The sequence below is a fragment of the Neolamprologus multifasciatus genome, chromosome 15 (assembly GCF_963576455.1).
Source record: "Neolamprologus multifasciatus chromosome 15, fNeoMul1.2, whole genome shotgun sequence".
NCBI classification, from domain to species: domain Eukaryota; kingdom Metazoa; phylum Chordata; class Actinopteri; order Cichliformes; family Cichlidae; genus Neolamprologus; species Neolamprologus multifasciatus.
In genome coordinates, this window is record NC_140453.1 from 8,490,712 (window position 1) to 8,607,483 (window position 116,772).

The following is a 116,772-nucleotide window of genomic DNA, read 5'->3' on the forward strand; positions in this document are numbered from 1 at the left end:
TAGACAATACTTCTGCGACTACCCAGAGGATTAACTCAAGGATTTAGATTTAATAGCACTATTTAGAAGCCATATGTCTGCTGGCCTGTTTGTGCATGAACTACTTGTTTTTTTAGGCTTGTTTTCTTTGTTGCGATTGGCCCTTTCATTCAGAGGGCTGGGATTGGTCAGCTGTAAAAGTTCTCATAAACATATGAGAACGCAACCCCCCCACCCTCCACCCACCCCGTGAACGTGTGCGCGCACACTCAGGCAGGCCAAGTCTATTTAGACAACATAGGGGGGATCCTGGTGGGTGATCTGTCTATCCACAGGAGGGAGGACAGATCATTCTTCATGATGCCATCTGTTTCTAGTGAATTATGTAGAGATAGAGACACATAAAGAGGTTATTTTCATTAAGCAAACCAGGTAGAATACGTGCTTAGTGCATCATTACAAGTGCACAAATAACAGCAATAGCATTCAATCTGAAAGAGCAATATTAGGAAAAACAATCAAAGAAAAATATTTAATCAAAAGGAAAAAAAATAAGATTGACCCACATTTCCTCATAATTCAGACAGTGGCCAACAAATAACAGTATAGTTGTCCCATGGCAAGTTAAAGCAGCAGAGCTATTTAAACCTGCTTAAACTTGTTTTGCAAGTGTCATAAATAGTTTATTACTATATAGAGATGGTCCTGTCTCTCTGCCCACTTCTACAAAAGTAATGAGAATAAAGTGACCAGTGTTGGGACTAACGCGTTATTAAGTAACGCGTTACAGTAACTACGTTATTATTGTGGTAACGAGCACGGTAACTAGTTATTATGCCAAAATCAGGAACGCGTTAGTCGTTACTGGGATTTAGATAGGGTCGTTACTCGTTACTTCGTGTGGTGGCTATCGCGGAGCTTCCACAGATTCAATAACATTAGCAAGTGGTGGAGGCCAGCAGGTGGAAGAGAAGGAAAAGAGACCCAAGGCGGCCGCCGGTCCAAGTGTGAACTGAACTTCAGGTAAGAAGTTATGACCTGCAGTCTATCTGGGTCAGATATAAACCAAGTTTAGGTGGAGTTTATTTTCGTTATTCTGACTTTTTCCGTACTGCGTACTAGCTAGCATGACGGAGTTTCTATACAGCTGGGTGGGTGCTATGAAGTTAATGATGTTGAACTTTATTTTGTTCATAAGTTATTAGAGTTGCCAACCGTCCCGTCTGGTATTCAGAGAAAATATTACGCATTTCTTATTGAGGTGAAAAGGAACAGTTTGTCCCGTAATTCAGCTACATTGAAAAAGGCACAAAGCTGGAGTTATTCTGTGTCTTTGCTGCACAGCTGTCTCTTCTTCTCTCTTTCTCCCCCCTCCCTCTCCCGTTTCTACTTCAATCATGAAAACTGATCAATGATCAGCTGATCGGCTCTCTTGTTTGTTTATCGCCCACTTTGCGCCAGAAAGAGGAAACCAGCCGATGTCGCGTTAAACAACAACAGCACGTTTAAGCTTGATCAGCTGTTGTTAGAATTTATTTAATATTAATTCCTAGTATCAGCTGATGTTTGCTGGAGCCACAGCTGCAAAAAAGCTGCTGGTCATGATGTCGGTTTGTTTATCTGGTGAGAGGGAAACATGAAACCAGGAGATGTCCTTACTGAATCATCAGAGCTGAACAGGTGATAGAGAAACAGGTTTACCTTTTAGGTGACATAAATGAGTTGAAGGGAAGTTATGAACTGTTTCTGAGAGACAGATAACCCCAGGATCCTTTTTAGGTAGCTGACAGCTGGTAACTGTGCAGGAGCAGAGCTAGCAAAGTTTTGCCAGGGGCGCCAGGTGGGGCATTAACAGGGAGAGGGGGGCACAAAGAAATACTTTTCTTTCTTATTCTCATTTAAAATGTCTAGCTTTTAAAAATAATTATCTGAATCTTACAACAAACGATTGATGCATATATACCATCAAAACAGTGAACATTACTGTCACAACAGCGTTTGTTTTCATTCAAAGGCTTTATGATTTTTCCTATAATGGCCGGTCTCTAGTCAAAATGCCCGGGCCGATTTTTTGTCCCCGTCCAGCCCTGTATGCAGCTCATCTGCAGTTTGGTGTTACCTACATCTTCCTATTCAGAAGGCAGAATTTCCGAGTTCTGAGTACAATCAAAGCACCACGACTGCAGTTTTTTGTGTTGGATGTAAAAGGCGCACATGATGCTGTGACGTAGGCTAGAATCATGGCAGCAGTCAATGACGGTCCAGGCGTGGGATTTCTCTCGTGGAAATATGTATTATCTTTTCCTTTCTATTGGTAGGTGGCACAGTGCACTTGTGGCAAGCAAGCAAGCTAGAAGACTGGCAAAGTTATGGAAGCAACACATTAACAAGAGAATTCTGAGTAAAACCAAAGTTACTTTCCCTAGTAACTAGTTACTTTGAAAGTAACGAGTAACTTGAAGTAACTGAGTTACTTTTGATAGAAGTAACTAGTAATGTAACTAAGTTACTATTTTAAAGTAACTTACCCAACACTGTTTATAACTGACATGAAAGCACATGATTAACCATTAATTACTTCTACTCAGATATCAGTGTTACCTTTGACTTGGTTTTTTGTTTTTGTTTTTTTCACTTTTGGCTCTTGTGACTTATAAGTCACCATCTGCCTCTTTGTGTCTGGTGCTGCTTTTTCTTCAGTCACTTTCAGTGTTGGGTAAGTTACTTTAAAATAGTAACTTAGTTACATTACTAGTTACTTCTATCAAAAGTAACTCAGTTACTTCAAGTTACTCGTTACTTTCAAAGTAACTAGTTACTAGGGAAAGTAACTTTGGTTTTACTCAGAATTCTCTTGTTAATGTGTTGCTTCCATAACTTTGCCAGTCTTTTAGCTTGCTTACTTGCCACAAGTGCACTGTGCCACCTACCAATAGAAAGGAAAAGATAATACATATTTCCACGAGAGAAATCCCACGCCTGGACCGTCATTGACTGCTGCCATGATTCTAGCCTACGTCACAGCATCATGTGCGCCTTTTACATCCAACACAAAAAACTGCAGTCGTGGTGCTTTGATTGTACTCAGAACTCGGAAATTCTGCCTTCTGAATAGGAAGATGTAGGTAACACCAAACTGCAGATGAGCTGCATACAGGGCTGGACGGGGACAAAAAATCGGCCCGGGCATTTTGACTAGAGACCGGCCATTATAGGAAAAATCATAAAGCCTTTGAATGAAAACAAACGCTGTTGTGACAGTAATGTTCACTGTTTTGATGGTATATATGCATCAATCGTTTGTTGTAAGATTCAGATAATTATTTTTAAAAGCTAGACATTTTAAATGAGAATAAGAAAGAAAAGTATTTCTTTGTGCCCCCCTCTCCCTGTTAATGCCCCACCTGGCGCCCCTGGCAAAACTTTGCTAGCTCTGCTCCTGCACAGTTACCAGCTGTCAGCTACCTAAAAAGGATCCTGGGGTTATCTGTCTCTCAGAAACAGTTCATAACTTCCCTTCAACTCATTTATGTCACCTAAAAGGTAAACCTGTTTCTCCATCACCTGTTCAGCTCTGATGATTCAGTAAGGACATCTCCTGGTTTCATGTTTCCCTCTCACCAGATAAACAAACCGACATCATGACCAGCAGCTTTTTTGCAGCTGTGGCTCCAGCAAACATCAGCTGATACTAGGAATTAATATTAAATAAATTCTAACAACAGCTGATCAAGCTTAAACGTGCTGCTGTTGTTTAACGCGACATCGGCTGGTTTCCTCTTTCTGGCGCAAAGTGGGCGATAAACAAACAAGAGAGCCGATCAGCTGATCATTGATCAGTTTTCATGATTGAAGTAGAAACGGGAGAGGGAGGGGGGAGAAAGAGAGAAGAAGAGACAGCTGTGCAGCAAAGACACAGAATAACTCCAGCTTTGTGCCTTTTTCAATGTAGCTGAATTACGGGACAAACTGTTCCTTTTCACCTCAATAAGAAATGCGTAATATTTTCTCTGAATACCAGACAGGACGGTTGGCAACTCTAATAACTTATGAACAAAATAAAGTTCAACATCATTAACTTCATAGCACCCACCCAGCTGTATAGAAACTCCGTCATGCTAGCTAGTACGCAGTACGGAAAAAGTCAGAATAACGAAAATAAACTCCACCTAAACTTGGTTTATATCTGACCCAGATAGACTGCAGGTCATAACTTCTTACCTGAAGTTCAGTTCACACTTGGACCGGCGGCCGCCTTGGGTCTCTTTTCCTTCTCTTCCACCTGCTGGCCTCCACCACTTGCTAATGTTATTGAATCTGTGGAAGCTCCGCGATAGCCACCACACGAAGTAACGAGTAACGACCCTATCTAAATCCCAGTAACGACTAACGCGTTCCTGATTTTGGCATAATAACTAGTTACCGTGCTCGTTACCACAATAATAACGTAGTTACTGTAACGCGTTACTTAATAACGCGTTAGTCCCAACACTGGTTATAAAACTCCAGCAATGTCAAAGTATATTCCAAGAAAACATCAATTACACTGCTACAGTAATGTGCTTTGTTGCAAAGGTGTGCGTGACTTCACTATCCTCTACAAAGATCTGCAAAAGGCATGAGTTAAAAATCTAGGAGTGCAAGGAGTGCACACACACACACACACACACACACACACACACACACACTAATTTGTGCACCCATAAAGGCTTCCCATGGCATACATGCCATGGTTCTGTTGTAAATATCTTACATTGTTACCTTCTGGGTAACACATTTTGAAAATATTATAGTAGAAACCAATAAAACATTATTAAATATTAAATTAAATTTGCTAAGGTTTGAGAAGTTTATACATTTAAAGATGCAAAACCTGTATGCATGTCGTGGTCCTTGTAATATCGGTTGGCTTTGTTGATCCCGTTTGTGTTTTGAGTGTAACAGCCCTCTCCCTTGAGCAGGTAGGATCCTCTATCAGACAAGAATGGGACCTTATTCCTCTCTCAAAGGTCTAACAGCTGCTCTCCTTGGATCCTAGATGATTTTTGACTGTTGTTTAAGGACGACGTGATGCTACACAGAAGAAAACATGATTTTTGATATGTGTTCCTGCGATCAAATTCAAAATGAGCCAATTCTTCTCTTAAAATAGTGCATTTTCTCAGTTTAAATATTTAATATGTTGTCTATGTTCTGTTGCAAATAAAATATGGATTTGTGAGATATTCAGTTTACTGCATTCTGTTTTTATTTACATTTTTAAAAAGTTCGTTAAGGTTTGTAAGAGCCTTTCCTGGGACAAAGACTGCTTTCTATAAATATCGCATAAGTCGATTCTCACTTAAGTAAAGAAATGTTTATACATTATGTATTATCTGTGTTAAACAGGTAAATACATGCTACATAAAGTAGTTATTTCAAGCACAACCAAGGAGCTATATGACATCATAGCCCCTCTCTGTGATAATGGATTTCCTGTCTGACACTTTACAACCAACAAGTTTCAAACAATAACCTTTGAAAAAAAAAATCATAGTGGTGCTACAAACAAGAAAATAATTATGGGAGCTGTGTGAAAATTCACAGCTAAGCTATGAGTGTCCATTGCTAATCTGTTAAGTGTTTTGTAGGTTGTGATGTGTTACTATCCTCAACACAGGAGCATTTCTCTGCCAACTGGTTTGAAATAAACTTATGAAGCTTTTGCATTGTTTACCTCATAACATCCCAGATTCTCAGCACTTCGTAGAAGTGCAACACTGACTTCACCTGTACTCAGAACTGCAGTTACCGGTACCTCATTATTTAGTGACTCATTCGGTTGTAAATACAAATGGAAAAGTAGCACAGTGTTGTGGCATGATGACTAATTCAAAGGAGCTTGGGTTAAGTGAAGTTGTCCTTGTCAAAGGACCATTAAAAACATATATAGTCACTATTAGTCAAACCGTTCTGTCAAATGTTGAACATTCAAGGTCCGTGTAAGGACTTGTGCGTGCTAGTTTCACAGGGTTACACAGTTTTAATTAGGCAAAGTCAATTTTGAAACTTGAACAAAAGCAGTAGATGATGTGTTTTTCAGATTTTATGTTGACTGTCGCTTATGTGGCAGAAAATAAAGAAATATCAAAAACCATGGGTCTTTATGGGTCTTCTGTTTGTTCTGGATTGTTGATTCTTCCGCTTAAATCAAACTTATTAATCAAGAAAGTGATCTGATGTTACCCTGATGTTACTGGCTCTATATCCACACACAAACACATAGGACCACAAATGAAGCAAAATGACAGGCAAAAGCTTGTCCTCTGCATTAATCGGTTCCTCGATCTACTTATTTCCCAGCACCCACCCTTAGCTGATTACAGCCGTGGATGAAGAGCCATGAGAATTAATCAACAGAGGATCAGAATCTCTAAGTGTGAACGTCTATAATGAACCAGTCGCTTCAAATCTTGTCCACATTTAGGTCACGCAGACATACATACCCAATCCTTTATGTCCCCCGCTCTTTAGGGAAGCGGCATGCATGTGAATGAGCAATCAGAGTCATTTTTCTATGTAGTGAGAATCTGAAGGTTAAACAATTTCAGGTGCTTTTGTCATACACATGTGAACACAGTCAAACACACATGACCCTGAACACCACCCATCCCATACTGGCTTTTCAGGGCTCTGAGAAAAGCAGGACACAAGCTAAATAAATCAGACATCATGACTTAAACAGTAATTTAAGAGATGCATGTGGTGCCTTTGTGTGGTAGACTGAAAACAAAAACAGGCTGTTGAGCGTCTTGGGTCAAACCTCTTGGATAAATATAGCTACCAGATAGCTGAAAAGAATGATGCTGCAGCTCTCACCCTCACAAACACCACAGAAGCGGCCAGAAGTGTGTGTTTATATGTCTGTCTGTCAGTATGTGATTATACCTATAGGCTAATGTGCCCCCCCAGCCGCGCCCCCTCCACATCTCCTCCAACAGAGAAACTGCCAAACAGCTGGTTGCCATGGTTGCTGTTTTCTGCGCACCAATCAGCAGGCACTTTACTGAGGGTCCAGAGAGGGGGCTAAGCCGGCACAGTCTGTTAAATAGCAGCGATATGAGCAGAGACTGGCATGGATTCAGCCAGGAACAGAAAAGCCATCCTCAAATAGAGCGGGGCTGGTTAGAAGTGTTTTATTCATGTTGTGATTATGAAATGAGTCTGCCTTTGCATTTTTTTTGTTTCATTTTTTTAATGACTCAAAAATATCTACTAATGTTCAGGTATAATTATCCAGACATAAAATTGCAGTTAGTTTGACCATGTGATTTATAGTAATTATTTATTGATATATCAGTAAAACCTAACGAGAGAGCTCTAAACGCATACAAAAGCACAGAATTTTAATGAATCAAACATTTGTAATGTAAGACGAGGCCTCCCTCTGCTGGCAGTGCCGTATATTTGTTGTGCGCTCAAGAAGAAAACACTGGATTTGTGTTTTGCCAGTTTAAAAGGCATAGCTGTTTCCAGATGTGTGATACATATATAAAACTCTTTGTAATGAAAATAATGCGACTTTTATTTATTTTATTAACCCCAAAGACTAAATTAGGCTGTAACAAAAATAAGGTAAATAAACCCACATTCAAAATGCAGGAAGCCAGAATCTTCAGCTATTAAAGTCATTTTTGTCATATCTTTCATTTCTTTATGTTCTACAACGTACAAAAGCGACCAAAAAGCCTCAGATTTCATTATTTTTTCTCCATACCAACTCTCAATATGGTGTCTTCTGATTAGTCAGATGACTGATTAGACATGTGAAAAGTATTATGGTGTAAGTTTGACTGAAAACATAAATCCTACGTTGACCAGCTATGACAGGCCTGGAATAACAGCGTGTGCTTTATCTTCAACATTTATCGAGCAACACTTTGCCCTACCGCCACCAGATGTCAGTATAGCACTTCATCTTAAGCACCCTGTTTCGCTTGCGCCTCTTTCTGCCTTCTAAACCTCTCCTTTAAACTCAGGGTAAGTTCAGGTGGATTTACTACAAAAAAAAACCGTTTTTCAATTAAAAGTTTATTTATATGTTGCTCAGGATATTTGTGAGGTTTATGCAGTCCGAATTAAATTAAATCGCGTAGTTTAAAGTTTACTCATTACACATTCATGTAACTTTTACTAGTTTCTAGTTTGTTTTGCTGATCTGATACTGGTCTTCGTTGTCCCCTCCACCTGTCCGTGGGAGGGGCCCCGGTCCCGGTGTGTCTCAGGATCATTCCCTCGGGTTCCTGCCGCTGATCCCTCTCAGCTGACGTCAGGAGAAATGGCGGACCAGGATGGCAGCGACACATCTCCTCCGGAGTCCCAAGGTGAGTTGTCACCAACAGGAAACTTTACTTTGACAAAACTTTTTTTCTTCTTCTTCTTAAGGGGGAATAACAGTTGTGTGAAGTACTGAAGGGTGCTTGAGTGGGTCTGCTTTTGAACACCGACTCTGAGCTAAAGAGAGACTCGGAGCCGGTCGGTCACGGGAGTGGGATTAACTATCAACCAACTCACCCAACCGGTTACTTTACGTTTACCAAACACGACTTGTTACGAAAGCTGCTGTAATATTTATTTATTTATTTTGTTTTACCCCTTTTTTGTGTGTCTGTGTTGTAGCTGGTAGACATTTTGAGTTTCGGCAGACACCTGTTGCTTACAATTTGCCACTTCGTCGAAATCCACCTTCAGCTGACGTGACAGGTGAATTAATGAAAATGAGCCGCAGGTTGTTTTCGGGATGGCATAGATAGAATATGTCTTTAGGCTACAGCTTTGTTCTCTGGCTCTCACAGGTGGATTTATATATTCTTTTGAACTTTGAGTTGGCTTATTAATACCCCAAACATGATCATTTATACTCTCGTTATTCATTTTTACAACTTAAAATGGCCACGTCGCCTTGTAAGTGCATTTTTAGCTTGTAGGTCTATGTGTGTATAATGTCTTTGGAGAAATAAAAGTTACACACAGACAAACTGCACGCCTGTCAGTTCAGGTGTTGTGCCAAAAGGTGATTGCCTGCCAAAAACTGATTTCCAATGTCTCCGTGTATTTTTTATGTGTAATATCTTTATGTATGTTGGTAAATAGACTTCGGTGAACAGCGTTTACAAAGGGGTTATATATAGAATTAAAAAATGATCTGTCTTTTCAAGTATCTTTAGAGCTCTGTGTTATTGTACTTACATTATAACCAATCCGGTCCTTTATCCTCGTTTAAACTATTTTTACAAAACTATTGTCATATTTGCTGCCATTTCTGCTGTCCTCTTGGCCAGCTTACTCTGACAAAATACATTTTTAATGTTAATGAGATTTTTTTAACTGCATAAATAAAGGTTAATAAAAGTCACTGCCAAAAACTGATTGCGGCTTCTACCTTGTTACACGAATGTTGTTTGTGGCTCAATATGACTTTATGTCATCCATGAGGGATGCGTTTAACATATGTTTCACATATTATAGCCCAACAAGTTACTTATAGCAGTTTAAATACGACCAATCAGTTTTTGGCAAATACCGGAAATCACTTTTTGGCAGACAATCACTTTTTGGCACAACACCGGAAATGTCACCTATCAGTGATCTTGTAAAAGTATGTAAAGTGTGTTGGGGTTTTTGGCTGCCAAAGGGCAGAGATCTCCCGTATCTTACACCCCTTTGCTTCACTTTTAGCCACTTCTCAAATAGTAACGATATAGCAGGTGATTCCCATCCACTCCTAATGGCAGAGCTGTAATAACTAGAGGTGGGCGGATCGACCCAAATATCGATAGCATCTGGACCAACCCTAAGTGTTGGTATCAGACAGATACTAGCGTGAAAAGATCGATACTTTTTTCTGTCCAGTGAATTAAGGATTTTTTGGAAATGAAAAAAAAATTAATTATGCACTATGAAAAATGTTTTAACTTTATTCTGTTGACTATTGCATCTATTTTATTTAAAGGCAATAGTGCACTGAAAAAACAAATGCTGACCAAAGTGCTTTAGTGATGGGTACATTTACTTTCCAGGTCTCAAAAAAAGAAAATTTAGAAATACATGAAAAGCTTAAAGATGTGTGGTGTATTATTAATTAATTATTGTGGCAAGCAAAAATCCCAGTGATTTAGTGTTCATCTAAACGTGTGTCCCTTATATAAAGCTGCCTTCAGAAGTTAAAAGTATCCGTTCATGTTAATCCACAGTGCATCCAGGCAAAGGTCGGCACCTTCACTCAGTTTTCCTTGAAAATGTATAAAAAGCAGATTCGTTTAGATGAAGGTGTGAAGGTGTTTGGATAGGTGTGAGAGTCCTAGCACACAGAAAGTTACATAAATAGTATTCCAGTGCTTTTATAAAGACCTGGAACCCAGTTAAGTATGCAAAGAATTATTGCTGCATGAATTACAGTAAGAGTGATTATGTTCACGTACTGCGATACAAGCAGCCCTGACAACTATAACGTAGGCAGAATGGGTGCACAGTGGGCATGACCTTTTATTGATTTGAATGAGTTGAGATTACTTACTTTAGGATTACATAGCATTAAGCTCAGCTGTTCCACAAATGTCCCCTGCTTTGACCTAGCTTGACCTGCAGTTAGACAGCAACTAAAGCCACCAAGAGTCAGTGACATACAGAGGATGAGACACTAAAAGAAAGAATTCATATTTTAAATTTATTTTGCAGCTCACAAAAAAAATTACTGCCAATTACCTCTAATCCATGCATTGTAACACTGCACAGATTAATTAATACATGTTGTTAACTGTGTATTTATAAAGAGGTACTGCAGCTTTGATTCAATCAGAAAGTAAGTTCCTAAGATGTGGTTTATCTCCTGTCATTACTACCTGCTTCCCAAATCATCATTTTTGCTGCTTTGTTCATGAGTTGCCCTGCATTCGGCCTGCACAAAAAGTTACTTCTGTGGGTGATTGCGGCGTTTTCCCAGATTCGCTGTCAGTTTGGCCATCCATCTCACATTATGGGATTTTCTAGAAATTAAACTCAATATTTCTGGGCTAAATTTGCATACAACTAGGCTGTTATACTTTAATTGTACACTATGTCAAACATTATGTCATTCAGGACCCCCAACATGTCAGACCCAGGGTTAGCAATTAAACTTAACAATAAACTAAATCTTTTTTTTTCACTTGCTTGCTTTCATTTTACTGTATTCAAATGTCCATTCTCTTCAAATGTCTGTGTCTAACACACACATTCAGTAGGTGTGAGAAGGGTGTGTTACCCATCCTATCAGGTTAAAGTCTGCGTGTAGAATTACAGCATTGCTCTCTCCTGCAGGGACAAAGATCAGATTGCTCTTTCATGAATGTGTGCGTTTGTGAAGTGTGAGCTCTCTGAGGAGATGAGACAGCAGGACTTGTCCTGAATTCCTTTATATAGTAAAGGAATAGTGGAAAAGGTAGTGGTTTGGAATTATATTAGGAAATACTTGATGCTTTTGCTTATGTACATATAAAATAAAAGAAACAGTGGAGTTGTAACTTTAGTGGCTACGTTGCTTTTCACAGCATGCAAGCTATCGCACTTGTTTCTCTAATCTCCATATTAGTTTAGCTCAAGGATGCATTAACAGTAATACATGTTGAGCCTGGTGTTTGTATTGTTACTATCCAGGCCTTCAAAGACTGAAATACTCCCCCTTTTATTTCACCCTCCCTTTCATTGCATCTGCCATATTGTGTCACCTTTTAAAGGTTTGAATGAAGCCAAGTTCTTTGAGTTCTGAATTTGGCTACAGAGCCAAGCAACAATAAAGTTGCACTGCAACATTATTGTAGATGCAGTGCAACTACAATAATGCTCCTTGGTTAAATATTGATGTGCTGCGTGTTGTTCCTTCTGCATTCTTGTGAAGCTGCAGCAACATAATGTTCTCACTCATCGTACATCACCGTGGCATCCTAAATGGCTGATGGCTCTTTAAGTGGATGGTGGGGTGGGGCTATATACCATGTGCTCTCTGTACACACCCCTTCCACAGAAGCAGCTCCTGTACTGCAATATTTGATTTGGTGTGTGCATCCCTAGTTGTGTGTGGGACTGTGTACAGCACATTAAAGCGTGTCCGTCCTCTGCTGTCTCACTTCCCATGCATCACTGGTCCATGTGCTGCTGTTGTCAGGGAAACCCTTTGCCAGCACCGGCTCAACTTCCACCACTGGATTCGCACTGAATATTTTAACAAACCCCGCTCTCCTCAGTTACTCTGTGTTTGTGTGTGTGTGTGTGCTCTGTGCAGTCACTGCCTGGGTGATATGATTCTTCTGACAAGTTTGCATTCACACAATAGACCTAGCAAGGGAGAGCTGAAGCAGGAGAAAAAGGAATGCAGTAAAAGTAGTGACAGCAGAGGCGGCATCTCGGGAGTCAAAAGAAGCACAATCCTTACAGCTCTCGACCAAGCCAGTCTTGTGGATTAAGTCTTCTTTTCTAAGCCAGACTGCAAGAGCTCATCCTACAAGAGACTCTCTCACTCTGTTTTACTCTCTCTATGCCATTGCAGGGAGTATGGACTTGGCTCAGTGAGGTGCTCTGTTTGTCTCTTCCACGCTCTCCTTCATCCACCACATTTACTTTCCTCCATCTCCACCGCCTTTTTTCCCCCTATCTCCTTACTCATGTTTCTTCTTCTCTCTGTCGCTTCTTCCTGCTGTCTTAAAGTCAGAGCAGCAACCTGAAGAAAATTGCTGTTAGCACTAGCTATTAGCTACCTACGTCTTAGAGAAGGTGGCTTTTAGGGGTGACCTCGTCCATCATCATCCTCTGGCATTCAGGACAGACCTCTTCCCCCACCTCCCATCCTCACCCAGCATCACAGGGTGGGATGGGACGGGGTTGGGTGAGTTAGGCTGGGGCTCAAGGGTTAGCAACAGGGTAGGCAATGCCAGATAGTAAAGGACGTGGGGAAAGAGGAGGTGGGTGTTTGCAAGGGAAGTGGAGGCTGAGGAAGCAAGGTAACCGTTCAGCTATCCCAGCACTTTTCACCATCACTGAGGAGGAGGAGGTACAGAGACGAAGAGATGCTTGCAAGAGAAAGAAAAAAGGTATGGATGAAAATGAGAGCAGTGTAAACTACATTTTCTCCCTTAAATACTGTGATGTTTGAGCTGATTTAAAATGTTAAAGTGTGTGTGTGTGTGTGTGTGTGTGTGTGTGTGTGTGTGTGTGTGTGTGTGTGTGTGTGTGTGTGAGAGAGAGAGAGCATTATCTGGGGCAGAGAAGCTCTTGGGGCACAGAGATGTTTAACCAGACTCCAGAGAGTCACAGCAGCAGTTTAAAGAAAGATCTGAAAATGTGGTCTATTAAAGACAAATGTGTCTACATGCAAGGCTAATGATGTTGAATAAAGAGGTAGTTGATACCCCTAGCAACATGTAGTAATTGTTTGATTTGTGCACAGTTTGCTTTTACAAACTCCTCTAAAACTGTGAAGCGCAGCCATCCAGAGACAGGCGCCTGACAGGTGTGATGAGGAAGCACAGTTTTACTGTTTGTGTGAGTGAAAATCAGCTGACAGGGCAAGATTGACTCAAGGACTGCAGATGAGAATGGAGGTGCGGCTCACTGTACACGTGATCTAAATGCATTAGTAAGCAGAGCAGTCGGGATGCTGTTACAGTTAGAGCAGGCATAAATGTGCTGCACGTTAGCTTTCCCCTTTCACACAATTCAGAAAGATATAGTGTTAGATTTAATTTCATGCCTTATCTAATGTTGAGATGATGCTGTGACCAGTTTTTTTTAGTAGAAAGAACAAAGGTAGATGGTTTTCTTCAAGTAGTGTAGTATTACAGACTGACTCTACAAATCATGCATATGCTACATTATATATAAGGAACAAGACAAAGTGGCTAGTTTCATTTCTAGATAATTGCATTTCCTGTTTGAATCCAACCATCTCATGCTGAGGGATGTGTAGTTGCATCATGGAGCAAACATACATGTAAGATATGACTGAAACAGGTGGAAGGAGAGCAAACTGCTGGGTTTACTGTGAAGTTTGAAATTGAAGTAGCTGCTTTTTTTCACAGTTATCTTTATTATGAAGTCATGGTGGGTGCTGTTGATTGGACTGATTCAACACACGACTGTTAGACTAAACTGATTTGTTTTGTCTCAAATAGTTCTTTCTACTTTGACCTTAGCCTGTAATTTCTCAGTAATGGTACGGGATTCATTACTCATGTACAAGTCAAATGGTTGATGGAGCTATAAGAAGTGTGTGGATTTTCATTTGCCATTGATTGTTAATAGTAAACAAGATGACTTTATTTGAGAGCATTGGTTTGTATGCATATTCTAGTGTCAGTGAAAATTTGTCAAGCAAAAATTTGTACTAACAAAATTTTTTAGAAAACTTTTGAAGATGGGAACATTCAAAATTTTCCAGTACTGGATGACAGAGTTTTCCTCTCATGATCTGATTTGCAGCTTGGCCCTGCAGCGTGCAGTGAGTGCAGCTTTTTGTACTAAAAAGCAGAAGCCAGCGTTCTTGCACCTGTTACCCGGGCCTGTGTGCCTCTCCTAGAGCTATAAAGGAACACTCCCATCCCTGCCCCCCCTTTTTTTTTTCCTCTGGTGGTTGGGGCTTACAGTTTAGCTTAGCATTAGCAGCAGCTAATCCTCTCAGGCTGAAGGGAAGGAAAGGAGCCGTACAGCGTGCTATCCGCTGGCCTGGACAGCGGAGCATTAATCGCTAACTCTGACCATTTAATCTGACTGGCAATGAATGCAGATAGATTGGGGGTGGGGAGCGTGCATGCACATACACACATACATGCAAGCAACAGAACGGAGGGAGGGGCGGGCAGATTAAACGGTGACACTCTCACGTCTCACTCTCTGTTACACACATACTCTTGTTACACAAATATACATGCATACACATGGACAAAAGGATGGGGTTTGGAGAGCTGCCACAACCTGTCTCACACACTGGCTCTCAGCAGCAGTGACACCAACCACAGCTGACCTCTCACTCTTTCTCTCACCCTCTCGTTTTCACTTCCCATTTTTTTCTTACTCTGGAAACAGTTGAGTTTTGGATGGATTTCTTTTGACTGCCCTCTTTGCCCCCCTTCCACCTCACTGCAACATGGATTTCATTGGGTCACTCTTTTCAGTGAAAGATGCTTTCACGAAGTAGGAATGTGGTTTCTGGTCCTCCGATTCGACTAGTCAGAGTGGGATGCTTGCCAAGAGCTCAGCAGGTGCAATCTTGGAATTATGAACCACAATCCAGGTAAAGCCTTAAACCCAGAATTTTGTTTTGCCTTTATTTAAACTATTGAAACAGCGCACAAAAGAAAGGAAGTGACAAGACTGACTTGCAGCAATGGTCCTTTTTGCTAGGAGTTGAAATATGGGACTTAGCTGCAAGTTTGTTTGTTTTTTAGCCCTTTTGGTTAGCACCATAACCTCTGGGCTATTGGATCACCTGTGTCCTAAACTTTTGCTGCCAAATCCACACTCATATAGTACAAGGTACTTAATTGGGAATGAACAGGACTACAAAAGCACCAGCATCAGTATGCTTTGGATTTGGCTTTGTCCTCGAATATTTTATTTGAGATCAAACCATTGCCGTGCTGTCAGTTTTAATACGAGGTGTTTGCTGTCAGTTCAGATGATCCATGTTCTTTTTTTTCTAAATGGACTTCAAATGGACTGGGGTCCTTAGGGACTAAGTAAACCGCTATACAAATACAGGTCATTTACCAAAGATTCAAAAGGATATGTGTTAGCCGAATATGAATTTAAACACTAAGAACTCATACTCATAAAGACATTGCTTAAAATCACGTCAGCTGGAGTGAAACCAAAATATTTTGTACGTCTGTCCTAATCTTTTGACTCTAGACTTTTGTAGGACTTCAGGTTTAGTATGTGTAGATTCTTATGTTCCTGGTAGACAGTTGGTTGAAAATATGAAAGAATCTTATATAAAAGTGTAGCAAAAGGTGGTGGACATGAGTGTAGCCAGCCATTTATTACTAGGAAGTGGAATTATGTCACACATGAAACTGACTTTGGTGTGTTTGCGAAGGCTGTTAAGCTGCTGTCTATTGCTCACAAGCAAATATGCTCGCTGTTATTTGAGGTTTGTCGGTTTATGACCTCTACAACAGATGGGTGAGTCTGTGAGACGCAGTAAGAGGATATAAGCTGCACAAGTCCAACATATTAGCATTTTTTTCTGTAATATTTTCAGCTGAAAAAACACAGACAGTGCAGATTTACGATGTTATGGTGAGACTGCGTTATCTGGAAAAATGTTTTGAACAAAGGAAACAATGAGAAGACGTATGAACCAGAGATGTGGAGATAAATTTTGGCTCAAATTCCACTGATTGTTATAAGTAAAAGGCTTTAACTGCTTTCGTAACTATATTGTACAACATGCATGCACCTTTTTCAAAGTATAGGAATTGAAGGAATGCATTCGTTCTCCGTTTACTTTTATCTGCAAATGCTTTGAAGGACATCTAGCTAGGAGTTACAGTAAATATTTATGAGGTAAATCAAGTTGTGTAAATATGGGCCACATTGTTAATGTCAAAATTTCAGTTCCTTTATTCCAGTAATTTTTTAATACTTTAAGAGGCAATCCTCTTTTCTCTTCTTCTTTGTATTCTGAATATTTCTGTGAGCGTGTGGTTCATTGATTAAACCGGCCAAATATTAATCTTTTCATACTTAGATTCCTACAGATGACTCTTCTAATTACAGTTTGGGTGCGAGAGGCGCGGTACACCCTGGACGAGTTGCTAATGTTATTTAATTTCACATGGGATGAAAGTGTCTCTCTCTTGTCTTGACTTTTTTAGGAAGTGTTATTTCTTATTATGTAGTTTTAAGTATTCCCAGCTGATTAAAGTGAAGTGCGTCAATTTAAGCTATTAAATTAAAGAAATTGGTTGTGGTCTTTGACAGTCACCTACTGGCTCATTGTGCGGTCCACTCGGGTCATTAAAACGCCCACTCCATCACAACATGAAACTTGAAGTCAACTTGTATAAATGAAAAGGCTCATTACTTTGTCTTTTAATGCATTTGCAGGGGCTCCTGGCCTTTCATTCAGACTTGACTTCATCTCATTTAAGCCATCTTTTTTGTTTACCCAAAAGCCCATTCACGTATGTCTCGTTAAGTATCTGACTTCAGTGTATTATCCTCATCATTCAATAAACTGAATCTTTTGTTTGAGGAAAAGGATTTCAGGGGAAGAGAATAAACAGACCAGACTTGTTTTTACGTGGCCCAGTCCAGCCTTTCCTCTCATAACAATAGCCTATATTAAACCACTTCCAATGCCAGTCTACCCGAGGCAGGGCAGACCTATGAATGCTTGTGTACACACCTCTGTAGATGTTCCATAGACTGTGACATACAATCCGTCTGCAGCTATGCCCTCACATCCTTGGTCTTTGTGATTCACCCTAAAAACCTCTCGAGGTGTTTGGATGGAGACGTTGGTGACAGTTTAGATTCATAAGACTTTCTGCAAAACAAAATATCATAAATTACCAAGTACAGTGAGAATAAAATGAAAGGAGGAAGCTGTTTCTAATATACTAAAACTGATCAGCTTGCAAATGAAAAAAGGCATTTGAAAGTAGTAGTTAGTGGAACTTGTATTCAGACTGATGTTCCCTTTTACCTTTTAGGAGGAAGAAGGTTCAAATTTTTACTCAGTCCTTGATCTTTATCAACTCTTAAGCCACACCTCATGCCCTTACATTTTGCTAGGAAAATGGGGAATTGTTGCAGTGAGTCAATAGAAAGCATGCAACATAAATGGAAATACAGTATTAGGTTTGTGCAAGCTTTCTTGTAATTTTCAGCTGTTGTTAATCTAGTGTAGGTTTTTTTGTTGTTGTTCATTAGGCCTGCCACTTCTTTTGTCCTCACTGCACAAAAAGCTGGGATATGCGAAGCTTTTTGGCTAATAGCAGTTTTTGAATCACCTTATTAGTGCAAAAATATTCATTTATGCCTGTCAGACTCTTATGAGCTTTTATTTTTTTTATAGATTCAAATAAAGAGGAACAGACTGTGTTTTTGTTACCAGCTGGTTGTAACAAAGTCCCCAAAGATACAACTTTAAATTGATTTTAAAACTGAACAATTCATAGGTCAGTGTAAATTGCCTTAACAAGCAAACAAACAAACCTCTAAAATGACCAGGTAATAGAAATGGAGTGAACATGAGTGGAAAATCCCAAAACAAGAAAGCAAAAAAAAACTTTAAAAGACCTTCAGAAAGTCTGGAGAAGACCACTTCAAGACCACTTTAAAATTGACAAGTTTGGCTGCTTGGAAATTAAATATAAAGAAATTAGACATTTTCACAGTACTGTAAACAAGCCTGGAAATAGTAGCATGTTGAGAAATGATTCAATGTTTACTCTTAATGTCATGTAACTATAAAATTCATTGAGACACAGATTTCCATCTGTAACTCTAGATATGAAACTTGTACTCCATCATGTCCTCTTTCTGTAAAGAAAAGAAATAGGTGATAGAGAGAATTGTGTAGAATAGGGCATGATGGCTGTGATATTTAAAGTGGAGTCCATCTTTTTCAGTTTATCAGATTAGTCGGGGGGGATGATTTATTTTGGTCTTTGGGTTTGTGGGACAGGTTGGTCTCTGTGGAGACTGAGTCTCCTCTCTCTTATCACCACACACAGGAAAGGACTGTGTTGAATGCTTGCTTAGTACACCTACAGTATTTATTAATAGTATACAATTTTTCTAATCCTACCCGTGTAAATTTATGCGTCTGGTTCATCTGCATCAGAGTCAGTATAACGTTCTGTGTCCAGGAAGCTAACCTGAAAGCGCTGAGTCACCCTATGGTGCAATTAATCAATAGCCTAGCTGTGAGCTTGGTGGAAACACTGCACCTTCATGGCCACATCTATGAATAGCAGGAAGACAGTGAAGTGCATATTGTTTTATTGCATTTAGTTTTTCTGTTGAGCAACTCAGCAAAGCCTGAAACTGCTGCGGAGACCACCTGCAGACATTTTTTTTCTTGTGCTTGTGTCCCCCTCATACCTCCTATAAAACATGCCTTTCTTTTACGTAACATGTTGAACTTCACTTTTCAATTCATACAATCTGTCTTGATTGATGTGTTCTGTGCCATTGGCTTACTGTAGGCATGTTCTGCTGTGCTAAATGTTGTCTGGATGTAAGTACAGGTACTGAGGTGAGATGTAAACTTTAACCGTAGCTCTGGTAGTGTTTTTCTGGAGATGGATTTTTGATGCATTTGAAATTTTTTAATGATAAACTGCTATTTCTTAAGCATTTGGTTGAATATGTTCATTTTTATGTTAAGCAGCAGTTTGTTCTACACACACTGAACACATGTTCAGCTGAAGTAATAATAATAATAATAATGGATTGCATTTATATAGTGCTTTTCGAGACCCTCAAAGCGCTTTACAATACCACTATTCATTCACTCTCATATTCATACACTGGTGAAGGCAAGCTACAATTCAGCCACAGTTGCCCTGGGGCAGACTGACAGAGGCGAGGCTGCCATATCGCGCCATCGGCCCCTCTGGCCATCACTAGTAGGCTGTAGGTGAAGTGTCTTGCACAACGACCGAGATTGTCCGAGCTGGGGCTCGAACCGGCAGCCTTCCGATTACAAGATGAACACCCAACTCTTGAGCCACGATCGCCCTAGTTTTATTTAGTGGGAAAACATTTATTACAGCTCTGGGTGAGGAGCTGTGGAAAGTCTTTCTGATGGTGCTTCCTAATGTGCAATTATTATCTTGTATTTTTCTGTATCTCTTTTCTCTCACTTTGTTGCTTCTTTTCTTGTTTTATTATGTGACACTTGTTTGTCCTTCTTTGCAGCATCGTACTCTCACTTTAAGTCAGAGGATGGCACCGTGTCTTCAACCACCCGTCCCAGCTCTGCGGGCTCTGGGCAGACCTACACTCCCACCCTGACCCCTACACCTAATCGCACCACCAACAGCAACAGCCCCAGTAACAATGCTGGCACCAAAACAGGTGAGTCCCACATACATTAACATATATTTCAATGAGATTAGTTTGTACCGTGTCTCAGCATTGACTGTTTTGTCTGTCAGGCCTTTAACATTCTTCACTGTTGTTTGTGCTGCAGACTCGCTGCTCTTCAACAAGATTGACGAGAGACTTAGGTTGGCCCGTGAGCGCCGGGAGGAGCGTGAAAAACAGAATGGTGAGCGTTCTTGTGCGTTTGACAGAGAAAAGAATAAAAGTTATCTTTTTTGGGGTGTTTTTTTTTGTCTTTCCCACAACATATTGTGACTGAACTTGGTTGGTAGCTGTGGTGAAGTGCCAGTTTCTCTGGCTGTTACATAAAGGCTAGGTTCAAGCCAGGCGGCCTGTTGCCATGGATTCCGTGTTACATAATGGGACAGTCCATGGGACAGCTTTCAGAAAGGCTGGTGTTTTTGATGTTAGAGTGTGTGTGTGTGTGTGTGTGTGTGTCAGTATAATCAAAATAATACAGCAGATGGTTTTTAGGAAGTCATTGCCGATTTGTTCATGTTTTAAGTGTGGGTTTTTTTCACGCTGTTGTACACTGGTCACACCTCTGGTCCCAAGTAAGGGGCTGAGGCGTTTGCGTTGTGTTGAGAGCTAAAGCTTTCTCATATGATCCGTAGCTGACACATCACATTACTGCTATAAGCCTTTTCGTGTTGTGTGCAAGTTGCCTGTTTTTGTTTTCTTTTTTCAAACAAATTGTTTATTATGTTTACATGCGCCAGCTGCCAAGGAGGCCCAGTGGCAGGCCCGTGAGGAACGAGCCAGGCAGCACTATGAGAAACAAGTTGAGGAGAGAAAGAAAAAGCTGGAGGAGCAGCGGGTAAAGGAGGAAAAGAGACGGGCTGCCGTGGAGGAGAAACGTCGGCAAAAAATAGAGGAAGACAGGGTACTGACGCTCCCCTCGTTCACAACTGTGCATCCTGAGTGTTTTACTCGTGAACACACAAAGGCTAACCTCTTACCTGCCCCCTGCTTCCAAGTTTTTTTGAAACACCCATCCAGGGAGGATGGGGGGGACATGGATACTTTATTTGTGTGTTTAACCACTCCTTTTCTCATATAAAAAAAAAATGTAAAGAAAAATTGCACATCTGTCAAGTAGTCATAGATTTCCTGTCCAGCAGTAATTAACTTTACAGCGAGTTGACGTTCTAATTAAGTTGTTGATTTAGTGAACTAGAACATTGATGTGTCAAAGATCTGTAACATGACACTGTAGCAGCACATGCTGATGACTTTGCATAAATAGTAATAATAAATCTGGATAGTTTTTTTTCTATTGATACAGTAGGTTTTTAACTTTTTACTCCATAAAGATGATATTTGACAACCTCACCTGTATGAGGTTTGACATCTCAGTATATAGCAATAAAATGTGTTTGGTTTTTTCCAACGGTAGCTAACTTTTGATGCACTCATTCATTTTATTTTATAAGCAGGCCTGAAATATGACAGAAAGCACTCAGTTCAAACCACTTCAATGGTTACTCTCAGTAGGCTTTCAACGAGTAAAGAGTTACATTTTAGTAGGAAATTAGGTTTGGATCTAAGTCTTCATTTTATAGGAACGATATAAATTTAGAAACAAGGACTGTAGGAGAACAGGAAAACTACTGCTACTGGGCCACCAGATGCCCACCGTACCTCAACTTTCAGTGGACTCCAATTTCTACAGCCTAGAAAGTGTCTGTGGTTCCTCAGCATTAGCTTTAGCACCAGCATATAGAATGAAAGAAATGCCAACCTATCTGCCATGTATTGCTACTTTGGGTGCAGTCAAAGCACTCCATTCATTCAGAAGAAATGAAGAGAGAGAATTTGCTTAACACTTGGTATGTCGGATGGCTGTTTGTTTTTTCGGCATTGATGTTCTCGTTGTTTTGACTGTAGGCTCGCCATGAGGCAGTGATTCGCAGGACTATGGAGAAGAGCCAGAAAACCAGACCGAAGGCCAACCGTTGGTCTTGGGGAGGAACTCTGCAGACAAACACAACCTGCACAACAGCTGGTACTCTTACATATATCACATATATAACACAATACCTGTTAACACACAGCACAACACACCATAGCCATAGTCAGTTGTACAGTCATTTTTCCCCCTCTGCATTGGTGCTCATACACCTGATTTGTGTCTCTGCCGGTGCCTCTCTTGTATAAATATGTCTGCCTGCCTCTGCGTGTCAGTATTGTTCTACCATGTTTATATTTGAACTTTTCAGATCCGCTGCCCTCTGTTGTTACTGCATATTCACACCCTTCTCTGTCTCTCTCTCTCTTTCTCTCTCTCCCCCCCCCCCCCCCCCCTTTGCTCTCAAATTCAAACTCTCTCTCTCTCCCTGACTTACTCTCTCTCTCTCTCCCTCCCACTCTCGGCTCGCTCTCTACCTGCTCTGCACTCTTTGTTTTCTCTGCCATTGTCCTTTCCCCTCCTGGCCCAGGTTTTGTCGAGTCAGCTTTCCTCTATCCACTCGACCTTGCTGGACTGGAGCACATGCAGAGTGCTTTCAGTCTCTACTACAGATACGGAATGACATCCCAATGTGAATATAAAAGCACTGTGTGGGTTAGCTGGCTGGCGTTAGAACGCTGGCTTTAGCACTGTAACTGTTCAGCACTGTGTTAGCTCATTCTCTTTAGTTTTCACGTAGGCCAGTGTGAATGGCACGACATGTAGTTTTGCTATTTCACTCGCATGTAGCCGTTCACGTGTGGCGTAAAGTTATATCCCCAGGCACAGGATCATTTACTCAAGCCATTTTAGTTTTATTTTAGAGGACATAAGACCCATTTAGCACTAATCTGTTTTTAAATATCTTTCCTGTCTTAGCAACAAGTTGGTAGTTTTTCATACCTAACCTGAATTAACCAAAATAGAGAAACCCAGAGAGATGACTGACTTCAGCTCTCTTTCTTCCCCTTTTTCTCTCCTTAAATTTCACCAATTCAATATAAAACTGATATGCATCTGTCATGTTTTGTTTTTTTGTATTCTAGATGCTGATAGGCGCTCAGTGTCCACAATGAATTTATCCAAGCACACAGACCCTGTCATTACCAAGCGCCTCTCTTGCTCCTCTGCCACACTCCTGCACTCACCAGATCGAGGTAATAAATATACACACACAAATACAGTTCATTACATCCACTGGCAATGGTCTGCCTTTGACTCCATCTTGTATAATTTGCCATTGTTATGAAGTAGCCTCTTGTGACAGGCTGTAAAGCACTCATTGTTTTATTGTGATTAGTTAATTAGATTTGGGATGTTTATGTGACTGAAACACACTTTTTATGTTAAAACTATGTATTATGTAGCGTGTCATTTCCATTTAGTTAATATGACGCTAAACCCAGCAGAGAGTTAACATAGCTTAGTTAAAGAATGGAAGAGAAACACCAGAATCCAAACTTAAATCAGTTAACACTCTTAACAGGAGAAGATGAAATATTATTAAAATGCAGAAAAGGTTTCACTGCTAGATGTCAGAAGAATTCTGTTTTCATATTCCTCCAATGTCCTTCCATGGCATGAATGTCTGCAACTTCTCTTCTGCCTTTGCCATGCTACATATGTGGTTGGTCTCCAGCCAGATAGGTAAAGCGTGATTAGTCAGAAGGGAGGTGTCCTTCTCGGTCACTGTATTCAAATATGGTGGGGAAACATGAAGGGTTCCACAAACCAGCGGCCGGCCCAGTATATTTTAAATGGATTAATTCTATGTTTATGAGAATGCATCAATTTCTTGGAAGATAATGAATAATAATGAATGTATATTTGTATATTTATTATATAATGTATATTTATGAGTACTTTATAATTTCTTTCTTATGAAATAACCTAAAAACATCAATAACTGTACCTTTAATTGGACACACATACTTTTTAGGTGAAGAAAATATATCAAATTTTTCCCAAATTTACAATAAAGCTACACTTCAAAACAGAAACCATTAAACAGGCCCAAGACAGTGTGAAATATGAACAAAGTAAAATAGGAAGTTATTTGATTAAAATGAAGACAAAAAGAACAATAAAACTGAAAAACACTAAGCTTTTTTTAAAAAAAAAAAAATTAGCCTTATGCTAAGCTAAGCTAACAAACTGCTGTTTGTTAGCTTAGCTTAGCATAGCTTAGTCTGTTTTTCAGATGTTATCAGACTTAAATGAATCCTTGCATGAAGTAATCAGCAAGAAACAAATAAGCAAATTTCCGAGTTTGAGCTTTTACTTAAGTCATTGTTGAAGTCTAACCATTGGGTCATGCATCATTTGATGTTTGTATGCTGCTGACAGGCTTACAGATGAGAACAGTCTCCTCCCCTGTCATAAACAAAGCTCAGTCCAAACCCCACCTACATCAGGGAAAGACCAGCCAACAGAAAAACACAGGTTTCTTGTGGGAATTTTTTTGGTCTCTTATACTGTTCCGACTATGTTGCAAGCAACAAAAAAGATCTTGGGCTGGAAACTGTAAAATAATCTGTTACTTTTGTAGAAATTTGTCAGTGTAAAATTTTAAATGTAATATTCTGACAAGAGAAACTTTGATTTGGAGAGCCTACCATGACATGACAAGCTGATCTAATATCTTTTTATGTATAAATGTACATTATGATTATTGAAACAAATGCCCACAGTCCAGCACGTACGTGTTGGCATTTGTGCATTTCATCTGAGGGATCAAGATTTTTTCTCCCCCCCCCCTCTAACGTGACCCCTTTCTCTAATCCTCAGTAGGATAATCTTTTTGTTTTTGTGGGAACACTGTATGCTGTTTTTATCCTGGCTGAAAAATTGTCACCCACATTAGTCAGAAAATTATAATTATGCTCTTGTTCCCATTATTATATTAGACACCGCACACCGAGGCACTGTGAAGCATCACTCAGTGAATTCCAAAAAACTCTCAAACATGAATGTTTTTATATATGAAGTAATAGAAATGTAAAAACCCATTTATTACTACAGTTTTCAGCCCAGATGTATCTTTGACCTGCATGCTGACACCTCAAAGCACTGCACGTTTTGTCTCATACTGTGCCGGATCTCCTTTAATTGGCTTACTTATCAGGTTGTCGTGGAGATTAATTAATTAAAATAGCCTTTTTCTCCGAACTACCTGAGGTAAACTGAAAGCTTTCTGCTTGAATGAATTCCCAGATAAATTGAAATTTCTTGAAGATCATTTTCTTAAAAATGCAATGTGTCCTCTTATCTTGCACGGTTTGTCTTTGCCCTTTTGTTTGCTCTTCATACCACGGTGTTTGCTTCCTTTCATAATTAAACAGGTGCATGAAGGTGTAGGTGTGGCACGGCAGTCTGTGCATGCTTACAAATTCACTTTATTTCTAACCTGCAATGCTTGACAGTGTTGGGAAAAGGGGAAAATGCAGTAAATATGTATAATTTATAATCTGCTTTGATTGGTTGCTTAGGCAAATAAGTGGGTAGTCTGTAGTTGTAGCTCTTATCAAAGCTCACATGTCACATGCGTGTGTTCAGGACTGCGCCGCCTTCCACTGACGCCATGGGAGAGCAACATGGTGAACCGCCTGCAGCAGCCAACACACTCCTACCTGGCCCGCAGCCGCAGTGCAGTGAGTCTGTCAGGAGACCAATCAGGTAACACACAACACTGATTTTATAAAACAAAACATTTAAGGCCCTATAGCTCTTTAGATCAAGATTCTCAAGATTCTCTTGATCTAAGGCAGAGGTTTTATTAAAAAGAGTATATATACCCTTTTATGCTTGGTCTCTTGACCCAAGCAGTTTCGGATGCTAATCAGATTTGCCTGGACTTAAAGCATTACACTGTCTGAAACTTCCTTTAACAGCGTGTATCAGGCACCCAAAGCTCACGCACACAGACACACATGCACATACGTCCCCCAAAACAAATAAAGTGATTTGTTCAGGAAATGTTCCTCTACTGATGCCATGCCTTGTCACAGCAGCAGGGAGTTTTAGATCATTTTTGTGTTCCATCATTGTTTACATTAAGGGAAAGAAATAACTTACAGGTGAACTACTTGAATTCACTCACTCTTTTCTATTCTGCCCTCTTTGATACATTCAGCATTCAGTTGGTGAAGTGCATTTCTTACATGTATTTAGATGTTTTTGTTTCCGTTTGCTTGCTTGCTTTGTATGGTTTTGGGTCTAATGTGTGGTTAGCTATAGTTTGTTCTAACTGGGTGACAAAGTAGAAATACTTCCAACACTGGGACTCTTTACAGCAAGTAATGGTTTGGCAAACCATTCCTGATCTAAATATCTTTAAGTGTATTGTGTTAAGTTTTTTAATGTGATTCTTTTTTTCTTTTTTTTTACTAACCCTAATCAACCAACCAAATCCTTATTTTATATCACATAGACAGTCTTTGTCAGACAGTGTCAGGTGATGGTTGCAGTACATTCGCAGCTGTTTGCACTTTTTAGTAGCACTAATACTTTCTTTCTTTCTTCTCTGTTCCTACCATAAATATTCTCCTCATTCCTCTCAATCCTACGCTGGCTTCTTCAACCCATGGCTTTCCTTTTTTATTTATTTATTTTTTTTATTCATCTTGATTCCTTCTCATTTCTGTCTTTGTTTCCTGATCTTTTTTCCTCTGTGATCCATTTGATCCAACACTTATTGGTGTCCTACCAATTCTCACACTACCCCAATCAATGCCTTCTTCAAAAACACTGTATACTCCCACCTTATACATCACCCTAGCCATGCCTGTGTGTCCTCGCTCAGTTTCCTGCCACCCCATGGGCTCAATGTCCTTCAAGGCCCTGCAGGCACAGCCGCTGCCTCACTGTCGCAGCCAGGAGAGGAACCTCAGCAGGGACGCAGCTTCCTCGTCTTTAAACACCCCACGCAGGAGGACAACTGGAACAACACAGGTAGATTTCATCAGCCCATGACAAAATATCTGGGAAATAATATTTGTGAACAAAAAGCAACTCAGATTATTGCTTGACGGGAAAGACCACTTGAGACGGTTACACTGATTGTCTGTTTCTTAAAAAATTTGGTCATATGATAGTTTATTTTTGGCTTTAGATAACATATTATTATTTCCTGCCACTGCTATTACAGAATGTGTTGATGTGAATCAATTTTTTAAATCAATTTTTTCAAGCACTCAGTAACACGAGCCTTTAAATTCTTCTACTTCTTCAACTTTGTCATTTTCAAATTGATTATGTTTCTGATCAAACAATATAAACAATAGATTAGAGTATCTGTCATCACACACACTTGCATCCACTGTTCATCTGCTTCGTGACAGCTTATTATGCCGTTAAGGTCTTAGACCTCTTAAGGCACCTCTGTCAGTGCGCCCCAGGGCGGCTGTGGCTACAATGTAGCTTGCCATCACCAGTGTGTGAATGGGTGGATGACTGGACGTGTAAAGCGCTTTGGGGTCCTTAGGGACTAGTAAAGCGCTATACAAATACAGACCATTTACCATTTAGAAAGAAGGCCCCTTGTATGCCATGCATCCCACACACTAACATATCACTGTGCATGTGAACTGATAACTCTCACCCACTCCAGAATACCGCTGGTGTGTCATTCATACAAGGTCAGTGAGAATGTACAGATAATGGATGCAGTGTGATTTATTTTTTTTCCTCCAAATTAAAAAGACTCTTTTTCATTTTGTGACCTGTTAAGTGTGTTTTGTTTTTTCTTACTTTGTTTCTGAGCTTGGTGCCAGTTGTAATCTAAGCCTAATCCTGTTACTCATCATATTGTGTGGCTACTATCTATAGGGCACCTTCTAAACCATCCAGTTACCTTTTGTATTGCATTAAAGGACATTTTTCTGGAAGAGCAGTTTTGATGATAATGTGTTGCTTGCTTCCCTGGGTCCTTACTTGGTGGGTTTTTTTTTTTTAAAAACTGCCTGTTTTGACTCGTGCATGTTGTCTTTTGTTTTTACCGTATCTCCTGAACCAACAGCGGCAAAAAGACCGTGACAGTGTCAGGAAGTCATGGAGCAACCTGACACTTCCATTTGCTCCTGTTCTCTCATTGCCACCAAGCAAGCGCTCCTCTTCCCCAATCAAAAAGAGCGGCAAAGTGACAGCACCCTCTCCTGGCAGGTCAGTGGATATTACATTTGATAAATGGGGAATATTTGGAGCTGAAATTGAGTTTTACAGTTTTATTTGAAATGTAACGTGGGCAGTTATTTTGCTGATATGCTCGAATGATGACTATTTTTAAAAAATATATACTTGCTTTGCTCACAGACCTCCACAGAAACCAGTGGGGCGACCTCCAACCCCCAAGTTGCTAAAGTCTCCAAGGGCAGAAGATCCTGGAAATCTTCGTCCTGTCAGGATCACACCTGAGAGTTCCCACCCTTCAACACCCAGAGGAGAGGAGGAGGATGAGCAGGTCCTCAGCCCTCCTCAGCCTCGACCTCAGCCACTGGGTCAGAACAAGAGCTCGAATGAGCAAACGACAACCAGCGGTGAGTTATGAATCTCTAACCTGTTTCACAGCACAGTTTATTACACTGGTCAGCATAACTTTTATGATGCCTTCTAGAGAGTGTAAGCAGTCCACCAGCTCACAAGCCTTCAGCGGGCACCACAGACCCGGAGGAGGCGAGTCGTATCCTGGCCGAGAAACGACGGCTGGCCCGCGAGCAGAGAGAGAAGGAGGAAGAAGAGCGCAGGCGACAAGAGGAGCAGGCAAGGTGTGCAGGCTGGGCTGTGTGTGAGCATGTGCATGAGAGGGAATGTGTAGTGCTGAAAGGCTGCATCATTTTTGACCTGGTTGTGTCTCACCAGATTAGCAAAGGAGGAGTTGGCTCGCCGAAAGGCAGAGGAGAGAGCAAGGAGAGAAGAGGAGGCTCAGCGCCAGGCCGAGGAGAGGAGGAAGAAGGAGGAGGAAGAGGAGAGAAAGGCAGAGGAAGAAAGACTTCGGAAAGAGCGAGAAGAGGCAGAGAGACTACAGAAACAGGTCTGAGATTACGGATGTTTATGTTGACTTGTTTTGTTTTTATGTGGTTGCCACAAATGGCATTTTGAGCTAACTACAAAAATCAGCAGGTCTGCTGTTTTGAACTTTCAGCCTGTTCTCGTTCCCGGGGTGTCAAATACAGACCTGATGGTGATGCAGAGACACACAGAGATGTTCTCTTTACCATAACTACAGTGATGCGCCAGGTTATGGCAAATTATGAGACATGTCTCACTCCCAAACTTCATGTGGATGCTTGTAAAAGGCTTCTTGGCAATGTAAAGGCACTGATTGGCAGGAATCACAATTTTTCAATGTGCAGGGTTAATGTTGTCAAAAGGGAAAATTCTATTTTTAAACCTAACCAAATATATTCTGCTGCCCTAAACTCTCAAAGGGAACATAAACTGTACTTTCCAGGCAAAAGAAAAATGTACTGCTTATGTATTCGCTCCAATTCCAGCTCCTAAATCACACTTTGAAGCTCTTTAAAACAGACCTCTTATATCTGAGAGCCCATCATTGCAGGCTTTAATGCGAGAGTACATCCTATGTATATCTGTGATATGCCTGCTACACACCCGAGGGCGAGAACACGTTGGAGCACTATGGACCTATTAATAAGATGAAATGCTTTTCTGTACATTAGAAAGAGGAGGAAGAGGCTCGACAGAGAGAGGAGGCGGAGCGACTGAGGCAGGAGAGAGAGAGGCACTTCCAGAAAGAGGAGGCTGAACGACTGGAGAGAAAGAAGGTAACGTGACCTCACATTATAAACATGCATAAATTGCAAGGTACAGTGTATATTAAAGTATTTTCCCTTTTTTCTAACCCTCCAGCGTCTTGAGGAGATCATGAAGAGAACACGGCGTTCAGAGACAACTGAAAAGGTAAAGACCAGAGGGGAAATGGAGTAAACAAAAGTGTAACAACTATCCAACTGAACAATCTTTGAGTATTAATTCCTTTTTTTCATTTCATCACCAGAAAGTCAGAAATGGAGACAATGCAGGTAATTTAATATACCGTTTTTAGAACTACCTTTGCAGTAATATATCTTTCAGATTGTCGTCAAAAGATATCCTCTGCAGTTGTTGTTCCTGACACCAGATTGATTTTCTTTCACCATCAGTGAACCCGGCCTCTCCTGCTGCGTCAGCAGCGACTGAGACGCCAACACACAATAGTAACGGCAACTTAAGCCAACCAGATCCCACCCCAAACCCCAACACCACAGCACTGAGCCATCCTGACCAGAGGTACAGTCAACAACCATGATATACAACAGCCATACTGCTTGTGATGTCATCAGATCTGACACTGTTATTTTTTGGTTTTTAGGGAGAATGGGGATTTTGAAGAGGTGCTTGTACTGCCTTCACATTCCAGGTTGTCTCCCCCTGAAGGAGAGGAGGAGCAACAGCAACAGCAGGAGGACAACAGAGTTCCTGTCCTAGCCTTCTCAGAGAATGGTCTACTGAAACCTCTAAGCAGGGTAGATGATATATCAGCCCAGCAGGGAGCAGGTGAGAAGGCATCCACTCGCCTCTAGTTCCTAGTTCCTACATTTGTATTCCATTACTCCCCACCCCCTTCTTCTTCCCCCCTTAGTTTTCTTTTGATAAAATTACAGAGACTGTCATTCATTCTGGTCACTTCTTGGTGTGTGTGCATCTTGTCTTTACAAACCTGACTTGATGAATAATGTCCTCTATAAATTTTGTGACATGTCTTCTGAGGCTCTGGTGGGCTCTTTGCAAGCTCTATGAAAGAAACCTCAGCAGTGTCAAAATGATGTCATCAGGGGTATCTCAGATTGAGGCATCACATTTTACCAAAAAATCGATATTTAATTTTTGCTGGATTTTGAAAGATGAGGGTGTCTTACAGACCGGGATGGGACATCCTGGGCGGGATGCATCTTCTCAAATATTTCTTCTTTATGTGTAACTCTAGTCTTACAGAATGACTCTTCAATCAATTCTTATAAATTAAAGCATGTACAGAGACATCACTGTGGACTTTCAAAGTATCTAAGCAGTTATGTTGAAGTAGAGGTGTAATTTTCCCATGGGGTCAAATGAGAAACTGGGACATTTGTAGAGAGCACCAATAAGCTCCTGAAGATATTCACCTTTTTTATTTTTAATTAAAAAAAAATAACAAGAAGAAGAACTGTTTCGAGCATCACTGACCAATTAATTTTCCCATTAGGCTTAAGAGAAACCAGGACACCAATAAGCTATTGGCACAGAATTGATTGAGCAGACCTGAGTACAGCTTATTGGTGCAGTCCTCCACAACAAGTTTCTCACATGGCTTCATCGCTGCTACAGGCTGCTCTGTTTTTCTGTTTGTTTTTGTTTTATTCATTTTTGTTTCATACCATTCATTCAGATTATGAAGACCTAGTATTGCACTTTCAATATAGTAGCTCAAGCATTGCAAGTTGAAAGACCATATTTTATTTACAAGGAAGTGAATAAAGATGTCCTGTGCTTTAAATTCTTTGTTCCTTTGATTTGCAGATGTTGCCTGATGCCCTGATGCAACATGACGATTCCACACCCACAGATATGAAGGAGAGGTCAAACAGAGAGGTGAAGTACAGAGCTGTTGGACTGAATCAGTAGGACAACTCTCAGCACTAGATTCTTCCTTTCTTCCTCTCCTGTGACAGAAGAGCACTGTTCCCAAAGATGGTGTCTCCAAACATCTTGCAAGGGCATCACTGAGAGAGATTACTCTTCCCTCATCCTGCACTCTGTGGGGCAAAGCTTGTTTTTCTGTATCTGAACATGATTACACTTGGTCATCATGTATGTTCTGTGTATAGCCACAGGTTTCCCTGATTCTTAAATGAATGTCCTGAAATCACAGGAGGGCATTGAGTGTGTATAGTCTTGTGATGTTTGTGATTGAGAGCGCGAATGAGAAACTGACAAAAATGTAAAAACTAAGATCAGCTGTCAGTCAGCAGCTGTGATACTTGAACGTTTTTGAACTATTTTTCTGTAGACAGATTGTGATCAGCGATGTGACTTTAGCTCAGGCCCCAATCTAGCTTCGTTTATGAATTTTTGTCTCTAACTGGAACCTTATGGTTCTCACAAGGTAATATTTCTGCAGAAATGTGAGAAATAAAGTGTGCTACAGGAATGATATCAGTGCATGAAGTTGTATTAAGACTAATGCAAAAAAAGGTATGTCATGTAATATATTTTGCTGTTTCTACAGTGTTTAAACTAGGTTATTACTGGGGTGGAACAGGTGCTGGAGTATTATGACTTTAGGTTTAATAATGACAAAAATGAACATACTGTCCTCTGAAAACTGAAAATGTAGGGTATAAACTTGAGATTTTTCTTCAAATTGCTGTACAGATAAAATGATTTGTTGTCATTGTCTTTATGTTCAAATTTACAAAAACGTGCTTCATTATTAAGTTATGCCCTTTCATTCATTCACATTTTAACCCTGTCACAGTTGCACTCATTCTACATCCTGTCACTGCCTGTAAGCCACTTTTTTGGCCAAGTAAATCCGAACTGGATTGAATGAATTTACTGATGTTGTTGTTAAAATAATCGGATGTTTCCAAGGATTTGACAGATGCTGCTAATTATGACATTCCTTGGCCTTAACATAGTGTAGAAGGAATGATGTGACTTTGCTTCATGAGCTCAATCGCTTTGGCCCTTTGCCCAAACTCCCTAGTGGCTTTTCTTGAATTCAGTAGGAATCATCAAATATTTGTGTCACGCAGTTATAAATAATACAACTCATAATTCATACCACTTCTCACTATGGCAAGACAAAAGGTGGAAATTATTAAATTTCTAGAACCAGGCCATTACACTTCATTTTCACTCAGCTCGTACAAATGATCTGCATTAGGGTCCTCAGACTTGAGCACTGTCTAACAGTACCACTAAAGAATAAACCTGTCTTGATTATGTACTGCAGGACGTTACCAGCAGTACACATGGCATGCTGTTATATTTGATGCTATAAATGTAAAAATGTATATTTTATTACTACCACAAAGATTTGAATATAACCCTTTACTTCAGAGGAAGCATGAGGTGAGCTCTCTGAATCATTGTAAAAGTAAAATCTCTCTACAACTGCTGCAGCTGTACTGCTTCAAATGAATAAAACTTTTTGAACTGGTTACCTATTCAGTAATTTTACCTTATTTTGTCTTTCAAACTCTTTAGCCAAGAAAGAAAACAGAACAGAGTACAGTGACAACACAACATTTATATTCTGTAGCATAAACCAGCAACAATTAAAAAACAGACAGAAAGAAGCGGTCAGGATTGTGAACAGTTTCTGTACATTTTAGGAGGAAATGGAAATTTTAAAAACAGTTTTGAAAGAAATATTTACACTGAATGAGGACAGCTGATTCAAGCATTTTAGTTTCCAGTCAGCTCAAACAATAAAAGATCTAGCCCAAAATCTGTTGATCGTCTCACAAGAACTGAAACGCTGACTATACAGTAGAAGCCAGGACTCAGACCTGTGGTTTCTCACAAGTAATGTCCATCCAAGTTAAATACACCGGAATGAGTCTTAAAAGCACCTCCCTGTGACTGATTTACCAGTAAAATGTTTTTGTGAGGAAACTGGCAGCAGCGTTGAGCCAGCTACCGCTGGAATCTTCCTTGGCTGTGGTGCGGGAAATTGCTCGATCGACCTCCCTCACAGGGCTCTCCTCTTCTTCTGGGAGGTAATCCGGCAGGGCTGAGTTTTGAGGCACATCCACTCCAGATGATTTCAAAGGAATATAAACCTGAAGACAATGTTATTTAAAAAAACAAAAAAACAAATTCATAGTTAAAGTTTAACTTACACTTCCATATCTTAATATTCTTTACTGAAAGTATATTCAAGTATCCAAGCACCTCTTCTCCTGCCTCATTCTTTATCACTTGTTGGGCCGACAACACCTTAGTGCCAGCGATGGCTGTTGCCAGACTCTGCAAATGGGACATCAGGGAAGAGTGTGAGGCTAATGATCCGTTAGAAGAGGATTTTTTTTCATTGTCACAAATTTCTGCATTTGGCATTTCTCAGCAGCTTTGACAGAATAACAGACATATAAACTAAAATCAGACTGTTTGTACAACCCAAACATGCCCCCGCCCACACAAACTTGGATGCACTGCCATTCCTGCTATTAAATGAAAAATTACATTTTCTTAAAAATGGTACAATTTCTCATTTTAAACATTTGATATGTTCTATTGTGAATAAAATGTGGTTTTACTTGACTTTATTTTCATTTTACACAGCATCCCAACTTTGTTGGTAAAATGTTGGGTTGTAAATGTTTGTCTTTGCTTGTTACCTCAGTGGGCAGGTCTGAACGGATGCGAACAGTACATCTCTTGGATGCCATTTGGAAAGTGAAGCTTATCACTCCTTTGACCTTCAGAAGAGCTTCCTCGCACAAACCTCGATGCTTGATGACAGAGAGATTACATAATTAAACTTACTGGCGATTATAACAGCTACATAAATGAACTGTATGTAAAAAGCAGTCGACTTACAGAGCTGTCCAAGCCCTGTATGTGCAGAGTGATGGACTTGGCCTTCTTGTTGGAAGAATTGAGAAAGAACTGGGGTTTCTTCCTTCTCTCAGGTGGAGGATTAGCAGGTGCATTGAGAATATCGTAAACTTCCTTGGCCAAAGAGGTGATATCAACAGAGAGACCATCTCTGTATGGAGAAAGGTTATATTTAATCATGTGCTTTGGGGGTGCTGAACCCTCACCTTCATTACAAACTTATAACTATGTTATTATGAAAAAAATGGCACAGAATTTATGCATTGAAAAAGCTGCCAAGTATCACTGTAAATTTTACATACAGCCACATGAAAATGCAGAGGAAATAATGTGTTCATCCACAGGTAAAAGTAACCATGGGTGTGTCACCTTGCCATAAGATTCTCCAAGCTCACCATCATACCCAGTTCATTCTTCATGGTAGGGATGTTGGCAGACAACTCAGCCAAGTAACGTAGGGTCTGAGGACAATATAGCACAGAAGGGATTCATATACAGCCATGCTTACAGTTCATTGACAACAGTGGTATTATCAGTGCACATCAACTTTAGATTAAGTATCATATCACCCATTTCACATGCTTCATATAACCTGCACATGATATAGATTACAGAAGACTTTTCTCCCCCAAGGAATTAAGCAAGTATACTTAATGCGTGGATGGGTCACCTCTAAGTAATCACATTTATATTTTGCTTTCAGAAAGGCTCACAGTGTGGGGGTTTAAACCTTCACATAACACATCAAAGATTCCTTCTTTGGGACCATGAGGAGAAACAAATCCCTGAGAGGGCTGTATTAGGAAGATCAACCACTGTAAAAATCACATTATGGGCTTTAAAAACCTTCTTTAATTGGTAATAAGACTGGAAAACATGGAAAATATGTCTTTTAAATGATGCACAGTGGTGTAGTGATTAGTGCCGCATCTCACAGCTAGAAGGTCCTAGGTTCAAATCCATCTGTCACTTTCTGTGTGGAGTTTGTATTAGCTATTTGCTGATGCACTGGCATTTAAAAATGAAAATGTAAAACAGCAGTTTGTCCATTAGATGGCGCTCTGCTAAAGGAAAGTTGCCTTTTAGCAATATGTTAACAGGGAATATAATCTTTGGAATATCACAAACAGGAGCCAGTCGGATCTGAGCAGAGCTGAAGTAGAGCGTAAAGAAGTTAACAAACAGCTGCCCATAACATTGTGTGTGTTTGAAAGAAAGAAAAGTGCTTGCTATATTGGAATATCAGACTTCTAAATCTCCAAATATTCTGTCTTACAAATCCTACATCTAATTAGGGTTCTAATTAATAGGCGATTCTAAATTTTCCTGTGGCTGTGAATGTGAGATTGAACATTTGTCACTATGTTTAGTCCTGCCACACAATAGATATGTCCACGGTGTACCCTGTCTTTAGTCTTATGACAGCTCCAGCCCAGCCTTGACCCAATGATGAAAGCTTTCACCTTCACTGGTCTCTCTCTTAAAAACAGAAAACAACCTAATGTTATTAAAACTATGTAACTAATTGAAATTCAGAAATAATCTGAATCCCGTCCAATAACATACCTGTAGAGTTGCAAAAAGGACATCTGGGTTCTGGTGGTCCAGGAAGAGAACCAACCCAGGGAGACAGCCCTGATCCTGGACTATCACGTCGCGGTTCTGGGGCTCAGAAGCCAAGTCCCGGAGCTGACTCACCACCGACAGTGCATCCATCATCTTTAACAACTTTATCGGACTGTGAAAAACATTTACAAAGGAGTTAGCCATTCTCAATGTTTGGCATGCGGTGGACAAAATAGCTACTTGAGAGTGTTAGGTAAAGGACGTGCGGCTGTTAAATAGCTTTTCCTTTCCTAAAACTGTCCGGTGTGAGGTCATACTACAATTCCTAATGAATGTTTCAAAAATACCAACATTGTCAAACCCAGCCGACGCTAGTTCATACAGGCCGGAATAATGTTAACAAGTCAAGCAGCTACGCTGCCGTTGAGAATGTGGCTAGCCGAAGAAGCTAGCTAACTACTTTAGGAGAAAAGGCTAAATAAACTTCACAAAAATACATTTCCTCTTTTTTCGCTCCATCTTCATAACCAGATATTAGGGAATCGCTTTAACTGCTATTCTATTAAAATATATCACAGTTATAATTAAACTGTAGTTTTGTAGCTAAATGTTTCTTACCCAGGACAGAAGCAGCTCGTGCACAAAAATACAAATTTGGTGCTAGGCTTTTCGTGTCACCCGATTGGTCGACTAGCCTCCGCTTACGCCGCAAAGTCGCCCACCCCTATTGGCTGCTCTTACTACTTCTGTATCCACAGCCAACCAGAAGACGTCTCGCTGCTGCAGCGTTATTTGACTTTACAGACTCCTTTTAATCTGAACGCGTGAACGAAAAAAGGGAAGCTGCAGATTCTCGGTGAATATCATTTAGTTTACAGTATCATCTGGGAACATGGCTTGGGAGAAATGTAGCTGCTAATTCACGTTTTGACGGTAAGTGCGACTATATGTTTTTTTCTTTTTATCGTGTAAAATGCCGGAGGTGTCACGCACGTTAATTTTGATGATCCACGCAGCTTTTCCACTGCGGTGCCTCTCTGCCCCCACTGCTCAGAACGGCAGGACACTGTGTAACTTACACCTAAAGTCAGCCATGCTCTCTCTAGTGTGCTGGTACACTGAGCGTTTGCTGCCGAATCAGCATCCAGTAGTAGAGACCGACATTTGTCTCTGAGCATCAGTGATGGCAGCAACCGACCGTTGGCTGCACTTACTTTCATCTTGCTGCTGTAGGTTGTGTCCTGGCCATTCTCGTATGGGTTTAACGTTTTTCTTACCTTGGTAATTCCAATGTTTAACTCTAACTGTCTGAATCTACTTTGTTATCAATACAAACCTATTCATTCGTTATATTTTAAACTCTGTACGTCTATAGGTTTGAGAGTCGTGGGGTTTCCTCTGCAGAGAAGTGGCAGATGAAGGAATCGGTGGCCACTGATTATCAGATTACTATAGTCATTATCATTATTATTGTTATTATTTTCCTAGTATCAATATTTGAATCATTATTTGTTTACTAAGATTGTTGGTTTCATATGTGATTTTTACTGTAAGGCATTATCTTACTTTGTTATTTTGGGGTTTTTTGTTCTTGTTGTTTTGTTTCAGGTTTCAAGCATGTGACTTAGACACATCCTTTCTGTGTTGACCTCCCGCCAAGACACTCAGCAGAAAGCAGAGCTTTGCAGTCATCAGCTGGTGCAAGAAAACATCCTTCCAATGTCCCTAGCAGAGGATTTTCTTTATGTGCTGCGCATCGTCCTGGAGTACTTTGGTGTTCCTCCAGACGTGGTATGTGCACAGACACACTTGTGTCATTCTTTTGTTTTGCAATACTCAAGCTCCTGAGGTATCCGCGGGTTGCTTGAATCAGGGAACTTTTAAATCTGATGTTGTGACATTATGTCTTTGTCTTGTCTGTGTCATTGCACATTTTAGCTGGTTCCAGTGTGGAATAGTCCGCTGTGCGGTCAGTATCGCAGCATTGTGCGGATGATTGGATCAAATCTCCCACTGACACCGACACCACGAGTCCAGTTTCAGGTATTGTACAATCTGTGTTTTACAAAACATGTTTGACTTTACCCAGTCAGCACTGCTGGTTAAATGAGTACATACACTTGCATGCACGGTTGCATATAATATACAACACAAATGGCTATTTGCAATGAAAACAATACATTTCTCTTGTACGTGCATAAAACAATCAAGAGCTGCAGTTGATTAGGGTGACCACATTTTGATTTCCAAAAAAGAGGACACTTGGCTCAGTAATGAAGAACTTGCTTTAAGAAACATATTTAAACGATGCCTTCTCTGTGCGGTTAATGAATTGTGAATTGTAAACTATGTCATATAGGCTTTTACAAGTCAACGAGTGCAAAAAAAAAAAAAACTTGAATTAAATAATGGTACAGAAATAATGCCTCATCTGCATAAGAAAAATTACCAGTACTGGGTAAATTTCTTTTGCAGTTCGTCTGAAAAGATCCATTTGCGCTTTGGGATCTTTTAAACAGTATTACACGCGTTGCTGTGCGCTGTGTCCCCGTGTGTAAGCGCAGAACAACTCACAAAGCAGCAGCACACATGGGTCCTCTGTCTGAATATAGGAAAACCTGTACATTTTTATCAATCTGGAAAATCCCCCCGGACAGAACGTGAAAAGTGGACATGTCTGGGGAATAGAGGACGGTTGGTCACCCTACAGTTGATCAATATAACATTTGACATGTTGACAGCTGATCAGTCTTTTTAATTAAAAACTATTTAATTCATTCATTCTACAGTTGTCCATGTTGTTGATAATAACAATAATAGCAGTCTGTGTCCCCACACTACAGACTTATTTTCTATCTTAAAGAGGAACTGCAGCTTTTGGCACTTATGTGTTGACTTCATTTTTCAGCCCTGGAGCTTTCCTCTTGCTTAAGGTGGTGGACTTTAAGGAAATATAAGAGGAATGACCACCCATACTGTCTCTAATTGTCCTTGTCTGCAATAGAATATAATCAAGGCTTCACTATGAAAAGAAGTTAATATCATCATAACTGTTTTTAGAATCTCTTGACCCTTATTTCTCTTGTGTACTCGTTTACAGCGTGTAATCCCTCCTTATCCTTGTCTCCTCAGGTCGCTTTGCTCGGCCTTAGGCACCATGAATATATCGAGCCCATTGTGGACACACCAGCCATCCCTTCCTTTGCTGATGTCATGTGGGTGTTTGAGGATGAGGGTGACAGCTGTGCTAAAACGAGGTAAAAAACAAAAATGACACAGCACAGATAAAATCACTCTCCCTGCATCCCTGAATTCCATAAAAGTAAAAATACAAATTCACTCATTAGGCAGTCTTGTTGGATGTGATTAATGTCACTGCATTTACACAGAATCTTACCTTTTTATGTTTGTGAAGATGAAAGGACAGCATTGATCATTCTGTCCAGACAATTGTAAGACACTAAATTAATATACGAATGATGTGGGGTCTCCGTAGGAACCACCTACCTCCAGTAAGGCGAAGTACTGTAAATCAAGATGTGATGAGATGTCCAGAACCAGCATTCATACGAGCTCAGAGAGGAGGGCCACCTGTAAGACAGACGCCTGATCCAGAAGCTCTGAAGAAGATCACAGCGCTGGAGAGCGAGCTGCTGAAACTGCGAGCTCAGATTGCTTTGATAGTTACTGCTGCTCCAGCCTCAGGTACACGATATGTTTGTCTTTGTCCCATTTTTTTCAAGATGTTTTCATCTTCTCAGAACACCAACCGAGTGTTTCTTTCTTTTTTCTTGTTTTATCTTTCATCGTGTTTTAGGTCTGGTTGAATCCCCAAATGAGTCTGCCTCACCTGGTATTTCCCTTTCCCATCCACTTCCAGCGCTCACCTCCACACCTCGCCATGTGGCTCCTCCTCCTCCTCCACCACCACCCCCACCCCCTCCTCCTCCCTGCCCTAGCATTTTCACTGGGTCAAAGGAAAGGAAGGATGAGAAAGATCTCGATAAGGGTCACCACAGAACTAAGGAGTCAGGCTCCAGCAAGGGTTCTGAAAATAAAGGGATGCCTTCCATGCTGGATGTTCTAAAGGACTTAAATCATGTTAAACTGCGCTCAGTGAAGAGGTAAGTATGGAGATTTAGAGAAAACTAATCATTAAAAAATGTGACTCTTTATATCTGAAGCTGCAGAATGCTTTCTTCATTGCACCAGTAGTTCAGCACCCTGGTGTTTCCTGTTTGTTTTCCTGTAATTTGAAGTAGATCTTTCCCCCCACCTGACAAAGCATATTCATTCTGTTTTGCAGATCTCCAGGGGGCACACCAGTTAAGAGGAGGCGCAGTAAAGGAGGTACGGCATTGCTTAATGACCCGGCAGCTCTTATTGCTGAAGCACTGAAGAAAAAGTTCACCCATCTCCGCCACAACACTTCCTCTGACAAAGAGAACTCAGTTGAGCTGTCACCTTTCGGCAGTCCTGAGTCACCTAAGGTTTGTTTTCCATAGATGCGCTGAGATCTTTGAGTAGTTTAAAAATGTTATCCACCCGGTGTGATGATGTGCTTGAAGGAGAGTTCCTAACCCGACACCTCTTCTGTTGCAGGTTCCTCACCCCCCTCGGCGCAGTCGGGGACACCGCCACCTGTTACATCATTAAAGAGTGACATCAGCATCAACAGCTCCTACAGATGTGCCTCACAGCAGATTACTACTGCAGCTACTGACTTGTGTTTTTGCTTGTCCTTACTTTGTCTTATTATGGACTACAATGTGCTTGTCTCTGTGTCTGTTGGGATTTTAAATGTGCTAACTATGTTAAAATGTGTATGTTTCTAAGCTGCTGTAAACAAAGGGGTTTGTACACAAATGTTTTTTTGTTTTTTTGTCATTGGAGTCTTAACTGTTTTAACTGTTCTTAGCAATATGTTTGTGCAAACCACCTTTTAAAGCAAATAATTTAATGAGTTTCAGGTACGTGGTGCAGCTTGCCTGCGTTAATGTTTCACTTTGTGAGCCCTACCTTCTTACCTCAACCAAGTGAAATCTGTAAGAGTGGATTCTGAGATTCATATAGCTCTATTCTATGCAACTGTTAGCGGGATATTTCTATTTTATTAAAGAGTTAAATTGCACTGATGAAAGTGTTATCTTAATTTTTCAATTTATAACAGACTTTATACAGTTTTCTCAGACAGGCATGAACATTTTCACACTTTTCTCTCTTGTTTAAGCCGTCTAAAGTTCAAACCTTGTTGAAAAATCAGTGCAGTATTATAGAATGAAATCGAAGGCACCCGCAGGTGACAACGTTTAGTCGACATTGTTTGTTTGTTGGGGAGAAAACTTACAAACATACAGTACAGCACTTCAGAGTCACACTGCTAGCGATTGAAGATTTATGTAACTTGACATTGATTGAAATGGTCTACAGCCAATCAGGACGCAGAACACAATGCACAGTAAAAAAAAAAAAAAAAAAGTATGCAATATTGCACAAAAAAAAAAAAAATCTGCAAAACAGCGAGGCCGCGAAAGGTGAACCACGTTATAGCAAGGGACAACTGTACACTACAATTTCGGCCTCTTTAGGTTTCTACTGGCATGCATTTGACAAGGGCAGTAGCAATATGTTGGAACGGGTACCTCTCACACACTCATAAGAGGAAGCTGCTTACTTTTTCCTGGCACTGCATCTTCCACAGGTTACACACAGTGACACTGATTGACCAATAATGACAGTGTAACACAAAAAAATGTTCATTACAATAGAAATCCTGCTAGTAATTGTCAGCTTATAGTCAGTTTTACTGTCATTTATTTAGGATGCCTTGTTATCTTCTTCTCTTTTCTCACTTTCTTAATCAACATTACATTTCATGTTGCTATAGATACCTGCTGTTGATCCTGCCATGCCATGTTCCTTCTTGCTTTAAGTGTGATCCTCTTGTCAGTATTATGCAGTATTTGCTCTGACTGATCTACGTAGGATTCCTACATCTCAAAAGACTTTGAATTCATTAAACTCATTAAATTTATGTTAATCTACCTCTTGACATTTTGACGCACTGCCTTAGATATTATGGACACCTGAAATAAAATTACACCTGTTCAAAAAAAACAAAAAACAGAATTACACAAAAATATTTCATAGTTCACCAGCAGGTTGGATATCTGTTTATTTTTGGAGATAAGAAAGAAATGTGCTGAATGATATTTCTCTCTGTGGTGAAAATGCATAATTTTGATACTTTTCATATAATCTGATATTTGTAGTGGTATCCTGACTTCCCTAGAATTAGAGACATTCAGCTCAGCCAGCTAAATGACATTTTGGCCCAGAATCTTATATGTTCCTCAGTTTTCAGTTGATGCAAAGGAGAACGTTGTGAAACACAGGTTCATTACACTAACCCAAGGATCCACTAGAAAGACCATATTGAGAATGGTGAACAGTAGAGGGCATCAGGACTATCCTTTGGTCTTACAAGAGTCAGTAAACACTGGAATAACTTCTAACTGTGCTCCTCTGGATACTCTCCTGAGTTGAAGAATACTTTTGAGGGATTGCTGTCTGGTCATTGAGCTTTACTACTTTGCTATGAAACATTTTAGTAATTTTTCTGTTACAACTTAACATGCTTGTTGTGTTATACTAGAATTACAGAATTATGTTTTTGAGTTTTGCCTTAAATTACAGTTCAAACAAGTGTGTCACAAACTTTCTGTGTTAAGTGGAAGTGCACGTTTGTAATTGTGCAATGCTAAAAAAAAATTGATTTAAAGAAGTATGGTTTTGTTATTGTACCGCTTTTAAAATGTTTCAATATTTTAGATATTTTTGTTTAAAGTACAAGGATTTACAAAATCCCTTTATCATTGACAGAAGTCATCTTGCCTATAGACCAATACATATTTTTATTCAAATGAACAGTGACCCAAATACAGTGACCCAAAATTGTTGCAGGATCAACTGTAACAGCCCAAGTAGAACTGTCATCCTCTTCTTTCACTGTGAGAAATACAAAACAGAAAAAAGAAACATCATACAAATCATACATCATCAAACATCATACAATGTTTATATATAGTCAGATACATAAATATTTGAAAAGCCACCAAATACAATCAGGAGCATCCCTTATTCCATACATCCATTCATCCATAGCTTTAATTCACAGCAAAAGTATTGCATTAACTTTTGTAGAAATTAAAGCCATTTATACACAACCCAAAGGAGTGGCCAAATTAGTCTGGTTCATTCCTTTAAAAAGATGTGCACTGACCCAGTCAGTAACACCCAAAGGCCTGGAAGACCACAGAATACAAGTGGGTGATCACAGAATTATTTCTATGGTTAAGAAAAACAATGTCACAACATTGAACTAAGGGAATAACACTCTTTAGGAGTTACATGTATCACTGTCAAAATCTACAATCATGCGACACCTTCATGAAGTGAAATAGAGACAGTTTATAACAAGGAAGGAATCTCTGGTTACAATAAAGAACAGGTAGACCAGATTAGACATTTATATGGGCCTGCGCAGTTCTGAAAAAAAGAAAAGGAAAATAAAAAACATGTGTTTGGGCAGATGAAACCAATAATAATCTGTACCGGAATTACTAAGAAGCAAGGTGATATTCTCCAAAGGATGTTTGCCTATGAAACATGCAGCAAAACCGATGGAGCAGTGCTTAATGGTGCCATTGGATAGCGATCCAAAGCAAATGCAACAGCTGCCAAAGATTTTCTAAAGGCAAAGAAATGAGATATTCTTTAATGGTCAAGTGAACCTGATCTCAACCTAACAGAGTAGCGTTTCAGTTACTGAAGACAAAACTGAAGATAGAGAGACCCACAAAAAAGCAGCAACTAAAGATGGCTAGAGACACAAATTCCTTTGGAGTTGCATCAGGAAGGCTATCCAGCATAAAGATCTGTGAAATAAAAAATGCAGCACCCTCTGATAAATCAGGGAGTGGCCAAAAGTAGCTATAGGATTTCTTAAAATAATTCTAAAATAATTTATGTAGTCTGATATGTATTACCAATGACTTTTTGGTGGAGGTGTCTTTGTACAAATACGTACTTTACCTAGCTGGATTTATAATTTTGCAATCTAATCTTTCTTTTACAAGCTTTTACAAATGTTGGTTTCATCTGTCTAAACAGTGTTATTTCAAAACTGGGCAGTCTTTCTTGAAATGTTTTTCAGCAAAGTCTAATCTGGTCCTTTTGTTCATGAGGGTTAGGAAAAATATCTTGGGGGTAAACCCTCATACAGCATCACATTCACTAAGTTGTCTAGTGATTATAGACTCAACAAAAATATTCCACATGTTGGGAATGTTGATAAAGGATTTTTCTTTGTTATTACATTTTTGATTTAGACACTCCTGAAAGTTTCTACTCTGGTCAAGAATTCTCATTAACAGTTTCCAAATCCAAATTTGCAAAGCCTACTTCAGTCACATCTTTATGACTTAACTTCATATCCATGAGTTTACAAAGTTGAAACTAAGCAAAAGGTGTTACTGTCCATTATATTTATGCAAAAACATGGATCTGACATTCCACAACTGTCATAATGAAGTTCTTTAAGTATGTTTACGGGTGAATTTGGTTTGAGTCTGAATTTTAAAAAGGGCATTGCAAGAAAAACAACTGAAGTTTTGCTTGATCTAAAAAAATGTTTTACCTTTTGGTGTGCTGAACCTTTTAGTCTATCTCCATTGGGGTGACGTCGTCATCCATGGAGGAGACAGATGGTCCGGCAGCACTGAATGGGAAATGAAGGCAAATGCATAAACCACAACACCTGTTTATTTAAGCAGTGGCAATAACAGAATGTTGTACATTAATTTTTAAACAGTACATAATGGAACTTGCTTAAAATTAAAAATTAAATGTCTAGTCTATTCTACAAAGCAGAATTAAAAGCTTATTGTAAGCTGTTAATTCTGCTTAATTCTGCAGAGTATTTTAAGCTTACTAGTTTTCTACTTTTCTACTAGTTTATACTAGTTCAACAAAAAGGTTATCCCTCTCAGGCTCAAATTAAGTTTTTGTTGCTAATGCACAAAAGAATACCTGCAGTGGTACTTCTGAGTAAAAAAACCCTCATAAAATATGTATGTGGGGTAATCAGGTTGTTAGCTTTTAACTGTTGCAAATCTGCAATGCCTGCCTTGAGAGGGTTATACATCTAGCATGTATACAAACAGATACTGAATATAGATCAACAATAATGTAATAAAGTTTGTAAGTAGAAAAGTGTGTAAGTTACCGGCCAGGTTGTTCACCGTAAGCAGTCCAGTCCATCGGTTCCGGTTCCTGGAATGCAATAAAAGAAAAACAAACAAAAAACACATGATTCATATCACATCGTGTCACATTGTAGTGCTATCATACTGCTATGAAAAGCATGTTGTCCTGGATATGGTCTATTTGTTGCTAAACCCTATGAAAACCTTACCTCGTGGGCTTCGTTTGGCGTAACGGGTGATGGTTTGCTGTTGATCAAAAGGTTAAACTCAACCTGCAATTAAACAACAACAAAAAAGCTTTAGTTACATATATTATATAATGGTTATATTATAATACCAAATACTTTTCTAGGCTAAAATTCAGCCATACATGTGAGCCATGTCGAACAGCAAGGTGTACTTCGATGGCGTCCATTGTGTCGTCATTTCCATGTACGTAGTTTGTACGTCAACACGTACAAACTTGGCGTGCTATCATGTCTAACTATTCATGACACAAATGAATGCTATTCACAGATATATATGTACATAAATGCTCGTCATGCAAAACTATTAGTTATTGTATTTTGTATTTTTTTAAGCCATTTAATTCCTAATATGTTTTAGTTTTCTGTTTCTGTTGAAAGCATATATTTGTATTTTACAAAGTAAACACAATTTATGTTTAAATAATGAAAAATATAAAAGCACTAATTTTTTTTTAATGAAAATTATTAACTTTTAACAAGATTTTTAACTAGGTATTCCTTCTATGCTGAAGATGCACTATTTAACATGTGCACTCAAATGAAGTGTACACAGTCTCTCACTCTCACTTTAGTTTAGCTCAAAACGCACTTCTTCTTTTTGTCTAAACAGTGTACAGTGCGATGAATGTGGTTTACGGTCCACACTAGCCCAGTATCTCAAATAAGAGAAAAAGAACATAGCCTTCCTCACTGGCAGGATTAGATGTATATATTAGATGCTTCCAAGAGTCGTTTTGTAATTATCAATAGCAACTTCAAAGTTCAGGAAAAGGCCAGCTGACTTCAGTATGTATTTGCATGTATTTTTGCATCTGTAGCATGTTTTTTTTGGTCTCACCAGTAGGTTGTGGTTGAATAGTCAAATTGTTTAGGAAGTGTCAGGGTGCTGGGTTTTTATTTTTGAATTCATGATTCTTTCCTTTATATTTTGAAGATGATTTAAGTTCAAGCTTTATACAGTTTAATCTTGAGTCTGGTTCTTTGAGTCTATGTCTTTGAGCTTATTTGTATTTCTACTACAGTCAGGTTCCTTTTGTGTCTTTGTCTCATCCCTGTGGTTCCTGTGAGAGTTTGTCGTGTTCTCTGAGTTTATGTTTCCCCAGTCATGTCTTTGTTTATTCCCTCTCTGTCTGATTTTTTTTTCCTGTTTGTGATCTCCCTATGTGTCTCAATCCCTCTCTCTCTCTCTCTGTCTCACTTACCTGTTCCTTTGTTCCTCTCCTTGTGATTCATCCTTGTCTCCTCAGCCTGTCTCCTCATATTTGCGCCATGTCTCCCTTAATGTTACAGGTTATACTCCTTTTCCCAGAAGTGAGGGATTTCGTCAGCTGTAAAGGAACCAGTTGCACAGAGGTGAGCTGATTACCAGCAGCTTCTAGGTGTGTCAGGCAGGAATGCAGGTAAACAGGAAGAACCCCGCCTTTGAAGCAAACTGTAGGAGTTTTACAGATGGTTATGGGAGGCGCAGGAGAAAATGTCATCTTGACACAAAAGGATATCATGAAAGTTTCTATTTCTAAGTAAAGTGACCCAGTAGTATCTGCATGGTAGTCCATAAAAAGAGCTGGGTATAATTCCCTAAATTTTTAGGAAAAGTGCTTAAATGCTTTCTTTAATAACTTCTTTACCAGAGGACACATGAAACCATTCTTTATGACAGGAAAGAAGATAATTCTGTTCCACAATTCATAGCCATGCACCCTCACACTGTTCGCGAAGACAATCAATAAATATGCCAAAGTATTGCAGATCATGAAATGTTTTTTAGAAGTGTATTTCTATATCCTGCTGATACATGTTGAATTTTCAACAATAACTATAAACGATAGTTAATTCTCCTACACAGTCTTCATTAAACTCATGACGTTTTCTACTAAGTTCAAGGAAGAGTGATATACCTTTTGGTTTATTCAACTCAGCTGTTATATTTCAACAAAACATGAATGTTGTTGTTAATGTTATTAATGGTTGTGCTGTTGGTTACACATTACCCTTTTTTGGATTCTTTAGTAACTTCTGTTGCTGCTGTAAACAACAGACAGCTGACAGCTCACAAAATGAGTAACTCTTTGAGGTACTCATAACTATTAACTATTATTAACTTATGTCTCCCGTTTCTCTTGTGCACTGTGCCATAGTGTGTAATCCCACCTTGTCCAGTTGTGCCCTTTAATATGTCAACCCCGCTGTAGAATCACAGCCATCCCTTCATTTGCTGATATCATGCGGGTGTTTGTGGATGAGGAGGACAGCTCTGCTAAAAGAAGAGAGAAATACAAATGAACACAGCACAGATAAATTTACTATTCTGTTTTGTAACTTCTTGGCTAATAGGAAAGACACAACAGAAATTCACTAGTAAGCAACCTTACTAGTGACACAGGACACAAACTGTCATGGTCCTGGATCACTTGACCCAGTTTTTTGTGGTTTTGGGTGTGTTTAATTCCGTGAATTATAGTTTTCTGTTTCTATTATATTTTATATTTCCTGGTTGTTAGGTTTCAGTTTTGTTTCTGTGCTAGCATTTCTAGCTCCCTAGTTCTATGGTATTTCCTGAGTTCTAGTTCGTAGGTTATGTTATTTGGCTTCCCTGTGTTCTGTGTTGTGTACTCTGTGCCTTTCTGTCCCATGTCTCAGGTCCTAATGTTCTGTCTCCCCTGTCTCTGTTCTAAGTTTACTTATCTTAAGTTCAGTCGGTGTGTTTCCTGTTTTACTTTGAAGGTCCGTGTCTTATGTCAGTGTATTCAGTTTTGCTTCCTCCAAACGACCATCTAAATTTTTATTTTACAGATTTAATGTTTGAAAGTGCCAGTAAACTTTCAGAAGCTATAATGAAATGTTTGTTACTTTTTTAAATCCACTGTTATACAAATTAACTTGGCACAAAAAGGAAATTTATGTTTGGTTGATTATTATGTTGTTATAACAATGGCTCTTAGCAGTAAATCTTATATATTTGGAAAGCATGTTTATTTCCCCTTAAATGGTGCCACATTTTAAGGAAAATGAGTGTGTGGGTTGAGCAGCAGAACTGAGTATGTGGACTGTGCCCATAGAAAAACTTGCGTTTCAATAGCATATGGAAGAACCATACACAGCCACAACAGCTTGACACTTCTTTCTCATGCTAGTCACCAGCTTGGTTCCACACTGCTGTGGGATGGCTTCTTGTTCTTCAACTAGAATTTGTCACAAGTCAGCCAATGTGTTTCTGTTTGTCACTCTGGCACAAACAGCACAGCATCCCACAAATGTTCAATGGGTTTGAGGTCAGGATGGCAGGCAGGCTATTCCATCCTCTCCACTCTAAATTCTGGAGGTAGCCTCTGATAAACTGAGCTTTGTCATCTTGGAGGATAGGTTTTGGTCCCAGAACTTAGAGACATGGGATTATCGCTGGCTGCAAACTTTCATCTTGATGTGTAACTGCACTGAGATTGCCTCCAATTATGACAAGCCTTGTTTCTTCAGTGAGGGAGATGCTGCCAAACATGATCACACTGTCTCCACCAAAAGCTATGACAGTCTGAACGTACAATCTAGCTGCTGTAGGCAGAATGCAGACTCAACGTTCCTCCACATGTTTCCTGACTCAGTGTAGGTCAAGCTACTTGAAAGAAGTAATTAGTTACTGATTACTTCTCCAAAAAAGGAATCCCATTACTTTACTGATTACTTATTTTCAAAAGTAATTAGTTACTTAGTTACTTCGTTACTTTTCAAAAACATGATACATAACCATAATACACAATAAAGCAATAGACCTTTCAGCCCAATTCTATTTTCTCTGCATAATCCATCATATAACATTGAATCAAATGGAAAGCCTCTTTCTAAAAATTGTTTTATTTGTTTTAATCTTTTAATTTTATGCACATTGCATTAAGCAAAAATTAAATTATATGCAGCTGTTTTTGACTTGAAGAAATTGTTTAACATTTAAACCTATTTTCTGCATATTCCATCATATAAAATAAAATAATGTTTCGTGTTTACACTCACTCTTTTAAATAGATGCAAGTAAAATACAGCAAAATATAAATCAAATCAAGTAGTTCCATAACTACATGGAAGTAAGTACTTCCATGCTTTAAACGCTGCATGGTCGTTCTCACGTCTGCTGCTGCCACAGGCATCGCACGTGCTTACATCATTGTCATGAGACACTCTCACAAACAAAATCATGACAGTTTATGCAGTAACGCAGCGTGCTTATAGGAAAATAACAGTAATCTAATTACTTTTTTGCAATAGTAATCCCTTACATTACTTGTCAATTGAAAAAAGTAATCAGATTACAGCAATGCATTACTGCCCATCTCTGTTCCTGACAGCAGCGCAAACAGGCCTGATGGTGAAGAGTAGTCATAGTAGGCCTCCTTGCAGCCCTGTGAGTTGGGACATTGGCTGTATGCAGTCTGTTCCAGATTGTCTCAGTATCTCATTCTGAAAAATCTGTAAAAGACTGCCTACTGCTCCTAAGTGCCGACAGGGTGAGGAACCAGTCATCCTGTGGTGTCATCGTTTTAGAACACCCACTTTGCGGCCTGCCTGTGACATCTCCCATTATCTGAAACTTGGTCTTCAATTTGGAGATGGTACTTGGGCTCACTCCAAGTAATGCTGCAACTTGTGTTCACAGAACACCAGCTTGAAGTTGTCCTATGGCACGAGACCTATCCAGATCAGTCAAATATGGCATGCTTGGAGCAGACAACAAGTGACCGCTATAGCAGGGTCTCACAGGTGCTGCTAGTCAGGCAGCTGAAGCTCAAAAAGAAACTTAAAACAAGACTCAATAGCAGAATAAGCTGTTGGGCAATGGCAGAGAAAATCTTGGCAAATTTTTAATGGGTGCAACTCACATACTCAAATCTGCTGCTCAACCCACAAATGTATTTTTCCTACACGTTTTGCACCACTTAAGGGGAAATAAACAAGTTTTACAGTGGTATGAGATTTATTGCAAAGAAGTATTATTTCAACAAACTTTTAGTGCAGTTTTTTTCCGTTTCTGTATATTTCTATTCCACTAGATGTCAGCATTCAGCATGCTGAAATATACTTTGACTGATGTGTTTAAACGTGGCCTGAATGGCAACAACCAGATTGTTTGTTCTCTAAGATTATCAACATGTGCGAACTACTCGGGGACGTTTGTTTTATAGAGTTAACACAGAAATGACATCCATTTACTTATAAAAGTGAAATAATGTGGTAGTTGTAGTGTAGTAATTATTAAATCTCTGTTAGTATAAAATATATACACTCTTATTTCTTCCAGTAAACAACTAAAGGTTGGGCCGCATTGCTTTATTGTGTTGTGCAGTATCCTGTAGTAGTACTCACCCTTATTTTAGAATATTCCAAATTAAAAACATTGTTTATTTGATAACGACCAATCGTAATTAGAGCAGGTACTGTATCCTAGTCCTGATTGGATCTTTCCCAACAAGACCCGCCCCGCCCCGCCCCGCCTCCCCTCCCCTCCCCTCCTTTCCCTCTGCGGCTCACCAAGCACATACACACACAGCAGCAGCACGCGGGCAGGGGCGGAGAGGGAAAACAGCAACTTGGGTTTCACCTTTTAAAAAGCCCACAGTGTCCTTACCACGCGAGTATGATGAGGGGCAACCGCGAGAGGAGGATGAAATAGTTGTTTTAAAACAGTTGTCAGCTCGGACTCTGTCACCTTTCGTCCTGCTGTACGCGATTAACTCCTGAGCTCCCCCGTGACATGAAAACAGTCCGCACGCGCCTGATTCCGTAGCGTTCACTTGTCATCTGCGAGCTGCCACGATGGTTAAATGTCCTGTTTAATGGTCGAGGTACGTAGACTGTGATTTTTTTTCCAGCTGTGTTGGCTGCGTGCCTCTAAACAGACAGACTTGTTTTGTAATAGGCCTTAACGACAGAAAGCCGTTACACCGTAACGACCTGTGAACAGTCTTTGGTGCTTAAATGGGAGTTTGTAGTGAGCGAATACTGTTTATGGTGCATGCTGTGGCGTTGCATTAATACCGGATGAGCGTGCTAGTATTCTCATATGGGCTAAATGTTTGCACGACATGTCGCAAGCCAATAATGACCTTGTGGGGTTTTTTTTGTGGTAAAGACTTATTGGTGCAGGCTTGGTCTTGTACGCCGTGTTTGCTGCAGTGTTCGGCCTTGTGTATTATTGCCATGTGTCACGTCAGTGTACTGACAGATTTACAGCAGTCAACCTGCAGCCTGGACACTGCAGACCACACACAAGCAGGGGAAAGACGTGAAGTGGACTTGTTTTTGGCTGGGTTTGCTTGTGGTGTTTGCTGACATGCCACAGCATATATGTTAAGTATAAGATGTTCAGTTATAAATGTCTAAGCAGATACTTGAATTGAATATGCATACATGATTTACATAAGGTATGGGTAAAGAGGTGCATGAAAATTATTAACCTTAATCTTATTAACCTCATAAATAAATAACTCTAACCCTAACTAAAGGGTCTGTAGCCTATTAGAGAGGGTGGTTTTACAATAAAAGTTTGTAACCCACCTCATGGTTTTCCATGTAGCGTGGAGCTTACTCAGTTGTGGGGAAGATGGTTTAGCTGTCCTCACTTCTTGACTGTGTGGCATTGTAGTGCTACCAGCAAGTGTCTGGTAGATGATATTATTGAGTAACTGGTGATTTTTTTGGGTTAGTTTCTGTTAAATTGTCATTGTTAAAATTAATTCCCTGATTTGATGTTTACTATTCTCTGCCCTCTGATATTTTGAATAGGTGCTGATTATGCATTATTATGCATCATTATGCACACTGCTTATTTCTTTTATTCCATGCATCACTTAGTACAAGTGATGCCCGCACAGACCCTGCCCATGAAAACTTTTGAAGAAACATAACATTAACATTTAATATGTGTTTTCTTTGACCATGTTCCACTTCAGGGTTTAATGAAATTTGTCAGATGTATATAAGAAAAGTTTTAAATAATTTAAAACTATTTGTCGTCCAAAGATCTGTATCCATGACTGTCACTGACCTGTTGGTACCCGAGTGGACATTTAGCTACAGATGCAACCATTCATATGTTGTACCACATCCATTTTGTATTGGCTAAATATTCAAACATAGTGTAACAAAAATTTAAAACACTTCAAATTGCCATTTGTTTCCCTAGCACAAAACGGATGGGGGATAAATATCAACAAAAACAAAACATTGACTCCCCGCTATGTACAGGAGAGTGAAAAGCTGTGTTAGTCATAAGCATTTGAGAGAGAGAGAGAATTAAACTAGAAAGCTGGCCAGATGAAATGAGTAATGATGTGAGCATAGAGATCATGGAAAAAAATGACAAGACGTGTCCTGTAAACATGCCATAACCACGTGGGCTGAATGAGCGAACAGTCACTGCCTCTGGTTTGCCTCCTTCCACCCATTTCCTGCTTGACGGTAAACAATGTGCGCTAATCAGATGTAAATCCTCCTACTCAAGGTACATGTTTATGACTGTCTTCCTCCAAAGGAATAACAAAGAAAGAACATGTTTAATAATGGATAACAGATGATTTGTCAGGTCAGCTAGGGTACCTGCTTTCAGTCATATATATATATATATATATATATATATATATATATATATATATATATATATATATATATATATATATATATAACTAAAAACAGTCATATATATATATATATATATATATATATATATATGACTGTATATATATATATGTGTGTGTGTGTGTGTATGTAGTTTGTTCCCACATTGTACCCAGTCCCCTCTCACCCGTTTCCAAAATGCACATAGATGTCAAGCCATTATAACTATTATAGCCATTACTGGCTATTATAAATAGATGACCTCAATTGGGAAATGTACCGAGCTGTGTCTGACTGATCTACAGCACAGGACTCTGGGTTTTAATTATACTCAAGAGCTGACATCAGATCAGGGTACACAGGCAGATGTGGCACTGCTAGCAGGCTTTATCAATTTTGACACATAAGACAGTCATGGTATTTTAATCTTTTGACATTCATATTACTTTGAAGGGACTCTTCGACATTTTGTAGTACAAAACAAAATAAAAAATAAAAAAACTTCCAGTGGGACAGTAGCATCTGAGTTGAGAGCCTTAAACGGAAGCCTAAGTTTAATTGGAGGGTGAGAATAAAGTTTTCTGAATATATAATTGAAAACAATTACACAAACTCAGGGATTGTGACATTTTTGTAAAAATAATTCTTAACTGTAAACTTAGTGTTAACTTGCCATTATACCAATAACGATCAGGTACCAATACCTGATAGTGTAATAGTATCAGGTATTGGAGGGTGGGAGTTGAGAAGAACAGTACTGTGAGTCTTATCTGCTCCATCTTTCACTATTAAAGAAAGTAACAAACAAACAAAAAAACATGTGATTTAAATTAGAGACAACTATACCTTTGATAGAAAATGACTAAAAAAGATGACTAAAGACCCCTGGCCGTGAGGGCCAACCATGTGGAAGCATGTGATTAATGCGCAAATCATTGCCAGTGTATGCCAGTATGCCGCCTGACCCACTTTTTAGCGTTGTTGGCCAAAACACAGACATGTCTCTACTGGAAGCACAGATGCCAGTGTCACTGATTGCCCCTACCCTCTCTTACTCACTATGATGAATAATAATCTTTAAATAAATACCCTCCTTCCTTCCCCAAATTACTTTTTCAGTTTGACAAAGCACCCAACACAGGAAGTGTCCTGATGTGATGAAAATAGACCAAAATCTCTTGAAATATTCGCTATGGTTGGATAGATAGATCATCTTTAGTTCGTTTTTAGTTTAATTTCAATTTCAATTTATAACTGTTCATTTAGCATTTCTCTTACTTTTAAGTGAGGGCTTGTGGGAAAAGAGTGCAGGGGTGGCACACCAGTGTGAAAACCGTCTGTGGCTTCACACGTAGGGTCACTGCGGCTTTTAGCACAGTTTCCTTTTTCACTAAACACAGTTCATTGATAGCAGTGTGCATATTTTTGGCCTTTGTAATATTAATGTCAGCCTTTCCTTCCCTTTTCCCTTTTCCCTATTCCTCTCTGTCACAGAGGTGTGGAGCTGTAGCCTTCAAAAGTTGGGAGCAGAATGCCATACAGGTTCGCATGCTGGGTAAGAATGATCATTGACCCGATTCCATCAATGTGCTACGTATGCTGTCTGGTAGAAGATAGTGTTTTCAGATATTTGGTAATAGTGTTTCAGGCTTTTACTGACCTTTGGCCGAGAATAATCTCTATGTCAAACAGGGATGCATATTTCCGCTATCTCTGTAAACTGTCTACATTGTTCAGCTCTGTGGGTTTCAATACACAATGTGTTTTTAATCTGGAAAAGTCCTACATATGCAGGACTTAGCCTGCTTAGGCCATGTTTTTTAAGGCTTTGTCTTGAGAGGAGATTTAGCTGTTAATCATAACTACAGTCTTAGACCTTGGGGATGAGACGATGAAGTGTAGCCACAACAGTGTGTCTAAAAATACAAATGCTGATGTCGTTTAACCCCTTACACCATGAATGTCATTGTAGCTGTTATAAAAACACAACCAGCACTATTTCTTGAAAGCTACTATATGAGACACTTTCACTGTTAAGACTCACTGTGTTATTTAACGTTTTTAAAATACATCTATCCTTATATCTATCGATTTATCTATCTAAATGATAGGTAATGGGTACAGGCTAGTTTAATGACTGCAGGCTATAACTAGACAGAAGACAGACACTGTGATGACAGTACTCTTTGGGAAACTGAAACTCAAAATTAGGAAAGGGTTCTCATTAAAGAAAATAAGACACCTGAGAGAGGTCAGTGAGTCAGCCGAGCTGATTTTTGTTCACAGCTCTGACTTTGACTCCCTTTAGTTTCACATGGTTTGTGCAGGAAATCCTTGACAATGCTTGAGTTTTACAGAGAAATGCTTGAAAACATTTGAAATTGGAATTGCACTGATATCTTTATAGGTCGCTGTTTGTTTCAGTAGTTTGCCTGAGATCAATAAAATCATTTAGAGAAGATTTTATCTTTGTTTTTCTCAGAAAATGTAGGAGACGTTTGTCGATTATTGCATGCGGCTCTGAGCGTGTGACTGTAGTGTGATCAGCTATTCTTTTTTTTTTTTTTTAAGTCTGTGGGTGGGACATGACAACATGTGGGGGACACTGCAGCTTCAATGAGTGCAGGCTTTAAAATATATCATATTAAATTAAAGAAAGACCCAGTCTTCAAGTCTCCTTCAAAAATCTAAAGGACAGAGAGTCAGTGGTTTCCAGCCATATAAAGTGATCTTTATTAGAAAATCTACGAAACGTACACTATTCACATCTTTTTTTCCCCTTATTTTATTTTTTATATGTGCACATGTTGTGTATGAGCTGTGTCTATCTGATAGATAATGACTGGTTAAACCACGGCACTGTTTACCCCCTGTTAACATGTCATGCAGAGATCTGGAAATGCATTGCAATGATGCAGACTAAAGCCATATGTAGAGAGTGAGCAACTGGTTAAAATTCACTGTACGGATTACAAATGATTTCAAATGTTAAAATGTGAGTTGAATGAAATCTTAAGTATGTGTTATTAATGTTGATATAGCATTCTGCCTTAAAGGAACACACCAGACTTGAACAGAGAGTTATCAGACACAGATATGTTTTTATTTGCTGGTGGTTTTAAGTAAAAGAGGCATTTCTACTGTTCTCCTTAGGCTACAGAGATTTAGTGTTCCAATCAACCAAGCTAAAAAGAGTAACCCCAAGGCACAGATTTTCTTATCTGGTACAAGGTAACCTTTAATTAAAAATTAATTCAAGCTTAATTAAATATTAATTCAATAGTGCAATGTTTATGGCAGCAAGACACAGACATTTATGCCAGATGTAATGTAAATGTATCATTTTCCACAAGGATGGAATGCACATAAGGTCACTGTGACCTTGACCTTTGTATACTCAGATATAATCAGTTTTTTAAACGTCCAGGTAATCACATTTCATATTTGCCAAAATTGCAGAATTTTCCTTAAGGCCGTTGCATGAATGAACAATGTGAACATATAGACAGTCCAAGGGTTCAATCCTCTGAAAATGGCTGTCACTAGTCTAAGCATAATAATATTCCATATTTAAGGGAAAATTAGTTTCTGGTGTGAATATTTTAAGATTCTTGGTGCAAGCACAAAGAAATACTACAAATACAGCCAACAAGAAAATACATTTTACACAAAATACCAAATGCTGATCTAAGCTACAATGAGACAACTATATTCTCAGCACATAGCAATGATACATTTTCAATGAATTACTCTGTTCTGCATTTACTCTCACTGCCTGCTTCACACAGTTTCTCACAGTAGTGTATCTTTTATCTTAATGCTCTTTGTCTCGTGATTTCTTAGAATGAACTCCCTGCAAGTGATACGTGGCGTTCAAGGCTATGTTCCTGTCATGTGTGTGTGAGGGTGAGTGTGTGTGTTGAAACTTTTGTCTGCATGTGACCGTTTCTCAAGGAAACAATTCCACTGGAAAAACCAAAACTGTTAGTACTGCATCCTCCAAATGAAGTGCATGTAAAGAGGAGCACATGCTATATCTAACTGGCTTACATTCACTGAAATTTATTCAGATTAATAGATTTCAGCAGCCACAGAAATACATATGTTTTCAGTAATGTAGCAGGTGATAACGAGTAACAGATACTTCCATGTGAAAGTTAATTTTTCCTGCAGAAACAGAGCTTCTAACATCTTAGGGAGCTAGTCCCACTAAAATACTAACAACAATATCTACATCAATTTTAGTTGTCATTATGATCTAGTTTTCTGCTTTTATCACATTTTTATCTCACTGTTATGGTTCTGAAAAGCTGGATGGATAAACTCAGCGTTAACAGAGACAACTGATAACCAGCAACCTTGTGATCTCATTTATCAAGGATGCCCAGTGTTGGGCTTCAATGCTGAGGAGCTTCATCAGCCTTGGTTCCTTATGAGAACCAGACTACATTTCAGTGGGTTTGAGAACGGAATATTCTGTTATTTAGTAAAAGAAAGTCGTGACAGGCAGAATTTATAGGCTGCATTTGTGAGTCATCAGTGAATTTCTTGTAATAAGTCTTTCCAAAGGCAATGACAACAGTGTTTCTGCAGTTTTGCCATTGCCAGCTTTTTAGGTCCAGCACAAGCAATTTTCAGTGGAAATCCAGGTCTATAATGGTTGAAAAGACATAAAACAGAGAGGTTTGAACTTGTCTTGAGGTACAAGTCTCTGCTACAATTGGGCCAATAAAATCAATTAGGCTAGAGAAGGGACACAGTTGCATAATGGTTGTATGAGATAAAAGAATGAATTAGGCTTAAGGTAGAATTGATAGGGGATTGCAGATAGTTAGCTTTAGTTTAGGGACATTAGCTGGCGGATTTAAAAATTACTTCATTTTAATTTTGAAAACTGACCATTTTCTTTTAACATTTCTAAAACATGAAAATCTTCTAAGAATTTAAAGGGGTTTGGTTTTTTTCTTTCTTTTTCCAAATCTTCTTCTGCCACTCTCAAAAAGCCTTGCTGTGTTTTGGCCCAGGGCTGGTTAGTCACCTGTACTGAAGAATTCAGAGCCAATAAATCACAGCAAATCCACCCAAGTGTTCCTGTGCCAGTGAGGCCTTAATGAATGGTGACTCACAGCATGCACCTCGTTTTACCCCCGAGCAGAAGAAGTTTATAATTTTATTCTGTTGAATCCTGCTCCTGTGGCATTGTTACTGAGTCAGTGCACCTGGGAACAGGGCATTAGTAAAAAAAGAGCTTGTATGCATAAGAGTTAAATAAACTATGCGCACGTAGGGGTGGGAATCTTAAAATAGCTCCTGATGTGCTGATGACGCAGATTGCAAAGTCTTTCAGGTGATCGGTCCACTTAGTTGTAATATTCACTGTCAATACAGTGTGCTGATTAGAAAACACAATATGTAATAGACTGCAGTGATAGGTGGCTTGCTTTTTGTGGTAACACCAATAGTCAATATTCTGCCAAAGTAATCAGTGACAACTTCCCTCTGTTCTGTGTTTAAATATTTATTAGCACCAAGTCCTGTGCCATACAAATCCCATCCCAACCTCTTAAGTTTTCCCAAAGTAAATAAATAAATAATTTTAAAAAGTTTTTAATGTCAGAGTTGATGATTTAAAGAAAGATCTCCCACTCTGGAGACTGAACCTTGTAAAATGACACAAAAATTACCGCATAAGCTGTGTCAAGATTCAACACAAGATACTAAATTGAGCTAAAGGCAAACACATAATTAATGGTACAGTCCTTTTTGATGTCTGTGTAACTGCAGAAGAGATTTTTGTTTTTGCCATGAAAAGGCAAAGAGCAGGAATTATGTAGTTTTTCATTCCACTGTGGTAAACTGGTGTGTCAGTCCAATCATTTAGTTCTGTAATACCATAAAACCCCAGTCATACAGGTCTGAGGACTTGTCGGTGACCCTGCAGGCAACCCAAAGTTCTTGTGACCTCCAACAACTGCTGAACAAGTGAAATTCAAATTTTCATTTGCTAAATAGTTGGCATCAGGGAATATACATTTTTCACTATTGACCGATGGTTACCATGGGATCACTGACCAGCCTCTAGACCAGTGTGGTTTAGTTAGTTATAACTTAATTAGTTATAGGTTAGTTACCATATGCTTAATTTAAAATTATTTGTTTCATAATTGCAGTGGCAATGGGGTATAAGTTAGTGGTTCTGGTAAGAAATTGGTAAAAGAGCCTGTTTAGAGAAGCTGCATGGTTTATTTAGCCTTGAGTATAAATAGCATATTGCAAGAGGAATCAGTGGGATATTGTCCTGTACTGACATTTTCCCCCATACCTAAGCACAGTTGAATTAATTAGACAAAGAGTTGATTATTTGATTGATTTACTGTTTGTGATCATTAAAGGATACATGTAGACATTGTGCTGGGGTTCTCTAGATTATCCATCCATTTTTCTGCCACTTATCCCGGGCTGGGATGCGAGGGCAGCAAACCAAGCAGAGACGCCCAGATGCCTGGTAACACTCACTGGATCTACCTCAGGGCCTCTTCCTGGTAGAACATGTCCTCACCTAGAAGTCGCCCAGGTGCCATCCTAGGCAGATGTTTTAACCACCTCAACTAGCTCTTAACTGTGGGAAGTTAACCATCCACCATCTCATTCTTTCATTCACTACCCAGAGCTCCTGACCATAGGTAATGGTGAGGGATGTAGATAGACCAGTGAATTGACATCTTTGCCTTTATGCTCAGCTCTCGCTTCATTACAACAGACCAGTAACAGTTGCCCTCTCAATCTCCTGCTCTCCTCTCCCCTCACTTATGAACAAAAGTTCGAGATACCAAAACTCCTCCACTTGGGGCAACAACCCATCCAATCTGGAGGGTGCATGCCACTCTTTTCCAGCTGAGAATCTGAAGATCCTTGAGTGGTTAAAAAGTTGGTCCAGCGTTCCACGGCTACGACAAACACTGCATGGTTTCTCCTGAATCTGAGGTTTAACTAACAGATGGACTCCTCTCTGGTACCGTGAGTGACCTCAGTGCCCCTTCGTCCCCCTAATTTCGCTTCCTTTATACAAGTTATGTCAGTGGGATTGAAGAAATCCTAAAATTATTCCTTCCACATCCTGACTATAGCCTAAGTTGACATCACCTCGCATTTTGTCCGAATTTCTTCAAGGCCGATCAAAAGTCATGCTCACCAAAGATCTCCGCTCCTGAGTTTTTGCTTCAACTACTACCAGAGCCACACCTGGCCTGCAAGTACCTACGAGCTGCCTTCAGACACCCACAAGCTAACCAAGCCCAATAGGATTGCTTCTCCAGCCTAATGGCTCATTTCACCACTGATGTCCACCATCTGGTTGAGTTTACTACCTCTATTTATGTTATTGTAATTTTCAATATCTCTCTTTGCTTTAATTTTTTTTTTAAAGTAATTTGATGCATTGGAAGTTGAATGGACCAACAATGATGCATATAATTGAAAAAAAAACTGTAGGCCTGTAGTGAGTTCTTATAGTCTTGTCTGCCTTTAAATGCTAAATTTGTAAAAATAGACTTAATGTTTTGAACTACCGTTATTGTGAAAATGAATTCGGGGGACTGATGTGTCTGTGTATATATCCTAAATTCACCTCAAACAGCTTTGGTCTCACTATTCTCACCATGTGACAGAAGCTGTGAACCAAAACTCGACGGTGTCTCCCACAATCCTATTGGTCTGTTATTGGGCTAGTAGGCAGAGAGAGACGGTGTGTGAGCGAGCTTAGAGAGGGGGAAGGAGGGGCTTTTAGACTCCACAACAAGGTTGGCGCGAGTGAGATTGAAGAGGGAAGAGAGAATGCGGCAGAAGGAAGGAGCAGACTGTCAGTGGCTCTGGGACAGAGGGATACGCAACGATTCTCTTCTCTTGTTTTTTGGCTTTTCACGGCACCTCACTTTTTGTTTCTTTTTTGTCACTCCTCACCTCTATGCTCTCATTCTTTCTGTTCGACTGACTTTCCTTTTACTGATACCGTATCTCCCTGCAGTGTCTGTTACACTGTCCTACATCTAGACAACTCTTCATCCTCACCCATGGCTACCTGACAGTGAGCTTCTCCTTCTGCCTTCTCTCTTCTTCTGCCCTCTCTCTTCTTCTCCCTCTTTCTTTGTCAACACCACCATATTTTCTCACCCTCTCCTCTGTTTCAGCCTCTGCTTTAGTTTGATCTTTTTTGGTGCACCTGTCATCCATCCTTCCATCTCTGCGTGGTATCAAAATGCCTGTCCTAGAGGGACTCTGGGGCCCAGATCTCAGGATGCGGGACACCGGTCTTGATGTTGGGGTCTGTCCAGAGGAGCCTCCTGATTCTCCAGTTTGGGGTCCCCTCAGGACTCCTCCTGTTACATGTGGTGGCCTCTCCCTAGCCCTGGAGCTACCAGCTCTTATACGGCAACTCAGAGCAGCGTGGAGAGCACGCAAGGGAGGCTCTCAGGGGCCAGAGAGAAATCAAGCAAGTCCTTGGGTGGAATCAGGAAAGGAGCAGGAAGAAGAGATAAAGCTGGACACAGAAAACAGGAGCGCACATGTGGAAGGTAATGCGTCCAAATTTGAGAGAGACAAATTTCATACGTCTCAGTTTCACCCATTAGCACTGAAATTAGTTTAAGGTCTTGTTTTTTTGTGGTTTTGCAAATGCATTTCATTTTTTTATTTAAATATTCAACTTCTGAGTCCGTGCCATGTTTTCACTGTTAACAAGACAGATTTGACAGATTGTCTCTGACAAGCACTCCTCAGGCCGTATGCTTACATGCGCGTGTGATCGTACGCCACGTAGGTCGAAATGCGGTTCAGAATAGTTCAGACAGCTGAGCAGAGTAGATAGTGAAATGAGGGATTTGGGCTGTAAAGCCAGAGGGTCCATTAAATAAAGCTGTGTTACCATCTGCTGAGCTGCAGCTGTCCGTGTGACATCATCAATCAAGCCTATGTCTCTTACTAACGAAGTTCAGCATCAACAGCAATTAAGGACAATGTGTTTTATATTTAACAATCACAGTAATAAAGCATTGGAATGTTGCATAGCCTCAGTTGCATAGCATCATTATCACATAGGATGCGATTCAAAAAACTTACGTTGACTGAGTATTTATTGAATATTTATTTTTGACATTTAGAAGTGTTTTCGGCTCGATCTCGGGCTTCTTCTACGATACCTTCAGTTTGTCTTATCAGTGTTTAGTGAGACTTGACCTTTTAAGGAAAATTAATAGATTTGAAGTCTGACGGCAACTAGAAAATATTTTTTATAATAATCTGATGATTAAAATTGGAACAGCGTGGATTTTTAATAATGAATCGATGATTCATAATGTGGGAAATTACCTTTGCTGACTCAAGCAAGGGGGAAATGGAGAAATACTGTTTTCTGTCGGTGACTTTCCCTGTGATGACTTCATACATGCGACGATTTCTTAATGAGGGCGAATGGCTATCTGCGCACTGTTTGATTGCAGCACATAAAAATGTGTGGAGACACTGCTGATAAGTTGTCAGTGGTGATTGTGAGTCATTGTGACATTTACTGTAGCAAGGGCTTAAAGAAAGCGTCACAAAGCACAGATGGATGGTTTTTAAAAAACACAATAAACTTTCATCTTGTGGTTTTGGATGTCAGTCTTAGCAAGACAATGAAGTAGAAGTGCACATACTCATAAAAACAATAAAAAAATGGTAGCATTACCAGTGGGTTTTTACTGTATCTGCTCAGTGTATTTACTGTATTTATCTGTGTATCCAGATAAAGCAGCAGCTGTTGGTGGAAGAAAACATCATCTCTCCCTGTGTTTTTAAAATGTGTTTTTCCTTTTGCTGTTGTTTTTTTTTTTTTGGGGGGGGGGGGGGGGGGGGGGGGTTGCTGTCATGTGCTGGCACTGCATATGACAGCAACGCATCTGTTAAAATTTCAGAACAGCCCCAAACTACAGCTTGTGCCACAAACACCCACAGATTCATGGAAGCCAAGTGAATGTATTCCTGTCAGTTCCCCTGTGTCTGCTCGCATGAGTGGGCGCTATGTGGCAAGTGTGCCATCTTGTTTTTGTATTTGGAATCAGGGATTTAACCTCATTTACAAGCGTGCATGTGCACAACAGCATGGTCTGCGTGACGAGGCGCATGTGCGTCGCCGCTTCTTTAAAACACCTCCCGACTGATTTACGTTTTCATCTGAAATGACCCAGTTTTGCGCATAGTGGAATCAATGACCTATTTTACCACACGGAGTTAAAGGAAGAGAGAGAGAGAAAGAGGGATGGAGAAGAGGAGCAGGTGGTGATGGAAATGATGGCTCATATTGAGAAGGGATGGGGTGTAGTTGTTGAACGGGAACGAAGGATGAGGGCACTAATGGAGAAAGGAGGAGGATGTGCAGAAAGATGCCAAAAATTAGGGGAGAAAATGAAAACTTGGAATGATGGGAATGAAAAATACTGCAGCTTGAATAGAGGGAGAGAGAGGTGGGGGTGGAATTGGTGTGATTGTGTTTGTCTGAGTTAGAAGGAGGATGATCTGTGACTGCGGTGTTTTTCCAGAAGATGTATTTCCTCCTCTCCTCGCGCATCAGAACACAGGATTAAGAGCAAAGAGGCCTTCCCCTTATTCTCCTTTTATTGCAAAAACTAGGCCAGTGGGACTCCTCTGCCTTGCTTTAGCAGGCTGAGTCACTTCCCCGCAGCACTTGTTTTTGTTTTTTTTTACATGTATAAATCAGGATTTGCGCCATATGTTTTTTCCTGCAAAGCACACATACACACACACATGCAAACACAGCATCTACCTGCAAACTCCAACGCTTTGGCAGCTTAAACTTGCATAGCAAGGTCTGGCAACTTGAGGGTGTTACCACAGTGACTCAAACCCCCTTAACAGGTAGTTCAGTTGCTTTTAGCATCTCCTAAGCAAGACTCAAAGAGGTGATGTGATTTGGCAACCTTAGGGATATAATACGCTCCAGTTCCCCACAACTGACGTGTAAATTATTCAGTATACCCATAGCTTATTCAAGTGCAAATTTTATCTGTGTGCATGTTGGCTGTGACTTAGGACCTAGTTCTTTTGTGTCTCCTCTCTGGCCTCAGAGTGTGTGAATTGCAAAGTGCTGAACAGAGGACGTATTAGGAGTCTCTGTTTAGCTTTTGTGCTCCTTCTCCATCAGATAGATGCTCAAACCACAAGGAAAACCCAAAAGGGGACCTCTCAGGCTATTCAAGACTGTGGATGAGCGTTCACACAGTATGCTGAAACACTGAATCTTTCAGGAGAAAATTTGCTGTTTTAAATCCATTGGCATTTATCCATATGTTCCCCAGAAAACATTTGTCAGCTGTGTAAACAGTGGAAATCAAGACATTAGGCTGATAAAACAATCTTTTCAGAGAAGGAGCAAAAACAAGACTCAGGCTCTTCAAAGAAATCAATTTTTTTTTTTTTACCAGAAAAGAAAAAAGTTTAGGTCTTTCAATTAGTCTTTGGTTGTAAGACAAACCTGAAATTTGATTTAGATTAAAACCAGTTGAAACCATCAGTTTCAGCTACACCCACACACACACACACACACACACACACACACACACAAAGTTAAGGCAATAACAATCTGATAAAGGCAAAGTGTTAGTGTGATCCATTACAGCTGCAAGGTGGCATGAAATCCATTTTCCTCTGGCAAACCCGGATGAGATGCACGATGTCCTGGTTCTTCTGTGTCATCAAGGATCCTCTTGTTTCACGGGGGCTAATCTAAGAACATCTGAATCTGAATCCATGAGGCTGATTATCTTGACTATCTACTTTAAGTACAACACTGTTCCCAAAACCCTTCTGGCTGCTCTGTTTTTTGTTCTTTGTAATGTTTTATTTGGCTGTTTTCACTGCTTTGAGGCATTGTAAACCCACACAGGTTTTTGTTTGTATCATCTCTGCTAAGCACATTGAATGTACTTACAATGAAATGTCTTATATAAATAAAATTCCATTGCCGTCAGCCCCTTGTTTGCTCTCATTCCGTCTCCGCGCTTCCTCTTGAAACGTTTACTTATTATTCATGGGGTATGTGTGCCACTAAAAGCCCCCACAAAAATATAATCCCAAATCTTTCTTTCTTTATTCATGTTTCTCGGTTACACCCCCCTCTTTCTTTCTTTCTTCTCTCCATCTAGCTGATGGCAGGCTGAACACTGGTCATGCTGGTGTGCTGCTGGCTGAGAGACGAGGCTCCTACCCGTTGATTGATCTGCGAATTTTAAAAAGTAAGTCTCCTCATTTAAAAAAAATATACATGTAAAAAACTATTCTCCTTTATACTTCTCTGGAAAATGAAATTTTCTTGGAACAACAATAAACTGTATTTGATTGTTTCTGTATTTCAGTCTAATATTAACACCCACTAAAAGGTACAACAGTGAAATTTAAGTCAAACAGTCAAATTTAATTGAAGGGCAGACTTTCAGTTTTCATTCAAAGGGTTTAACAAATGTTAATTAATTAAAACATTGTTTGCAGATCACACACAATATAAGGATTGTTTTTAATACTTGGGTGAAAATCAGCCCATGACTGCCTGAAGTGTAGAACCCACGAGCATCATCAGATACTGTGTTTCATCACTTGAGATGCTCTTCAGGGCGTTTACTGCAGCCACCTTCAGCTGCTGCTTGTTTCCGGGGTTTTCTGCCTTCAGGTTTGTATTTAGTAGCTGAAAAGCCTCTCTGTTGTGTTGAGATCAGGTGACTGACTTGGCCATTGAAGAGTATCTTATTTTGCTGCTATGAGAAACTCTTGGGTTGTTTTTGGAGTTTGCTTTGGGTCATGATCTGGTTGCACTGTGAAGCTCTGTCTGATCAGTTATGCAACATTTGGCTTAATCTGAGCAGAGAGTGTAGCCTTGTACACTTAACAATTCATCCTGCTGCTTCTATCTTGCAGTCACATCATCAATAAACACCATCCAGCCATACATGCCTATGCCATAACATTACCTCCACCATGTTTGACAGATGATGTGGTATGCTCTGGATCATGGGGTGGCTGTAGCTCAGGTGGTAGAGCAGGTCATCTACTGATCGGAAGGTTGGTGGTTCGATTCCTGGCTTCCCCTAGTCTGCATGCCAAATATCCTTGGGCAAGATACTAACCCCAAATTGCTCTCCGATGCATCCATCGGAGTATGAATGTGTGTGAATGTTAGCTATAAAGCACTTAGAAAGATGTGCTTGTGCGAATGGGTCTGAATGGGTGAATGCACAAGTTGTGTAAAGCGCTTTGAGTGCTCAGATGAGTAGAAAAGCGCTATATAAGAACCAGTCCATTTACCATTTACCATCATGAGCTGTTCCTCTCCTTCTCCATACTTTTCTCTTCCCATCATTCTGGTGCAAGGTTTCACCTGTCAGATTCTTTTTTCTTTACCAGAACTGTAAAGACTCTGCAAAGTCTAATCTTGCCTTGTTGTTCTTGAGTGTTTACCAGTGATTTGCACCTTGTTGTGAACAATGATACACCTCCTCCAGAGGTGTGTTCATGACTTGGTTAGATGTTGTAAAGTTGTTTTTCTGAACCATGTAAATAATTATACCGTCATCCACTTTAACTGTCTTCTGTGGTCTTTCAGGTCTTCGAGTGTTACTTAACTGGTATTCCTTCGTTTTAAGAACGTACCAGATTGTAGATTTAGCCACTCCTAAAGTTTTTCTCCTTCTGTGATAAGTTTGTTTTATCATCCTAATGTTGGCCTCTCTCACTTACCCTGATCTCTTTGAACCAACTCCAGATATTGTCCGTTTCATTTGGGAACAGGCCTCATCTGTCCATGAAACTGCCTGTCAGACAATTGTTATGTATTATTGTAGGGTCTACCTTACAATATAAAGCGCCTTGAGGCGACTGTTGTTGTGATTTGGCGCTGTATAAATAAAATTGAATTGAATTGAATTGAATTATTTTTGACCCTCTGATAATGGGGAACTGTGTTAAAGAATGCCTGTAAGTCATAAACAATTAATGCACAATTTTTAACCCCCTTATCTTAAAGCAGAAAGTCTGCACTTTAATCACATCTATTTTTTCTTTCTTTGATTTAAAATCCACTGATGTTGTTCACAGAGGCCAAACAATCTCTTTGTTCAAAACCGTTACCTAACTGTATATCAGTGTGAAGCAGTGTTAGTCATGTCAACCTAAGAAAGTGCTCAAATTTCTTAGTTTTTTTTTCTTGTTACATAACAATTACAAAATACTATCCTTGTAAACCACAAAGGCCTTCTAGAAAAGACTGTCTAAAAATGGCACAGCTATCCTAAATTTTAAACAGTCTGACATTCCCCCCTCCCTTTTTTTTGCTTTTTACTAAGCTGTTTATTTCAGCTATAAATACATTTAATGATTAACAACACATGGTAAAAACAAACAAACAGTTTTATGAGTAGGGATGGGTACCGGTGTCCGGTGCCATGATGGCACCGGTTCTGACATAAACGGTAGTAACCAGACCGAAAAGCAGCGCACATTTCGGTGCTTTATTTCGGTGCTTTTTTTTTCCTGAGCTGTGATACACTTTAGATTCTAGCCAATCATTTTACATTTCCGAGGATAGTAGGCGGGTCCAGGTACGTACTTTCTTTTAGAGCAGAGCTACAGATTAAAAATGCCCAAGGCGAAGCGGTCAAAAGTCTGGCTGTACTTCACAGCAAAATATGCAAACTCAGCAGCCTGCAACAAGTGCTTTAAGCTGATACTGTGATACTGTCAAAGGAAGTAACACCTCAAATCCGATGAAACACCTGGCGACGCATAGAGTTTTTTTAAAAGCCAAGAAATGCGCTGTATTTGATAGCTTGCTGCGAGACCTCACACCGAGCGCATCTACTGCGGGTGTGGTGCCTGTTATCGGAACCGGAGTTAGCAACATGAACCCGAAGAGGAGAGTCCTGGCCCCTAGCCCTGCCAGTGTAGCAGAAATGATGAGGATGATGGCAGCAGCAGCTGTTCTTCTCTGCGTGAGTAGCTTAATGTTGTTCGTGTGTAATTTACGTTGAGTAGGCTAACCACGTTATTACATTAATGCAGTAAGGTGAACTAGCAAACACCGTCGTAGTTACATGCGGCTGTCTTCTTGTTTGATGGCAGATACTCCCTTCACCCTGGCCAAAAAGGCTAAAATGACCAAAGAAAAAGTGGAAAACAGTTAAACATGAGAGGTTTTTGGACAAAGTTTGTGTTTTTTCCATTGTTTAAGCACTGCTTCCAGCCAAGAGTGATACCATATATGCCCTATAGCTGCAGAAAAGGCTAACATTGTTATCTTTTTACAAAAAAACAGCTAAACATGAGAGGTTTTTGGACCAATTTTGTGTTTTCCATTCTTTAAGCACCGGTTTGAGCACCGTTTAAGCACCGGCACCGTTTCAAAAGTACCGGCTTGGCACCGGTATCGGATAAAACCTAAACGATACCCATCCCTATTTATGAGTGCTTCTCATTTTAACATATATATATTTCTCTTGTTTTACTGGCATCAGGTTGGATGTGATAGGCTACTACTGCCAGATGGTGGCAGCAATGTGCCTGTAAGCAGTTTACTGAGCATGATGAAACAATAACAAGAAGAAAAAAAACAAAGCAGTAAAACATGTGTGCCACTGTGAAATTATATGCTACTGTATAAACAGGAGAAACATGCAAAGCCAGAGACAACCACAGCTTTCATGAAGGAGGCCGGGTGCAAACTCATATCACAAGTCTACCACAACTATGCACAGTCATTTGAGCAGGGGTGGAAGAGGGGATTTTCAAAGAGTAGGCAAATACCACCTGGTGAATAAATTATTTTTGAAATTCCCACCCTTTGTAATGATGGGGTTTTACCTAAAATATTTCTTTTCTTGGTTTCTGTGACAGAACAACATACCATTTAAATCCTGTAGGTCACCCATTTGTGTAGAAAATGTGTTTCAGGTATTCACACAACATGCATTTTCTTTCTTTTTGTAATTTAAGCCAGTGCCCAACAGGGGGAGGTAGAGACCGTCACCAGGAGAAAGGTGAAGCGTCTCCTGAGCTTCCAGAGATACTGCCACGCCTCTAGGTTGCTGAGGGGGTTAGTTCCTCACACCCCCAGGTCCTTACACTTACTCGATGATGACTACCTGGGACAAGCTGCTGTGAGAAAACACACACATATATTCATATGCAGTCAAAGCCATACACATATTCCCAACAGATAAAGTCTGACAATTTTCTTTCTTTCTTTCTAGCACATGCTATCAAAAGTAGGCACATGGAACTTTGACATTTTCCTCTTTGATCGTCTTACAAACGGTGAGATGATTTATTATTAAATTGGTTAATTTCATAAACTTTTTTGACCCCCACCTACAGGATACAGTCCACCATCACTCTATGCATGCTTCCAGCACAAATGCTGTATAAAGTTATTCCATATGAAATGTAAAACGTGATTTTTTAATTATTTTTTTTAACTTGGTGGACTTACTGATCTGAGCTATATGAATTCTTTTGAATATCACTGTTGTGTGCTTTAGGTAACAGCCTGGTGACGCTGATGTGCCATCTCTTCAATGTCTACGATCTCATTCACCACTTTCAGCTGGACATGGTCAAACTTAACAGGTTTCTTGGTAAGCTGCAATAAAGTGTTAATAGTTTTTTTAAGCTTCCGACTTTAGGATTTCAACACTTTCTCAGCTTTAAAACACTGCTGTCCTTACACATAATTATTTCTCCTGCCTCCATAGAAACATTACTTACTATGAAGTGCGCCTGCACTGTTATTTTGGCGGGACTGAAAGCTGAGAAGGAAAACTCACAATTGCTTTTTACTCAACCAGTAAATCATTACAAAAGAGACTCTGAGCACTAACAACAAATCTGGACAAAGTGATAGTCCGCACATTCCTGTAGCAAGTGAATATTAACCCAGTAACCATAGCAAGCTAAATGGTACCTCATAGATACTGCAGAGTAACAATGAGCTACGTGTTGTTATGGCAACAGAGCACACAGTCAACATTGTTTTGTAATTTCACACAGCAGAGGAAAGAAACACAATCTATGGGTTCAAGTATAAATGAATTTTTGCACGATGGAAATGACATTGAATGCCCCGCCAAAATACTATCTGTCTATCTATCTATCACCTGCCAGCTTACTAGTACTGTGCAAGTCAGTGTGATGTCTGATTGTGCTGGGTGTAATGTAAAGATAATGCAGGAAGTAGTGTGCTAAAATCACAACAAACAAGAATTTATTATTTCCTGTAGTGAGATTATGTCTTAAGCTGATCATCTCCAATGCCAGCTGATCCGATTCAGACATTGTCTGGACTTTGTGTGCGTAAACCGATCGCAGTAAAGACATTTCAAGTCATCAGAATTTTAAAAAACTAATTAGCCATTTATAGGACTTGTTAAGGAGTAAACACATCACCTGCTGTGTTCACTCCTTCTGAATCAAACTCTGGTTCTTTTTCTATCGCGGTGCAGTTTGCTTGTGCAGGTGTGAATGTAGTTATCACACCATGGTGTGACTATGATCCAAGCTATGAGGATTCAGCTCCCACATACCAAGAGACCATTAATAATTGACATATGAAACCATCTAGCAGATATATTTGTATCGCAGGCCGGACGTGACACCCTTGGACCAGGGTAAACAAACTGTTGGTGTGAAAACACCCTTAAAATCAAATGGAGATTGAAACAGTCAAAACAGTAGTGCAGGTCAGTGGTGTGAAAGTCATGTTTCACAGGGTTTGGCCTTGTGTTTTTCTTTGCTAGGCATGGTGCAGGAGGACTACCACTCCCAAAATCCCTATCACAATGCTGTTCATGCTGCTGATGTTACTCAAGCCATGTACTGCTACCTAAAGGAGCCCAAGGTAATGAATAATACTGTATTCACACACACGCGCTCTGCCTCTCTCTGTCTGTCATACTCACACTGTAAGACCTCACCAGGCTAAGCTTCTCCTTGACATATTCTATTAGCTTTGTTCCCTCTGGGATAATTCCCGCTCACTTAGACTCGACGACACATCAATCCATAGCTCTGAGAACTCTCCAAAGCCCTCTGACCAGATTAAGCTTCTCTGCATCTTTCCCTTTTTTCAGTAATTGCTTTTGTGTCCTCTTTTGCTCTGTGAAGTGCTTTGTGATGCTTCTGTTTTGTTAAAAGACCTGAATGAAATTCAGTCAGCACATGCACTGGTGTGTCATAGACAACAAACATTCCTTTATAAGAACAGGCCTGGAGGTCAATATTCTATGATTACATGCTATGGCACACATCTAGGTTTTAACTGCAAGTACTTTAAATGGCATGATCCACAATTTGTTTTCTCCAGCAGGTAATATTTGTAGGCTGGTGCTATGAAAGTTAGAGGTGCTTTATACCACATTCAGATCTACTGAATGAGTAAAGCACAAGAATCACAGACCAAAACACTCACATTATGTAGACACACACGCACACACACATATTTTATCTACAGTCTGAGAAGCTGTTTTTAAAAGTGCTACAGTCATCAGCCCACATAAAATATAAAAAAAAACAACATATTACGGTGTGCCCCCACAATGCCAACAAGTGCATTTCCTTTCTTGCCTTCTCTTTTGAACGATTCTAGTTGAGTGAATTTATAAAATACATATTTTAGCCTGGTTTCCTGAAAATTGGTGTCAACGTCTGACTAGGGTTGTCACAATATTAGAATTTTCAACTCGGTACCAATACCTATGAAAATACCTGATACCATTTTTAGTACCAAAAGGACGATTTTGACCCAATCCTGCAAAAAACAGAAGTAATGGAGGAGAAGTCGTAGGTCAAAAAAGTTAATTTTAATTTGGCAACTGAATTTTTTCCTAATTCGGCAACTGAATTTTTTCCTAATTCTAGTTCAATGTAACAGAAGTATTTAAGATTAACATTAGAGGTTTTATTCATTTTACAAAATAATAAAGTAGCCAGAGATCAAACTACCGAGCTTCCAATTAGTGGATGATCTGCCCTACCTCCTAAACTACAGCTGGTGTAGCCAGTAGCTACTTAAACATGCAGATACTGTTTGTTTGTTTGTTTTTTTATGCCACTGCATGAATGTTAAAAATCTCATACACAACCTCTTTTGCAAGTACCAACTGTAAAAACAGACCCAAGAAGTGGCAGTAATAAGAAAACTGGGCACTTGTTAGACTTAGTATTATTCTCCAAAGAACACGTGTCTTTTCACAATCAAGCGAAGAAGCTTTCTTCAAAATTTCTTTAAAATGAGCCCAAGTCTTCCTCTTGTGTAAAAAAACAAACATTGCTGTGTTGTAGCTGGCAGAGCATCTGAGTCCTCTGGACATATTCCTGGGTCTGATGGCAGCAGCTGCCCATGACGTGGACCATCCTGGAGTCAACCAGCCCTTCCTCATTAAGACCAGACACCACCTGGCATCCCTCTACCAGGTACACACCAGTTTGCAGATGGATGTCAGCGTGTGGATGAAGGGCCTTGTGTCTCGGCCTGTTTGAAACACAGTTTGGTTTTTATTTGTCCTGTCCAGAACACATCTGTGCTGGAGAGTCACCACTGGAGATCTACTGTGGGCATGCTGCGAGAGTCGGGACTGCTGTCCCACCTGCCTGCTGACATGTCGTAAGAACACACAAACACGAATACAGCATAGCAGGCTGATTTGGATATTTTAAAGTGTTACTGTAAAATTTCATTTGTTTAAATAGTAAGTAAGTAAGTAAACTTTATTTATATAGCACCTTTCACAGACATATGTCACAAAGTGCTTTCCAAGGTAAAAACATAATACAGTCATAAAATACACCATGAAAACCCTGGTCTAATTAAAAGCTTTTTGAAATAAAAATGTCTTTAGCTGCTTTTTGAAGGTCTCCACTGAGTCCAAACCCCGTAGAAATAGGGGAAGTGCATTCCACAATCTGGGTGCAACAGCTTGGAAAGATCGGTCCCCTCGGGTTTTAAAACGAGTGTGGGGGACCACTAAAAGATTTTGGTTTGCTGACCTCAGGTTACGAGTGGAGGTGTGTGTATGAATCAGATCAGCAATGTAGGGGGGTGCCTGTCTCTGTAATGCTCTAAAAGTTAAAACTAGAATTTTAAAATGGAACCTGAATCTGATCGGTAGCCAGTGCAGCGACTCTAACACAGGGGTCATATGAGCACCCTTGTTCGAGCGGGTCAGTAGCCTCGCTGCAGAGTTTTGAACAACCTGTAGGCGGGATAGCCCTTTCATGTTTAGACAAGTAAACAGGCTGTTACAGTAGTCAAGTCTTGTAGAGATAAAAGCATGTATTATCATCTCGAGTTCACTTGTTGACACGATGGATCTAAGTTTAGAAATGTTTCTCAGGTGAAAAAAGCAGGTTCTTACTGTCTGATTTAGATGTCCCTCCAAAGAAAAAGCTTCATCAAAAATGACACCCAAGTTTCTAAGGTTATGTTTCTGGGAGGAACCTAAGTCACCCAGTCGCCGTTTAATATCAGGTATTGCACTGCCTGGTGCAATAATCAAAGTTTCTGTTTTGTCTGGGTTTAGCTGTAAGCAGTTATTGTTCAACCATTGTTTAATGTTGGTTAAACAGTCAATCAGATTGGAGAGCTTATGAGCTTCAGCAGGCTTAAACGAATAATATAGCTGAATATCGTCAGCAAAAAGATGGTAAGATACTTCAGGAAACTGCTGTATTATCTGACTTAAAGGAAGAATGTATATTAAAAACAGAATAGGTCCCAGCACAGAGCCCTGAGGAACTCCACACAACAACTCTGTAAATGGACAATAGGCAGGCTTAAGCTTAAACTTGCACAATATAATGGCTCTAAAATGTAAATCCATCTGTGTTTGGACTGAGAGCCTCACGTCCACTATGTAAGTCTTTTGGAGGGAAGTATTCTAGTACTACTTTATACAATTAAAGCATTTTTGCTACTCTTGTTTCTTTGCACCATGAGTCTTTGAGCCTTCACAAGAAGGTCAGAGGTCAATCTCAGTATGTGAGCGCCAACCAAGGAGCTCTCGATGTAGGAAGTTATTGTAAAAACAGTTGTTGCTCGGTTACAGGTGGAGTTGAAAGTTTATGTTTTGCTGTTTCGTCTTGGTGACGCTTCCCTCTTTTCTGCAGGCGGGACATTGAACAGCGGTTGGGCTCTCTCATCCTGGCTACAGACATAAACAGACAAAATGAGTTCCTAATGACCTTCAGAGAACATCTGGACAACCAGGACCTGGATCTTCAGCTGGCTTCACACAGACACTTTATACTGCAGGTATAGTGCACCGTCTCCATTTCTCACAGCAATTCTTCCTGTGACTTCCGCTTCATTATAAGCTGAATTTGAATGAAAACCTTGTCTACATTTACCGTATATGTGCATTTCTTTCAATCTGCAAACCTGCAGATTGCGCTCAAGTGTGCAGATATCTGTAATCCATGTCGGGTTTGGGAGCTGAGCAGGCAGTGGAGCGAGCGGGTGTGTGAGGAATTCTACAGACAGGGTGAGAGGATGTCTTATCTCAATTTATGTCAAGGTTTTCTCAAACGATCAGTGACATGATCAGTTCATACTTTTACTAATATTCAGTGTTAAAACCAAATTTGCATTTCTTCAAAATACCATTTCATTGTTTAATAACAGCAATACTCTTTCTGTCTTGCAAAGCAATTAAAAAATTCAAGCAAAACTCAATATTGATGTAAAAAAGAAAAAGAAATAGGACATCTCTAAATGTGGGATAAATTAAATATGTGTTATGCAGGGATGTCATTTTTGCAAATAAAGACATCACTGTGTTTGAAGTCTATACACAGTATTTTGTTTTTTAACAGAGATTAACATCTGTATCTCTCTTCATTATGTCTTATATCTGTTTTCTGAGTTCTGGCATTTAACCTGCAGGTGACCTGGAGAAGAAGTTTGACCTAGAGATCAGTCCTCTCTGCAACCAACAGTCTGACTCTGTCCCAGCCATTCAGATAGGTGAGTATTAGAGTGCACTTACAGACACACAACTGCAATTCATAGGGGCTCTTTATGTACAATAAAAAGAAAGCACAGCCCCTTTAATTCTAAGGTTTTATATATCAGGAGTAAATACAGTTTATCTGATCAACTACAAAACATTAAATATTTCACTGTGTCATTAATTGTTAAACAATGACTAAGCCAAAAAGGAAGAAGCGGTTTGTAAAGGGCTAAGTATATCTTTACTGCTTCCACAGAAAACTGCTAAAAAACCCAAGAGCTACATCTCAGACTCTATAGGCCTCAGTTAGCATGTGAGATGTTAAAGTTCATGACAGTTCAGTCAGAAAAAGACTGAACAAGTTTGGCTTGTTTGGAAGGGTTGCCAGGAGAAAATGAAACACAGCACACTCATATCAGCAAGGAGGTGGAGGGGTGATGATTTGGGCTTGTTTTTCCAGCCAAAGGACTCGGGCACCTTGGAGTCACTGAAACAACGATGAGCTCCTCTGTATACCAATTCTATAGTCAGCTAAAGCTGGGCTAAAACTTAATCGTGCAACTTTTCTTTGATCCCAAGCTCAGCAGCAAATCTACAACAGAATGGCTGAAAAAGAAGCGAATTAAGATGTTACCCAGTAAAAGTCCAGACCTGTGGCAGGACCTTAATAAATGAATGGCGACAGACCTTAATAGCCAGAAGCACTATTGTAAAGATAAGCGAGCCAAAATTCCCCCACGGTGATGTGACAGACTGATAAAGTCACACAGAAAAATAATTATTGTTGTTCTATAAGATACTGAATCACCCTGCGTTTGCATTTTAGCTTAGCTTTGTTAAATCAATAATGACGGTGTAATATGTCATGGTTTTTTTTCGTCTCAGGTTGTATTTACCTACATTTAGGACCTGGTGATGGCTGGATTTTTCTTTTATTGTGTACTAATACGGAAATACTTAGAATCAAAAGGGAGCACGCTTTCTTTTCGCCCTGTTCGCGAATGCCGTACCGTGTGTACCTAACAGAAGATGTCTGTGTGTTTTAAGGTTTTATTTCCTACATTGTGGAGCCCTTGTTTGAGGAGTGGCACCGCTTCACTGAGCCCAGCCTGCTCAGCCAAACAATGCTAGATCACCTGCACAAGAACAAAGCTAACTGGAGCAGCTTACGATGTGCTCACACAGCTTCAGACGTGCAAGGCCGCTCCCAAGCTGAGGAGCCTGAAGGAGAAGTTGGAGAGGGAGCAGACATCCCTTAATCTCCCTCCTGTTTCACGGGTGTTTCATCTTCCTTTATAAATGGAGGAAAGGAGTATTTTCAACTCCCCTGTTGTGTCCTCCAGGGTGTTTGCTCCCACAGCCTTTTGTCCACGCCTCTGAAAGCGGGAGCACTGGATTGGCTTGGATACGTGAGAAATGAGTCCCTCTGCAGGAGCAAAGGATTGTAGCGCTGCAGGAATGATGAAAATGGAGGGAGATTTTCACAGTTACGCAGTCAGGATGGATGATCTTAGTAAATTAATGCAAATTTTGACAAAGTCATGCCTTGCTTAATAACCTGTTGATAATATTTGCTTCAAATTAACTGAGGAAAGTGGGAACAGAATGAAAAGTCTGGCAGAAGAGGATGAGTGAAGACAAATGTTAGTGTGTGATTGTGCAATGCTACTGGGAGAGTTTTTTAAAAAGCCAAAATTATATACAAATCAGCTGGACTGTGGTGGAATCATGATGTAAAATAGATGAAAAAATAGGTGGAATATATAAATATATCAAATATACTATGCTTTTTAAACATTTAGACAGTATATATTAAGCTCTTTACTTTTTCCTCTTTTTGTACTGCTTGCACTCCTGTTGGATGCTTTTTCAATCAAGTGTCTCACTTGTCTACTTTTCACTGAAGTGCGTTTTTAACTAAAAGCACTAAGTTGGTATGTCAAGGTACTGTAAACTGTAACATGTATTCTGTTTTAACCTGTAAGAGTGACCCAGATAATAAATACCCTTTCTGACTTATACGCACACACACACATACACAAAAGTGTCATCAGCCACTAGATGCTGAACACTGACCGTCAGGTGGATGCTTTTTTTTGGGGACTCGAGCTCGCTCGCCGAACGCAAACGAGAGCCATTTTTAACAAAAAACAACGAGTTTGTCGTCATGCAACGTTACGCTGTGTAAATACTGTGATATACAACCTCAGCACTTCACATGCCAAAATCTCAGCAATGTGTTCATCTACTTACAGGGTACAGTCACTCTTTGTAACAACTTTATAGGTGCATTTATTTCTAACCTCACTTTATAAGCTCATATACAACAAAGCCTTAACAGCAACTTGGTCTGTCTGTGAAGCATATTGTGTAAGGAGTTTTGTTTTTTGGAGAAGCTTTTTTACAGTGTATGCCTGTTTTTCTTCAGCCATACCAGCATATACTGAAACACATGCACAGTGCTGTAGCAGCTTGTTTCCTGATTGATCTTTCACCCGCTATCAGGGTCAGATTAGGTCGTACAACGGATAAACAAGGCCAAGGTGCCCATATACCATTATGACACATCATCTCACTGCTTTGTTACCTCTCTCAGACTTTTGTACTTGGTACAGTATCCTGTCTTAGTGTATGCCATGAAGAGACTTGGGCCAATTAGTAACTGCAAATACCTCTTAATTCATATTTATTCTACAGTGTTACAGAGAAGTATATGCCATACTTACTAAAAATCTATATGGTTTAAATGGTGTTTATAATATGTATTATGTCAATGGTGAGAGTCATCCATAGAAATTAAAATGTGTGTAAATACTGGTTGGTCCAATTACCAAACACACTGCTGTTAAACAGTCTATTTTTTAGCACTCTGCTCTGGTTCTATACAGTTTGGTTTGTCACATGTATGCAGTGTTTACAGATGCCCAGGTTTTCCTGAGCTACAAAGGAGCTTTATGATTCCACCGACCCAGCCGACACGCAGTATATTCTGTACACAATGGTTGTACAGCATAATTAAAGCTCCAGTAATGACATGTTCACAGAAAGTGTAAGATTAATGACATTTCTATGATGTCTTTTTTTTTTCTAAAGCTGCGCTAGCTGTGTTTTAATGTGCAATAAAGTTAAAAGTCACTGGCCAAGTTGTATGAAAAAGGCCGTATTCATATCTGTAGCTCTGGTTATTAATGGGTAAATTATTAACGTGTCTTCACTGTAGCACTCTGTTGGCTTTGCTCAGACTCACACTGCTGTTTGGCGTGCGCTCCTATGTCACTGTTATCACCTGTGAAAAGGTTTCATTACTGCATTGGTGCACACTGGCCTGTTTGATTGCATGTAGTGACAGCAGAGACAGTTTACCAACTAATTCAGCCTCGTTTTCATTTGTGAGTTCAGCTCCCTTTGCCGAGAGCAAATCTGTTTTGTTTTTTACCATTAATACCGAGTGAAAAAACCTATAAATATGCTACCTGAACAGTATTGAATTCTGAAGTCACACGTTACTGCCATACTGTAGACCCAGTCCAGACAGAAGGCCTCAGACTGCCTTGTATTCAAATACCTCTCAGAATTAGCACTGATACAGGGTAACTGAGCCATACTGACTTTACTTACTATTATATGTACTGTATGTCTATATGCCAGAGTAATTATAGTATCGACATTACCATAAATATATCTCACGAAAAAGAAGTCTGTGAATTTATATTTTGATTCTCTAAAATAACAGTCGCACCCAGCTGTTTTTTATACCTTATATATAGCATATACTCGTAGAACAACATGTTACAGAATCCTCTGATTTACGTCCTCTGAGGGTATTCTGCAATCAGCAATAACCGATTAACTGTTTGCAAATAACAAAGAAATTTAATGCCGCAACAGATTTTAATCTCACCAATAATCAAATGTCCTTCATTGCGTATAGTGCAGTAACCTAATAATTTCTAGAGAAAGTGAACGCAGTGCTTAAGACTTCAATATATAAGCTCCATTTTCAGTTCTTCTAGTACTCCTCATACTTTAGCTTAAAGTTCCTGGTCAGTTTCTGACTGTGAAATCTGGATCTTTTCCTATTGCATGCTCTTCATCTGCAAAAGGAGTCTTCTCTGTTTTAATTGTTCATATTTCTGTGTGCTACCTTATGGACTATTATTATTACTACAGTGCATAATTATTAGCACAGCAGCTGATTTAAACAGAATATTTTTTGAATGAAACCTTTCACATAAAGCTCTCGATATCCTGTATCACTAATAGAGGGAACTGGAAATTAAAGAGCTGTTTGCACTATGTCTGTCATGCAGTCTAAACAAGAAAAGAGTTGGAAGGGTGGTGTGTCTGACGGGTCCTCTGACTGCTCGACTGTACATTTGTGTTCTGACAACCACCCTCTGAGCACTGTGAACAATATAATAAAAGATTTTCAATAACCATACGAGGTCTCAGTTTTTCTGTATCTGTATTTGTGCTCTAAAAAGAAAGAAAACGGGAGGACTAAATGGAGTTTTAGCAGCTGTAATACGTACAATTGACCACTAGATGGTGACAAATCAATTTCACTGGCTTTGATGCCATGCCATTAGTCTTCAATGACACGAGGGCACCTTTGTCTGCTGTTTTGTTTACAGTATGACTAGAGTTGTTAACCAGGCAACCAACATGATGATTTATGGGATGTAGGTATGGCTCGGGGTTATGAGCTCTTATGTAAAACATAAATAAATAGAAGAAGAAAGATGGGGCAGAATCAAGCAGCATGGAGTCGTGTTTATTGCAGTTGCAGGGCAAAGACAGAAGATGAAAGAATCTAGACTTTTAAAATGGCCAAATTGCGATATCGTGGTGTGTTTACTGCATAATTGAGCATATTTTCTTGTGAATTTCGCACAATAGAAAAACGAGGGAGAGGGAGCTGGGAGGACGTGAGCTATGCAAAGTGTGAGGAGGGAGAACAAGCCTTAAGAAAATGAATGCGGGGGGTTTAGTATTCAAAATGGAAGAGTAAAGAGAGTGCTGTAAATACGGGCTGGAACAACAGGGGAAAGGACGGAAATGTACCAAGAGTAATGAGCAGCAGAGAGGTGCTACAGGCGACCTGTGTTCTCCTTATTTGCATATCTGAAATTTGCAAAGCAAAACAAGCGCACACACAGAGTCCACTGGTCAGCCAGTCACACTACGCCGTCCTGGCTCACTTCTCTAAACTTTATCTTTATCCAACGCCACACTCCAGAGTGGCCCGGGCCCGGGTGACATGCTGATAGAGGCTGTGTTTCTGACATGATCTGCTCACTAGAGCATGACATCAGGCACCCATTCATGCTGGTATTTCCCTCTGAGTGTTTCCCTCTCTTTCTCTCTCTCACACACAAACACACACACAGAGACAGTTTGCCACAGTCAGTGCTCCTCCTCTGTGTGTGTCACCGTAAATATTGACAGTGCAAACAGTGACCCTCTTTGCCCCTTAAATTCTACCCCTCCTTGTGTAAAAACATCCCCTCCATTACCTCATCGAGCTGATAACCATCTACCTCCAAATGCAAAGCTGGCAAAAGCGTGATTGCTGCTTTAAATGGGATACACCTTCATTTTTCAAAAAAAAAAAAAAAAAAAAGGGGGGGCAAAAGCTGAGCTAAAAAACCTAAAGTCAGCTCCTGCTTGGCCTCCCGGCTGTAAGATAAAGAGTGAAGGATGTGTGTACTGAAAGTGAAAAATGAAACCTGGTGTTCGGATTCAGCGCTTGTCTCACTTTGTGTCTGACTGCTGCTGAAAGGGTTAATCTCCTGTTGTTAGTCAGTACCCTTTTTTATACCGTAAGCTCTTTTTGCCACGTTTCTCTGCCTCGTCCCTTCTTTCTTTCTTTAACCAGACTTTATGTCAGGTTCATGTGATCTTTTCCAACCTTTGCATCTGTATTCTTTTTGCTTATTTGTAGGTTTTTGCCCACCTGCAGCAGAGAGAAGCACATACATAAGAAAAAAAGAAGCATTTCTCACTCTTTCACACTGACCCACTGTCACACTCACTCACGTACTATATTTATCATCATACAGACCGAATGAGTCTATATACACTTTTATGAAAAGAGGAACTCCTCTAGTCACCCCCCACCCCAACACGAGTGATGCGAGGCTGTCTTTTTAAATTTACTCTGAAAGACAAAAGAGGACACATTCATTCTTCTGTTTTGCCTCAAGCCACGCCGTAAAGGCAGTTGAAAGGTCAGCTTTACATTGCTCTGTTCTCAGTTTGCGTAAACACACCAGAAGCATAATAAGAATACTGTACACTACTGTATGTGCTCACTCTCACTCCTCAGAGCTCTGAAGCACTTCACAAAGGACCAACCCGGTTGTCACTTCAGCAGCTCAGCCTATCGCGCCCCTTCTTTGCTTTATCGCGAATGAAACCTTTCGAACTTTATCACTCGCGCTTTCTATCAGATATCTTTGCACGGCTGTCTCCTCCTCTCTCGTTTAAATCACATTGTGAGCATGCCATAAACGGCTCGCTGCACCCCTACAATGTGGCTGCAAAGTGGGCTCCACTGTGGTGAAATGTGCATGAAATAATACGCGGGGCGTGAATCAGTGAGACCTGAATGTAAACCTACCGATGCACTTTATCTGCTTGCAATGATTTAAAAGAAAACAGCTATCGCATTGAGGTCATAGCTAAAATCTGCTTCAATCTCGATGTTTTCGGGGCTTTACACTCTACTTCATCTGTCCTTAAACTGCACCTCAGTGCAGTGGGTGATTTCCATGAAACACACTGTGTAGTGGAATGAGTAAAGGGTTAATTTTTCTTCTTTTTTTTGTGCAGTATTTACGTCTCTCACATGAGCCGCCCCCACACAGGCCCCAAAAAACACACTGCAAACAAATAAGTACATGATCAATAACCAGGAGCCAAACTTGTTGGCACCTCTGACTGTGCCCTCGCTCATTCTTTGTGTGTGTGTGTGTGTGTTTGTGTGTGTGTGGAGATATGTGTATCTGATGAAATAATACCCAACCCGTAGGCGCAGTGGGAACACACCTGCCACATTTCACCCTCTCATGTTATGTGTGTTTGCATGCTGGACAGTGAGCTCAGCATTATAATAATTATTATTATTATTTAGTATGTGTGTGTTTCAGGAGTTGGATTTGTTGGCCTCTTTCTTTTTCATTTTTTTTTTAAACATTTGCATACTGCAAATATGTGTAAGAACGTGTGGGCGGATGAAAAGCTTTTAACAAATGAAGACTAAGCGGTACATGTTAATGTAATTTGGATGTTTTTGTTCTGAGACAATTTAACGCAGGTCTCAGCAGAGGATTGGCACGCAAGGAGCCTGCAGCCCGATTTGCACTATGAGGGGCCTGCTCACAGAAAAGCTCATGAGTGAGCGCAGTGAAAGTTTTTTTGTGTATAAGTGGGCTGCGTATGGTTTCCTGGCTGGTTGACATGCATGATGTTCACCTCTATAACCTGGTATTGACCTTGGACCTTTACCTTTTTTTCTGGCCCAATTCATTTCCATCTTCTGGTTGTAAAGTTCAAAAAGAAAAAAAAACCCAACAAAAAACCTCACCAACCATCATGGAAACGCTCAAATATTTAGTCAACAAGTTTTTATGGCGCTATTTATACTCAAGTGTTGTTAACAGCCCTCAAAATCATTGCGATTTTTTCCCCCCCTTCTTTACTGCATCCACCTCCCGTGGCCTGCTGGGGGAAGACGTGCAGCTTCCTCTGACTCATGCCTCCTCTTGTTATTGCAGGTACAGCTCAGCCTGCTCGGCCTGTTCTTCCAGATCTGCATCATTAGTCAAATCATATTGCTATCAAAGTCACAATTACACAGGTTCAGTGATATTGTTGCTCCTGTAAACAAGGTGTCTAGTTGTGGATTAAGCCATGCATGGCCGTGTTTATTTTGTCTAGTTTTTGGGGGATGTGTAATGTTTGTTTTGGGTTTGCACGGTCAAGTTCTGTAGTGCGATTGGGTAAAAGGTTTTCAAACCTTCTAACACACCCCAGAATCTCAAGTCAACTTTTCTTTTCTTTTGTTGTTGTTGTTGTATGTGTGTGTTTCCTGCTTGTGCTGGCAACACGGAAAATACAAGTTTAGAACAATTTTCTGAATGATTTTTCCTCATTATCTTTATCCCTGAAACATTTTTTAATACCTCACAAATCCACGTTAACGTGATCTTCCTTCTGATCCGTTAGATCCTTCTTCCCCTCTTCCAGTGAGCCACAGCGTTGTTTGTGTGCCGTTGTTTTCTAATCAGACGGGGCATGATGTCACACTACGATGCCATGACTCAGCAGTTCATTAAAGGTCAGCTTGATTGTGATATACACACTATGAACAACAGACGTGCCAAAATAAATCACCCGCTGCTATGTGAGCCCTTCACATCAGCATCTGGCTGCTAAAATGCTGTTTTATGGGAGAGAGATGACTTATTAGTTTCCAGCTAATGCTAGCACGCTTGGTTAGCAAGTTGCAGCTATAAACTAATGATTAAGAAGCTAAAACTATAGCTTATTTAGTCATCTGTGCATCCAGCAAGTTGTATTATTTATCATATGATTTCAGTGCATCACCACCACCGAGGTGCTGGACAATGGACAGTGGAGAAGTCCAGATCAGTGACTCAACAGGTGAAGCCTAGCCAAATTTAGCTGCCTGTATGGGTACAATCAAAGTGGGCATGCCCCACTTGCTCCAACTTTAAGCTCAGTTTTTACGAAGGGCAAAATTATCTTTAGTGAGCAAAACATTTTTCTGTACACTGCTGTAAACATCTCGACTTCACAGCTAAAGTTGAGCATTTTAACATGTCATGAGGATTTACTCACTTCTGGAAGCAGCCTCTAGTGGCCACTTAGGGAACTGCAGATTTCAGGATGATCACGTCGGCTTCACTTTTAAGCATGGGGAAGCTGTTGCTCTGTCATCATCTGCAATCGCATTCCTATTTCTAGGTTTAGCTGAAGGTGTTCTCTAACCTCTTTTTATTTTCACAGGCCTGCACTCAATATCTGCGCAAGTCCTAAAGCCTTTTAAACCTACAAAGGTTTCTATGTTTATATCCGTTTATATCTCTATGCTAGGCACATAAAGGTGCTATACGTGTAAAATTGCCATCACTTTCGACAATCTTGCTGCTACCTGTGAGTGAGTTTACAAAGAGTTTTTTTCTGTTTATAATCGGTTTAAAAGTTTAAATATAATCTCTTATATAAACACCCTAATCAGAGAGAATTGGCGCTGTCCCCATAAACCCATCAAAAGCAAAATTTTACAATGTAAATGATTTGATGCAGTTATTTTTTTGTTTGTTTGTTCCTCTGTTCTTCCTGTACTGACGCTGACTGAGGACATACCAGACATCCATTTTCAGTATGTTACCCAAACAGTTGCTAAAGAGATAAGATAACCTGATATGTAGAAAAATGCATGTGTTCGTCACACTTTTCTTTAAATGTATTGAAGCATGTAAACAAATACCGTTTAAACACTTTACCTGAAATCTTCAATCTTCAGTGTGAAAAAAAAAAGTGCAGGCATGTTTCATTTTAAGGGGGAACTAAATGCAATGCTGCATATCTTGTCTGGGCAGTCTTTATGCCACTTATCCAGAAAATGGCTCAAAGTGAAACTAAAAGAAAAAAAAAAACAAACGGTAAATGAAGCTGAAATACTTTGCTGTACATAATGGAAAAACAGTTAAATAATCAAATATCACTAACATTTGCATTAGATGTCATCACAAACATCTGTCAATATTATTTAGACTCCACTAGATGCCACCTTTACATGCCAAAGTCTTTTAGTGGCTCAAAAATGTCCCGCTTATCTCTTAAATGTAAACATTTAACTTGTAAATAACGATCATGTACGTGCCGTCATAGTGACAAGTGTGTTATTGTTTCTGATCAAAATAACCAAAATGCTTAACCATCCTGCCAATATAACTGTGTACTCCATAGGTAATTTCTGCAGTCAACAAGGCCTGGGGTTTAGACACAAAAGAAAATAAAGTACCCTTTTTTTCTTCTTTTTTTTTGGTGTGGCTTAACATCAGTTTCAATAGCACAATGTACTATAATAGTGTGTGTTTGACACTGATTGTAAAAGATTACACAAAAGTCCCACAAGATTGCACATTTGCTGTAATTGGTTGACAGATTATGTCATGGGGACAGAGAAATAAAAAGCTTTATTCTTCAACACGGCCTGAACTTTCTTAAAGTTGTGTTTAGGAATAGTTCTCCAGGCTTCCTGAAGGACATTTAAAGCTCTTCTTTGGATGTTGGCTGCCTTTAGCGCCATTCTCTGTCAAAATAATCCCACACACTGCTTCAGTAACGATGAAGTCAGGTTCACATGGTATTACGTGGTGAATCTAAACCTAACTGTACTTTCCTATGTTTGTATTTTACCTTTGATAAGTTCCCCAACACCACAGGCTGCAATGCAGCCCCCAAAATGGCAGAGGTTCCACCATGATTTACAGATGGCTGTAGACACTTGTTGTTGACAATTTGAACCAAAATAATCTCAAATTCATCACTCCATCAGACCTTTTGCCACTCATTTTCAGTCCAGTTCTTATGTAGTTTGACATACTTCAGCCTTTTATCCCTGTTTTGTTTCCTTAAGAATTGCTTCTTGACAGTCACCAGTCACAGAAGGTCCTGATTCATTTCTCATTATACTTTTTAAGGACCAGGCTTACATATCATTCATCTGCTGTAGATAGTTTGCGTAATCTTTGGCGTTTGTCACAGATCCGATTAAAAGAAAAATGGGAACAAATGATGTGCTTTTGCAACAGGATGCTAGTAACAAAGTTGTCTGTTACATGTAGACATAACCGCAATTTATCCCTTGGAGCCTTTATTATGCTTTAATGATTCATAGGTCAATGTGAAGTAGCTCAACAAACAAAAAAACATTCCTCTGAAAATGGTTAAGTACAAGGATTGAACTGAGAATGAGGGAAAAAGCAGCAAGTGTCCAAAGAAAATTCTGGAAAACTCCTATGCAAGAGTAAAATGATCATTTTGGCTCCTTGGAAGCAAAATATAAAGAAAAGCGAGGTGGCTCAAGACTTTTGCACAGTAGCATAGCCTGACTAATACAACCTAATCAACTGCTTGAAAAAAAAATAGCATCACAGTCTATTTATGAGCTCCCACACTCCAGTGTGCACACTGAAAACATCAGGTTCAATAAAAGCCCTCAGTCTGCGGGTGATGAGGGTCTCCATCATACTGGTAGTGAACAGGGTACAGAAACAAAAAAAGGACACGGAGGTCTTGACCCCTCAAGCGCACATTTCCAGTTATCCACAGTGCGTCAGCTTGTGCAACAAATGACAGCGACAGCAATTTAATTTCAAGAATCTCCCTCGGGCTAACTTGAGCGAGGTTCATTCTCACCATCAGTACGGTGTTTTCGCTCTTGAACAAATCCAAATAACACACAGCTCGCTTTGTGCCGTTTAACACACGCGCAAGTGCGTCTTCTCCCCCGGCCACTCAGAGAATGACATGCTTTTCTAGCAGTTTTCTTTAATCTGACTTCACCCCTTTTTTTCTTGGATGTAATTTGGGAGTCTCCTGAGGAAAAGGGGGGGAATTCTGGGGAAGTTTGCTCTCTAAAGTATCACTGCTACTTTCCCATGCATTTGATTTGACTTGCAAACTTCAATGCAAATTTCACTGCGGCCAGAGGGAGTGGGCGGGGGAGTGTACACCTTGAGCTGGGTCAGTGTGTGTGCATATGAGCGTGAACCGAAAGAGGGATTATTGCCTTCATGCTCCGTCTTGCCCCCCTCCGGCTGCGCGGTCTTGCCTGGGTTATTTATTATGATGTTGGTTTTTGTTTTTAGTGATGAAAATGTTCCCAAGCGATAGGACTGGCTTTACAAAATTTTGCATGCAAGTCTGGATAAGAACTAAGGGCTGTGTGTGCGTGTGTGTGCTCTCACTGAGTGTGCTTGTGTTGCATCACAAAAGAATGAGGGACACATGTACCTTCCTCTTTCTAGTTGCAAAACAACTCTCTTCTCCTTCTCTCTCCTTCCGCGCGCACACGTGTGTGAGTGTGTGTGTACATCTTTCTTCATTCATGTGCAGTAGTAAGCCTCCCTGGTAGTGAAAACCGTGGGGAAGTTGTCACAAAGAAGGGAAGTGTGTAGTAAAAATATATCAAGATATGTCAAGTATTGTTCAGCTCATTGACCGAGAATTTCCTCTTTTGCTTCTGTGCGTGTGCCATGGGGTGTGTGTGTTTGTATCTGTGTGTGTGTGTGCGTGTGTTGCTTTTGCAGGTGTGTGTGTCCGTGTGTGCAAAGAGGGATACACCTATCGCTTTATGCGACACATCTAAAATAGCTGGATTTTGCTTTTGTTCCTCCTGTATCGAACTTCCTCCCGTCAAGTTCTCTGTGAGATGATTACACCATAAAATAAAGAAGCTTCCCTCTCATTTATCCAACTGCTTCCCTGAAAACATTTAAATTTATTTAATTTCACCAGCTACTTCCCAGCTTCCAAACTATCAATAGAACCTCTGCAAACCTCCCTCTCCTGCGACGAGTAAAGCTGCGGTGGAGTCGACTGAGCCTCGTCTACAGGACGGCTCCTTTATATGTTATTTATGAAGAAAACCTAAGTGAAACACACCAGAAAACACCATCTAAACAAATGTGATGTGTAATTGTGGCTATGGCAACACTGCTTTGCTTGCATCATCATCGTACGCGTTAGTCTGCAAACACGCGTGCATTTATTTATGTGCTCATGCATCTCTTCGCTCACTTCCTGCTGTCTGCTCTTTGTCCACTCTCTTTCTGTCCGTTCAGTCGGACTTGACTTCTCGAGAGAACCGTTTGGTCTCCTGCTGTTTGCGTCTGTGTGCGACGGAAGGAGGACCCTGGCGGTTGTGCCATGTCCAAGTGAGTCTGCTTACCGACTAGTTTTCTCCTCGTTCTTTTCCCTGCTTTCAGCCTCTCGTCTTTGGATTCATCTGGACACACGACCGCTCAACTTACTTGCCTTTCCACCTGTTTTTTTTTTGAGGGGGGTTGTAAGTAGCCTAGGGATTTGAGTGTGTTTTGCCTTTTTTACAATTTGCTGCACATGCTGAAAATCTGAACTAAAAGCATGACCAAAAAAAAAAAAGAGTCCAACAGTTCGACTCGATTCTTCTTTATAACGCGCATCAGAGAATCCAGGCAATGTTAGAATATGCACAAAACACACAAACGACACAAAAAAAGAAATGTAATTCAGCATTTTTAGTTTGTGTGTGTGTGTGAGCACATGTGGCTTTTTATTACACACACACAAGGAATCTTCCTTATTGTTTAGCTGGTTATGTTTCATTTTCTCTTTCTGGGAAATGTGGAGAAGTGGAACAAGGAAGTTGATATGAAAAAATCTTTCATATCTTTCGAGCCTTTAGGACACACTAATAAAAAGGTTTTATTTTTCTCAGTTAATACCAAATTCTTCACCTTTTTTTAAAAAAAACATCTGTTTTAACATGCAAAAGTGAAACTATGACAGCTATGACACATGTTGTCCGATGTGAGATTTCAAAGACACATGGGCATTGGAGCATAAACAAATGCGCAAATACACATATTAGACATTAATCTTTGCCTCTCGGGGACCAGTGTTGTCCTGTAAAACACCAATGTGAGTGAAAATATTATCTAGTCCACAAACATCCTGGTTTGTTTCAGGTGCGCCAGGGGCAGGTCACACACTATTCATCTGTGTGCGTACATTTGTGTGTGTGACCTGCCCCCTCGAGTGCACACAAATGCACTCTCCTGACTCCTTAAAACTTGTCTCTCAAGCTCTGTTTCTTCAGACACTTACTTCCTTCACTTTTGGAGCGTGTAAACAGAAAAAAACACCATGAGCGCCTTTGAGCAGACTCCCAGCTTCCTTATTTCACAGCAGACCCCTTTTTTCTCAATATATCTAAACAGGTGTAAAGGCTATAATCTGATGTATTGACACTATGCCATGCAAAGTCATATTCTTCCAACTTTTTCCTCTGTTTTTAAGATACCTTGTCAGGAGCCAGGGTTTGTCAACGGGAACATTTGACCTCATGGTGGCATGAGATAAAGGGCAGAGGGGGTCACCAGAATCCCTATTATTTATCTCATGGAGACAGGAGTGGAGGCAAAGCATTTGATAGGCAAAACAAACTACCGACCAGCTGCCAATCAGATTATTGCAAGCACTCGTGCATACACAATAAGCAGTGCAGGAAAGAAAAGAAAATACAAGAAAAACAACTGGATTTTCAAATGTAGCACATGTGCGGGGTCTAATTTAAATAGATTAAAATAATTTAAGTTGCAAATGCAGCTTTCAGAATAAAGTCCAGTGTGCACCAATGAATAATTTGGCTTTGCAAAAAGGGACATCTCATTTTTTTCCCTTCAGAAGGCCTGCTGGCTATTTGTTATTTACTTATTCTCATAAGTAAATAACAAATACACATTTATTATTTAGTTCTACCCACGAAGTAAAACACTAATATAAAGATGGATCGATCCCGCTGCCTCCTCCTTGTTCTTGGCCATGATGAATCTGCACCTGTATGTGCGTCACAAATAAAATGTTTTTCATGTGCTTTCTAATCGTAATAAAACAGGGGTAAAAAAAAAAAGCACAAATTGTGGGTCTCTGGGTGTTACCTGTTGTTTTTTTTCTTCTCCTATTTGTTTGAGAATTACATTCTTCACAACGAGGATTCGCACACATCCAGATTTGCATGCTTTCTCTGCATTTTAAAACATGCAAATTTACATTTATCATATATTTTATACATTACTTCCTTGTCAAAGCTGTTTTCTTCCTGAAGTGATCGACTTACTGAAAGTCATGTGACTTACTTGACTTGACTGGGGAGTTTGATAAGTATAGTGTAGCAGCAGATGTACAGGTAGATATAGTGGATCTTTCCATTACTAATTCCACTCCCATGCTTCCATTTTCTTCTGTTTATCCAGCTAATTCCAATTAAATTCAATTATTTTTCTTCTTAGCTGAAAATGCTGGTAAATAATTTACTATTATAGGCTTCATGATAAACACTTTGCATTGTGATGTTGCATTTTATTCAAAGAAATCAGGGTTGTCTTGATTGCTTTAATGTAGGTGTCTTCTTTGTATGGAAGAGTCCAAATCTGCTGTGTTGAGGAAAAAGACAGAAAAAAAGATGGATGAGTTTAAAAGAGAAATGTGAGTCATGGAATTAGCTAGAAGAAAAAGTCAAAAGACGAGAAGTAGTGGAAAGGTGCTGCGCGCAACCAAAACCTCTGAATCCGGCTGAGCGAGAATTTCCTAACATCCGCGGCGTGTTCGGACACGATGCCGGTCGTCATGAAGACTTTGGGATTGGATCATGAGTGGGGAGTGAGATTAAATCCTGAAGAACGGGATTCCACTCTCACTCCCTGCTCACGGAGCAACATACCTCTCCAAGATTTTCCCATGAGAAAAACCTCAGGCGTTTTTCGGTCCAGGTAGAAAAAGAAAAAAAGAAAAAAAAGAAATCAACGTGGTGGTAGATATAAGACGCTATAGGGCTGCAAGGGAGAACGTGGGGGCACGTTTTAGTGTGCTGCACTTACATTAGACCATCTGACATTTCAAGACTGGCAAGCGGCTGGATTAGGAGCCAGATTCATGAGAAAAACCACTGGATAGGCATCAGCTGGCCACCTCTGGACCACAATGTTTTCATAACTCTCTGGTGAGGTGTGTGCAGCTCAGACATGGGCCATTAATGCCAAGTGGTTCGCTCAAGTTGCCGGAGAAATGATCAAATGTTAATGATTAAATGATCTTTGCTACTGTTTGTTATTAAGACAAATAGAAACACTTCCATTAAAAAAAGAAAAACACTTGGGTGTGGTTTATATGTCAATGTGATCCATTAATATACCTGGAATTGCCAGTGATGTGACATTTTTTTTCTTTCTCTTTCTCCCTCTGCCTCCCTCCATCCATCCATGTCTTTGTTGGAAGGACTGAGTCAGAGCTGTCAAACCTGTTCTTGGTCTTCATTTATGAGCTGGATCTGGATGGATTTCTTTCCATCACCACCTCTTCCTGCTCTTTTAAGGAACACGCTTGGGAATTATTTCGAGCTAAGTCTGTCGCTAAGTAGTATATTATATCTTTAATCCCTCTATATGCTTTTTGTACCACAGAACTTAGGTACATCGACAGAGGGACTTCTTCTTGAAGATGATGTGACAAGTGCTCACTCTCCTACAGCACTGTTTCTAACTGAGACTGACCTGGATTTTGAACTTTTGCCCTCTCTCCCCACTCAACCTCTGTGTGACAAGAAAAACGGTGTTACATAATGGAAATAATAAAATATTCATTAAGTATTAAAACACCAGTTGCAAAAAAAAAAAAGAAAAAAAAAGAGAGAGAGACAGAAATGTCCAAAATTCTCAAACAACCCCTCTTTGTTTATGTTTTCTCATGAGGAGTCACACTTAAAGTGATCTTGAGCAATAGTTAAGCAACAGTTCCTATAAAAAAACCACAAAAGACAACAGGAATGTCCTTCAAAGTTTTTCTTTGGATACCGACTGCTTTTTTATTTGTTAAGCAATTTGACACTTAATTATGCATCATTCATTTTTTTTAAAGGCTCCTAACTCAAGGGATGATTCAGTGTTGTCTCTGCACGAAACAGACAACTTAACAAAGAATCAATATTTAAACTGTATCTTTACTAGCGGACTGTCACAAAAACACGTCATTTATTTCCATTTATTTGGTTGAATCGGTAAAAAAAATGCCAAAGATAAAACAGTTAGACAGCATAAAATATTTTAATCTAACAAAGCTATTCCCAAAGAGCTATTAGTTGAAACTCGACATTGTGGGTGCGTGCCTACATTTGTTTTGAGAAACTGGAAACTGGGCAAGTGGAGGACAAAAGAAGTGGTAGATCTAAAAAAAAAAAAAAAAAACTACAACAGATGAACAGCATCTGAAATTAAGCCCTTAAGAAATCATCAGAAATGGTTTCATTAGAAGAGTGGCTGTTAAACACTATCAGTCCTGGATGGGCCTCCCCAGAGCCTGGACTTCAGTATTGCTGAAGCAGTGTGGGATCATTTTGACAGAGAATGGAACTACAATACGTTCTCACTCCCAAAGCATAACATTTTACGCTAGGTGTCAAATCGTCAGTATATTATATGTATATCCGAGCACCCAATATGTCCCTATAATACAAGATTGTAAAAGTGACGAAACATGAGAACCATTTGGAATGAATCTACACATGTACATTTATTTTACTTAAATCGCTTTGGAAAACGCTATCTAACGTCATTAAAGTGGTGGTTAAGGTTAGGGATAAGGTTAGGGTTAGGGCTGGAACACAAGGCTTGAACATCTTTTACCGCAGGACTGCCGTTCTACTGGATTTCATCCACAACCTGGCGCATTGCATAGGAACACAGAAGATCGCCTTTTACATTCCCATGGAACGCCTTACAAATCATCGGTATATGACGCCTCGGGAGTGAGAACAGTCTGGGAACAAAAAGGCAGCCAAAATCCAAAGAAGAGTTTTGAAAGTCCTTCAGGAAACCTGGAGAACTATTCCTGAGGAATGCTTAAAGACATTACAAGAGAGCTGTCTAAGAGAGCTCAGGCTGTGTTGAAGAATGACAGTGGTCATACCATATATTGACTTTCAAGCTTGTTAGAATTGGGCAAACTCTGCTTCAATAAACTGCTACACCTATTTGTCATTTTCCTAGGAAAATACAAAGAAATCACAAGTTGCTTTAGACGTTTGCACAGTGCTATAACTAGTAGAAGTTGCTTATAATAATAACCTTGATTTCAGTAAACATCGCAGGAAAATAAAATCTTGAACATAGCTTGACAAAGTTGTTTTCATGTTTATTAATGGTCACACTTTGGAAAATCCTTCCAACTGGATTCTTTCTCTTAACCCCTGAACAAGACATAGACGAAACAGACAAAGTTCTTATAATTATTCCTTGTAATATCATAATCTCCCCATGTCTTTGGACTGTGGGATTGGGACGAAGCCGGAGTACACAGAAAGATCCCATACAGGCACAAAGAGAATATGCAAATGCAGAAAGTTCAAACTCTTGGTGTATCCACTGAACCACAGTGTTTTTTTTCCTTCCCCTTAGGGGAAAATGAAAAAAAATCGTCTGCTATCTCATTATTTTAACCTGAGTTGTTGTGTAACCATAGCTGGAACCTTAAGACTAAGCTCACATTATTTACTCACTCACAATAGTGCCAAAAAAAAATTTCCATTATGGGACTGACTGACTGTTTGCATCTTATTTGCATAGTTTTGCATTTGACTGTGTTGATTTGGCAAGTTATCCTTCAGCTGCATGTTTGTAAAATATTACATTACACTATGTTAAAGTAAATCTCAAACTGAGATTTTTATGTGTGGGCACTCTCTCGGTCCTCTGAGCGACAGGGTGCAAGACAAATTGTGGTAAAGTCCCCGTCATCAGCACAACACGGACCTAAGGGTTACAGTAAAGGATCTATTTTTTTTTTTTGCTGCTTCATCTCTTGTGCAAACACAAATTTAAAAAAAGTTTTTAGGCATTTGCACTGCTACATCCTGTTTCACAGAACCCCCTCAATCCACACACACACATACACACACACAAACACTAGTACCACAGAATTTTGTCTACTGTAAGTTCCCCTTATTGCAAAAACAAAACCTTTCCATTATGCCAGATCTTCAGCTTTAGATCAATATTATCTGAACATCCAGCATCTGCTCGGGGCTAGACTAGTGGGTTTTTAATATCTGCATTTTATAATTACTCTAACTACTGTACTGATCATAATAAAGAAACAGCATTACTTATATAGGATTTGACAATGCAAGTACAAATATAAAAAAAATATTTAAAAAAAACCTGTTGACTTGCCACCCAAAAACACATAGCTTCATCTCTTTTCGGCAGCTTCACACTCTTGACTTTTTCAGCAGTGACGTTTAGTTTTCCATCCATCCATTCGCTTCCGCTTATCCTTTTCAGGGTCGCGGGGGGCGCTGGAGCCTATCCCAGCTGTCATAGGGCGAGAGGCGGGGTACACCCTGGACAGGTCGCCAGTCTGTCGCAGGGCCAACACACAGGGACAGACAACCATTCGCACTCACATTCACTCGCACATTCACACCTAATGACAATTTGGATTTTCCAATTAACCTATCCCCACAAGCTGCATGTCTTTGGACATGCAACGTTTAGTTTTCGTCCTATAAATTGTCTACCTCAGACAAAAACAGGTAGCCAATTCAAGTCTCGTCTCTGGTGATAGCTGAGGGCATAGCTGGCACAAACAAAGGCCGACCTCCAAATACAGGTGGGGGAAAAATATAATTCTGTACAGCTGTTGTGGCATATGGTCTGCCTGCAAATGTTTCACAATAAAAGCCTTTTAAAAACAAGTTAAAGCCGTTCCGTTTCACACCCACATAAGTCCAGTGCTGCAGTGAAAAGACGAATACAAAGACCTTTTAAATAGCAATAATGCAACATAATGCTTGATGATTAAATTACTATTTAAATCTACTTCTTTGCTTGAGCTGACAACACTTGTGTTAAAACACCTGACATCATTCCGGGACCTTAACAAGCCTGCCCAGACAGGAATGTGAACTCCTGAGCTTCTGTTTGACAGCAGTGACGCTACCAAATTTACTATTGTAGCCTTTTACTGTTAGCATTTTTTTACACTGTGATGTAAGTGTTTTCTGTCAATTCTTTTCTTGCTTAGCCTTCAAATCTGAAATGGGCTGGAACTAAGTACAACTGATGTAACCTCCCCCAATATACATGGGTAGTTTATTTATTAGGTATACCTTGCTGGTACCAAGTTGCTAGTACCTTTTGTTATCAGAACTACCTCAATTCTTCATGGGGCAAATTGAACAAGCTGCTGGACACATTCCTCAGAGAGTTTGGTCCATATTGGCATGATAGCATCACAGTTGCTGCATCCATGATGGAACTCTACCGTTCCACCACATCCCAAAGGTGCTCTTTTGGATTGAGATTGGACTGTGGAGGCCATTTGAGTACAGTGAACTCACTGTTGTGTTCAAGAAACCAGTTTGAGATAATTTGAGCTTTTTTAACATGGTGCAGTATGCTGGAAGCAGGCACGAGAAGATGGGACCACTGTGGTCCTAAAGGGATTGATATTCTATTACTCGAAGCGGTATGCTTGGTCTCTTCTGACCTCTGGCATCAACAAGGGAATGTTGAATATCCAGTCCCACTGACTGGATGTTTTCATTCTTTTAAACTATTCTCTCTAAACCCAACTGATGGTTTTGTGGAGAAATCCCAGTACTTTAGCAGTTTCTGAAATACTCTTACGGACCTGTCGACGTCACTCAAATCACCTTTCTTCTCAGTCCAGATGTTCATTTTGAACTTCAGCAGGTCATCTCGACCATGTCTACACACCTAAATGCATTGAGTTGCTCCAGTGCGATTTGGGTTAATTAGATATTTGTGTTGAGAAACAGTTGAACAGGTGTACCAAACAAACTGACCTGCAGTTTGCAGTTTGCATTTTGCGCCAGTTACTGCAGGGTGCAAGAGCAAGCACAGAAACGCTGCTTATTCTGTCTGAACTTAAGTTTGAGTCCAGGTTGTCTGAGCTACTTCAATTCATTACAATAACTGAAACTCCCAAACACTTCAAACGCTTCAATTAAAGCAAAGGAAATGAGAAGACAGAAAATCCTACGGTTGCTGTTTGTGTGACAGAATAGCAAGCAAGATGTAAACTATTAGCTTAAACACACAAGTAGCCATAAATGTACAGATGGAAAAAAAAGAAAGGTGCACCTGTTTTTGCAGTTGTGGTAAGAATGTGGAAATCTTTAACCTCCTGATTAAGGGGTTAGCTTTGTGTGTTACCCTCATATAAGTATAATATTCAAGGATGCAGAAGAATAATAAAGCTCCCTCATGACAAAACCCTATCATGTTTCTGATGAAGTACTAATAAGTGCTGTCTGACCGGTTCAACACGTGTGTATTGTGTGTGTTCAAGTCATCTTGGGCCAGTGTGCAAGTTCTGTCTTGTCCTGCATTCACGGAAAAGGCAGAGTGCTGAATGCGTATGTGTATTACAGAGTAATAGATACACACACACAGAGATTACAGCAGGAATGCACACATCCTTCTCAATAAGCGCCCTTTGTTTTGCTGACACTTTCTTTTGTTTTCAGTGTTTTTCCATTTTTATGTTTGTTTTTTCTTTTCTCACTTTTTTTTTTTTAGTCCTCGAGTGTGACTGACAGCTAAGAGCCCCCGTACCATTAATGACACATGATCATTGGCAGCTATGTGAAGCCCTAAATACATCTTTAGCTTCACAGCTTGCATACAAACACACACAAACACACACCCGTATATATCCTGTACTTACTGAGGTGTGTAGACAAATGCATCAGATAGGGCCATGTCGTTGTGACACATACACTCGCTGTTTTTCACTCTACCCCATCTCTCAGTGTTCTAAGCAACATGCCCACACACTTTTTTGTATTGCCCTTGTATATGTGAGTTATCAAGGCCTCGTGTTTCCTGTTTTGCAATCACCACCAAGGCCTCCCAGAAAACGTCTGCCTCTGGCTGATTCAGGAACAGCCTGGTTTCTGGCCCCAACCCTCTCGAAGTGGGGATTTAACTCTGAGGTATATATTCATGTATTCTATGTTTCAGCTTGAATATCTCAAGTTTCATTTAACAATTTCCAAACCTTAAAGGGTCTGTATGTTGTTTTAAGCAGATGTGGCTTTAGCCTACTTATAAACCTAATTTTTAACCCTCAAAGTAGAAGTGGAGCTGTGAAAACAAAAAGTAAACATGTAAAGCTGTGCTTTGACAACACATTTGAGGGTAAGCGCTGCCAGTTTCTGTGCACACAACATATAGTTTTAAATGACAACAGTGGCATGATTAAGTTCAAAATATGGCCCAAAAAAATGATTCATAATCTTACACCATGGTGGGAAAAATCCAGTTCCTCATTCTAGCAGACAGTTGTTAGTTTTCCTAAAACTGCATGCTGCCGGATTTCTTTTTCTTTTTTTTTAGCCGCTGCTACCTAAGTAACGTAGCGTTAACATTAACAAAGAATACTTTCTGTATGACTTTCAGCAGGCTCGTTTAAACCACGAAACCTGTAAACAAGCCTTAAAAAGTAATTTTGTCGTATTAACCTCACCAAACTGTGACTGAAAACTAAAACTAATATGATGTGTCGTCTAGTTCCAGCCTACTACTGATATGAACCAAAAGCAATTGCTGATCCCAATTTGGTGAGTGAAAATTATGCTTACGTGGCCAAAAAAGAGACGAATAAATTGTATGCAGGCACACTGACAGACACAACGGTTAAAGTCATTTGCACCACATGCTCTTAGTCAGGCAGCTCAGTGGCTCCACATTGGAAATCTCATCCCACCGGATGAATGCAATGAGCCCAACCCCTTGTAAAGAAAATTAAACAAAACAAAACAAAAACCATAGAATTTCTGAAATGATGAGATGACTTTGGACCGGTCTTTTGAAAACTACTCACTGATCTTTGTGCCTGCAGACGCAGCTCTTACCGCTAGTGTTATTAACATAAAAACTGTGTCATTATGACACAGAAGTTGTTTTTCTTTTGTTTTTCTGAGGATTTATGCTTCACTGGGAAATCTACACTGTACAACCTGCGATGTAACATGACGTGCTCTTTCTGAGAAATGTAACTATGTGATGAATGTTGACATCAGTCCTATGCAGGCCGCAGCTATTGTGATTGGCCTAATTGGTGCTGGCTATTCCTCTTGTGAATTTTTGGCTACTTTGTTGCTGCAGTTTTTGAATTTATCTATCCAAGGATTCATGAAAGTCTGCAAATTCCCTGTCAGAGGTTGATAAAACTATTGGAATGGATGTGAGGGAATGAATATACAAAGAAGTGGAAAAACTTGAGAGACAGATATGCTCGCCCCCAAAGAGTAACACAACCACCAGGTTATTTAAAACACTTAATGCACCACACACAAGCACAAATGCCATCAATGATGTCAGCTACTTACGTAGGTTGTATCTTAGTTGCTACAAAGACTCAAAACAGAAGGCTAAATAAGGCCTTTAAATGTCCAAGGTCAGAAGAGGCCACTTTCACAAGGAGACGACTTTGAAGGGTAACTTTCAGATCACTCCTTTAGTTCCAGCATTGAATTTCTTAGTGATTCCAGAATGTCCGGGCTTCCTGTTGTCAACTGTTCCAGTTCTGACACAGCTACCGTAGATGATGACGCCCACTCAAGACACTTGTCAAATTTCCCCATGCTAATTAAATGCTCTGCTTCTGTGTGAGTTGAACTCTTAGAAAGGACAGAAGAAAACCTCATTGGGCACAGGATGTTACAGGCACACAACGTATGTATTCCCAGGGGTAGCCTATATTTTGATTGCTTCCAGGACCAGCTTTGAAACAGTGTGGAAGTAAAACGGCATGGACAATGAGCAACTGATACAGACTAAAAAGGATAACAGGTTTTAGATTATTAGAAAAGTCAATTTAACAGGATGATTCTGTCAAAGAGAATTAGAAACATTTTGGTTTAACACGCTGCATGTGTTGGAAGTATCTTTATCTTGTGGGTCAAAAAACACAATGCCATTCTGCGTGATAAAATTGCATGCCACCGGGTTATCTACTTGGATGCTCTTACTCATGTGTGCGCGAGTGTGTTTGCATATGAAAAACTCCTCCCCGCCCAGCAAATTATCTCTCCAAAGGGTTGCACACCTGTACTTTACAACTTATCTTCACTAACGTGCCACACAATAACACTTAAGACCACCTAATCGGGACACATACCTCTACGCCGTTTAAGTGCTAACACATAACAGACGGGGGTTTCCTGTCCATTTTTATTGCTCCCATTTTTGTGCATTAAAATAAATAATCAACTTATCTACGGACATGCCCTTGGAGGTGGTTTCCCTGCTGACAGGTGCGTGCCTGTTTGCATATGTGAGTGCGGGAGTTCCCCTGAGGAAAAGCACAACTTTCACTTATCAATTTAGTAATTGATGAATGACTAAACCATTGACTGATAGTGATCTATACCAACCATGAAAGCAAAGCAGCTATATTCAGTCTATATTAGCAAAATTAGTGCTAATTCTAAATTAGCACTGCCATAGGTCTTGATAATAAGTCAGGGGCTTTAGGTGTGGTCGTGGCGATGAATTGTGGTCAAGAGGGGTACCTACTGTGGTCAGGTGTTCTGTGTGTGTGTGCGTGTTTGTTTGTGTGTGTCTGTGTGGTTTGTGTTCAGGATGGGTGGAGTTGGACAGGGCTTTTTTTTTTTTTTTTGCTCATGCACAAAAGAGCAGGGCCACAGCTAAAAAATTTAAAGTAGTAAAGGTCAAAGCAACATTTCTATGCAACAAAAAGTGTTTGCATTGTGTTGCGCCTGTACAATTACAAGTTCCAGCGCTGAGCACGTCCCAGCCTTTGTTATTTTGTGAAGACATCTGGTGTCTGACCGAGAGCGGTGTCTGTTTATACTAGTGATGCTTACATGAAATAAAAGAATACTTTTTTACATTCAGTACATTCAGAGGGGGAGAAAAAAAAAGAACAATGTCTCATCTTTATAAAGTGATGCAAAAGTGATTCGCTACTATTTTTTAATGCTTTTATAAAGACATTATACTATGTAGGAAACAAACTACTGTTGGAAACAGACAGTAGGAAATTACTAAATCATTTTGCTTAATGCTCTGCTCAAAAATAAATGATATTTAAAAGAAAAATAGACAGAGCCATCATCATATCGCTTGTCATCAGTGAATTGTGTAAGGAAACCTCGGACTGACCGCTTTTGCTGTCGTCATCATTGCAATTTTAAACTGGTTGTGACCTGCTGGGATAAAAGGACTGGTAAAGAATGCTTTTCTACTCTATCTGAGCACTCAGTGTACTTTTTTTACTACAAGCCTCATTCACACAAGCCATTTTTTTCTACACCTAAACACTTTTAAGCGAACATTCCACACTCGTACTCTAATAATCACAGTAATGCAGCTGGATAGTGTAGTGGTAAGACCACACACCTTTGGAGGGAGTTCAATTCCCTCCCAGTATCCAGTAAGGGTCCTGGCTAGGGCCCCTAGGCGCAGCTATGTCTACATCCTGTCTGCAGCTTGGACACGACACATTTCACTGCATGTTGTACTCTGTATGATTGCGTATGTGACCAATAAAGCTTGTTTCTAATAAATGCATCAGAGCAACTCGGGGCTCAGTATCTTGCCCCGGGATACTTTAAAATGAGGATTAGAGGATCCTGGGCCAATCAAAACAATACAGGGTTAGGGATTTTTTTTAGACCTCGAACCTACAGCCATCTTTTACACCAGCGGTCTCCAACCTTTTTTGCGCCACGGACCGGTTTATGCCTGACAATATTTTCACGGACCGGCCTTTAAGGTGTCGCGGATAAATACAACAAAATAAAAGTAGTACCGGTACCGAAAAAAATAAGATTTATTCATAACACACGTGAAAAGACCCAGGAAAACCGAGTTAACGATAAAAACGATAAGAAAATAACGCTGAAAACCCATAAAAACCCTGAAAACCATACATTTCACACCTGAGCCTCAACTCTCGCAGCCCGGTACCAAACGACTCACGGACCGGTGGGTTGGGGACCGCTGTTTTACACCATCTATGTGAGCTACCCAACCCTCAGCTCTCAGTGGCACGGGACTGCAGGTTTTTTGGCTTTCCTGTTGTGGCTTCAGTTTTCTTTTCAGGTTTAGTCCCTGAATAACTAGAAAATAATCATTTGAATGTGGTCTGCTGTGCTAACATGTCAGCTTAACATGGACAGAAAAGCAAACTGTCTCTCAGACAGCACACACCTCCCTGCATCCAATTGAATTACAACAGGTGTCCAAAACTGTGCAAAAGTTACTACCCCCGGTAGCATTTTAGCCCTCCCTCAGATGTGTCCTTCAGATGTGTGTGCAGGTCTGTCAGTCAAGAGTCAAGTCAATCATACCGTGTTTATTGTTATGGTACAGAGGTGATCCCTCATGTCTGTCTCAGTGAGCAGCTGTCACTCCCTACACCTCTGCTGTTGTTGTTGTCTTGATGAGGTACTTTCCCTCTCTCACACTTCCTCCCACAGGACCCTTTGTTTATGACAGGGTGTGTGTCTGTGTATGTGTAGGAGCGTGTGTCAATACATGTGGCACACGCATCTGATGTGGGCCCTCACATTCTCAGAAAATAATTTGAACCAAATGTACCCTCACAAAGCCGCCTCGCACTCACAAAGAGACAGACGCGAGAGTGCACGCCGAGATTTGCAGTCATTTGCATCATTTTGTCTTCCTACATTCAGACACTTTCTCGAAAGCGCTCCACGGGTAGGTACCGATAATAAAAGCAGCCAAAACTCTCAACTGAGCGGTGTTTTAACCGAACGACAGCATTGCCTCCCTGCTCGTCTGTACACCGCCGCACTGGCAGAGCGACTGGGTTGAGTCGTGATTGTTTTTGCATAAAAACAAAAAACAAAAAAAACAACCACGCGGCTGTTCCTGCGTCTCATTTCCTCTCTCTCTCCCTCTCCATTTCCCTTTCCCATTTTGCTTCCCTCTGCTTCCACTGCCCCGGAGTCCACTCTTAAAAAGCGCACCCAACATCCATCAGGTGTGAGATCGAGATCGAGACCGTGACCTCACGAAGACAGGAAGTGACAGGTACTCGCGCCCACGTGTGTGTGTCTGAGTAATTGCGTGAGGGAAGACACACAGCTGGTTTCAGCAACACCAGGAAAATTTGCTTACTTCAGCTGAGCTCTGCCGCGGGTGTGTTTGGTGAGAATACGTGAGTGGCCGCTCGAAGAGAGCCTTGGGTGTCAAGTTTTGTTTTTGCTTCTTGCTGTGTTGTTTCTCACCCCGCCATCTTTTTCTTTTCTTTTCATGTACAGCACCACTGTACATGTGCATAAAAGAAAAGGTGCGAGACTTATCTGTCTATTTGCATGTGTGAGTACTCTGCAAGCAGGATGTGCAGTAGCCACGGAGCTTGAGTGTTGCGTTTCCCTGTAATAATTCGAGTCCATGCATTCGATGCGATGGCGCTAACACGCATGCGCTACGCGGACTCTAAAAACCGTACCACGTATTTGGATATCAGTTTTATGAGGAGAAGCACTCAGGCTCTGGCCTACTCGCTAAACTCTTGTCTTTGTCAAGGAATATTATCCAGCACCGACCTCTCACCTTCAACCCTTCCCCAGCTTGTACTGGAATTCTCAGGGATAAAACTCCGGGAAGGACTGGAAATACCCCCAACGGCTTCTTTGATAAAAAAGAAAGGTAGAGAGCTGCACCCAGCAGATGGTACGTGGTGAGTGGATAAGGGCTTAACCCGACAGATGTAGGTAATAAACTCGCTTTCTGGGGAAAACTCATTAGTGTCGCTCTTTTATGTGGTAAAGCTGTTATGCATGTAAAATATGACACGTATGCAAATCAGATGAAAGTCCGAGATGTGATAGCTTAGTTTTTGTTGTGTAGTTTTGCTTTGTGCCTTGTTTTTGGTGTATAAAAGAGACATCTCTATTAAAATTGAAGGTTTGTGTGAATTGTGTTAAACTGCATCCCAACAATAAATATCTTTGTGCTGTTTCTTTGTTGTTGTTCTTGTTTTTTTGTGGCAGGGCCTCTAATTCAAAACTCCTAATGCTGACAACACTGAAACAAAGCATAACCTCTCACCCTCTCTCTCTCTCACACACACACATACACACACACACACACGCAGTCTACATATCCATCTGTTCTCTCTGCTTTCTGTCTCTCGATTCGACAATCCCACAACTTCTTATCTCTTTGCACGGCTGTGCTCCCAACACCCCGAATCCTGCCCCCCACCACGACCACCAGACACACACTCTCCACATCCTCACACACACACACATACATATACACCTCAACACTCCCCCCTCCCCCCCTCTTTTTCTGCTGATGAGCTAAGGCGCCTCTGCTTGGTTGTTTGGTCACACTACCCCAGTGTTGCATCCAGATAACTACACTGTGAAGCCTGTGGTTTTGCCTGTGAGTGTGTGTGTGAGTGAAGCAAATTTTCAAGGTGTGTATAATGTCCCTGGGTTTTACTCGAGCTGCTGTCAGATGGTGTAACTCAACAAATAAAAAGGTTTGAAAGTAATGCACTCTTGTGTTTTCTTTCTTTTTCTTTTTTTGTGTGACTTGTACAACTTAAACACCTGCTGGGTAAGGTAAATATTTTATATTGTTATATTTAAAGGTGTGCCCTGGGTGTCAGGCTCACATTGTAACTGAGTAGTTTGTGACGTAAAAAAAAAGAAAAAAGAAGAAATAGAAGCACTGCGGCTACATTTTAAACCTTCTGCCTTCGCCACTTGCACACAGCAAGTCTTATTAAAGCGGAGTGTGCATACGTGTGCAGCTAGCTTTGGAGCTCAATAAAATGAGAAAGCAAATGAGTTAACCTGTAATAACCTTAAACTCTATAGTGACTTACAGTCCCATTGACCTTTATCGTGGTACATGCCTCGGATCAAAAACACATTACATACACTTAGATGCTGGTTCATCAGTGACTATATTAAAAACAATCCAAATAACAATCGTATCGACACCAATGCTGGTATTGGTTTTGGATCAATAATAGCCCAAAAGGATCCACATTCTATTTCTATCCTCCAACTTTTTGTGTGTTGACTGTCACACCTATATTACTTATAGCCTATAGCGCATTTAAAGAAGAGAAGGTGACCCAAAGTGCTGCAGAGACAGTTAAAAACACACTGCTCTCCCCTTCAAGTTAAAAGTATCGGTACTAATTTCAGCAATATTGCCCCCTCTATTTATTTCTATTTATTGGGTTTTAGATTGATACCAAAGCACTACTTACAGCACTACTTTATACTGGGAGGTGTCACCTTTATTGGATGGTAACAGGAAATGTGGAGGGAGAGAGCAGCATAATGAGCCGCTCGGTGTCAAACCATGAATTCTATTTAATGTTCATGTTGTCATGTTGCATTATAAGCCAGTGTTGGGGTGGTTACTCAAACAAAGTAATGTTTTGGACATCGCGTGCTAGTTTTCTTAAAAGTAATTCGTTACACTTCTCATTACATTACTTTTATGTTACTCATTAAAATTAAGCTAAGTTCCACACACCAACACTATTCTAAAGAGGACACACATAAAATATTTCTTTGAGTTTTTACATAGGGGCACAACAACCACAATACAAACTGAAGATGAAAATTCAACTGTGGAAACACGAACAGGTAGTAATAGAGGCTACACTGCTGCAAGCCTCACTGCTCATAACTGTTTTCGTTACCTGATGAAGTTCAGGCTCTGGGTGCTTGCCTGGGGTCGACATTCATTCAGCTTCTTCTTGGCTAGCTTTGCGCTAGCATGCTGTCTGCGAAAGATGCTTGGAGAGAGCCAAAGTGTTTTCTGTTCTGGATGCAGTTGGACGTCACACTCTTGTCCTTTTTGTGCAACAAAATTTAAAGTAATGGCCATATCTCCACTCAACAAAAGCTGTACCACTATTTTCTCTCGCTAGCACACAAACTAATATCAGCTAATAGTTGAGCGCAGGAAGAAAAAAAGTTTTGTTTATTTTTTGTTTCTATCCAGATGGCATCGAGATAACGGAAAAACCTTTGTAACACACGTAAGATCGGTACATAACAGCAACAGTACTGTAACTACTGAATTTAATACAGTAACATGCTACATTAAAGTGCTACTAAATATGTAATGTGATTACTGTAGTTTTTCATCTTTTTATCTGTAATAAGTTATGCTATTTTTTCCTCTGGTGGATACTGGTAACTGCAGTATTAAATACAAAACTCGACACATTACTCGCTGTAACCCACTCACTCACTGTTTGCTTTTGTAAGAAGCAAAAACAAGTCAAATTACCTCATTCTGTAAAACTTTGCATCTTTTAAGGTAGGGCTGTGCGATATGACCAAAATCTCATATCCCGATATAAGAATTCTATCGTCCCGATAACGATATAAATCACAAAAATGTAACATTTTCTGTAAATTCTGTGAATCTCGGGCAGCTCGTCTTGCGTGAAGTGTTTCCAGCTGCGTGTCATGTAGCTGGAGTCGAGTGTTTTAACCGATGCATGAAACTACATTTTTAGACATAAGTTGTAAAGGCCGCCGTTTTCTTTGTGAGTATTTATTACACGGCGTGCTGCGGGGAAAAGCCTGTTCTACTCTCTGTTTAAACTTAAACCCTCTCTCAGAGTGGAGCAAAAACAGCAAAAACCGGAATGTCACAGCCACAGTGATGTCACCTTCTGGTTTTGAACTCAGCACTTTGATACATCAGCGTTAGCTTTGTGGCTCTGCTCTGGCTGGAGTGTTAATTTATGAGCTAACACTTGAGAACATGCTTAGCAAGCTGGATACATAATGCATGTGTACATACATTCAACGCACAAGTATATGCCAATTAGCGTTAAGTGGCATAGTGATAAATTAATCAAATTTCACTCACCAAATCTGAAGCACAAACTTCCTGGATGTTAGTTAGCTCCAACAGTACAATCAATGAAGAGATTAAGTTCAGATCCTCGAATGGATCTGTATGGAAGTTCATTTGTGCCACGGAAAGAAAATGTTTTTTTTTTAAAAAAGAGTTTCTCTGAAGTAAGTTGCAATTTTGTGCTACGTAACTTGTTTGGATATGAAATGCTTGGATAATAACTTTTTCAACTTAACTCTATTTAGTGTTTTTTCCCCCCAGTGGTGGAAACTAGTACTGTGCAATACTGCAAATTTTAGTATCCCATACCAAGCAAATAGAAGGCCAGCGTTGTCGGTAACAATACCAAGGCTTTTAACTCATTAAGGCAAGCTTATGTAGGGGAGAGCATTGTGCGTGATCTTTTATGAGCTGAACACATTTTAATGACCACTAAATCACTGTGATTTTTACTTTCCACAATAATTACAACAAAGCACGCCTTTCAGGTTTTCTTGTATTTTGAAACTTGGTTTTCTGGGGACGTGTAATGTAAATGTGCCTTCCTCTAAAGTTCTTTAGATCAGCTTCTGTTGTTTAAATGTGCTATTCGGTCTATAAGTCTGAGGTCATTAACCGTTTCAGGGTCCAAACTAAGCTTCAGGTCCTAAAGTCAAACAAACACTCCGGCATCACTCAGAGTTAAAAACTGTCTAAATTCTTTCATCTTTAATAAAATTATCAGTGTCGCTGCTTTACCAGGTGTAACAATTAACATGCAGGCATTCATGATAACAGAATTTATAATATTTGATGGAGTTAGATGTTAGGAGGAAGTTAGCTCACTAGTTTCCACCTAAACGTAATATACCATGTTCTAACTGAGGGATTTCTGAATAAATGTAAATGTAGATGTACAGCTCTGCTAAAATTTAAACGTACAGCTCTGCTATCAATTCCGACATAAATGAAGACAGGAAACTAAGTTGCTATAGAATGATGTGCTACGTGGTGGCTAGCTACGCAGCTATGGTTAGCACAGTGAAGCTGGAGGATGAACGCTAACGTTTTTCCACTCGATAAAAGTTAACGCGAGAGTTCCCAATGGTTAAGGACAAATGGAATCACATGGCAGGATCCAGTTTGGACCTGGAAGCATGCGACGGTCAGCACAAACGGTCAGACAACTTTCATAGCGCATGTGTGAGTTATATTGTTTCATTTCCAAAAACACAATCCAGTGGGATGAACTTAGAGGATAGAAGATAGACTGAAAATATCAATATTATAGTGCTAGTATCGACCCAATACCAGTATTATCAATATTTGGATCAATCCACCTACCTCCAGTGGTCACAAAATTTCATAATGTTAAATCTAATATACAGCAAGTCTGTGTCAGCATTTCTTTCAGGAAGTCCAACTTGCAGTATCTACATGGATGAGTTATTAAATTACAACACAATAATTGATCTCTTTGTATAGTGTCCCACTGAAAAGGAAGACACAAAAAGAGTTTAAAACTGCTTTTGCACCAGGCTAAAAACATTTTTTCAATATTGTAAAGGTGGGAATTTTAACATCAAGTGGACATTACAGAACTGGTGGAGAGTCCTAGGTAATAAAACCTTAGTAGGTGTTTTTCCCCTTTGGAAATGATACACTAATAAGCATGTGAGTCATCAAATGAGCCAGGCTGTGAAAAAGGTGTGGGCATTACCATCTCTGGGAGGAGCTGGCCCACCCCACCATCACATGACATGTTGAGATCACCTGAAGCAAGGTGTGAATGGGGGTTAAAATGCCTGGAAGGGATCTCAATACTACACTGTAGATGGCTGATAGCCGGTGTCGTAAACCACCACTTTTGTTCAACGATCGTCATTCTCAGCGAATAAATGACCTCCTTGCCTCATCTCTCAAACCATTTGTCTTCTTGGTTCAAAATTTAAACACTTTGGCATTCTCAAAGGGGTATCCTTTCTCCCAGGGATACAGCTGAGTCTTGTCCTGTTGAGGTGGACAAATTCCAAGTTACAAAAATGCTCCCCCATGTGTTGCGGTTGTTTGAAGCCTCTTGGGTGAGTGGAAAAATCGCTTCTCAAACCTTGAGAAGTCAAGTGCCTTCTTTTCAAGCTCTCAAGACTACAGTTTTACCTGCTTTATTTCAAGTTCAAGTTCAGGAAAGTCTCTGGAAAAGTTCTTGCCACTTCTGATTCATATACAGCACCACCTGCATTAATAAAAACAGAAAAATCCCCATCAAAGCTCCTTACTGTCAATCTTGCCCCCCCGTTATTGTCATCAGGGTGAAGGGTAGAAAATCTCAGAAAGTTTGATGTGTTTTCACTCTAGATGAAGCCAAACTACCGTCTGGGATATGAAGGACAAGAAATTCCCAGTGCCTAAGCAAAGGCAAATGTTAATTAGCTAGCCCTTCAGCTATGTATGTGACAGCCTTTAGTTTCAGGGTGACGGTGGTCAGCTTTCTGGGGACATGACAACCTTGGAAGATAGAGAAACTGCTCCAATTAGGACTCTGTGCTAAGGTTGAAGGTGTTTATATGTGATGCCATAATCTGTTTAGCTAGCAGCGAACAGAGTGTGAATAGAGTGGCTAGTCACAACTGCATTCAAATTAAATGGCATCAAAAGTGAGCCTTGATTTGCTTTGTAGGTGGGCATTCTGGATGGTAGATAGATAAATCGCATTGCGTACACCAGACTTTCAGGTCTTGTAATCGTGTATTTTTTTCAGCTAAATAGTGTCATCACATGCAATAATACTTTACACAAAAGTTTAGTTATGTGAAAAGAGAAGAGCAGAGTGCTCAGAGGTCTGGGGAACAATCTAGTAGCAATTCTGAAAGCAAGGTGGATGTACATGAGAAAATGATCCTAGTGGGGAAAATTGCCCAAATTTCAATTTTAAAATTTAAAACCCATAAAGAAATAGACTAATCGACTGAATTTCCTAAATTGCATAATCTGCTTAGCAATGTGTATACACAAATCAGTCTCACCAGCACGCATCCATGCTGATTAACTTTCAAGATTCATCAGCTCAGATAAGCCCCCTGAAACACACCTTTCCACCAGCCTGGTATCTGCTGCTCTTATCTTTAAGGGGACAGGTGTTAAAAACCTGCCGTCTGCATTGCTGAGTACATTTATCACAGACGCCCACATACTCCAGAGTGTTTGTTCAGAGTTCCCCGACTGTGATAACATCATCACTCAGCAGCCACTGGAGACGAGATGTATGGATGACACCAACAAGGAGCAATGCTTGAGATGTAATTTTCATCTTTAGAGGAATCTCCCTGTTATAGGAAACTTTACTATGATGACAGATACAGATGACGGTTTTGTCCACAGGCCGTTTACAGCTCTTTTCAGCGCTAACTCTAAATTTAAGGGGAAAGGTCAGTCTTATTAGGATTTAATAACAGTAAGGATGAGCACTTGCAGATGCAGACTTAATCAGTTTTGCACATTCTTTGTCAGCATTAGTTCTCTTCCTGTGAACTTCCATGGAAGACATGTGATGACAAAAAAAAATACATCAGCTTTCATCATGACAATTTTCCACTCTGTGGTTTGTACTACCAAAAACAAAAGTAACACATTGTAAGGTTTCCTCCAGCTTGTCCGTATAATGTGTTTAATGTGACATTTTTCTGCTTCCTTCAGTTGAGCCTTGCCCCCATGCCCCTACCACCATCAGTCAAAGAAGGTGAGGTGCCGAAGAAGTCCTGCTAAGTAAGGAACACGCTGTAAATAAAATGACCTTGCGAAGCAGCTCATTTAAAAAGTTTTAATGAGTAATAGAGGAGAAAAGGGAAGAAAAGTGAGCTTCTTTCTTAGAGGAAAAATGAGCTTCGTGATCACAAAAATTACAAGTTACAAAAATGCTCCCTCACTTTTTCGGAATTCAAAACTGCAAGTTACACAAAATGCTCACTCACTTTTTCGGTAGTCAAAAACTGTAAGTTACAAAAATGCTCCCTCACTTTTTCGGAATTCCAAAATTGCAAGTTACAAAAATGCTCACTCACTATTTCGGAAGTCAAAAACTGCAAGTTACAAAAAAATGCTCCCTCACTTTTTCGGAAGTCAAAAAGAATATGTTATGTGTTTTAATATGTTTTAATAAAGGTGGAAAATTAAAGGATTTTGATTCTTTAAGTCAGGACTTAAAACTTGTGTTACTTGCTCCACAGATTGGACTTTGAAACAAAGCTGGTGCTCTTCTAAAAAGTGCTTCTGACAGTTATTGATCATAAGTGGATGGGATTTTGATTTTGAAATCAGGAAGGTCATTAGTATCCAAGGTAGTCATGTGGTAGTCACAGGCTTTCAGACTGTTACAACATCTCCCTGTGCATAATCCGTGAATCTCGGAGCCTCTGTACTGGCAGATCATTAAAACAGTGGGAAAAGTGAACTCGATGGCCTACACTCATGTGTTCAATCCAGCTACGCGGGCATGACACAACGCGCCAAGTTACAAAAATCCAGAAATGCACGAACGGCATAAACACCATTTTTGTGGCGTGACATCACAACAACTTTGTCGTATGTTGCGATTTGCCAGGTAGGCCACAGTGTGTATAAAGGGGCCCTTAAACCACATCTACTTACACCTCACCAGCCCTTTTATTAGGCACGTTTTGCTAGTGTTTGCTAGTGCTAGTGATGCATGGAATCCATTTTGCCTTCACAATTGCATTAATTCTCCTAATCCACCACATCCCAAAGGTGCTCTATTGGATTTAGATCTGGTGGCAATGGAGGCTATGTGAGCACAATGAACTTATTATAATTTTCAAGATGTTCGAGATGATTTGATGATTTCATTTGTGGTTTATTATCCTGCTGGAAGCAGCCGCTAGCAGATGGGGAACGCTGTGGTCAAAGATGTGGACATGGTCAGCGACAATACACAGGTAGGCTGCAGGGTTTAAATAATACTAAAAATATTAAGGGACCCATAGTGTGGCAAAAAATATCCCCCACACAAGTATGCCACCACTAGCCTGAACGGGCAGGACGGATCCGTGCTTTCATGTTGTTTATGCCAGATTCAATCCGGATGTCGGAGCAGAAATTAAGAACCTGCCTCAAACTGGTTTACCTTTGGCATAACGCCCACTCTGATATTGCGATAAAGTTTATCATCATTCCACGGTCCTTGTTCATCATGTTTGTTCACCTCCACAGGTCCCTTCTATCGTGCAGTACATACGCTCTTGCTGTTTTGCATCATGTCATTTCATAGATAGACACACAGTGTGTGTAATTAACAGGAAAAGTTGCTGAAAAGTTGCTTTTTAATGCATGTTTCCTGTTAGTATTCCTATTGACTGTGTTATTAATCATTGCACTTACTCGCTGTCCTCTAAAACTGTGTGATGCATTCACCGCCAGCTGTGCCGTTGTTTTTCTTTGTTTTGTTTCCCTCTTCGTGCATTTTTGGCCCATATGTCCTCTCCTCGTCTCTCTAACACACACACACAAACACACACACACATGCATACACGATTACAAAGTGAGGAAAAAAAGACCCTACTGTGTACAGCAGAGCATTTGCTTGCTTCAGCTGTCTAACTTTGAAGATGATGTCAGAATGTGACAGTCACCACTCTATCCACCAGCTTCTTTCATAACAGGTGTTATACATACAAAGAGAAAGTGTGTGTATGTGCTTATCAGTGTGTGTGTGCGCATTTGCCTTTTCAGCCTGGCTGTGTTTTGGACTGCAGACCACAAACAACCCTGAGGTCTGAGGATTGTTATCTCATTGGTGCAATTATCACACTTGCAGGCAGATAGACACAGAGAAACACACACGCGCATGCACGCCACTTTCACCCCATTACTTTGAACCACACCCACTGGACGGGTGTGTATCTGAAGGGGCTGTGTGAGTGTGTTTTGGAGGAATGGAGGGTGGATGTAGGGCAGATTGTACCGATGGTTGGGGCACCCCCGTGACAAGTGTCCTAAATCGGGGTAGTCAGGCATGATCGTGCCATTGTGAATCGACTTGTCAGGATTGCTTAGAGACAACAATGGAGTGGACAGACGAGAGGCGAGTGTGTGTGTTTTATCGCATGTTGGATTAAGGATAAATTAAAATGTGCGTTTGTGGCCAGTTGCAGTGTTGGGAAGTGATGGCAGGAGGGGAGGGGCTGTAGCGAATGTAGCGGGTGTGCGCACGTGTGTTTGTGTGTGGGTCTGTGTGGTGGGCCCTATTGAAAGGCCCTTCCTTCTGCTCTATTTACCCAGGTGAATGGGGAAGCTGGACCAAGGCTGGGCGGGAAAACATGTCATTTTGTGCCAAGCAAATTTGTGTGTGCGCCTGTGTGTGTGTGAGGAAGCAGGTGGAGTGGGGATACTGTAGTTAAGTAGAAGTTGTCAAGACAAAAAGTTAGCCGCACCATGACCCTACACTCTCAATCCCTAACCCAAACAGACCACTCCAAGCACACGCGCACACACACACACGGGGACGCACACAAACCATTGTAAACATAGCAGTTTCTACATATTCTTGGATTCATAGAGTCAAAAAATTGCTTTCAAGTTTCTAAAGCGTATAATTTTTTTCAGTCACGCCTTACTTTGTGTGTGTTCACATGTGTCTGTGTGTGTGTAATGAAAAAAAAACCTAGACAGAGCCAGTGTGAAAGCAGACAAAATGGGCTCTAAGAGGAAGTGTCTGCCGTGTGTGCGAGTATGGCATGTTATTTTTTTTGTTGTTTTTTTTTTTTTTGGTGGAGGGGGGGGGGGGGGGGGGTGTTGCTGGGAAGTCGGTAACCTGCTGTCAGGCTGAGAAATTTGACCACACTCCAGCACCAGAAGCCTGCGAGGATGTCAGCGTTTGTGCGTCTGCGTGTGTATGTGTGTGTGGTTACCTATAAAGGCCCTGTTTGATACAAAGATTCGGATCACGCTTGTCTCCAGTGTGACGGATTGTTATGAAAATTACAAAGAGAGACAGGAGCGTGGCACAGACCTGAGTGCAGAGTATGCATGGTAGCTGTGCGCGACTCCCTGATATGAATGATTGGAAAATAACACCAATTACAGTTTGCAGCTTGCAAATGTGACACTGCTGTACTGTAGTGTTATTTATTGTTTACGAGGCATTCTTTCTCTCCCGTTTATTCAGAATTTCATATTTGTTCATAGCAATATTACACCTACATCCCTACGTATTCTTAAATATAGCTTTGTTTGATAAATATATCAAACAAATTAAGCTCATTAGCTGATAGTGCAGTGAATCCTTAAGTGAAGTCCTATTTCAAATTTAAACTTTATGAGGCTACAGTTTCATCATTTCCGTAAATGAACAGCCCACCTCTCTGTTGCCCTCTATTTATTTATTTACTCAACTTTTTCAGTCTTTTATCTAATGGACTAACGTCTGTTTTTTTGCTCTTTGACCTCGTTGGCACTGCTTTAGCAGTACTGACCCACTTTTTCAAATGTTTACAGTTATTGTTTTTGGCTATCTGCAGCAGGCACATTGGTCTATGCATTTTTTTTGCTCCTGAAAAAAACAACAACAAACAAACAAACGGCCTAACGAATGGCAGCCAAATCTGGGAAGACAGCGACTTGCAGATGAGTCTAATCACCTCAGCCGCACTGCCCATCTCTCTCTCTCTGCCTCGCTCACTCTCGTACCCGACTATCTCTTCACCCTCAGTCTCTCTTTCCACGTGGCAGCGACTATCTGCTCAATCTGTGTGTTCTGGTTGCGTCTGAACATATGCATGTATGTGTGTTTCGTGATTGTGAGCGCACTCACATCATAGAGCATCCATGCCCGTGTGTTATGATCCTCACATGGCAGCCAAATGTGGACGTTTTGGGCAGGGGTCCTGCACCTTTACCTCTATCTGCAAACAGATAACTGAAAAGAACAACTATTCTGTATGGACGACAGATAAAAAATCAGCACGCATGCTTTCGTAGTCATATAGCAGCACCAAATTTCTTTTTGAAAAAGGGATGTTCAGCTGTTTAACTGACTTGGTGATTCTAACATTAAATGTGTCACCAGCAACAATGAGCCTGTGGTTTCAGGTCACACACAGGTTGAACAAGCCTATCTGTGTGTCCAAGAATTCACTGTCACCCAATATTTTCTCAGAAAAAACTGTAAATAAACGATCAGGATTTAATTCCTAGCTGCTACATGTTACATGTGAAAAAGGAGATATTTTGAGGTATTCTCCTTAAACTTTGACCTAGCTAATCCAGGCAGTACTCCTTGGTAAAGTTGCACTTGTCAAGTTTCCTTTTTGAAAATGTAACATATCATTTTCAAATTAATGTTCATTGTAAATGAAATGAATAAACACCAGGGGGATTGTGAAAGTAAGACTCAAAATTCAAATTTTTGGATGTGAAATTTTAGAATAACTTAAGTACACAATGAAAGTGTTTGATTTTTATGTGAAAAATAAAAATCTCAAATTTCATGGTTTGACCCCGGAGTTGAAGCTGTGTTAAGGCCACTTTCGTACATGCCAGTGGGGCACGTGCACGACTTTTCATTACCGGTGCACTATTTGAACAACGAGCGCACTTGTTTCCAAATGCAGTGATCTGATTGGTCAGATCAGTTTATTCGCAGGCGAAAAATAATGGAAAAAGAATGCCGTAAATTTGTTTTGTGAAATGACTTGGCCAGTGTGAACTGTTTCATTTAGAATGGGTGTGTCCGTTGTTGTTTAGGTTGTCACAAATGGAACAGTAATTTCCAAATTGAACGTCATGTTGTATCAAACAGAATATGAAACTATCAACTGAGACTGCACACTCATTAAGAAAGTGTTTGCTGAGGTCATAAATCAAGTTAGAAGTGGGGTCATTTTCCCGTCAGACTTTTTTAGCAACCTGAAAAGTCGCCCACCTTTGACCAGTGGTAGGAACGAGGGTTTTAGGCACGCTAGCTTTTTTTCAGACCCAGAGACTACATCTACATTTTATATACATTCTGTGCATATTTGGGACAAAATTGTCCCATTAAAATGATGTTATTAATTCATTTATGTGTCTACACATGGATTGTTTTAATATTTTTATGCCTTATGCATGCTAGTAAATTGTCGGATCTCTGCTGACCTCCTCCACACAAATAACCACCAAATAACCTGCTTTAAAGGCCTTTTTCACAAACTACATTGTGACATTTTACATACAGGTTTCTGTAATTGTAGGAACTCCAATTTCAACTTCATGGAGCTCTGTTGTTTTTTACTTTCCCCCCCTCCCATTTTTCTCCTCTTCTCTGTACCATGGATGGGGACGGTAGTTATCAGGCCCAGCCAGCACAGCCCTGCCCTTCTACCTGACCACTGCCAGCAGGGAGCGGCTGCTCTTGCCTGAATATCTCCGACCACAACAGCAACAAGTGAATGAGGAAATCAGGCTAGAGTAATCTATGCAGACCCAGAGCACGCTGGCCAGCGTGTGAACTAGTGGCATGTGTGTGTTTTTGTGCATATGCACGCGCACGTTCAGGAGCCCGCCATTTCTGCAACATCCTGCTATAAATCTATTGTGACACACAAACCGAATTTATGAGCCAATCTGCTTGCGACAGACATGTTTGATTTGAAAAGGGAAAGGAGGATGGAATAAAAAAAAAAAAAACACTAGCAGTGAAAGTAAACTTCTGCTTTGACTTTTAGAGCTAAATACCTTATAAAAATGTAACAGTGTGACTCAGTGGCAGGTGAAACTCTTAAAAATGCAGTTATAATTCTAAAATATGACTTTATAATTACCCAATAAAAACAGACCATGGAAAAAGGATATAACTAGAGGTTGCTTTACTTCACCTAAACAGAACCAGGCAGAAACAAGAGCAACATTATGACAGCAGCTTTTGCCCGTGACCCACATAAACAGCCAATAAGAGCCTCTTTGAGCTTAAATGAATGTAGGTGCATGTGCAATGATTTACAAGCCACTTTTTCATTTTTTACAATTGAAGCTCCTCTTCTGTTCTGTGTGATCTGTGTGAGGGGACAGCAACCCTGACGTGAACTGAAATGAACTTGGGGGAAAAAATAAAATAAATAATTATTCACTATCAACAAAAGCGCACTGCAGTCCAGTATTTTGATGACTTTGTGCATTACCATAACCTCTTCTGATAGACAGCGCTGCTCTGATAACAGTCACAAGTGGACACTCAGTTTTTCATTTATTGAAATAAGCAGATGCACGTAAAGCCTGGTTTGTTTGTTTTATTTGTTTAGTCAGTGAGGTTTGTTGAATGGTGAAGCGGTGACTGCAAAAGAGTAAAGATACGTTGTGTCTTGCATCTCTCATCCCAGTATATATATTGTTCTTTTTTTTATTATCAGTAAACCACTACCATTCAGTATACACACAAGCAGCTGCCTTCTCACTCAGTGGAAGCAGGTGTCTGTGAATCCTGTGGGGTTTGGGGTTTGGGCTTTTTTCTGGCAGGGGGGTCTAGTAGAAGATGGTGAAATTCCCAGGGTGAAAGTCTGCTTCGTGCTATAGCCTCTTTCCACAAGACACCCCCACCCACCCCCACACACACACATATAAAACCACACACTCTACATTTGCTGACAGGGATTGTCAAACCCGTCGTTCAAATTCAAGCAGCCCTCATCAGGCCTTTGCTGTCATTTGTGG

The 116,772-nt window shown here is 40.1% G+C and overlaps 4 protein-coding genes and 3 long non-coding RNA genes across 21 annotated transcripts; 4 read left to right on the plus strand and 3 right to left on the minus strand.

Moving 5' to 3' along the window:
* Nucleotides 1-8,205: 8,205 nt before the first annotated feature.
* map7b (microtubule-associated protein 7b) lies at nt 8,206-33,233 on the plus strand. 9 transcript variants are annotated; one of them, XM_085132583.1, is made up of 20 exons: nt 8,206-8,342; nt 19,921-20,079; nt 20,195-20,272; nt 20,826-20,989; nt 21,994-22,111; nt 22,545-22,646; nt 23,101-23,211; nt 24,401-24,496; nt 25,610-25,729; nt 26,832-27,004; nt 28,071-28,213; nt 28,364-28,587; nt 28,665-28,815; nt 28,910-29,081; nt 29,731-29,835; nt 29,921-29,971; nt 30,069-30,093; nt 30,214-30,340; nt 30,423-30,607; nt 31,610-33,233. In XM_085132583.1, the coding sequence occupies exons 1-20, from the start codon at nt 8,297-8,299 to the stop codon at nt 31,618-31,620; spliced, it is 2,361 nt and encodes a 786-aa protein (XP_084988709.1). In that variant the 5' UTR covers nt 8,206-8,296; the 3' UTR covers nt 31,621-33,233. The 9 variants fall into 9 exon arrangements, with proteins under 9 accessions (XP_084988709.1, XP_084988705.1, XP_084988706.1 ...); XM_085132579.1 differs by lacking the exon at nt 8,206-8,342 and adding an exon at nt 9,359-13,082 and having other exon boundaries at nt 30,072-30,093; XM_085132580.1 differs by lacking the exon at nt 8,206-8,342 and adding an exon at nt 9,359-13,082 and having other exon boundaries at nt 26,856-27,004.
* A 91-nt stretch (nt 33,234-33,324) lies between these two features.
* Nucleotides 33,325-36,950, minus strand: armc1l (armadillo repeat containing 1, like). The gene is made up of 7 exons (XM_085132593.1): nt 36,842-36,950; nt 36,224-36,395; nt 35,027-35,118; nt 34,640-34,808; nt 34,438-34,551; nt 33,992-34,066; nt 33,325-33,879 (listed from the first exon to the last, which is right to left on the minus strand). Exons 2-7 carry the CDS (start codon nt 36,374-36,376, stop codon nt 33,685-33,687), a joined length of 798 nt encoding a protein of 265 aa, XP_084988719.1. The 5' UTR covers nt 36,377-36,395; nt 36,842-36,950; the 3' UTR covers nt 33,325-33,684.
* Nucleotides 36,951-37,013: 63 nt separating this feature from the next.
* On the plus strand, nt 37,014-41,363 carry mtfr2 (mitochondrial fission regulator 2). 2 transcript variants are annotated; one of them, XM_085132591.1, is made up of 8 exons: nt 37,014-37,156; nt 37,832-38,014; nt 38,162-38,266; nt 39,356-39,480; nt 39,720-39,928; nt 40,041-40,347; nt 40,530-40,713; nt 40,826-41,363. In XM_085132591.1, the coding sequence occupies exons 2-8, from the start codon at nt 37,943-37,945 to the stop codon at nt 40,877-40,879; spliced, it is 1,056 nt and encodes a 351-aa protein (XP_084988717.1). In that variant the 5' UTR covers nt 37,014-37,156; nt 37,832-37,942; the 3' UTR covers nt 40,880-41,363. The 2 variants fall into 2 exon arrangements, with proteins under 2 accessions (XP_084988717.1, XP_084988718.1); XM_085132592.1 differs by lacking the exon at nt 37,014-37,156 and adding an exon at nt 37,304-37,452.
* A 39-nt stretch (nt 41,364-41,402) lies between these two features.
* On the minus strand, nt 41,403-48,054 carry LOC146501508 (uncharacterized). 4 transcript variants are annotated; one of them, XR_014869316.1, is made up of 6 exons: nt 46,940-48,042; nt 45,699-45,761; nt 45,510-45,556; nt 44,922-45,002; nt 43,506-43,570; nt 41,403-43,231 (listed from the first exon to the last, which is right to left on the minus strand). It is a non-coding gene; the product is annotated as an uncharacterized LOC146501508 (long non-coding RNA). The 4 variants fall into 4 exon arrangements; XR_014869317.1 differs by having other exon boundaries at nt 41,419-43,231; nt 43,506-43,527; nt 46,940-48,039; XR_014869314.1 differs by having other exon boundaries at nt 41,419-43,231; nt 43,506-45,002; nt 46,940-48,054.
* A 3,208-nt stretch (nt 48,055-51,262) lies between these two features.
* Nucleotides 51,263-88,915, plus strand: LOC146501509 (3',5'-cyclic-AMP phosphodiesterase 7B-like). Of its 3 annotated transcripts, XM_085132588.1 has the most exons (14): nt 51,263-51,568; nt 54,834-54,894; nt 61,526-61,909; nt 65,534-65,623; nt 69,369-69,532; nt 69,626-69,689; nt 69,914-70,009; nt 71,168-71,268; nt 72,711-72,842; nt 72,941-73,032; nt 74,535-74,673; nt 74,806-74,908; nt 75,310-75,390; nt 76,424-88,915. In XM_085132588.1, exons 3-14 carry the CDS (start codon nt 61,594-61,596, stop codon nt 76,633-76,635), a joined length of 1,590 nt encoding a protein of 529 aa, XP_084988714.1. In that variant the 5' UTR covers nt 51,263-51,568; nt 54,834-54,894; nt 61,526-61,593; the 3' UTR covers nt 76,636-88,915. The 3 variants fall into 3 exon arrangements, with proteins under 3 accessions (XP_084988714.1, XP_084988716.1, XP_084988715.1); XM_085132590.1 differs by lacking the exon at nt 61,526-61,909 and having other exon boundaries at nt 51,264-51,568; nt 54,834-57,245; XM_085132589.1 differs by lacking the exon at nt 61,526-61,909 and having other exon boundaries at nt 51,264-51,568.
* On the plus strand, nt 65,630-67,440 carry LOC146501510 (uncharacterized). Its single transcript, XR_014869318.1, has 2 exons — nt 65,630-66,397; nt 66,703-67,440. It is a non-coding gene; the product is annotated as an uncharacterized LOC146501510 (long non-coding RNA).
* LOC146501511 (uncharacterized) lies at nt 74,182-75,084 on the minus strand. Its single transcript, XR_014869319.1, has 2 exons — nt 74,806-75,084; nt 74,182-74,673 (listed from the first exon to the last, which is right to left on the minus strand). It is a non-coding gene; the product is annotated as an uncharacterized LOC146501511 (long non-coding RNA).
* Nucleotides 88,916-116,772: the final 27,857 nt, after the last annotated feature.

Coding starts and splice junctions, on each gene's coding strand:
- map7b (XM_085132578.1), top strand. CDS start 12,920: ATGCCAGATAGTAAAGGACGTGGGGAAAGAGGAGGTGGGTGTTTGCAA. Junction 23,212..24,400: donor CCTGCACTCACCAGATCGAG/GTAATAAATATA, acceptor TGCTGCTGACAG/GCTTACAGATGAGAACAGTC. Junction 28,588..28,664: donor TGAGCAAACGACAACCAGCG/GTGAGTTATGAA, acceptor GATGCCTTCTAG/AGAGTGTAAGCAGTCCACCA.
- armc1l (XM_085132593.1), bottom strand. CDS start 36,376: ATGATGGATGCACTGTCGGTGGTGAGTCAGCTCCGGGACTTGGCTTCT. Junction 35,119..36,223: donor TCCTTTTTGCAACTCTACAG/GTATGTTATTGG, acceptor TATTGTCCTCAG/ACCCTACGTTACTTGGCTGA. Junction 34,067..34,437: donor GTTCAGACCTGCCCACTGAG/GTAACAAGCAAA, acceptor TCCCATTTGCAG/AGTCTGGCAACAGCCATCGC.
- mtfr2 (XM_085132591.1), top strand. CDS start 37,943: ATGTCCCTAGCAGAGGATTTTCTTTATGTGCTGCGCATCGTCCTGGAG. Junction 38,015..38,161: donor TTGGTGTTCCTCCAGACGTG/GTATGTGCACAG, acceptor TGCACATTTTAG/CTGGTTCCAGTGTGGAATAG. Junction 39,929..40,040: donor TACTGCTGCTCCAGCCTCAG/GTACACGATATG, acceptor ATCGTGTTTTAG/GTCTGGTTGAATCCCCAAAT.
- LOC146501509 (XM_085132588.1), top strand. CDS start 61,594: ATGCCTGTCCTAGAGGGACTCTGGGGCCCAGATCTCAGGATGCGGGAC. Junction 73,033..74,534: donor CACCTGCCTGCTGACATGTC/GTAAGAACACAC, acceptor TCTTTTCTGCAG/GCGGGACATTGAACAGCGGT. Junction 74,674..74,805: donor CTTCACACAGACACTTTATA/CTGCAGGTATAG, acceptor CAATCTGCAAAC/CTGCAGATTGCGCTCAAGTG.